Raw genomic sequence first — 144,179 nt, 5'->3', positions numbered from 1 at the left:
CCCAAGATACAGATGTAGTAAGAAGAAGGGCCATCTGTACCCCAATGTTTATAGCAGCAATGGCCACCAAACTATGGAAAGAACCAAAATGCCCTTCAACGGACTAATGGATAAAGAAGATGTGGTCCATATACACTATGGAGTATTATGCCTCCATCAGAAAGGATGAATACTCAACTTTTGTAGCAACATGGACAGGACTGGAAGAGATTATGCTGAGTGAAATAAGCCAAGTAGAGAGAGTCAATTATCATATGACTTCACTTATTTGTGGAGCATAACAAATAGCATGGAGGACAAGGGGAGTTAGAGAGGAGAAGGGAGTTGGGGGAAATTGGAAGGAGAGGTGAACCATGAGAGACTATGGACTCTGAAAAACAATCTGAGGGTTTTGAAGGGGCGGGGGGGGGGGGAGGTTGGGGGAACCAGGTGGTGGGTATTGGAGAAGGCCCGGATTGCATGGAGCACTGGGTGTGGTGCAAAAACAATGAATATTGTTAGGCTGAAAATAAATTTAAAACATTAAAAAAAAAAAAAAAAAAAAAAAAAAAAAAGATGTGCCTGACTCTAAGGGAGGCACAAGAAAAAAAAGATGCTGTCCTTTCATTGAAGGATCTCCAGAGTAGGTTTTAAATAGAGAGTGAAATCGGCTTCTAACAGGCATTGCTCAGGTGTTCCTCCTCAATGCCTACTCTCACTTCTCCCATAATTCCTTGTGCCCTCTTTTTTATAACTTGGTTGAAAAACAATGGCAAGTCGTTATTACGATAACACTAAGGGAGGGTTGCTCGATGGATAGTTTCAGCTTTGCAAGGTGAAAAAATTCTAGAGCTCTGGTACATAACAATGTAAATGAAGTTAACACTTCTGAACTGTACACTTGAAAATGGTTAAGATGGTAGATTTTATATTGTGTATTTTTTTAAACACGACCTAAACATTTTAAAAAAACACAACATTTATTTTATTTTTTTTTAAAGATTTTATTTATTTATTTGACAGAGAGAAATCACAAGTAGATGGAGAGGCAGGCAGAGAGAGAGAGAGAGGGAAGCAGGCTCCCCGCCAAGCAGAGAGCCCGACGCGGGACTCGATCCCAGAACCCCGAGATCATGACCTGAGCCGAAGGCAGCGGCTCAACCCACTGAGCCACCCAGGCGCCCTAAAAAAAACCACAACATTTAAATGAGGAGGAAGGGAGCCCCCAGGGTGCAATGTTTTCGGGACTGTTTAGCCAAAACTGAGTTTTGTCTGCTCTTTCATCCGAAGCCCCAACCTTCCTTTTCCCGCCACAGGAATGGCCTCCCGGCTCCGCCAGGTGTCGCCATGGCCGCGGCCGCGCTCGCCCCGCCTACCGCCAAGTTTCGTCCAATCGCGGCCCTGGCCCCGCCCCCTGACCGAACCTCTTTCCTGCATCCGGGCCTAGGCGGGCTGGCTCTCAAGTCTAGCGAGGGGCATGGAGGTCCGCGCCGAGCCGCAGTCTGGCGCGAGCTGTTCGTCGTCCCCCCGGGACTGCTCAGCGATCCCGGTGTCCAAGGAGCTGCTGACAGCCGGGAGCGGCGGCCGCGGAGGTGACGGGCGGGTGGCCGCGGCGTGGAGCGTGCACGTGCGGCAGGGGGCGTGTGGCCGGGGCAGCGGCGGGGCCGGTCGGCGGCTCCGTGTCTGGGCCCCGCACGCGCGGCCCAGGGGACGCCCAGGGTGGCCGCGGGTCTCGGCAAGACCGCCGCGGCGGGGGTGGGGCTCGGGGGCCTCCGGGCGGGCACCCAGCCTCGGGCCCGGGATGGTTCTATTCCGCACAGTTGTGGGCGCCCACTCCGTGAAGTGCAGCAGCAGGACACCTCCCCTAAGGGCAGGGCCTGGGGAGGGCCTTAGGTCGACTGTCGCGGTCCGGCTTCGGGCTGGTCGGGACGCAGGCCACTGTTACGGACTAACCCCCCACCCCTACCCTCAGTGCTCACAAGACCACCGTTTAGTGCCTTGCCTCTCTCTTATAGAGGGACACTTGGGTCTAGGAAGCCCACATAGGATTTCAGACACTGTAGTAGGGAGTTCAAAAGCATCGATTCGAATCCCAACTCCACGATGGATTAGCTTTGGGACTACAGCAGAGTTGTTTACATTCTCAACGCTCAGTGTTCACATTTGGAAAATGGACGTAATAGTACCTGTTGATTTTTTTTTTTTTTTTTTTTTTTTAAGGAGAAGGAAAATGTGTTTAAGGTCTTGGGCATGTTCTTGGTGAATATTACCTTGAAGAGGACGTTCTGTGAGAACCCAGAGCATCCGGAGGAGTTATAGTAATAGCCAGAGTTTATGTCGTGCCTACTGGGACCCAGGACTTAATTAACTCATTTAATTCTCACAAAAACGTTGTGCAGGAGGTTCTGTTATCTCTGATTTGTAGGTGAGGAAACTGAGTCACAGTGTATCACACAGATAACTTGCTGGAGATCATGTGGCTGAAAAGTGACAAAATTGGGAATCAGACAGAACCTGTTGGATTTCTTATGCTAATCCAATTGCTAGACCTAAAGTACTAATCAAAGAGTATTTGTTGAGCTCTGCTTTGAGGGGAGTGAATAGGGGTTTTTGTACTTGAGTGAAGAGGTTTTCCAGGCTTTGGAAACAGGGTGATCAAAGCTTTGAGTTTGAAAGACAAGTCCTGTCCTCTGGGCTGTGATGGGCTGAAGAGTTTCTTGATTTGAGGAGTAGTGAGTGATGGGGCTGAAAAGGTGCGTGGGAGTGAGGGATGGACAGTTCTCCAGAGGGCTCCTTTGTCCAGGTTGGACATCCTTAAGTGAAGGTCCAGTAACAAGGCAGGTGTGCTTTATGAACAAACGAGTGCTCCAAGAGGGTGAGTAATTTGCCCAATATAATGAAGTGAGTAACCATTTCTGGCTTCACTTAACCCTCATTTTACTCTGTGCTGCTTCCTCTGTCCCTTCCTTGCAGACACTCATTTGTCCCTGGGGGGTTTCTGATCCAAGAGGGTGTAGGTTAGTTCCTTATTACTCCTCAGCGCCGGTGGCACATACAGATGTATGAGACAGGCCTACGGAAGGGGAGGTGGGTGGCCGTAAAGAAGTAAAATGTTGTCGTGGGACTTGGTGAGCCTCTCTTTCTACAGATGCCTGGGGGAACATGGAACGTTCAAGACTTGAGAGCGGTCGGAGGAAGTTTGCTGACGGGCTCCCATTTCTTCATGCTGTAGTAAACTAAGTGTGTGTGTGCTTTCAGGTATATGGGACAGGTTACTCATCAGCCCCAAGCCTAACTGCAGAAAAAAGTCCACTCTTCAGACAGTTCGGATAGAAAGGAGTCCCCGTAAGTATTTTTCCCTTTCTTCACTCCCCTCCTCTTTTAAGAACTTTCTCTGATATTCAGTTGTGCCCAGTGAAGCAGTAGAAATCCATAGTGAACCTCAGTCCAGCCGGAGCTGTTCATTGCTCACCCTGGGACCGCTCAGGATGTCGGTGTCTTAGGAGCTGCTGACAGCGTTTTCTTTCGTGGAGTTTCATCGGAGTCTTTCTTAGATCTTTCATTTCTTTCCTTACTGTGATCGCCATTGTGGGGGGCTTGTATTCTAGGACCTCACTGCATAACTTCCAGCAGTCCTATTTTATCATGAAAGGCCATCTTTTGACCTTTACCACCTTTTTCTTTTCTTCTTCTGTACTCTGGACGGTTCAGTCACGTACTGTGTGGCTGTGTCAGACTTAACAAGTCTTGAGAACTCATTACGTGCACAGTTATCTGCTTGGCCTCTTTTGAGAGCTAAAGAAATTAGACCTACCTTGTTTATTGATTCCCCTGTATAGTCCTCACTCCCATTTTTACAGATGAGTACACTGAGGTTTTGAATGGTTAAATTACATTTATTATTTAGGACATCTGTGGTTGCAAATGACTAAAATCCAGCTCTGATTGCCTTAAGCCAAAAAATAAATTATGTTGGCCAATTTTATTGAGGAGGGGGGAGGCATGGTGACTCCAGGTATATCTGCATCCGGGTGCTTGGGGTCCTAGAGGTCTGCTGCTCCGTATCTCTTAGCTCTCCTTTTAGGTGTTGACTAAATCTAGAGTGGGCCCTTCTCACCATGTGGCAGGTTGGCCAGTTTATCAACAGCTCAGCCAGTCATTTCCTCACTCAGAAGGAAGGGATCTCTTACGCAGTTCCAGCCAGAGTCCCGGGGTGGTCTCTTACTGGCCTGACCAGATCACAATGTCACTGAATATGTCACTGACCCAAATCATGTTGACCAAGGTTATGGAACATACAGATGTGAGAAGGGCAAGGCACCAGAGTGACTAAGAGTGACACAGCTTAAAAGGAAAGTCAGGATTATGTTATCAGAAGAAAGGGGAACAGATACTGGACAGGTAAAAACACCTGCTACTTAGTTAACTTGCCTAAGGTAAATGAGGGAGTAAGGGGTAGAACTGGGGTTCTGTTAATAATCTTGTCAGCCTGACCCCAAAGCCTCAGAGCCTGATGCAGCTAACTATTACGTCATATGTTCTCCTTATTCAGTTACTATTGGTTGGATGCCAGCCGTCTAGGAATGTACAGTTCTGAGGATATATGAAAACACAAACATTGAGAAATACTCACTAACTTGTGTAGTCCTCTTTAAGGACTCAGAAGAGGGTAGAGGTTTTTAAAATGGAAGAAATTTGCAAGTTTTTTTTTTTTTTTAAACTTCTGTTACTGTTGTTACTGTTGAATTCAGGAGTGTTTTACAATAAATTTTGGATTTTAAAAGTTGAAGTTTTGGGGCGCCTGCGTGGCTCAGTCAGTTAAGTGGCTGCCTTCAGCTCAGGTCACGATACCAGGGTCCTGGGATCAAGTCCCATATCTGGCTCCCTGCTCAGCAGAGAGCCTGCTTCTCCCTCTTTTCTCTGCCTGCCTCTGTCTACTTGTGCTCTCTATCTCTCTGTCAAATAAATAAGTAAAATCTTAAAAAAAAAAAAAAAAAGTTGAATTTTGGCCAAAGAGTCACATAAAGATTGATAAACTATATTTTCTCTCCTTAGTGTTGGACCAAGTACAGACCTTTCTACCACAGATGGCTCAGGCAAATGAAAAGCTAAGAGAAGAAATGGCAGCTGCACCACCTGGTCGTTTCAATATTGAAAATATTGATGGGGCTCTTGGAAAAGTTATACAAATGGTAATGATGCTTTGTTTTTATTTCATAAAGTAAAATTACCAGTATGCCTCATCATCTACAAAGGAGAGGACTTTTCCCGTTTTAATTCAAGTGTTATTTTCCTTCTTGTAGACTCTGCAGATGTGCCCAATATTGCATGGGGATGTGGTTATTTCATGATTAGGGGTCTTACAGATCAGTAAGCTTCTTTGAATGGAGTTTAGGAAGTTAGCAGTAGAGAAGAGGAGGGCTTTTTCAAGTCAAATATTACATTTGTTATCTTGAAGCATTAATTTACTAAGTGTCCCAAGTGGATTGTTTTTCCTAAAAGAAGACCTGAAAAAAGTAATCATAACCTGTTTCATTAAATATGTAAAAATAAAGGATGCATTTAACAGACCACTAACCTAAGCTACATGATAAATCTCCACATGGCCGCATATCTTCTTTCTACAGTGAAGTTCCCTTTAGAACACTTGTATCTAGACTGAGCTGACACCACTGTAGATAGTAATCTCATTATTGGCAGCTCTAGGAAGCTCCTTCTCTAGACTTTGTCTCCGATCCAGCCACTCTGCACAATGTCCCCTGCTGCTACCCTTGGTCCATGTCATCATGGTCTCCCTGTGGACTCTTGCCGTGATTCCTCAGCAGACTCTCCGGCTTCCGCCTTTGCTTTCCTAGAATCTGTTCTCTACAGCGTGTGTGGCCCACATTCCCATCACATCTCTGATGAGTTTGGAATCCTTCGAGGGCCCGTATGATCCTGCCTCCAGCTCTCCATCTAACTTACCTCCCATCGTGCCCTCTCTTTCCTCCAGTCCCATTCAGTCTCCTTGCTCCAGGTTTTTTTTTTTCTCTCTTTGTACAAGGCTCCTCTGAGATTTCTGCATTGTCACTGCCTCCAGCTCTCATCACTAGTCACCTCAGTAAGAGGCTTCCTCGATGTCCCTGTTAGAAGCTTATCCTGTCCTTCTTTACTTTTCATTTTCACAGCTTCACACTAAGCCTTACACTAGTTGATCATTGCGTTTCCTTCCCAACTAGAACCGAGGTCAGCAAGTATTTTGTGTATGGGGCCAGCTAGTAAATACTCAGGTTTGTGGACGCTGCTGTGTCCGTTATGACTGCTTATTTCTGCCATTTTAGCATGAAAGCAGCTGTAGATCATGTGTATGAATAGGCAGGTTTTATCAACACTGAAATTTGAATATCATATAATTCTCATGTTTCGTGAAATATTACCCTTTTGATTTTTTACTTCTACTACTTAAAAATTAAAAAAAACATTCTTAGCTCAGGAGCCAAACAAAAACAGGTAGCGGGCTGGGTTTGGCCTTCAAGCTGTAGTTTGCCAATCCCTCTCAAAAACCTAAGTTTCAGAAAGGCAAAGATTTTATTGCTGTTCTTGTGGAGTTTCTAGGACCTAGTGTGGTGCCTGGTTCATGTTAGTGTTTGTTAATATTTGTTGAACACATATTGTTGAACATGTTCAGGATATATAGAATCGGGTTTCGGGGGACTTCTTACACCTGTAAATCATCATGGAGGACTATGGCAACTGAAAGGAAAAAGTACCATATTGTATTAAAAACATTTCTTGTCCTGTGTGCTTCAGGATTTGTGTTCAGTGTTGTTGGTTGTTCGTAAGGGTGTTATTACAACTTTCTAGGGATCTGCCCTGAAATGAATTTCTCACATGGTGCTTTTGGCAGGACGTGGCCTTGTTTGAGATGAACCAAGATGATTCAAAAGAAGAGGTCAGTTCAGAAGAGAGTTCGCAAGACAGCTCGGAGGACAGCTCAGAATCTGAGGGGGAAGATGATGGCGCTTCTGAAGTCACCATAGATAATATTAAGCTTCCTCATTCAGAAGGTGGAAAAGGCAAGATCGAGGTTTTGGACAGTCCTGCCAGTAAAAAAAAGAAATAGTAAAATAAATGATCTCCGGAACAGGTGATACACGCCTGCTAATTCTGCAGAAAAAGAGTATGGCTTGCTGGTTATTTTGCATTTCAGGTATCTGTGGTGCTTTTATGTATTTTTAGATGTATTTTGTTTCTCTGAGAAACAAAAGCTACCTTTTAAAGAGCTGGACTAGGTCGCATTTGGGGAGCCTCTAAGATCATACTGTCTTTGATCTCATGCTAAAGAGATTTCACTTAGAAAGCTTAAGTTTATGTGTAGTCACGAGTGAATTTGTTGGTATCTTCTTACGCATAGACTTCAGTAATAGCACACTTACTTTATTTTTTTAAAGATTTTATTTATTTATTGGACAGACAGAGATCACAAGTAGGCAGAGAGGCAGGCAGAGAGAGGAGGAAGCAGGCTCCCCGCCGAGCAGAGAGCCCGATGCAGGGTTCCATCCCAGAACACTGGGATCATGACCTGAGCTGAAGGCAGAGGCTTCAACCCACTGAGACTGAGCCACCCAGGCGCCCCAGAAATAGCACACTTATTTTAAAGTACAAATACAAATCATCTGTTTGTTTTAAATTTATTCTCTCGAATAAAAAAATCTGGGTGTTTTTTTTTTTTTTTTTTTTTTTTTTTTAGGTCATTAGAAAGTCACATTTGTTAACATCACAGCAGGTTCAATGGGGGAGAATTTTTTTAAGAGAAATTTTTTTTACAAAGGAAAGAATAACTTATATTCAGCTGCCCTCGGGCGTTGCTACTTTCATTAAAAGAAGAGGAAGAAAGTCCTTTCTAGTTTGAGCTGGAAATCTGGCACTCTGTGGTTTCATCAGCTCTGGGGACTCTGCAGTCAGCCGCTCTGCAGATAGAAATCACGGGCTGGAAAAATTCATGGGTTTTTTGTTTTTGTTTGTCCTTTTCTTTCATAAGGCAGATTTTTTGTTTCAGTCATTAAAACTATTATACACAGTTGCCCACAGTTTGAAACCTATCAAATGTAGAACATAAGGGACCTCACAGAAAAAATAGGGTGTGGTACAAAACGAGTGTAACCAGTCTTTTTTCCCTTTCAAGGGTCAAAATGATCCTCTGCTGGAGTCATCTGTTTGCCTCGTTCTTGACCTTATTAAATTTGTTTCAGATCTCATCTGCCAAGGGACTGGCTTTGCCCAGGATATAGGCCTGAGAATTTAAAAGATCATCTCCAAATGGGTTGAGCTGGGGGCTCTCTTTTAACCCTTTTTTCCCGACTCCTCACGTTAGCTCAAGACATCTTGTAAATACTCTGAAGATAATTCTCAAGTTTCTTTCTGGTATTTCCCATTGAAAATTGGAACCAACTCTTCTGGGCTGTGCTTCACTAAACGTACGAAGAAATGCACAGAGCTGGAAATGAGACGACTCAGTTAGAAAGGTTATTGTGCTATATTTAGTGGCACCGAACATAGCTGGGATGAATTATTGGTGTAAATAGTTAAAGACCTCTTCCCAGCAGCTCATATCTTCTGCTGCATTGGGGGAAGAGTTGCATTTGTCTGGTTCATGACCTAGCATGGCGGATGGTACCGAGTAGGCGCAGGATAATGGATATAATGAGGGTAAATAGGAAATTTCAAGCCATGGTAGGCTGTTCCAGGCGGGGGGTATGAAGGTGTAACTTCACAGGAAATACACATCCTGGTGGAAATAATCTGAATGATCAGTGAGAGACCAGTCAGTCTAGAAGTATATACTAGTATGTAGAGTTTTAATAGTTTCCTTCTGCTGTGGCTAGCTCATGTGCTACAGTGAGCCTCCCTGTACAGTGAAGGAAGTCAACTAAATTCATGTCCTTTGGACATTCTTAAGACAATAGAAAAAAGAAAAACATGAAAACAATTTATGATAGGGTTGTCATTTTAAGTGTAAAATGGATGAATTATTCAGTGTACAATGTCAGAACTGGCTGTTTCAAGCAAGATTAGATCTTAGCGTCATACCATGTGCTAAGATAAATTTTGTGTGGATTAAAGACTTAAATATAAAAAAAATCACAAGAGTTTCATATTAAAATATGGGTGAACGTTTAATAGCGAAATTGGGGGAAAGTTTTTTTTTCTTTTTTCAGGAAGTAGGAGTCAAAAAAAAAAATTTGTTTTTTAAAACCAGAATGGCAAAGGCTGAAATCACAAAGGAAAAGAGCAGAAAACTCATCTGTATAAATATTCAAAACTAAGTGCATAGCAAAGAAATTTTAAAGGCAAGGGACAAAATGGGAAAAATATTTGCAACATAAGATTGAGTATCAGTATATGAAGGACTCTACAGATTACAAAAAGGACTAATATCTTAATAATGAAAAGGCTGTAAGACAAAGAATTCACAGAAAAAAAAAGTTTAACCCCACGTATCAAAAAAAAAAAAAGTGCAGATGAAAGTATTCTTGAATTAGCAGATTGGCAGATGAAAGCATGGCTAGTACTTGCCAAGCCCTTCCTGTGTCACCCATTATGTCAGTGTCTAACATTTTGAGTCACCACCACTCAGTAGTACATAAAAATATATTGAGTTGCACATTTAACGTTTGTGCACTTTGCCATCGCACCTTTATTAGAAAGATGTTTGTCAGCATTTGGCCCTTCAGGCTGCTGGAAAGTAAATCACCATTGTGCTTTGGTTAGTCTGACCCGTGCTTTTTCTGTCTGGTGCTGGGGTGTGAAATGGGGCAGCCCTTTGGCCAGCAGTTCTTTTCCTGCTAAGGTTGTTGAAGGATACCATGCTCGTGGGGGTCCCATCCGTCTGAGGCTCTGTGAGAGTTATAAATCCGAAAATCTGGTGTAATGGTGTTTGAAGCAAAATTTTCATTCTGAATGAATCTCTTGTCGATTCCCATAACATTTTAATTGTGCATTAAATATGGTAATTATTTAAAAAAAAATCTCTGCCTTACAAAGTAGCTTGTATTATTGTATCTGTATTCCCTAGTCTGGTAGGAAAGGCAAGGGGAGAGGCTGAGCTTATTTTCACTTGTATTTCCCAAGGTGCCTAGTAGAGGGCCTTTCCCTTGGTTGAAATGTACAATAAATGTTCATTAAACTACACTTTTTTTAATCAGTAAAGTAATTCATTTTATTTCATTATTATTATTTTTAAGATTTTTATCTATTTATTTATTTGACAGACAGAGATCACAAGTAGGCAGAGAGGCAGGCAGAGAGAGAGGGGGGAAGCAGGCTCCCTGCCGAGCAGAGACCCCGATACGGGGCTAGTTCTCAGGACCCTGGGATCATGACCCAAGCCAAAGGCAGAGGCCTTAACCCACTGAGCCACCCAGGGGCCCCAAAGTAATTCATTTTAAATGTCAGTGATTCTTGATCCTGAAGAAATAAGATGGGGTAAATTACGATTAGTAAACTTCCAAAGAGTTGAATGCTGGGATCTTTGACTCCCCACCACCTGGTCACGGGAAACCTGCCAGTGACTGGAGTGGGAATGAACACGTGACACCAACTTTCCCAGTGAGGCGTAAGCAAAGCCTCGTTCTTGGACTCTGGGAAAGGAAAGGATTCTTCATTTTTAGAAAGGCACAGAAGAGGTGGTTCCTTTCTTCTTTTAGAAGAAAGGATTGACTATTTCATGACTGGATAGGATTCCCGGGAATCCTGTCTAGTGGTTGTAAATGGAGCCAACTCTTGAGTCTGTGCCCCAGGGACAGCAAAGTAAAGCAGGGGCACCATGAAGTCACTGCATAAAGAAGCAGATGGAATCACTGGACTGTTCTGTGACGTAGTAAGTGTCCTAATTGTTTTAAAAAACAACAGCAACAAAATAAAAAACCACCACCTTAAGAGAAAATTCTGCTTAGATCCACTTCACAGATGATAAAAGTGGCCTGGGGCTTCTAAGTACCTTTCCTAAGGCCTCACAACAGGTAAGTGGTGGAACTAGGTGTCGCCCAGATGGTCACAGCCAGCCACTGTGGGCCCACCAGTTGCTCTGCCAGCAGCCCGGACCCCAAAGCTGTCTGGACCAGACCCCGGCCTGGCCGTTTATCTCAGTTTCCCCAACTGCAAAATGGGGGTAACCATCTTCCTCATGTAGTTTTGGTAAGAAATGGATAAGCTGAAACAGCACATGTTTAGAGCAGTGCTCAGCAAATGTGAGGTATGCTACAGGAATAATGTGCCGGGGTGGCAAGAATTTGGGGGGAAACTTAGTAAGATTATAGGTTCTAGGAATTTCTCCTAGTTAACAGCTCTGTCCACAGATTTCTATATAAGATTTATTGCCAAGTTTAAAATAGCAGAAACCAACTATGTCCGGCATGTGTGTAAACACGCACCAACAGAGAACAAGTTAACCACTGAACATATGAAGAAGTATGTTTATTGACACAGAAAGATGCTTGTATATTGTTAATTGCAAAAAGCAGGTAATAAAGTTAATGTACAGTATTATAGTAATTCTGTAAAATACACATTCAAAGGAAAAGTCTGGAACACTCTCAAATGTCTGGTTCTTTCTGTGTGGAGAGTTTTTTTTTTTTTTTAAAGATTTTATTTATTTATCAGAGAGAGAGAGGGGGAGAGAGCAAGCACAGGCAGACAGAATGGCAGGCAGAGGCAGAGGGAGAAGCGGGCTCCCTGCTGAGCAAGGAGCCCAATGTGGGACTCAATCCCAGGACGCTGGGATCATGACCTGAGCCAAAGGCAGCTGCTTAACCAACTGAGCCACCCAGGTGTCCCCTGTGTGGAGAGTTTATAGCTGAATCTTACCTTCCGGTTTTATGTGTTTTCGCATAATTAGGTCTTATTGAACCATTTAAAAAATCCACTTGGGTATTATTTGTGTAACCGCGGTGATAATCACCCCATCCACCAAGTCTCATATCCGAGAATCTCCCTCGGCCCAGTTCCTCTCTACAGTCTGACTTTCCTGGAGGGCAGGTATGGGGGAACGAGTTTGGCTTCTCACCCTGTCTCTAGCCATTTGCACAACAGCTTCTGAAGACAATGACAGATGTTCAGTGTGTCCTGCTGCTCACCATGCAGGCCCTGAGTTAGGCACCGGCAGTAAAAGGCCACCAGCTTGGTTAAGATCACCAGCTTCTTTGCCAAGGGTGCCTCTTCTGCTACTTAACAGATACATGATTTGGGCAGGTTGCTTAACCTCTTTGTTTGAAAGCAAGCATTTCTTGAGCTCCTTGTATGTATTAGGCATTGCAGATGCAGCACTGAACAAAAGAAGCACCTGTATATTCTGATGAGGAGAGACTGACAATAAATATGCCAGATTGTGATAAATGCTATGAAAATAATGCTGGATAAGAATAAATAATAGGGCAGATGAGGTATGAATGTGGGGACTAGAAAATCTGTCTCTTCCGAGATGAGACTGGCGGCGAGACATGAAGGGAGAGAGGCAGCCAGCCAGGAGGTTGTATGTAGGAATAGAGTTGCAGGCAAAGGTGTGCTGACACTGACTTACTCGTGTTCTGATTGCACGCATCTCTACAGTTCGCAGTTAGCCTTGATGGGGGCATTTACACAGAAGTGAGCTACTGCTCCAAGAATTGTTTCCTCCAGAGAACCATTTGGTAAATATTCACCAGCACACCACTGAGAAGAGGAACAGTAAATGCAAAGGCCCTGAGGTAAGAGTTTGCTTGGCTGAGGAACATCTAGGAAGGCTAGGCAGAACAAGAGGGAAATTCATAGGAGATAGAGTCAGAGGTAGCCAGGAGCAAGATCGATAGGACTATATAGACCCCAGTAAGTACACTAGACCTTACTCTAATCTGATTGGGGGCCATTGGAAGGCTTGAGCCAAAGGAGTGACAGCATCTGACTCAAACTATGAATAGATCCACACAGAGAGGAACCAGGAAGACAGGCTGGGAGACCCAGGCATAACTGGGATCAGCTATAAGGTTGGCTCCTGCCGTAGCTGAGGAGCTAGTAAGAAGAACCCCACAACTTACTCATTTTTCTCAGATGTGTAGACATTTACAAAGTGCTTAGTAGAGTATCTAGCACACAGGAGGCCCTCAGTACATGACAGCTGTGGTTACTATTGTCCAAAAAAAGGCTGATCCTGGTGGTGGAGAAGGGGTGTTCCTACCTGGTTAGGAAGGCAGATAATTTCAGCACCAAATGGTAAACACTGTTCCAGACAAGTGAGAGCATGGAAGGGAGACCCTCAAACCGAGCTGGAGGTAGGAAGCCACAAAGGGTATGTGAGCCAAAATTGACTGCTTTAGGAGAAGGCAAGCGGAAGAGGATTAGGAGGGCCTTAGAACCACTTGGAAGTGTCCACACTTCCCCATGCAGGGGACAGTCAGATCACAGCTTTATTCTTTAGCCAAATCATCTGGGATCTGAAAGCACAATGATAATCTTAAAATTTTTTTTTTCTTAAGTATTCTCTACACCCAACATGGGGCTCGAACTCAGGACCCCAAGATCAAGAGTTGCATGTTCCACCACCTAAGCCAGACAGCCAACCGGAAAACTGATCACCTAATTATTCCTGGTGTTAATTAAATCACCCGGTAGGCTGTGGGTCATTATGTTCCACTTCAAATTCACTGGTCATTTTGTGAATTCTGTGGAACCCTGGATTCAGATCAGCACTCAGATACAAAGACTCAAGCCAGTAGGAACTTTAGAACTTACTATGGAAGAAGTGTAAGGCCCTACTTAGCCAGAGCAAGCCATTTTGTTGTTTATGCGGTAAACTTGGATTCATCCTGCCCCCGCCCCGCCAAAGGAACTGACTTAGAAACAAGTCTGGGAAACCAGTAAAATATGACTGACCAGCCCCTGATAACAGAGCCCATATACCAGGACGTGTCAGGTCAGGGGGAGGTAAGAGAGCCCAGAATACAAGGATGAGTCAAGCCTGGTGGAGACATCCAATCAGGAAAGCACCTCCCTAACCACCCAAGAATGTGGGCCCTGCCTTTTGGGCGCCTTTTGGGTGCCAATTCTGACCAGAGTGATAGGCTAGTTTGAATAGCTACTATGGGGTGAATTGTAATTCAGTTGGCCATGTGTGTGACCAGGCTCAACCACATGACCTTTACTCTATAAAAGTTAGTCGCCTCTTTGCAAGAGATGGCCCTGGCCGGTCAGTTTGATTCTCGATGCTTGGCGCGAAATAAAGCTTTGCTTGACCTTCACTTTGTATCAGTCTCGCTCCTTTGACCATGGACCCAACAGAAGGAGTTGTTCATCTCCAAGCATCGGCTTTAAGAGATCTGGAAATCCCTTGAAGACACTTGCAGAATTAGGGATGTGTGTGGGAATTCGGGTAGAATTGGCACAGAGGGGCTCCACAGCTTTTAGCAGATTCTCAAAAAGGTGTATGGTCAAAGAAAATGAAAAACACTGCTACTGAAATACATAGTAGGGGATAAAATTAGTCCAGAAGAAATGGACAGGGTTTTGTTTGCCATTTTATCTATCATTAAAATATTTGGGGGCACCTCAGTGGCTCAGTTGGTTAAGCGTCTGCCTTCAGCTCAGGTCATGATCTCAAGGTCCTGGGTTCAAGCCCCCATCAGGACGGCAGGGAGCCTGCTTCTCTCTCTCTTTCTGCCTTTCCCCCTGCTTGTGCGCTTTCTCTCTCTCTCTCAAATGAAGAAATGAAATCTTAAAAAAAATATATTTCATACAGTGATACTTTAGTTCACATGAAATCAGTTAAAATGCTGCATTTAAAAGTGGTTCCTTTATAATAAGGCCTTTGTAATTTAATTCATGTATGAACCGTCAATTTGGACTCAGAATTTTCATTCCAATTTAGAACTTCATCTGTGCCTAGAAAATGCGCACAGGCAAAATAGGCTCTATTGATCATGCCGGGATCACACCTGGTATTCTTCCGTTTGGATGTTTTCTGCCTCTGATTTGGTTGTTTGTTAATTAGTTCCCCACATTCCCTTTATGATAAGCTGCTGGAACCTTGAGCCAAAGTACCAAGTGTTCCCTAAGGGCTTCTTCAAAGTCAGAGATAGGAATGTTTACTGAATTTTACTTTACTTTTTTTTTTTTTAAAGATTTTATTTATTTATTTGACAGAGAGAGAGAGAGAGATCACAAGTAGGCAGAGAGGCAGGCAGAGAGAGGGGGGGAAGCAGGCTCCCTGCTGAGCAGAAAGCCCAATGCAGGGCTCGATCCCAGCACCCTGAGATCATTCCCTGAGCCGAAGGCAGAGGCTTAACCACACTGAGCCACCTAGACGCCCCATGAAATTTTACTTTAAAGGAGGAATAATAGAAGTTCATGGCTCAGACCATCCTCCAATGTCCCTGGCATTCAGGAACTCACCTTCTCATCACATGTGGATGGTGGTAATTTACTCACCTAACTGTTTTTGTCTGACAACAGCCAATTTTGTGAGTTCTGCATGGACTGTACTAATTCCCATTCCTTGGGTATGGACTATGGTCTACACAGCTTGCCAGGTGTGTTATGCACATCAACCCACTGAGTCCTTCCAACACCTAATGAGACAGGGACTTTATCCCCATTTATAGATACCAAGACTCTGAGACAGTATGTGACTAACTTGTCCAAGATCACCCAACCAGTGGTCACACAGAAGATCCAGTAGGTAGAAAAGTGGAAAACGAGATGTTTAATGAAGAACAAATGAGCTGTGGAAAGAAAAGCAGTGCTTTTCCTCGTACCATTGCCATTTGTCATTATATGGCATTTTCCAGTGCTGCTACACTAGGCACCGTGTCAGAACAACGAAGTATAGAAATCAATGACTCCTCAAAAAGACTGTAGGGAAATTAGGTCATCTAGTTTAGTTTATCTCAATATATTTTTAAAATAGTGATGGGGAAACAAAGTTAATTTTTTTCTCGAGTACCATGAACATAGTACAATACAAGTTACTTATACTATGTGTTGACTCCTCAAAATAAAGCTCCGGAGGAAGGCATTATTATCCTCATTCGACAGATAAGGAAGCTGAGGCCAGGAGAAGTTGAGGAAGCTTCCCCAAGTCACATGGCACATATGAACCAAGACCTCCAAACAATAGCCTCCAAAGGCTATTTATACTCTATATCATACTGTAAAATTAACTTTTAAAGAGCTATTTATTAGAATTTAAGCTATGTGGGGCCAGAGATGATGCCATTAAATTCTGTCTACTCCTCCGAACATTACAGAGTACCCCATTAGGTAAGTACTAAAGCACCGTTTGGGGTTGGTTGTCTGTCACAGTGGGTTGAAAAATAGAACATTAAAAGGCACAAAGATGTATCTTATTTCCAAATATGAAAAAAAAAAAGGAAATGACTTCACATCCTTTACAGGATATACTGTTCCTTGAGAGCAAAATTATGGAAAATCTTTTTAATAGCCCCATAAGTAGAGTTCAGAGGTTAAAACCTGCATGTATGATGCAAAGTTTCCCCCAAATGCACCTTGTGCGTTATAAGTGCCCGATACTAACATTTTCCAAGATGAACAACAATGGTTAGAGGAGTCTGGGTGGGGAGGAAAAGCCACCTGACAGTTTAGAAACACGTGGGACAGACAGCAGAGTCAAACCCCAACAACGACAAATTGGTTTCAGATATAAAAGGTGTATCAGAAAATATTCAGGCACAGGTGTAAATGCTTGGACGTGTGGCCTTGACCCTCTTTATGGTCCTCAGGTGCGTGTTTCGGCTCGTGGCCAGTACCTCTTCCCTCAGCACACCGGGGCTCCCGAAGCGCGTGGAGGGGTCAGGAGGGGCTGAGGTCCGCTAAGGGCTCCTGGCGATCGCTCCGCTCTAGTACTCCAGCGTCACTGTCTTGGTTTTGAGGTATTCGTTTAGAGCTTCCTCCCCTGGGGAAGAGAAAAGCAGGTCATGGGCAAGGGGGTGTGATGTCACCAGACGTTGGACACAGATGTAGGTGTATCGGTCACTAAGCGACTAGAATGTGACTGAAGCCAGGGCTTCCCAAACTGTAAAGTTCATGTGAGTCACCTTGTGAAGCGGCAGATTCTGATTAAATCCAGAGAAGGCCCCAAGATTCTGCATTTGTGCCCATCCCCCGATGATGGGGTGCTCGAGGTCCATGGACCACACTCTGAGGAGTAAGTAAGGCCTTAGACCCTGATCAGGTCTTCGGAGGAACAGTGCTGACTTGGTCAGTCCCCACCAGAAAACTTGCTCTTTTATTTCCCTGCCTGATGACCAACTCCTCATCTCTATTTTTTCCCCATTTAGGCTGAATGGAAGTGACCAACACACTGTCCTCCAGATTATATTAAATGGAGCAGAACTGAGCAGAAGAAAGAAAGTTTGAGGTCCTTTGGTGTAATGTTATTTAAAGATAATACAGTTTTCCTGATTTATAGAGTATAGCCAGGCTAGAAAATCAGTAGGTTTGCCTTTCTGTTTCAATTCTACTTCGAGCTCATACAAATCATTGATTTCCGGGGTGCCTGGGTGGCTTCGTTGCTGAGTCTGCTCAGGTCACGATCCCAGGGTTCTGGGATCGAGCCCCACATAGGGCTCCTCATTTGGTGGGAAGCCTTCTTCTCCCTCTCTCACTCCCCCTGCTTGTGTTCCTGCTCTCTCACTCTGTCAAGTGACTAATTAAAATCTTTTTAAAAAAAATCATTGATTTCTATGGCAGTGAAGGGACATGAATAGCACAAAGACAAGTAATGAACATATGATCTTGGAAGTTGAGCTAAAACAAGGGTTCTTAACCTTCATGAAGGATTGCCTTAGGAAGCTTTTAAAACTGCCAATCCCAGGTCACACCCTGGACCAACTGAATCAGTATCTTTGTACTTTTTAAAGTTCCCAGGTGACTCCAATGTGTGGCTAAGGCTGGGGACCCCTGGGCTTAGGGAGTTTAAAATCGGGAAAGAAAGAAACTATTTGGGTAAATTCTATTATTTTATAATAAACACCATTTACCTTCAACTCAATGGAATTTAAAATGAGAGCTACTTTTATTGTGGCAAATATATTACCATAAGTCACCAGGAAAGAGAAAATGTAAAAATACCCCATATTAACCAAACTTATATTAGTGGACTAATAAATCAGTAGATTAGGAACATTTCCATTTTTTGAAACACGCCAGACCGTGGGGAGTCGGAACATGGGCTTGGCAGCCAGTCTGCCTGGCTTGGAATTCTCTTTCCAAACAGTGGCCGGCTGTGTAACTTTGGGCAAGTTACTCAACCTCTCTGAGCCCCAGTTTCCCCAATTATTAAATAAGGATAATAATAACACTTCCCTTCCCAGGGCTATTGTGAGGATTGCTTGTGCTATTACAGGTAAAGCAGTTAGCAGAAGATCTAGTCCATACTTAGTGTTCAAAGTAAGTTGTTACTTGAAATGTGATGGGGTCATTGCCTACAAAGAAATATCTTTTGGACTTTCTGCAACTCTAAATCCCAGACTTCCAGATACCCTTGCCAATTGTAGTATTGATTCTGAAAGACTGCCAGGCAGCTTATAACAGGATTTCTTCTTGGAACTAGCTGCGTATTGCCCTCCACTCAATTCCCTTTGTTGGTTTCACTTAGTCCCACAAGAGCTAAACGAAGGGCATGCTGAATATCAGGTAAGAAAACCGAGCATGTTTTAGCTAAGACATATTGCCAGTGTTTCTTTTTCCTTTCAGCATTAACCTTGTTCTTTGAAAAACACTTTTCCATGTAATTTGGGTACTTTTCTGTATGTATATTACCTAAAAATATTTGACATCAAGACACAGTTAGTACCCATATAAACTCAAATCCAACTCCCGTTCAGGATATGTCCTTCCAAACAAGACAAGAGTTTTGCAGAAACATCAAACAGACTGCCCTGTGACAGGCAAACAAAGGGAACATGGAGGAGAAAAGCAGAGCATACCTAAATCTTTCCCAAAGCCAGACTGTTTCACTCCCCCGAAAGGGGCTGCCACATCCGTCTTGTTGTACGTGTTAACAAAAACAGTTCCCGCTTCTAGTTTTTCGCTCACATACATGGCTTTACTTATGTCTCTTGTAAAAACCCCTGAGGCCAGACCGTACTCCGTATTGTTCGCTCGCTGCAACACTCCATCGATGTCCCTACGAGATATTTTCAGGAAGATCAAACTTCACTGAATGCAAACAGGTCACTCGCATTTTAGGTTCTAACATCTCCCCCCGGAATGCTAGAAACAGAAAAATGCTACTGCTAATCGCTTAAATATTTATGAATGAAATATTCCAGTCTTACACCAAAAGAAACTCCCAATGAGCCCCTATAGCTCAATATTATATTTTTCATGTGTATCATGCAACTCCTTTTAAAATCTGATCTGAAGTCATCTTTTCCATTTTCTTCTTGGTTCTCCTCTGTGACTTCTCACCTCCTCCTCTCTGCCTTGAGTCCCACTTCTAGACGTATTCTCAGAGCACCCCCTCTTCCCCTCCATCCCTCCAGATTTTGCACACAGTTCCAGGCCCATTCATTCAGTCCCTTGCCCTGACACCTTCTCAGCTCCCACCAGTGCCACGGGGGAGGCAGTAGGATATAGTGGCTCAGTGAGAGGGCTCTGCAGCCAGGCTGCCTGGGTGACCTGGGGCAAACAGCTTCACCTCCACGTGCCTTTGTTTATTGCAAAACATAGCAGTAATAAGAAAAGGACCTTTCTTGTTGTCATGATTAAATGAGCTAGTAGTGCCTGGAACACAGTATAATGCTCAATAAAAGTCAACCATAATCAGTATTTTGCTTTAACTCTGTGTATTTGTGGTAGGGCCCTGAGGGCAGGGGCAATCTCTTCTTCTTTATACCATGGCGTTAGATCATCCTGTGAGAGTGAATTCAACTGATACAATTCAATAAAAGGAAATACAAATTATCCCTTCAATCATGATTTCCCTGCCTTTTGACTCCGTATGTGTGCACTCGTCAGTAAGTGGAGACGTGACCCCATTCATCTCTCGGTTGGGTCTGATTCCAACGGGTCTGTCATGGTGTGAGTATCTCATCTTTATGAGTGTCTTTCTAATGTTTAAAACTGCATGAATGTTCTACAGCATGGCTGGTGAACGCAAGCCAAGTGTTTCATCTGGCGCTCTGGCAAAGAAAGAGGGTCTGTCCCCAGATGGGAGGAAAAATTAATCCGAGAGACAGACAGTGCAGGCTTCAACGTGGTGGCCTCTGAAGGGATGTTCCAAGTAGACTATACATAATTTGAAGCTCGTACAGGAAATTTGGAACTGAACCCAGAGTGAATTGAGGCTCTGCTAAAACTCTCACGCTTCTTGATGCATTGCGTGTAGGGACCCAAATATTTATTGACTATAGGAAAGATGCCTTCATGTCATTACTTGTTGGGGACTATTGAGATGACACAGCTTTCCAGGACACCTTGCCTACTTCTAAGAGATGGAGGAGAATAATGAACATAACAATGGCAATAGCACTATTAACAGATACAACTTATGTAATTCTTAGAATGACACCAAAGGATAGATGCTATTAATCACCAAACTTCTCAAATAAAGAAACCAAGGGTCAGGTTGGCCCACAGAGGTAGTCAGGTGCAGTGGCAGAGTGCTGGGAAGACTCTTCCCACGGTGGCTGCCTCTGGTCCTCTGTGGTTAATTGCCCATCTCCTTGTCTGTCTCCCCCATTAGCTGGTAAACTCCTCAAAGTTATCTCAGTTGATATTCCCCAAACATGCCTTCTAAAATCTGCATGTTTAACACAAAGACTATCTTATGGGGAGACATTTTTGGAAAAGAAGATTAATGGGGCGTCCCCAAATATGTCCTACAGCATGCCTATCAAAGACGAAGAAGTCCTCTGAACTCTGTGTTCTGGTTTTTTCCACCTTCTCATTGGTTGAAGGATAATTCGTGCCAGAATTCTGAGGAATTTTGTCCAGCATACCATGTCTATTGTACTAAATATTCTTATATGAGCTCAGGTACCATATGCCTCTCTCTGACATGCTAAACACTTTGGAAAGTTTCCTGCACTATAATGGACCATCACTGATAGTTGATTATATAGTGATTGTGGACATTTAATAAAAAGCTGAGTTTTAGGTCTTGGGGGCATAATCCCTATGAAGGAAACACTCTTTCCTTGGGAAAACCACATTTCACAGAAGTTGCCTTCCCTAGGAATGTAAATGTAAAAACTAGTTCTGTTTTTCTTAGTTATTTATCTTGTTTGAAAGACATTTCAAGTATTGGTTATATAAAAACTAAATTTAGTCAGTTAAAGTCCCATACTGTCAGCTATTAATTTCAGCTAAGAAACAAGAATATATAACAATTTACATTGGTTAGCCTTCTCTTCTAATTATTTGAGTCAATTATTGTTATATAATTGAGCATTACATGTTCATTGATTTCATGGTCTGTATATAGGACAATGACAGAAGAAAAAAAACACTTATCTAGTTTAAACCTGTTAAATTGTGCCTGAAGAACATACCCATTCTGGAATTTAGAAATGACCATAATAGGCCCAAATGATTCCTCTTTGGCAAGATACATGTGGTCTTCCACATCTGTGAAAACAGTTGGTTCCATAAAAAAGCCTATTTGAAGAATAGAAAAGATCATCAATTATAGGGTAATTAATTTTTAATTAATAGTTCTCTCATTTAATTACTTTATAATTTTTTCCCCTTCCCTTCTGGGTCCATAAAACCAAGCAGACTTTCCTTTTCCTATCTGGTATTAGCATTCCTAGGTTCTTGGGGTTTTTTTTTTTTTTTAGCTATTTATTACAAAAATTTCAAACACATGTCAATGTAGAGAAAGTAGTATCATGAATTGTACAATAAATATCTACTCATATTTTGCTACATTTGATTCATTCTTTTTCCTTGCTGAAATAATTGAAAGCCAATTCCAGAGTTTATAACTTTCACCTCCAGGTACTTCAGGACAAATCTGTAAAAAAAAAATAAGGCATTTTCTTGCCTACCATAACATTATCACATCTAACAAAATGGGTGCTAATTCCTTCTTCATGATTTATATTTCAACTTTTTTCTCGAAAGTATCTTTTCTGAATGGATTTGGTGATTCAGGCTTCCAATAAATTTTACACATTGCATTCACCTGTTAGATCTCTTAAGCGTTCTCTCATCTAGAACATTTCACCCCTCATTTTTCATGCCGCTTTTTAACAGAATGAGTCAGTCGTCCTGCAGAATATGTTGCATTTAGATTTGTGTTTGTTTTCTTGGGATGACATTTAATATGTTCCTCTATTCCCTTTATGTCTTGTAATTGGGAAGTTTGACCTTAAGACACAATTGGACTCAGGTTAAACATTTTTCACGAGAACACTTGCAGGGGTGATGTTGTGTGGTACACGCTGTCTCCCTCAGGAGACATGTCATACCCAGCTGTCCTGCTTTTGCTCTTGCTCCAACTGACCAGTGTGGTTCCAGGCGGTGACAACTTCACCTCTCCCTTGTAAAACTGTGTTTTCCTCCTTGAGACCGGCAAGCGATCTTGGCGGAGAAACTTTGGCACCTTATACATTCTCAGGTCCCCATCAACCTCTCTCCTGATCGCTGTGGCCCTCCCTGGATGATAACTGCCTGAACCAATCATTTCATTCAATTAGGGGTACAGAGTGATGATTTTTCTATTCCATCATTTTTTTTTCTACATTAATTAGCAGGAATTCTTCTGTTAAAAAACAGTTTCCTTTATCAGCTATGCAGCTTATCCAGAAATTCAGTTCATACAAGAAACACAGGTACATGTTAAAGTTTCGCCTTCTAATTATCAATTTTCAGAGTAAGGTGCTGCGGCACAATTCCCCTACAAAAGTGAAGAAAGGGGTTTTGAAGTTGTTGTCTTTCCCTCCTCTGGGGTATCATGACATGGAGACATTCACATATTTCAGCAACAGATAATGGCTTTAGACAATAGGAATAAATCCTTCACAGGCTATCCTGGCTGAGATTAAATCTCACAGTTCCAGGAATCAAGGTCACCAGCATGAGAATGACACAGTTGTCCATCACACCTGCTTACTGGACCGCCAAGGGTCTGTCACGTCCATTTTGTGATTTGATTTCCACAGCCTTGTAAAGCAGGTGCGCACATCTCATCCCGTGTTACACAGGAGGAAACTGAGGCTCAGAAAAATTGTCAAGTCCAAGGTACCCAGTATATAAGTGGCCAAGTAGTATCCAAAAAAGAATTCTTGTGATCATAACATAAATGCTAGTCTTTTGAGGCAAGATGAAACTGTAGTGAAAATCATTACCATCCATTCCAACTTCAGAAGCCAGTGCCCGGCTTGGAGGTGATCTTACCTGGCCTGTGTACTTGTCTTCCCCCGTACACCAAGGTGGCCCCCTCTTTCACACCAGCTTCACAGTATTGCAGAAGTTTCTCCAGATGGGCCTGATGGTTTTGGGGCCCGTGATCGGTAGATCTGTCAAGTGGATCACCAATTTTCATCTTTTTAATTTCTTCCACCTGTTTGTCACCCAGTTCACAAAACACAATTGTCAGTTAATAATAGTAATAGATACCCTTGGCTAGCGTCTACCTTGTGGTGGGTGTCATACTAAACTGTCAAAGGATGTGTTGTCTTTTAGTCTTCACAGAAGCAGTGGAGGCGGGTATTTATTACTTTCATCTTACAGGTGGAGAAACTGAGGCTTAGACAGGTTCACTGGCTTAACATACACAAACACTAAAGACAGTAGAGTCTTCTTGACTTGAAAGCCCACACTGTTAACCACTCAGTTCTAACAGATTGTAGAGTACGGATGTTACATTCAAATTATCCTGAGTGTTAATCCATTAAAATAGCAAACCTGAGGTTCTGGAAGATTTGTTAATACAGCACCCTTGTGCTCTTTAGGGCAGAAGAATTACTAAAATGGCCACATGGTTATCCTCTTTTCTCTCCCCTGATGTAGCAACCCGCTCTTGTGAGATGTTCATGGCAGCCAGTGGAACTGCTAGAATGTTTCGATCTTTATTGTGCAGTGTTCATCACTGACATCTCTCTGTGGTTGTCCCTGTGCCCCTCACTTATCTTAATCTACCTGTGCATTTTCTAATGTTAAGTCCAACTCGAATAAGAAGAAAGAATGAGCGTTACCACAACCCAGCAGGGCCATGAATTTGAATTTGGGTGGGGCAAGATTTCCCCCAGTAAATGCTCAAGACAGAGCTGCTGAACGAGTGAATGAATGTCAATTGCATGTGTGCAAAACATGTTTACTGATGGACTGATCAGGTTGGCTCTTGATATTTCAGGTCTCAGCATTTGAAATGTCCACACACTGAAGTTGTGAGAGCCCTGTAACATGTATTTTATTGAAGCACAAAACTGAATTAGAGGGATGTTCTAGAGGGAGACACTGCCCACCATTTGCCCCTCCATATGTCTTCTGTGTTTTCCATTCTCACAAAGAAAGAATGAATGTCTTTGCTTCTTGGCATTGGGAGGGGGAGTTGACTCTGAAAAAAAAGAAGCTGGGTGCTGGTTTTTCGAACATAAATTCGTGATTACTGTTACCATAATAATGACATAGTTTATTATAGTTTAGTTAGTATTAGCCACAGAATTTATCTTAATAGTTATATAAATGGGTTTTGGTCTCATGTTTATAGAATCATGACCAATCTATAGGGGGTAGGTATGGATGTGTGTGTATGTATGTTATCTATCTATGTATCTATCTGTATAATGTTAGCGGAGGAAATGATATTCTGTCCTAGTAACTATGTACTGAGGATTTTCAAGGATCTAGTGGTATATCTCTCTGAGTCAATTTAGGAATTTACAAAAATCTAGGAGTATATCTCTCGTAAGTATCAAGGATAAAATTTACTAAAAATGCAGAGCAAGGTATAGGTAATAAAAGCTCTTAAGGATTTTTGGTTTGTTTTGTTTGTAGAGACCTATACCTTTTTACTATGAAAAATTATGAATACATATAAAAGTAGATGATATAGTGAAATGCCATGTACTTATCACCCAGCTCAACAACTACCACTCATGGCCAATTTACTCCCTCGCTTACTTCCTCCCCTCCTGGGTTATTTTGAAGCAAAGCCTAGACATCATATAATTTCTTCTGGAACTATGTCAGAAAGTAGCTCTAAAAGATAAGGACTATGTTGTTTAAAATACATCTATATACCACAGTACTAATATCATACCTAGAAATTCATCAATAATGCTAGAAATCCTTTTCAGGTAAAAACAGTTTCTGTACAACTCCTAGAGCCAATGTGAAGATGTCTTACCACTCTTGTCACAAATTCATCGTGGATGGATTCTTCCACAAACAACCGCCCGGCGGCAATGCAATTCTCTCCTTTGTTGAAAAATACTGCCCCCATGCCCTTCAGCAGCAGAAGAGAAAATATTAACATTGCACACCCCGAGAATTAGATGTTTTTGGAAGACAGCAGACAAACAGAGAAATCATAGAAAGAGGCAATGCCGTGGCCTATAGCTAGTGAGGAGAACTGCTTAGAGACACTTAGAGTTTTGACTTAGCATATTTTTAGGGATTTTGTTTCTCTTTTACCCTTTTTGGTCCAGGAGCACTTAAAAAAAAAGTGGGTGATCATAAGGACACACCACTGAGGACAAATTTTGTGTTGTAAGAAAATCTGCATTGTTCTATACATTTAAATGTAATATATGTATACCAAATTTTGCTTTTAAAATCTTCACATCAGTTTGTATAAATTATGAATGTTTGGAAAGAGTCTCCTGCCCCTCAAGTTTTAAAAACACCTTAATGATCCAAATTGTAAAGATATCCTTTTTAAAATTAAGTGCTTTGGGCAGTCCCAAATTTAAGCATCAAGAGAATAGTTTCTATTTATGACCAAACAAAATCAAATCTCATGTTGAGATTTTTTTGTTTTTGAAGATTTTATTTATGGGGCACCTGGGTGGCTCAGTGGGTTAAGACTCTGCCTTTGGCTCAGGTCATGATCCCAGAGTCCTGGGATGGAGCCCCACATCAAGCTCCCTGCTCAGCAGGGGGCTTGCTCCCCCCCACCCTGCCTGCTTCTCAGCCTATTTGTGATCTCTCTCTCTCTATCAAATAAATAAACAAAATCTTTTTTTAAAGATTTTGTTTTGTTTTGTTTGTATAAAATCTTTTTTTTAAAGATTTTGTATAAAAATCTTTTATCCAAAGATTTTGTATAAAATCTTTAATCTTTTAAATCTTATAAAATCTTTTTATCTTATAAAATCTTTTATCTTTTATAAAAAGATTTTGTATAAACTCTTTAAAAGAAAATATTTTATTTATTTATTTGACAGAGAGAGAGAGAGAGAGATCACAAGTAGGCAGAGAGGCAGGCAGAGAGATAGGGGGAAGCAGGCTCTCTGCCAAGCAGAGAACCCAATGCAGGGCTAGATCCCAGGACCCTGAGATCATGACCTGAGCTAAAGGCAGAGGCTTAACCCACTGAACCACCCAGGTGCCCCATCATGTTGAGATTTCTGATAAAAAGGGAGATGAGACACGTTTAGCAGTAGGCATCTATTTGATGGGATCTGACCCCCTCTTACCATTCTCACGGCCTTGTCAAGCTCACAGTCATTGAATATTATAAGTGGGGATTTGCCACCAAGTTCAAGGGAAACTTTCTTCAAGTTGCTCACAGCACAGCTAGAAAAAAATAAAATGGGAAATGAGCATCCTCTGTCTCACCTTTTTAGCTACAAATTACCACTAAGCGTGCAAAACACAACTGAACCTCAGAAATATTATGAAACGTATTTAAAGACAAAACAGGAGTGGGAGAATGGTGAGAGCTGTGGAAGCTTGGTGATGAGCACCTGGGAGTTCATGGCACTATCCTGTGTGCTTGGTGTATATTAGAAATTTTCCATAATAAAAATGTTTTTCTTTTTAATTCTGTGGACGAATAAATAGAGATCCTCACAGGTAAATTCGGATTCTTGAGGTATAAGAATTTTGGTTACATAAGGCCTGGCAAGGAATTTAACCTCTCACCAGATTCCTGGAGCATTAGGGAAACAAAGTATCAATTTTTAGAAGCATCTTATTTATTTCCCCCTACTTGCAAAAGCATTGATACTGAAAACATTAAAAAATACCCCCAAAAATTCAGAAAGAAGAATCACAGAATTCTATCCATGTTTCAATGCCCCTTGTTTTTTTTTTTTTTTTTTACCATTTCGACATGCTTATTTCTTTTTGGTTGTTGTTGTTGTTGTTTTGTTTTTAAAGATTTTATTTATTTATTTGACAGATAGAGATCACAAGTAGGCAGAGAGGCAGGCAGAGAGAGAGAGGAGGAAGCAGGCTCCCTGTGGAGCAGAGAGCCTGATGCGGGGCTCGATCCCAGGACCCTGGGATCATGACCTGAGCCAAAGGCAGAGGCTTTAACCCACTGAGCCACCCAGGCGCCCCTCGACATGCTTATTTCTGATGTGTCCAACCATGGCCTTTGCCTTACTCAACATGGTTGGGATCACCCAATATATAAAATCGTATGCCTTATTTTTCTTTCTATTTACCTTTTAACAACACTTTTCAGTGTTACTATAAATTCTCCATGACCATGATTACACAGCGCTCCCCTACACCAGCATGCTTTAACCACTGCCTTATTTTGGACATTTAGAGTGTCAGCAATTAAAAAAAAAAAGAATGTTGTTGCTTTTTAGGAATTCATTTTATAAATAATTCATATTTGTTATTTATATCTTGGTTTCTTACTTATGCTCCAAAACCACTCTGGGCCACAGCTTTAGTACAGAAAATTATTTTGTGCTGCATTGTTATAGCTACCAGTGGGGTAAAATTCCAATACGGCTCTGGTTTTTACTGATTATGGGCTTTGTGCTTTGGAAATATTTTATTATATGATAATAGTTCAACACCCAGCAGTGATAAGTAGATTTTTCTTCTAAACCAGATGTGGGCTTTCTCCCTCCAAACACACTCTGCATAAGAAAGCAAAAAACACAACGAAAACTGAGGTTGCTAGGATCTTCAGCAAATCAACACATTAAAACCAATACCTCTTCATGATCTGTTTGCCAATAGCAGTGGACCCAGTAAAACCAAGTTTACGGATATCAGGATGTTCAGAAAGGCGTTGCCCTGCTATGCCACCTGCAGAATTAGGGAAGAAAACATGAATTAAAACATTACACAAGCCTTTATGGTATGAGTGGCTTTGAATTCACTGAAATAGATTTCCAAATTTTCTGAGTTTTGCATTTTCTCTATTAATTACAAACTTGACAAAAGTCTAGATGATGTCCTTCATGCAATTATCAGCCCCCCCAAAAGATGGGTAAATCTTGGTTTTTCATCTTCCAGAGTAATTTAAAAGAGTTGTAACAGGCCTTGTTATGGTAGTTTTACAATGTTGTGCAATTTCTGCTCCTCTTACCCTACTCACCCATCATTATACTTCTACTTTAAGATTTTTAGCACATGGCAAATACATTTATCCTTAAGTTAACTTTGGTGAACTGTATTTAGCTTTAATAACTTAACTTCAAGTTTTTATAACTGTAGTTATAAGTCAGGACAAGATTCCAGTGGGAAAATAGCTACTTAGCTTCTCCTGTACCATTCATTAGTTGCAGCCAAGTGGGTCCTTAGATGGCTTACCTGAGCCTGGGACGATGTTGATTACCCCCTTCGGAAAGCCTGCTTTCACAGAGAGCTCAGCAAACTTCAAAGCAGTCAAGGGTGTGACCTGAGCAGAAGCAGCCCACAATTACCTTCTTCAGACCCTGTCTTGTCCTTTAGATCAGTACCCTGCTTTTCCCTTCTGGTCGCACTACAGTTCATTTTAATTCTTCTTTTATTCGGTCATAATTTCAGGCTTACAGCAAAGTTGCAAAAATAGTACAAAGAATTCTTATATATCCGCCGCCCAGATTTCTCACATGCTAACGTTTTGTTACATTTGCTTTATTCTCTTATCTCTTTGTCTTTCTCTGAACTGTGTAAGAGTAAGATACAGACATGCCCCGTTACCTATAAATAATTTGGGGTGCATTTTCTAAAAACAAACAGTTTCTTGTATGATGTAACCACATACAGTGATCAAAATCAGGAAATTAACAACACATTACAACACCTAATTTACGGACATTTCGTTTTCACCAACTGTCTCAATAATGTGCATTACAGAAAAAGGAAATCCAAGTTCATAGATTGCATTATCATGTCTGTAGTCTCCTTCAATCTGGGAGAGTTTCTGAGTTTTCTTTTATGTTTTGTTCATGACACTGACATTCTAGATAAGCACAGGCTAATAATTTTGGACAACGTTCCTTTGTCTGGATTTGTCTGCTGTTTCCTCATGATTTAATTCCTCATGGTTTAATTTAATTCCTCATGAATTAATTCCTCATGATTTAATTTAATAACACTTTGGCAAGAACACCCCAGGAGCGACGCTGAGTCCCTCAGGGCACCCTCTCAGAACACATGCTATCAAGTAGCCCCAATATTGGGAAATATTAATTTTGATCATTTGGTAAAGGGGAGTGACCAGGTTTCATCACTGTGAGTTTCTCTTTTATGCTTTGTGATCAATTAATATTTTGTAGGAAGATACCTCAAAATTATTTAAATGTCCCATTACTCCTTCAGCTTCTATCCCCTAGCGTTAGAATACATTGCTAATTCTTCCTGAATCAATTATTATGAGGAAGGCTGCCAGATGGTGATTTTCTATCATTCCTTCCACGTGTGTTAGTTGGCTTTCCTCTCTAAGAGCTTTCCCTTCTCTTCAGTTAATTAACTAATTAATCCATGAGAACTTGTGGATTCTTACTTTATTCAATAGGTTGTAATGTTTTACTATTGGTACTTCTGTGGTGTTCCAAATGTTCCAAATTTGGCTGATGGAAGACCCTTTAGGATAGCTGTTGTGTCTTTCTAACCTGTCCCTATCATTCTTTGAGCATTTACATGCATTTTGCCTTAATAAGATGTTCCGAGCACATCTTGTATTTTTCCTGTTCCAGCTCTTTCTTCAAGGAACCTAGATTTCTTTCAGTGAAGAATGATATTTAACAATTATGATATAATGGAAAATATATATTTGGTCTTTGTCTCTGGTTCCTGGCACACAGTTCCTAAAACACTTGGAATCTCTCATGTAAAAAGTGTCTTTTGTATACTTATGATGGGACTGGGAGCTGGGGGCTCTGAGGTAGTTTCAGGATGGACTCTGGTCACCAGAAAGACCTGGCCATGGTAAGAAGGTTGGAATTTTCAGCCTGACCCTGAGGAATTGGGAGTAGCTGGAGGTTGAGTTCAATCATAAAGGGCAATGATTTAATCAATCTTGCCTGTGTAATTAAGCTTCCCTACGGACACCTAGCCCATGGGGTTCAGAGAGCTTCATGCTAAGGCACCCATGTTAGGGGAGGTTGGTGCACCTGAACTCCACACGGACAGGGTCCTATGTTCACAGTCCTTCCAGACTTCATCCTATGTACCTTTTCACCTGACTGTTGATTTGGATCCTTTATAATAGAGCCATAGTAAATAAGATACTTTCCTGAGTTCTGTGAGCATTCTAGCAAATCCCACCTGAGGAGGGGGTCATAGAAATGTCTGATTTACAGCCATCGGTCAGAAGTACAGGAGGCCCAGGGCTCACAATTTGCATCGGCAGTGGAGGCAGTCTTGTGAGACTGACTAAGCCGTTTACCTGTGGGGTTTGTACTAAAGCTCTGGTCAGTTAGTGTCACAACTGACTTGAATTGTAGGACACCTCGTTGGTGTCCAGAGAGTTAGAGAATAGGTTGGAATGGGGGAAAGAACCCCAGACATTTGGTGTCAAAATGGTTGTGAGTAACAAAATTTTGGAGTTTTAGAAACCAAGATCTGGACACTATTGAAATGTTGCTTCTGCTCTCAGGAGACAGAGCTGGGGAATAGTTGTACATGTGCTTATACACCCATACATCTGTCTATCTGTATGTCTATCTATCTTCCTACCTATCATGTATACCCACATATACTTATATCCATTTCTTTATCCAGCTGTCTAAATATATTAAAACCCATGAGTTGTCAAATACTGCAATCCAATATCTTAGAGTTCTTTCAATAATCTTTTCTCTTTTTCATGGCTGTAACTCTCTTCCCCAACAGCGAGAAACATGGCTTTCAATATCCACAGAACATTCACTGATTTGTTCAATTCAGAAATGTATAGAAAATAATTTAGGAATTATTAAGCCATGTCCTTATGAAGAGGAAGCTACTAACTAGAGTCCAATACTTATTTGCAGCACTTTTGCCTTTAGTCTGAGAGCATTCAGTCCAAATGTCTGTCAAAAGTTACTTGGATTAATGTGTTCTTGCTTTCTTCAATGGGATCATGATATTCATTTGAAATATGGCTTAATTTGGTTTTATTTGCATTCAACTTTAGGGTTTTTGCCCCATCCGCGTTGATTCTGTTTCTTTTGTTTGTTGTCATTGGTGAGTACGGGAAACATGCTTTCAAGAGTGAGGAAGGTACAAAACGTACGTTCAGAGAAGTGATGTTCTCTGTCTTCTTTCCCTCTTTCTCTTGTACCCCATCTCCCCATGGACTATGAGGGGTAATCAACTTCATTAGTCTACAGTGTCTCCTTCCTGTTTCTTTTGCTCAAATGAGCATATATAGGGGCACCTGGGTGGCTCAGTGGGTTGAGCCGCTGCCTTCGGCTCGGGTCATGATCTCAGGGTCCTGGGATCGAGCCCCGCATCGGGCTCTCTGCTCAGCAGGGAGCCTGCTTCCCCCTCTCTCTCTGCCTGCCTCTCCATCTACTTGTGATTTCTCTCTGTCAAATAAATAAATTAAAAAAATCTTAAAAAAAAATGAGCATATATATATCTTCTTATTTTGCCTCCCTTCTTACACAAAGACGGCATAATACAATCTCACTTTTAACATCTATTATGGTGATGCGTAACTCAGAAGCAAAATGAAAGTCGTATTTTCACACTGTTAAAAAACCAATGCCGATTAAGTCTTAAGTTAGCACTTTTTCAGTGTGCTTTCAATAAATGGGATGTGCAAGAAGTTCCGTGGAGGTGTGGAAAGAGAACAGTGGAACTTCTACGCACATATTTTAACTGACAAAGATATGCAACAAGTCAAACATGACATTTATTATGTGGCTGGCTAAGGATGCTCTCACTCCGTCTGCGTGAAGGGCAGAAGGTCATGGGTCATAAAGGGATGTCCTAGGGCAGAACAGGAGCTCACAAGGCCAAGGGAACAACAGTGGTTTCTTCACTTGCTCATGTGCTGTCAGGATATTGCCATGTGTTGAAGTTTATAGGCCTGGTTACGTAGATCTGCAGACTATATTGTTGATTTTACTAACCCAGCCTTCATTAAATGGACAGGTGGCTGAAAAAGAATCTCTACGGAAACTGCGTAATAAAAACAATACTTCCAAGGCAACAAGCAACCAGCAAGAAAGAGGCAAGACTAACACTCCCCCCCCCCCCCCAGCTTCTGGTAACAGGTCCACTGCAGTCACATTGTGAGATTTTCAAAATGGCAGTCTAGGTAGACTTGATGAGAAATTGGCCTCAAACACTGGAAGTTATCAAAAAGATATCCAACACGGTGGTTTTATATCTACTACTGTTACAGATGATCCTAGTGCGAAGTGTATATTATTTTGCCTTGATACGAAATCACGATCAGAAAAACACTTGAAAACTAACTACCCGGAATTAATGATAGTTCTTTTCAAGTAAGGACAAAAAATGTTTTTATATCATTAATAAATACAATAAAACAAATTGTTTCATTTTTATCTCAGCCCTTTTCATTTCTATTGGTTTTCTTTCATTTGGCCACTTAGTTCTCCCAACAGGACTATTGCTTTAAATGATATCTGGGAAAGCAATTAGCATTGTTGTGGGCAAGAGTAGGTCATTGCTAATGTTATTATTAGGTTTGATGAAGTGGTCAGAACCCATCAGACCTGGACCAGTGTAGGCCATGGGAAAGAGCTTCCTAATTCAGACCTTTGGACAGTCACAAGAGGACTTCGTAAGGGAAATGGATGCATAACATCATCACGTAATATTATGCAACAAAGTTAAGAGATATCTACAATAGAACAATAACAACTTTGGGCCTTTCCAGGATTAAAAGTATCATCGGGGCTCCTGGGTTAAAGCCTCTGCCTTTGGCTCGGGTCATGATCCCAGGGTCCTGGAATTGAGCCCCGCATCGGGCTCTCTGCTCAGCGGGGAGCCTGCTTCCTCCTCTCTCTCTCTCTGCCTGCCTCTCTCCCTACTTGTGATCTGTCTGTCAAATAAATAAATAAAAATCTTTTTTTACAAAAAAAAAAGTATCATCAATCATTAAACTGTCAGTTTTATTTTTTTATGTATTTTAAAATATTTTATTTATTTCACACACACACACACACACACACACACAGAGTGTGCACGAGCATGGGGGAGGGGAAGAGGCAGAGGAAGAAGCAGACTCCCTGCTGAGGAGGGAGCCTGATGTGGGGCTCCATCCCAGGACCCTGAAATCATGACCTGAGCCGAAGGCAGACACTTAACCGACTGAGCCACCAAGGCACTCTAAACTCTTCATTTTAAATTGCATGTGGTGACAGAAACTATGTGTGTCTTCGTCACTGATAGATGCTTGGCAACTAGTGCGCCCTCAATGAGTATTCTTAATTTTTGAACATAATATATAATCACTGGAGTTCTTCAATGCTTAGCACTCTCATTGGGTATCATTTAGTGATTCTCAACTCTGTCTTAGAAACAAATGTGAAGCTTTCAAGCAATACCAATGCCTGGGCTCTGACCTAGACCAATTACATCAGTGTCTCTGCCAAGAGATACCAGTATTTTTAAATAAGAACTCCAGATGATTCTAATGTGTGGCCAGGTTGAGCACCCCAAGGCTAGATTATCTGCCTCTTCTCTTCACTCTACAGGCTTCCTGCTATTTAGTGGGGAAACAGCACTTTTGTAGAAAGCTGCTGAATCGGTACCATTGCCATGGAAGGATTTGTCAATATCTATTTATTTATCTAGCTAGACTCCTGCAGAACACAGAGCAGGACATGGGCTTGATTTCAGGACCCTGAGATCATGACCTAAGCTGAAACCAAGAGTCAACACCCAACTGACTATGCCACACAGGAACTCCCCCTCCCCGGCCCGCCAACACCTTTTCTTTCCTTTTAGAGAAAGAGAAAGAGATAAGAGTGTGTGAGCAGGGGGAAGACAGTGAAAGGGAGAGAAAATCTTAAGCAAACTCCATGGCGGGGCTCAGTCTCACGACCCTGAGATCATGATCTGAGCAGAAGTCAAGAATCAGATACCCAGAGCTGACTGGGCCACCCAGGCGTCCCACAAATATATGTGTCTTCTAACTAAGTGATGGTGCTATTAGAAACATTTCCTTTAAATACACATGCATATGTGCATGATGTCATATTTATAAGGGTATTAACTATAGCATTGTTTATAATAGCAAAAGGGCAAAAAAAATCTAAATATCCATTAATTAGGGATTGGTTAAATAAAATATGGTTTAGCTATACAAGGGAATATTATAGGATATCGTTTATTTACATAATGGAAATTGTTTAATAAATAAGGAATATTTTTTTCCTTTTGCTAAGTAAGTATAGAATGCTACTATGATATTGTGTTGTAAAAACACTTAACACAACATTTACCCTCTTATCAAATTTTAAGTGTATGATATAATACTGTTAACTGCAGGCAAAACGATACACAGCAGATCTCTAGAACTTATTCTTGCATAATTGAAACTTTATACCTATTGATTGGCAATTTCCCGTATCCCCCCCCCTGTGATTTTTTAATGGGTAAAAAAATATATACATATATATATTTATTGCATATTGTATTTTTATTGCATATTATATATATAAATTGTTTGCATATACACATATTTGTATATGCATAGAGTATCTCTGGAATTACCAAAGAAACTAATAAATAATAATTAATAACATCAGTTGCCCCTGGGGAGGTAAATTGGCTGGTTGGGGAATTAAGAATAGGAGGGAGATTTTTTTTTTACCATCCACCTCTCTGTACATTTCTATTTAGAAATTTTTTAATGTATAATTATTTTTTAAAATGAAAGTTTTTCTGTCAAGTAAAACAAGATGCCTCTGGTCAGTATGACTAAGTAGCAATAACAAATGAAACTGTAATTTCTTAAGTTCTAAAAGAAGAAATATAGGAGAGGTGACAGGTAATATAACTCTTCTAGATTAGAGACCAAGTTTTCTCCAGGATGTGTGCACCTTAGAATGTGTATGAATGTTCACTGTATACAGTCAATACTCAGTCAGGTATAAGGTTGGCCAACATATGCTTTTTCTGAAAAGCTCCTGTAACATTAAAAAATTTTCTTGAGAACTCTATCATTGGAATTATTTTTATTAGTAATTATTATTTCCTTATTATCCACATGTACATATTCTTACATAGTTGCCACAATTATGTACATTCTTTTGTATCCTTTTCCCTCATCTTCCCTATCTTTAAAATACTTTTAATAATTAAAATTTGAATGCCTATATAATACTTTTTCTTTTGATGTCTCATTGTTACTCTAAATAAGTACCCAATTATTGGGCATTTGGCACTTTGCAAGAATTGAATTGGCTTGTAGAAATGCAGTGGATTTCACCAGAGCATCCTATGCTTGCTTCCCTTGTCATGGAAATTTAAATTGTGGGATACCTATGGGGTGCATTAGGCAGCTATTAAAAAAAGAACATTTAATATGAAAAGGTACCTATGATATCTTTAAAAATATCATAATATACAAGCCTGTTTGTTTTTAAAGACATAACGTTTATAAATGTGTGTCTCTGTTTTCAAGTGGATAGGTGAGGAGGAGATCCTGCCCCTGGCCCTTTGCATCTCACCTGCGCTGGCTTGAGCACTAAGGTATTGCCTGCTGCCAAGCATGCCGCGCTCTTCCACGCCAGCATCATCAGCGGATAATTCCAGGGTATGATAATGGCACAGACACTGCAGGGGTAGAAAGACAGCATCCTTAGTTGTCTCTAAACAACACAACTCACACCAGTCACCCAGGGCACTCTCCTTGTCTTACCCAAGTGGCTCCTTCTTGGTGAAGGTCAGATTGCGATTTGGACGGGCCTGGTTGATTGGAATGGTAGAACCCTAAAAAGTAAAAAAAAAAAAAAAAAGGCGGGGGGTGATTTCTATTTTACTAATTCAAATGAGTAAATCTAATCTCAAGGAATCCATTTTCTCCCCACCTGTCTTAACTTTTCTTAGCTGGTATGAAAAGGCAGTGTTTAATTTATAAGAAATACATCCACCCCAAGAAAAGGAACTGCTATTTCTTTCTGGAGGGAAGTTAGACACAAGAGAATAAACATAATTACATCTATCTATCTATCGATCTATCTATCTCCAATACTAAACATAGTTCTTTTTCTTAAGATTTTATTTATTTTTTTGAGAAAGAGAGCATAAGGTTGGGGGGAAGGGGCAGAGGGAGAGGGAAAATCAGACTCCCCGCTGAGCAGGAAGCCAGCCATGGGACTCAATGCCAGGATCCCGAGATCGTGATCTGCTGAACGCAGACACCCAGGTGACTGAGCCACCCACGTACTCCTATATACCAAACGTAACTCTAATTTAATTACCTCCATTCCTAATTTCTTGACATGGCAGAGAATGTTAACTGCCTGCCCAGTATCCATTCTTCCCTCTGTCCTTAGTAACAGAAACCCTATATTAATAATGGTAACAGCCATGTGCCCAGATAAAATTCTGTTTTACCAGTTTCCAGGGCAGACAGGGATGGCCAATGGAAGATATAAGCACAAGGCATCAGAAAGGGAACACTCTTTACAGTAGACTGACTCACTCTGACCCGTGTTCTTTTACCATAAACCCCCACACTCTCTTGGGCCTTCTTTCTGCCCAGAACATCCCTGAAATGGCTGGTAAGTGCAGCGCTTATCAGGAGACCATGACACAGCCTTGAGGGTGCTGGTCATCAGTGCTAAGGATGGTCTGGCAGGAAGAGAGGGAAACTGTGTATCATATACCAGCGCTGACTATTTGCCTTGTGCTCCTTGAAAATGAGGTAAAAACAAAGTCCTGCTTGAGTTTCTGTTACATGCAGCCAGACTTAATCCCAGCTAATTCACAACGGTAGTCTTTAAATGAAGCTATTCATTTGTTCGGCCACAGAAAAGAGTATTGCTGTTACTAATTACACGTGTCCGTCTCTTACCCGAAATCCTTGGGGTCAAGTGTGTTTTGGGATTCAGAATGGTTTGGATGATGGAAATGTAATATAACACACATATCTTACATTACATTATCTGTGATGCCCAGTAGGGTCTGGAGCAGCCCCTCATAATCCAACTATGATTATTGGGATATTTATTTAGCGAAACATATGCATATTCCCTCCAAGTGATAGATACACAAATTATCAACAGATTCATGTTGGTTCAGGTCAGTTTTTGGCAACAAATGAGTTTGAATCACCCCAAACCAATTAATGTTCAGGTTTGGAGCTCTTTGGATCTCATGATTCAGGATAAAGGATGGATCCGACCCACCACTACTAAATACTTCATATGTATGACTTTGTGACTGAAGCATCATAAAACCCATGTTCAAGTGCAAGCCTTCGTCTGTTGCAAACTTGACGCTAAGACTCACTACATAACACACAGGGTTTGTATTAGTGTGAGCATTATATGGAAGGGGAAAGTAAGGTTTAGAGAAATAAAATAACGACATTAGCTGGTAAGTGGCAAAGCTGACACTTGGACCCAGGTCTCTCTGACTCTATATAGTAACAGTGGTGACAGCAACTTGTCCAAATAAAATATTGTTTCACAGTCTTCTTAGCAGACAAAGAAGGCCAATGGGAGATATAAGCACAAGGCGGGGTGGGATTGCTTTTTAAAGTTCCTTTGTCTCTCTCTCTCCCTGCCCCACTTCCTCTTCTCTGCTGGGAGGGTGGCTGTGACCGGGTGCCACTGTGGTTATCATGAATCTATGAACAGCAGACAGGCTTCTCTTTGTTAGGAACCTTTCCTTTAACTCTTATATCCCCAGTTCTGAGGTCAAGTGTAGTTGCCACTTATCATCATACAGGTTCTATTTACTTTCTTTTTTTTTTTTTTAAGTTTTTATTTATTTATTTGACAAGAGAGGGAGATCACAAGTTGGCAGAGTGGCAGGCAGAGAGAGAGAGAGAGGAAAGCAGGCTCCCTGCTGAGCAGAGAGCCAATGCAGGGCTCCATCCCAGAACCCTGAGACCATGACCTGAGCCTAAGGCAGACGCTTAACCAACTGAGCCACCCAGGTGCCGTCCTATTTACTTTCTTACAGTAAGAAGGGAAATGAGATTGTTGTTGTACCTAAATCTTAGAAAATTATTTTTCTTATACCCAGCTGACTTAGACCATGTACGTTGGCTCTCTGGCTTCTGTTGGCATTTGAGTTTTCAATCTCTCCCTGACACTGTCTACAAGACTGTGAGATGCCTTTAGAGATGTGAAAGTATAAAAAACATCACTAAACTTTGTTTCAGAAAATATTGAGTTCAAATCCTAGGCTCTATGGTTTACTTACTAACAATGTGACCGTATACAAGTCATTCAATGTTCTCAAGCATCTGTTTCTTTACCTGCAATAAGGGATAACAGCTATCTACCTACCACAGATGATTGTTAGAAGGATGAGATGAGAAAACCCAGTAGGTGGTTCTAAAACAGTGCCTTTATGAATGGCTAAATGTTTGGCCCTTTTCCTTTTGGAATGATCTCCATGGCGACAGATAACCTTCGTGCTTACCTGAATCTTGTCACACCAGCCAGCAAAGTATCTGAATGTTTGCACAGACATTCCGATGTGAGTCTTCAGAGCCAGGGTGTAGACAGCACCTGAATCAAGGGCTTCAATGGTTGCCAACTCTTCCTGGTTCTCTTCCAGTAGGTCTGCAAGTCTGTATGGTCAGGGAAAGAAATTCATTCAACAAACACTGACTGAGCTCCTACTAGGTACTGGGCGCCCTCCTAAGGGCTGAGAAGTCAGAGGTGAACACACATGCATGAGGTCTCTGTCCTCATGGTGAATATGGTCCAGCAGGGAAGACATTAAACACATCATCTCATAAATAATTTGTTTCAAGAGTTCCAAAAAAGAAGAAGTGTGGGAAGCCTCTATCGTTTGCCCCATACACGTAGAAGTAGAACAGTGATTGAGCCACAGTAGTGCAAGCAGAATGATGACAGGAAACAGGGAATGTGGCCAGTTCGTGGATGTACAGGGAGATGTTAGCGAGTACAACCCATGAGAATCCACGAACACGAGGATTTCTGGCTGGTACGGGAATGTTTCCGGCACTAAGCGATGAGGACAAGGTAGATAAATACATGGGGTGAATTAGAGACACCACAACAGATTTCTGTTAGGTGCCTAGATTCTGGGGCAAGATAAGTCAAGGATTGTCTAATGGCTCTGAAAGAGTCAAAATTCATCCTTTGTGCTCCCCTCAACCACTGGTTTTCTTTTCATCCTTCAGTGGTTCTCTGAGTTGTTCCTTTTGGACCATTCTAAAGTTGGGCTCAAAAGCCCCCTCCCTCAGTGTTTCTTCCAGATCCTACTAAGGTCAGCGATTTGGCTCTGGGTAAGGAGAAAAGTGAGTTTATGCTCGCATCTAATTAATGTTGGCATACTCGGTTACTGATTTATAATATGCTTTTCAGGCCTTAGTATTTTTCCTTCTCACTGCTACTCCCTACAGGTCAAGCAGATTTGAAATTTGTCTTTGGAAACAACAAAAGTGCTACATATTCCCTGTTTGCTGTTCTGTATCCAGCCTCCACACCGCTCTGTGACTGGGAGGATGACCTTTATAGATTCCATCCCCTGGATCCCATGCTCTGTCACTGGGCTTGACCAATGAGAAGCCAGTGGGCAGTATCCTCAGGGAGAGAAAGTAATCCGTGATTCCATTCCTCAGCTCCCTCACAGATAGGTTGTGGTTCAGCCGCTGCTAGGTCCCTCCACCAAAAACCACTGGAGTGTGGTCTTCCACAGCTACGGATCTTGCCAGATTCCAGCAATAGCCCCTTCCTCTGTCCCAGACCTTAGAGTACGAATAGCTTCCCCCGTTGCTGCCCCTAACTGGGTGCTTCATTACCCCTCGAACTTGCCCATATCTTTTAAATGGTTCCTTACTGAACTTTTCTGCCCACTGGAACTCTGACTGTTACAAACAATAACACAAAAATCAGGAACTCACATATATGGAACTTTATATGATGTGTGTAACAGAAGGCATATAGTAAGTACATATGAGAATATTTGGGTGAAACTTAAAAAATCTTGGCAATGTTAGCTAATATTCCAAGATAGCAGATCTGTGTTTTTAAAAACCACACCTGTACATCAATCTTCCTCTTTCTCTTGCATTCATTCTTCCCCATTCACCTTTTTCAAAGGCATCTTTTGCGGCTGCTACAGCTTTATCAACATCCACCAAAGAAGCATAGGCTACTTTGCATATTGTCTGTTTCAAGATAAAAATGGAGTAATAAGCCATTTATTTAGAGATATATAAATATGCCTCTTAGAATTAATAACATATTAATAGGAAAAATAGGGTGTTACTTATAAAATCCAAAGAATTAATGACAGAAAATCAATACACTCAGTAATATAGTAAAGACAAAATCTAACATGGAAATTGTTAGCCTGAAATTTGGGACTCCTCATGTCACACTACACTGTGGAAAGGCACATTTAGGAAGACTACGTCTATTTCTTCTGGTGCTTAGGGAAGCTGAATTTCTTGCCACGAGCTTGCGGAGTCTGAGAACCTTTTTTCTGCATATAGTTTTATTGAGGGTGGGCCTCTGATGTGTCTAGGTATAGTTATCTGTCTAAATTCAGCATAAATAGTCACTCAATAAAATAGGTTATTATAGCTAGCAACCAGTACCAGAATTGAAGAGTCGAAAGAAATAAACAGAGAGCATTTAGAGTAAGTGCTCAGAGAGGCAAAGTGATAGGATAAAGTAACTTCTTAATCTATCAATTTTACAACTGCATAAATTAAAAATTCATGACCAGTGGTCACTGCACACACTAAGGAATTACTCACAGATCCATCTGTTGGGTTGATAGTATCATAGGTCTTTCCGTCCTCAGCATCTGTGAACTGTCCATTTATGAAACACTGATACGGCATTTTCACTGTCATTTCATTGACCTCCTTTGAAACCTAAGATGGAGAATTATATTCATAGATTCAGTGGATTTCTCTGCTTAACCATTTGATGCCAAATAGCAATAAAGTTTACTCACTAATGCAGCAGATGTTATGTCGATAGGATTTTAGTTCCTACACTCCAGAAGAGACAAGCATATGTAAGATTTGGGCCTCACGATGCTCAGATTGGCCACTGAGCCTGGAGGCTACCATCTCTGATGACCAAACTGCCCTAGGTTCAGCCTTAAAAATACCGCAAATTTTCTTCCTTACGCAAATGAGAGAACTCAAAAGACCTCCAGATAATGGAAACATCACCATCTAGTGGCCACATCTATGGAGCACAGCTATTGCTTTCATTTGAATCCTTGAAATTGCCTTTGTGGATTAAGTTTCCTTTTAGAATGGGCACCCGTTTTAAGTTTTGTTTCCTTAAGTTCTTCTTCATTTTTCACTTTCTCTCTCTCTTACAAATGTGTTGGCTTAATTCTATTTTTGACCATTCCCTAACTACTATGAGCTTCAGTTTTTTCAACTGTGCAAAAGGGAGGGGTGCCTGGGTGGCTCAGTGGACTAAGGAACTGACTTTGATTTTGGCTCAGGTCATGATCTCAGGACTGTGAGATCAAGCCCGGTGGGTACCCCACTGAGCAGGGAATCAGCTTGAGATTCTCCCTATCTTCCCCCAACCTGCACGTGTGCACTTTCTCTCTCTCTCTCTCTCTCTGTTCTCTCTCTAAAATAAATAAATAAAATCTTCAAAAAAATTAAAAGGGGATAATGCTACCTACTACATACATTTATGAGGAATAACTGAAAAAACATGTAAAAGAGCTTTATTAGAATAAAATTTCATAATGCAAAAAATGTCATAAACAGTCAATATAGTGATTTTCAAACAATTTCACGTAGAGAAATTGAGAATACTTAAAGAAGAAATAAAAAAAAACAAGATGGTATCTACTCTTATCCCACAGATAAGAAATATTTCTGTGAAAAATTTCCATTGTGTTTATATAGGATATAATGAAGGAATCTTCATCTGACTTGATGCGTCTAGTCTCTGCATATAGTTCACTTCTGTAAAGTCATCATTCTGGAACTATGTTAAGGGTCTTACATGTATTGTCTTTATTTTTTTTTTTTTAAGATTTTATTTATTTATTTGGTAGAGAGGGACAGAGAGAGCAAGCACGAGTGGGAGAGTGGCCAGCAGAGGGGGAGAGAGAAGCAGGCTTCCCATAGAGCAAGGAGCCCAACTTGATCCCAAGACGCTGGGATCAGGATCCGAGCTGAAGACAGATGCTTAACTGACTGAGCCACCCAGGCGCCCCTTACATATATTATCTAATTTGATTCTCCCAACTACTCTGTGAGGTAGATATTACTATTTTCATATCCAATATGAGGAAACCAAGGCTTAGAGAAGTGAAGTGACTTGCCACAGTTCCCACGGCTGGTAAGCAATGCTGCATGGATTCAATGTTAGGTGGGTCTGACAACAAATTCATGTTCCTAACCAGAGGATGCTCAACTGCTTCCCAAATTTACCTAAATTTTATTAAAAACACATGGGTGAATTATTTCTGGAATAGTAGACTACGGACTACTAAAAATCTGCTCCTTCATAAAAGCCACAAGAACATAGAAATTATTGTCAAAATCATGTTTCTTAAGGCTCTGGAAATTAACCAAAAGCCTGAAAGAATACATTTATTCAAGAAAAACAGCTGAATCTCTGTAAGCTCAGTGAGTTCTATGGTGTATTAATTGCCCTACTCTTTCCTATCTCTCTTGACAGCTCCACAGTAACTTGAAAACCAAAATCCTTACAACCACAGTGGCTATGAAAACCAGCAGTCTGTTAGTCACCAGAGGGGGACAAGTGGTGCCCAGAAGCTCCCCAGAGGTCTTATCTCCACAGAGCTTTCCAATGTCAAGCTCTATATTCCATGTTTGTCTTTATGTGACCTGACCCAGAGCTTGCTCTACACAAACTACCTGAGTCCTTCAGTAAAGGCTCAGAGACTTACCAGTTCCAGAAATTTAAGGAAATTGATGTCTGATTATTAGCTGATGACTAAGTTAGCACTAAGTAGAGACTCTGGTGGCAGCAAACAACAAAGGATACAGGCTTTACAGAATTAGTCTGAGAAAGTCCCTAAACAAAGAAAAGGCAAAAACAATAATCCCTGGGAAAGGAGGGGTCTTATTTCCAGAGTTGCCACATTCTGTTATTTAAAATGGCTGGTTTTTGACAAAAGATCGCAAGATACATGAAGAAACATGAAAGAATAAAGAGTGGCCAATACATAGGACAGACAACAGCCAATAGAAACCATTCTGGAAAAGACCTAGATGCTGGATTTATCAGAGAAACATTTTAAATAAGTTTTTACAAATATGTTCATATAACAAAAGGAAACTATGTCTAAAAAATTAAAGGAATGTGAAAGAACAATGACTCACCAAAATAGAGAATATCAATACAATAAAGAGATAAGAATTCTTAAAAAAAAAGAACCAAAGAGAAATGCTGGAGCTGGAAAGTGCAATAACTAACTTTTTAAAAAAAATTCACTATAGGGGCTCAGCAGTAGATTCAAGCAAGCGGAACAAAGAACTAGCAAACTGGACAATAGGTTGATAGAGATTATCTAGTCTGAAAACAGGAAGACAAAAGAAGGCCTATGGGACACCACTGAATGTACCAACACATGCGTAAAGGGAGTTCCAGAAGGAGAGGAGAGGAGGACAGAGGCAGGAAGAATATTTGAAGAAATAATGAATGAAAATGTTCCAACTTTGATGAAGGACATTAAGCCATACATCTAAGAAGTTCAGGCAGGATAAACTCAAAGAGATCCATTTTAGAAACATAATGAAATGGTCAAACACCAAAGATAATGATGGAATCTTGAAAGGAGCAGGAGAGAAGCAACTTGTCACATAAAATGGATCCTTAATAAAATTAACAGATGACTAATGCTCAGAAACCATGGAGGCCAGAAGACAATATAATGGCATATCCAAAGTGCTGAAAGAAAAAGACTGCCAACCAACAATTCCATATACAGCAAAAACAGCCTTCAAAAACAAAGGAGAAATTAAGTTACTCCCAAATGAACAAAGACTGAGAGAATTCACTGCTAACACACTGCTCTTCAGAAAGTTCTAGAAGGGGTCTTTCAGGCTAACATGAAAGGTACTTGAATCCACATGAAGAAATAGAGCACACTGATAAAAGGAAATATATGTCAGTATACACGTATTTTTGTTTTTAACTCTTCTCCTATCTGGTTTAAAAGACAACTGCATAAAGCAATAATTATAAAACTATGTTGGTGGCCTTCCAATGTATGGAGATGTAATTTGTATGGCAATAGTATCACAAATGCGGGGATAGGGAGCAGAACTAAATTACAACAAAGTTTTTCTTTACTATTGTTATTAGGTTGACCTTAATCTAAACTGGAAATGTTTTAAACAAAAATGTTCCTTATACTCCTCAAGGCAACCACTAAGAAACTAACTAACAAAATATAGTAAAAGAAACAATAAGGGATTAAAATGGCATACTAGACTCTCTTTAATACGATCAAAATGGAGGGAAAGAAAAATAGAGGAGCAAAAAGGGCAAGACAAGACGTACACCAGCCTCCCCTCAGAGACACTGAAGGTTCAGTTCCAGACTATTGCAATAAAGAGAATATTGCAATAAAGTGAGTCAAATGAATTTATTGGTTTCCCAGTGCATATAAAAGCCATGGTTACACTATACTGTAGTTTATTAGGTATGTAATAGCATATGTCTAAAAAATCAATGTCTATGCTTTCATTCAAAATACTTTAGTGGGACGCCTGTGTGGCTCAGTTGGTTAGGCAGCTGCCTTCGGCTCAGGTCATGATCCCAGCATCCTGGGATCGAGTCCCACATTGGGCTCCTTGCTCGGCGGGGAGCCTGCTTCTCCCTCTGCCTCTGCCTGCCATTCTGTCTGCCTGTGCTCGCTCTCTCCCCCTCTCTCTCTCTGATAAATAAATAAAATCTTAAAAAAATAATACTTTAGCAATAGGGGCACCCGGGTGTCTTAGTCAGTTAACCGTCTGCCTCTGACTTAGGTCATGATCTTAGGGTCCTGGGATTGAGCCCCACATGGGGCTCGCTGCTCCCTCTCCCTCTGTTGTTCCCCTGCTTGGGCTCTCTTGCTCTCTCTCTCTCAAATAAATTAAATAAATAAGAAAGTATGCAAATAAGCAAGTACACAAATAAATAAATAACCTGTTTAAAAAGTACTTTATCGGGGCGCCGGGTGGCTCAGCGGGTTAAAGCCTCTGCCTTCAGCTCAGATCATGATCCCAGAGTCCTGCGATCAAGCCCCACATTGGGCTCTCTGCTCAGTGGGGAGCCTGTTCCCCCACCCCCCGCCTGCCTCTCTGCCTACTTGTGATCTCTGTCAAATAAATAAATAAAATCTTTTAAAAAAATACTTTATCAACTATACTTCAATTAAAAAATATTTTATTACAAAAAAAGTAACCACCACCTGAACTTTCAGTGGGTCATGATCACTGATCACAGATTAACACTGATGGCAAACTCTAACAAATATAATAGCAAATGAAAACGTTCGAAATATTGTGGGAATTACCAGAATGTGATACAGAGATAAGGCATGAGCAAATGCTGTTGGAAAGAGGGTACCAGTAGAGTTACTCAATGTACGGCTGGCACAAGCATTTAATTTGTGGAAAATGTACTACCTGTGAAGCACAGTAAAGCAAAAAGCAATAAAGCAAGGTATTTGTAGTGGCAGTGGAAAAGAATAGATAAATTCACCTTAATCAAATAAAAAACTTTTGTGTGTCAAAGGACACTGACAAAAAAGTGAAAAAAATAAAAGCCCACAGAATGGGAGAAAATATTTACAAATCATATACCTGTTTAAGCTCTAGTATCCAAAATATACAAAAGCCCCTTACAACTCAACATTAAACATACACAATCAAAAATCCCAATTCGAAAATGAGTAAAGGATTTAGATGGACATTTTCCCAAAGAGGATATACAAATGACCAATAAGCACGTGAAAAGGGGCATTTCATTAGTCATCAGGGAAATGTAAGTGAAAGCTACGATGAGATGCCATTTCATACCTACAGCTAAAATATGAAAGGCAGACCACAGCAAATATTGGCAAGGCCATGGATCAATTAGAACCTTTCTATATTGCTAGTGGGATTGTGAAACAGTGTAGCCACTGTGGCAAAGAGCTTGGTAGTTCCCCCAACAGTTAAACAGAGTTACCATATGACTCATCAGCTGTACTCCAAGGTATACACCCCAGGGAACAGAAAACAAGTATTCACACAAAAACTTACACATGAATTTTCATAGCAGCATTATTTATAATAGGCAAACATGAAAACAACCCAAATGTCCATTCAATGAGAGATGGATAAACAACATGTGGTATATCCATACCACGGAATACTATCCGGCCAGAAGAAGGAGTGATGTACACAGCACCCATGACAACATAGATGAACCTTGACCACATGGTGCTCAAGTAAAAGGAGCCAATCACAAATTATGTGATTCCATGTATAGGAAATATCTACAAGAGGCAAATCCATGGAGACAAAAAGGAGATTAGTGGTTTCTGGGGGTCAGGGGTAGCGGGGAGAGAACAGATGATGACAATCAGTGGATTCAGGGTTCCTTTATGGGGTGATACAAATTTTCCATAATCAGATAGCTGTGATGAACCTGAACCACTGAACTATACATTGTAAAGGATGAATTTGGGGGAGCCTGGATGGCTCAGTTGGCCTACTCTTGATTTCAGTTCAGGCCATGATCTCGGGGTCCTGGGATTGAGCTCCGGGTCAGGCTCTGTACTCTGTGGGGTGTCTGCTTGAGCTTCTCTCTCTCCCTCCCCCTATACCCTCCCCCTGCTCGCTCACTCTCTTTTTCTCTAAAATAAATATTTGAAAAAATTCAAGGGTGAGGGCGCCTGGGTGGCTCAGTGGGTTAAAGCCCCTGCCTTTGGCTCAGGTCATGAGCTCGGGGTCCTGGGATCGAGCCCTGCATTGGGTTCTCTACTCAGCAGGGAGTCTGCTTCCCCCTCTCTCTCTCTGCCTCTCTCTCTGCCTACTTGTTATCTCTCTCTCTGTCAAATAGATAAATAAAATCTTTTTTAAAAAAGATCACAAGTAGGCAGAGAAGCAGGCAGAGAGAGAGGAGGAAGCAGGCAGAAAGTCCTGATGCAGGGCTCGATCCCAGGACCCCGGGATCATGACCTGAGCCGAAGGCAGGGGCTTTACCCCACTGAGCCACCCAGGTGCCCCAATAAATAAAATCTTTAAAAAAAAAAATTCAAGGGTGAATTTTACAGTGTCTGAATTTTATCTCAATAAAACACCTATCTCAAAAAGATCACACATGTAAAAACAAATGAACAAAAGGCATAGCCTTTCCTTATAGCTTTTGAGTCTTAGTGATGGAGATTTCAGGCAGCGTGGAGAAGCTTACATAATCCACCACTAGCTCCACTTCTTGGTCTTCTCCTCTCAGTTTCCTCACAACTTTTTGGATGAAGTCTGCAAACTTGGTGGCCATGTAGACATCTTCGTTCTGTAGCTGAAGCCCACCACACTTCTGTCTGATCTCTTCAACCAGCCTTAAAGTTAAGAAGCAACTCACATTACTTACAATTTTAAAAGGGTTTAGGGGAACCATATTATTACGTTTGTCAAGTTGCTTTGAGATAAGATCTGTCACGTGTGTTTTTATAGCCTATGAGATCATCCATGATAATACCTGGAGAAATTGGGTAAGACTGGGAGAATTAAATTAAAAAACTGTCTTGAAGGACAGTGGCTATTTTTTTTTTAACTTTTTATATGGCTAAAACGAAAAGAAACCAAGGCAAAAACATTTTACCTATCGCAAGCAAGATTATAAGGGGCACATAAAATCCGTTCCTTTTGTTTCAAACGTAAGCAAGGAATGAGAAATAAAAGTCCCTCACTGTAAAGATTATGAAACAAAAGTCATATTGTATAATATTGTCTCTAGATCGTGTATAAGAATGAAACAAACATGTCCTTGTATTACATGGTTAGTGTAGCTACTAAGTAGAATCATGCACTAGGTCAAGATAATTTTTGAAGTCTCTTCCAACCCTTTGAATTTTTGCTGTTCATTTTTCAAATTATTGCTGCAATTTGCCATTTGTGAAATAGCACTGGTATGCTAGATGCAAGACAGAAAGACCACCATGGTTGTTGCTCAGTTATTTTTTCTGCAAAAGAGGTGCTTTGGCAGTTCAAGATAATAGTATCAGGCGATTATTCAGATACTCAAGTGGAAAATGGGCAATTTGTACAGGAGCATCTTGCTGGTGAAAAATATATAGTGTTGAAATCTTTAGTTGAGAAATTAGAAGTTTTAGGAAACTGATGAACCATAGCTGAGAAATTTATAATTTGAGGAGCCAAAGCTCTTGACTTTGATAATACTGTTTGCTCTGGAGGTGACTATTTGGATTAGTAGAATAAAAATTCCATGAATGAAGAAATTTTTCCTATTCATGACTGTCTGTATTCTCAGGGCAAAAACTATTTCTGATATGTAGTACATACTAAATGAATTTTTTGAAATAAGTGAGTGAATAAGCAAATAAACAGAATGACCATCAAGAACACTCACTTTTTTTTTTTTTTTAACATCAGGAGTGGCATTCTTTAGCTTATTAAATTAATGAATGGCCATAGTGTGGCCCTCAATGAAAAAAATACCTCTGAGAGACTCTCCGCTATTAGGATCCTCACACACTTACTTATTTTTTTTTTTTTAACCATAAAATAGAGCCTTCTGGGACTCTAGCTCTTTCAACTTGCCATAAACCTCTGTAGAGAAATTTTAACTACAGGTTAATTATTCTTCCTCTTGCAAGTATCCTGACGGTCCTTATTCTAGATATATCTTACTGGGTAATTCTGGGGTATAGGGGAAAAAAAGGATATTGGAGGAAGCATAATCGATGTTGGGTCTCCTTGTGAATCAGACTATGTAGGTAATTCCTGATAAATGTTCTCATCCAGAACTTCCCATTCCAATGCTGTATGGGATGAAAATCAGCTAAGAAACGTGAGGACAGATTTTAAAAAGAAACCAACAATTACAAGCATTGGTTTTCTAGGTATATAGGATATATGAAAACAACTTCTGGCTAGCAACAAAGAGGAAGGAGCAAATATATGTGTTTGACCATGGAAACAAACAATCCAAAAAGGATGAAGAAAAGAGAAACAGAGTATAATGGTTATGGTACAGTGATAACATCTAGAACAAAGGATTGGATTTGAGTTTCAAAGTCAAAGTCAAAATCCCTAGGGGAGGGGTGTAGTCAATAGAGTGACTGTTTTACCTGACAACATCCATTGAGCTCGCTCCAGATTTAAAGAAGTCTGTTGAGTCTTCAATAACAGGGACATTGCTTAAAATTCCAGCCCAGATGACCTATACAGCAAGGATAATTTTAATGAAGGATGTGCCATGAAGAACACAGAGGCAGAGACTGGTCAGGTCCTCAACCAAACCTACTTTTTTTCATCTTGGATACATGGCTTAACTACATTTTTCAGCATCTCTTCAAGTTAGATGCAGCCGTATGACCAACTTCAAGCCAATGAATATGAGCGGAAGTAAACTTGACTCCTAGTCTTGACCCATGAAAAACCTCCACGCAATTCTAGTGTGCTCTTTTGCCCTTCTTAGCTGTCTGGGAAGTAGATGACCTGTATGGTGACCTTGAAGATAGCAGAGCTTGGGTCCCCGAATGATTCCACTCCTAATCCTTACATTCCAGCTTTACCCTTCAGCCCCATGTCGACCTGAAACTGCCTTACAACATTTTGTGAATGAGAAATAAATTTGCCTACAAATTTTGGAGTCGACTTCCTACTGCAGCTACTACAAAAAAGAGGCAAGACAGCGTGGGCTCACTATTCTGAAGACCGAGGGTTCAGTTACATAACTGCTGCAGTTTCAAGGTGAGAGCAACATTAAAGACATCACATGTTCACCTTGATGGTCCCTGCCACCTTCACCTCTTCGGGGGTAAGTTCTACCACGGATGTCTCCCCGGCTGAAAAGTACTGAGAAGCAGGAATCATTCTTCCATCTTCAAACTGCAGATTTCTCACCATCAGCTACAAAATAGCAACACAACAAGCCAAAGGATGGAAGATTAGGACAATTCAAAAGTGAGGTCGGTGAGAGAAGGAGTGTCACATATTTTAGGAATACAAAGATCAGCGTATTTGGCAAATACAAAAATGTGGATTGAAAGCACTCACCATTATGTGTAAAAGGACAGAAGTGGTATTTTACTAATGACAGCAAAAAGGAGCAAGTGAAATCTAGGGGTAGATATATATCTCGAAATGGATAATTAGCTTCTGACAAAATGGACACTTGGATATATATATTTAGACTAAAGCCCGTTATAACTCCTCTTCCTCCTCCCACTACTACAACGATCCGTTCTCCTTCTCTTATGGTCATCCTCTGCTGCAGGCACAGTGCTATAGGTATGTGCATACGTAGGTGTCTTATTTAATCACATAAACCCTGGTGGAAGCAGGTACCATTATTATCCCCATGTTCCTGATAAGGAAATGGAGGCTCAATGAGGTTAAGGAATTTGCCCAATGAGGTTAAGGAATTTGCCCAATGCCACACAGCTAGTTAGTCACAGAGCTGGGGTTACAACCCAGGACTAGCTGGACTGTGCAGCCTACCATTTTAATTATTGATCAGGCCTGCACACTACCAGAATATATGTGCAAGCTGCAAATTCCCCTTTGCTTTCTTCACTGAAGCCAAGAGCCCCTGCTCCCAAGCACAGGCAGTGTGAGGGGGTACCTGCATGAGGGGCAAGGCAAGGAGCCTCTGAAGAGTCCCATATCCATCCTATTTATCCTACCAGACTCTAGTGATAAGGCAGACCTATGAGACCACACTCTGTTTTATAGACCGGGAAATGAAGACTCAGAGGGGAGAAGCACCCTCCCCTCAACTGGTAAGTGGCAGAGGAAGGGTTCTCATCATGTTTCTTGACTAAATTCCAAGCTCTTTCTACTATATCACAAAACAGACCATGCACATCCTTGAGGCATATCCCGGGGAGCCTCGTTCTCATCCTGGCACCCTGAGCTGCCTCAGAAACAGAGCACAGATATCTCGAGCTCCCCCATATTGCACTGTGAAACCAGATTATCTTGTGAAAGATACTCCCTTAGCAGCTGGGGTTATAGAAGGAAACCAAAAACGTTACTTTGTAGGTGACCGTATTGAACACTCACTGCTTTTCCATCATTACCAAAAAGAACAAGTCCATTTTTGGTAACAAGACCAGGCTTCTTGGCACCTTTAATTTCCAGTGGTTCTCCAGGAGGGACAGAGCTTTTCAATAATGATGAGCCATAGAACGTGACCATCTAAGAGAGAGACCAAACCCAGACTGTGAGAGGAGGGAGTTACACCTACAGACAGGGGCGTGTGCCAGCTGCACATCTTGTAAGCAACCTCAAGCTGGGATTATCATTTATGATAAAATTGGAATACCTCAATGTGGGGAATGGTATCAAGCATCTGTAGGGATGACACAATTAAGAGATAATCTATGAAGATATTACTGAAGAGATCCGGATGACTTTTATCATCTATTCACATTGATTCAAAGGTGAATGAGACAAAGAGTTCTCGCAGACTTCAGAGCCTGAAGCAAGGGTTTTCAGAGTGGTGTGAAGGTGGTGCTGCGGAGTCAGCGAGAGCAGATATGGGGACCAACACTGGACTGTTCCCGTTCAGTGCAATTACTGGTGGGAAATACAGGGTGGTCTATGGGTCAGTTAGTGGAAACAGGACTGGATTCAGACTAACCAAGAGAATGTGATGCTAATTGATTTGTGATTATAATTCTATGACAATTAGCTATCACTTATTAAGCACTATGATAGTTAACATTTATTGAGTACTTATACAGAGACTAAGTACTTCAGTGAATTAATATGCATTGACCCATTTAGTTTTCACAGTGACCTATAACCAATACAAGAGTATTAGTTAGTCCCATTTACAATAAGGAAACCCGATGGGTAAGTAACCTGCCCCAGGTTACCTAGCAAAAGTGGGTCTATGTGTAATACCTTTTAGAAAGGTAACACACACACACACACACAATTGGTCCCCTAGAACGTACCTGTCCATTTATCTCTGTCCAAGCTCCAGGGACTTTATCATGACCTCGGATCCAGTTATGTAAAACTTCAGCTGACTGATCCCAAGAAATCTAGGATAGCAAAAAGCACAGGCTGTACTCCTAATGCTATGAATGTCAAAAGTAATAGAAACATTTCTCCCCGTCAGTGGTCAAGTAGGGTTGGGGCAGAATAGAACAGGGAGACTTGGAGATCTACCTTTCGGCCAGGAAATGGTACATTGGGAACTACTTAAAAGTAAAGAGCCAAGAACATTAAGGTGTGTTATTGAGTTGATATAAATACCTCAGCATTTTCCTTTTTCTGGATACCTTCATATGTTGCCCCTTCTTCCAGCTGGGGAATCCGAGGAGCTTTCCCATCAGCTATGAGTTGGACAGCTTCCACCTAAAGTCAAAAACATGATCTGTGTCGCAGCCCAGTGGTCAATAATGACATTGTTTGTTTAATTGAACCTTATGCTAAATAGAATTGCTACATTTAAATCTGTCCAGGGGCTCCTGGTTGGCTTAGACAGAAAAGCATGCGACTCTTGATCTCAGGGTTGTGAGTTCAAGACCCACACTGGGTGTAGAGATTACTTAAATAAATAAAACTTTAATAAATAAGTAAGTAAATAAATCAATCTGTCCAGAGAATCAGACTATGACAATAACTACCTTTTCTTCAGTTCCATCTGTGTCCCAGGCAATGTGGTAGCTACTTTATATAAAATATCCTTTGCAGACATCACACCAATCCTGCCAGGTGGATATAATTATTCCAACGTTACAGATGAGGAAACTGATTCTTAGAAAAGTGAAGCAACTAGCTCAAGATCACAGAGGTAGCTACTGGGTGTCAGAAGAAGAGTCTGCATCCGAGTTTACCTACTGCCAGTACTGAGTTATTACTCTCAAAAATGACTCCCTTGTTGAAACAAATTTCAACTTCTCCTTGGTGACCTAGTGGGAATTTCAGTAATCGGATTGTAAGGTAAGGCTGTGTGAGTGATTTCTACTCATCAAGATGATTCTAGAAAGTGATGCATTGTTATATTCAAATAATTTGACTTGCTTTCTAGCTCAGGACACCTGGAATGACAAAACAGTTAAAATCTATGCATGAGTTTAATTGCCTTTGGGATGTGTCCTGAACTCTTTCTGTGCCAGATTCCTGTTTGCCTTGAGATGAGAGCCTCTTTCTTTCATGGGGAGGCCTACGTGCACTTGAATTCTCGGATCTCTCAGTGTTTACAGCTGCTGACCAACCTCTCCAAGAGCTTAAGGGCGACCTAAGCACAGGGCCAGTTCATAGCTCCTTCAATCACCCACTTCAGCCTGTGATATCATCAGATGCATAATCTGGGCTTGAGCAAATGCCACTGAACACACATAATGTGATTTTGACTGTCATGATAATTTCTGAGCACCTACCATGTGCCGAGTGCTTTACACAAATGCTACTTAATCTCTCAGCAGCCCTTATAAGTTGGATAGTATCCACAGAAGGAAACCATGATAATTTCTAAGCACCTACCATGTGCCGAGTGCTTTACACAAATGCTACTTAATCTCTCAGCAGCCCTTATAAGTTGGGTAGTATCCACAGAAGGAAGCCAAGTGACTTGTCTGTTGTCATAGAGCAGATAAGCAGTAGAATGAGAACTCTGATCTTTTTCTGGCATCAAAGCCTTACTCTCAAAACCTTTAAATGACGCAAAACAGACGGCTCTCCTCTCTCCAGAATCAATAGCTGCTGATTTATACCATCTTAGCATCTAACTCCGTGTGGCTACTTCTTCCATATCCAATTCAGAAAACATTAAATGACACTGAAATTATCTTTCCATATTTTTACAGGCTAAAAATATATTTTTACTTTGTGGTGCACATGCTTTGAGGTTTTGCCCAGAGCACATCTGAATAAAAAAAAAAAATTAAAGCAATGCCAAATTTCACCCTGTTATGCAGACTGAGTTCAAATACTTTTGAAGCCCAAAGTCCACAGCAAAATTTCTTGAGATTCTGTACACTTCTTTACTATTAGTTAATACAAACAGGGTTGGCAATTCAAGTATTTGGCAAAAGAAATGAACCAGTTTCACTATCGGTTCATTTCAAGAAATAAACCAACTTCATCCATCTGATCACTGTTCTCAGAAAAACAAGCTTCACAGGCTAAGACATTTTTTTTTAAGATTTTATTTATTTATTTGACACAGTGAGATCACAAGCAGCAGAGAGGCAGGCAGAGAGAGAGAGAGATGAGGAAGCAGGCTCCCTGCCAAGCAGAGAGCCTGATGGGGGACTTGATCCCAGGACCCTGAGATCATGACCTGAGCTGAAGGCAGAGGCTTCAGCCACTGAGCCACCCAGGCGCCCCAGGCTAAGAAATTTTAATGTTTGGATTTCCACCCTAAATATACCATCCTATTGGCAAATATAAAATCTAATTTTGTTTTCAGTTTTATACTTTTTGTCAAAATCAACATGAAAAAATTCTCAATAATAGAAAAATATTTCTAAAATGTTAAAGCTTTGCTAAATTCTTCTGGATGGTGTAAATATACTAACCATGGCCTTGATTCCTTCAGGAAAAAGAAACCGATTATAAAGGGCATCCACTGTATCGTTGGGTTCGACGTCACATGACCTCTGAAGAAGGATGGGTCCTGTGTCTAAACCATCATCAGCCCAGAAAACAGAAAACCCAGCTTTCTTATCTCCCATAATTAGAGTCCTGTGAAAAGAAGAGCTTCAACTTACAATGGTGATTTAACGTATCATAAAGTGATGAATTAGTGATATTAAAGTGCAAGGGAGTGGGGACATCTGGGTATCTCAGTGAGCTACGTGGCCGACTCTTGATTTTAGCTCAGGTCATGATCTCAGGGTCGGGAGACTGAGTGCCTTGTCGGGCTCACCGAGCTTGGAACCTGCTTGAGATTTTCCTCTCACCCTCTCCCTCTGCTCCTTCCCCCAACTTCCAACTCCCCACTCCCCAAGCTCTTGTGTGCTCTCTCTCCCTCTCTCTCCTAAAAAAAATAAATAAATAAAGTGCCAAGTAGTTCTAGTGGCAAGTAGACAGTGAGGGAACTACTGTGAGAAATGAGCAGTATAGTCAAGAGATGTCAGTATTCATAAAAAGCACTACTTGATGGCACCGCTATTTTATACATAGCTATAGTCTTTCTTGTTAATACACACTAACGACTTGTAGTCTACTCAAAAGGGCACTAGGATCTGTCATTACTGCCACTCATTATCTTCCAGTTGTCAGCTTTCTGCTGTGGCATCAAGCAACTTTGCCCACCTGGGACCAATTCCTACATTGTACTTGACCTTATGTTAGGCAGAATGAGATAATGGAAGATAAAAGGGAGGATGCTCAGTGGAGGAGAACTTATTGGTTCTCATAACTATTTATCTAGGTTATGTCATTTGGATGTAAGTCAGAGCTAGAATTAGCTCTAGATTGTCTAGGTAAATTATAGTAAAAGATGGTTGAATTAGTCTTTGTATATTATGTTCTTTGTATTCATGCTTTATAAAGCTTTGCCGAGGGGTGCCTGGGTAGCTCAGTCGGTTGAGCATCTGATTTCGGTTTTTGGAAATCAGCCCCAGGTAGAGGGCTCAGTGCTCAGCCAGGAGTCTGCTTGAGATCTGAGGTCCTCTCTCTTGTCTCTCCCTTCTCCTGTTCCTCTCTTTCCCCTCTGCCGCCTCCTTCCCCACCCTCAAGGGTATATGCACACACACACTCTCTCTCAAACAAATAAATAAGTAAATAAATAAAATCTTGGGGGGAAAAAAGCTTAGCCTAAGAGAAAATGTTGCCCCATAAGAGCTTATAATACAAACAATGAGCTGAATATGTAGACATATCAGATAAAAGCATATCAGAGGCTCAGGTAGTATCAAGAGAGTATGAAGTAATACATCATAAATGCTCATGACCTAAATAACTTTTAAATCTTGGAGCTACTAATCTAGCAAGACCTATTAATCAATCACTCTTCTCAGAAATATTGAGGAATTTATTGGCATTATGTTATCAAGAGGCTTGAAAACATTCATATATTTTGTTCTTTGTTTGTTTTAGATTTTATTTATTTATTTGAGCGAGAAAGTGTGTGTGAGAGAGAGAGTATGAGCAGGGGGGAGGGGAAGAGGAAGAGGGAGAAGCAGGCTCCCCTCTGAGCAAGGAGCCAGATGTGGGGCTCGATACCAGGACCCTGGGATCATGACCTGAGCCAAAGGCAGACACTTAAATGACTGAGCCACCCAGGTGCCCCCAAAACATTCATACACTTTGATCCAGTTGCTCTGCATGTGGAAACAATGCGAAATGAGAAAAAAAAAATACAAGCTTAAGTGCAAAGAAACCCATACAGTACCATTACAGGGGCAAAAAAGAAATTGATTCATGCCAAATACAATGAAATGTCATTCACCACATTTAAACTAAGTGTAATTTTCTGCCCATTTAACAACTGGACACTGAGCGATATCAGGGTGATGTATAGGAAAAGGAGAGAAGGTCGAAAAGCGTACCTGTGGTATTTAGGACTTACAGTGTACCTGCAGCAATAAAAACGTTAGACCATAGTCCCTTCCCTCAAGAACCTTAAAGTTGAAGAGGAGAAGAGAGAACGAAGAAGAGAATTTCAGGTAGCTCGGCATTCCTTGAAATGTACTTGAGATGCTCTAGGCAAAAAAAGTTCTAAGGTCAAATAAGTTTGGGAGCACTGTGTACTCAGATTCCCTCTTGGAGATTATGATGCTCTCACTACAGCACATCTAAAAGGTTCTCAGAAGTCCCGTGATCAAGAAATCCAGCATAAACCAAACCTGTCTGAATTACCTAGCTATCTCTAATGGAGTCAGTACTCCACAGACTGACCTTGAAAATGCTGTCTAGCCCACGGAATACTGCTAAGTCTCAGGGGGAGTTCATGCAGGAGTAGCAATCAGGCAGGGCCTCACAATTGCTCAAGCATACCCTACATTAAAAACAGAAAGATTAAAAGCCATAGAAATATGCCTATCTTCTCTATAATTAAGAAAATTCTCACCAGTTGATAGCAGAGGCTCCTCTGTGCCTGGGAAGGATGGAAGGGTGATATATGATAGAACCGTGCTTCGGGCTGTCAATTATATCCATGGGGATAAACTGTGTGCAGAAGGGTAGCACGTTGAGCTCAGCACCCACAGATTTGTAGGCTTCTGCCACCTCCCTGATGGTCTTGCCCTTGACTCTCCATCTGGGGAACTTGAAAACAGGGGTCCCATCTTTCTCTGCAGCTAGAGCTGGGCATGAAAGATAAAGTTATTTTTATTAAAATAAAAAATGGCCATGAGTTAATATGGCTATGGATTCACACATTACAGTTTTGCAGCTTCGAGAAACATTTACAAATAAAACATGGTGAAGGGCAATTTAGATTGAGATCAGAATTTGACCTGTTAGAATTTTATCATGATCCATCCATTTTCCTAATGTGACTTTTATCTATAGATTTGAGGCATAATATATTCATGCTCAGAAGTTTGTAGCTAGATAACATTTTAAAATTTTAACTGAAGCTTTTTTGTTTTATAGGGAAAAAATTATACTTTTATTACAGATATAGCCATATAAAGAATATTGTTAGATTTGGAGCCAAGTGCTGGCACATGAGCATTCGGATTCTGGCACAGATGGAAAACCATGAGCCCCTTCCCAAGCCTATTTCCTAGAGGGAAGTCTCCTTTAACACAAGGCAAACTATAGATCCGAACACATTCTCCCTGCCAAACAGATAGATGCCAAAAAATAAAGAGAGAAAGTTTTTGAGCTGAGCTGGCCTTGTCTAGTTCCTTCTCCCAAATTCACCAATGAGATAAGTTAGTGGACAAAAGAAGCCAAGAATGGAGAATACATGCTCCTTGTGAGGGTTTTGCCATACTGGAGAAGGTCCAAGGCTCTTTCCCACAAAAAAATGTCCTTTCCAAAAGAAGGGCTCCATCTGCCTCTGTGTGGAAAAGGAATGGCCCTCCCAAGTGCAGACAGCACTAGCTCATTTTTTTCCGCAATAAGATATCACTTGTACTAACTATATACCTTATGTATATGAAGCATATATATTTATTTTTCTACCAACAACACAAAGCAAGTATATTTTAGGCAATTTTTAAGAACTTTAAGTAAGGCTTTTTTTTTTTTTTAAAGAATTTATTAATTTATTTGACAGAGAGAAAGATCACAAGTAGGTGGAGAGTCAGGCAGAGAGAGAGGAGGAAGCAGGCTCCCGCTGAGCAAAGAGCCCGATGCGGGGCTCGATCCCAGGACACTGAGATCATGACCCGAGCCGAAGGCAGCGGCTTAATCCACTGAGCCACCCAGGCGCCCCTAAGTAAGGCTTTTTAATGTGTATTTTTGGGCTCCCTTTCCTTTCTCCCCCACTGGATCATCAAGCTTCACTGACTTTAGATGGGATGATGGCTCCACTAGAAAGCCTAAATTCCAAAATCTAATCTGAATTCCAAAAAATCTAAATTCCAAAATTCCTAAATCTCTACTAGAAGGCTTAAATTCCAAATCCTCAATGAGTCCTGAAGGAATCTGGCCATCATGCCAATGCCTTGATCAATTCTCTTGGAAGAATGGGAGAGACCAGAAAAATAATGTGTACAAAATGTGAATGTTTATAAAATGTTAAAAAATATATAAACAACTCATTTTCAGATGATAAGAAAATGAATAAATGGTAAAAAAAAAAAGATGAAATTGGGAGAAAATTGTGCAAGTTTAGACTGGAAAAAAAATGGGTTGAGAAACTTAGAGGTCTTTGTTTTAAAAATCTACGCCACTGAGATAGGCTTGCAGCATTCACCTTCCATACTGATTTGTGGCTGCCCCAGGGCTACTTTTGGCTATTCTAGTTGACTATTCTGACAACAAGAAGAGTTAATCACTGTCATTTTGACCCCTTTTCATCAATTAGGCACAGGGCTGAGCACACTATATATGTTATTTCAACTAATCTGTGTAAGATGGGTGTTGTTGAACTAAGGTTAGTGAGTTTTAGTAGCTTGCCCATCATCATGTAGCAAGTAAGTGGCAGAGGCAGAATTAGTTCCTTGACTCCCAAATAAACACTGTTAACTATGGTGTACCACATCCCAGGCTGCTCTACAAGACATATTGGTATTTTTTTCTTACCTATGTTATTGCCAGCAGTCAGATGGCCATGACCAATGGAAAGGAGGTCCCAGCCCTGGGACCAGACACTAGGGAAAGTTAATTTCCCCGGACATCCTTTGGAAGGAACTTTATGAGTCACATGCTTGCATTTCTTCTGAAAGTCATACACATGGCAGAGACTGCTAGTTGTTCCCCTTCATTCCTTAGCAAAGATTCCTGTACTTTGGCAGAGCATATAGACGCTCTGAATAAAAATGTACATTTCTCAGTCTATTATGCAAAGAGATTTGGCCTCTGACCGAGTTCTAGTCAGTGGGATACGAGTAGGACAAATATGTGCAACTTCTGTCTGATATCCTGAATAAAGGCTTGCCCTCTGCTTCCCCTCTTTCCTTTCCACTTGCCAGAATGCAGACTTGTTAGTTGGGGCTAAAACAGCTATGTTGGACCATGAGATGGAAGTCCAGTATTGATAAGGACGAAAGAAAAAGGGCAGGAGCCTGCATCGTGATGAACATAAAGCGGTCACAACAGCACTAATGGCCAACTCAGACTTGAGAAATGGACTTCTGTGTCACTTAAGCTAATACAAAATGTGGAGTTTCCCTGATTCAATAGCCAATCTGATATCCCAAATATGAGTCCTCCCAAATATCCCCATACAAAGCTGTGGGAATAGATAATAATAGCACAGATAATCTCAGTCATAGGAACCTGTCCCCTTTAGCCTGTGGAGCCAGGTCTAAATCGATGAGGCAGATTCCCTCAGAATTCCCCTGGTTGGGATAACCTTTTTCTGAAACAAGCATAATTTCTAAATCAAGTGATTAGGTTCATATGTGTGTATGTGCTCTTGACCCAACTTTTTTAGCTTGACTCTTGAAGAACAGTGTTAAAATACAATAGTTTTAAAAATAGTAAGAAGAGGGGCACCTGGGTGGCTCAGTGGGTTGAGCCTCTGCCTTTGGCTCGGGTCATGATCTCAGGATCCTGGGATCAAGCCCTGCATTGGGTTCTCTGCTCAGCAGGGAGCCTGCTTTGCCCTCTCTCTCTGCCTGCCTCTCTGCCTACTTGTGATCTCTCTGTCAAATAAATAAATAAAATCTTAAAAAAATAAAATAAAATAGTAAGAGTTAGAATAAACCTCAGAACTGCTGCTTCTGAGGAAAAAAATGGATAAAATATAAGGGATATCACAGATCGCTGTTTTCCAACCAATCTATCATATTACGCCAGTGATTTATGAAGATCTCATTCAAAAGCCAAAATATGTGGTTGCTCACTTATTCCCTGTCCATACAGTTTGTAGACTGTTTCTATCTCTGTGTCTTACACACATAACTATAGTTGATTCTTGAAAATACAGTTTTGAACAATGTGGGTCCGCTTACATGTGAAGTTTTTTGGATATAGTACTGTAAATGTATTTTCTCTTCCTTATGATTTTTTAAAATAACATTTTCTTTTCTCTAACTTACTTTCTTGTAAGAATACACTATGTAATACATATAACATACCAAAATGTGGTAATAAATTGCTTATGTTATTGGTAAGACTTCCCTCTTGTCAACAGTAGGCTATTAGTAGTTAAGTTTCGGGGGAACCAAGAGTTATATGTGGATTTTAGACTGTGTAGGAGGTCATTGCCTCAAACCCCTGCATTGTTCAAGGGTCAGCTGGTTAGCTTGCAAATCAGAATCCCACTGCAGGTTTGCTTTGAGGATGGCTATCTTCTTTAACCTTCCCTTAACAGCCAAGCAGCCACAGCTCTAATTTCTGACATGAATGCATTCTTTATGACCCCACATCAATTTCTATTCTTAGATGTGGCCCTCCCTTCATTTCCACTGGCACCCCAGAATCAGACATTATTCTAGATGTTCCAAACACCCTTGTAAAGTTGCAAGTGTAGTTCAGAAAAAGCATATGTGTGGAAATTCCTCTGATGGACCTGGTGATTACCTTGGAAGTAAGTGGAGAAACTCTTAGTACAATGGGGCCATGCATCTTTTCTTGGGGTCCATGGAGAAGGGAGAATTGAGTCTATTCTGTCATGCAAATAGACTTAGTTTGAGAAGGCTTCCAACAGGTGGAGTGGATGTTGCAGAACCCAGAGGGGAGGTCAGTAGTCTGGGTCTTTGGAGCCTGTGGCGAAGAAGTGTAGAAATGCTAATGAGGGGTAAGGTGTCTGAACTGGGGCCTGTGCTGGCTGGGTTGGTGCAGAGTCCTTGATCCAGTAGTTCCAAGATATACTCACCCAGCGGGTCAGCTTTTCCATCCTTGTCTGGAACAGTGAACACGCCTACAACACGGTGGCCCTCTTTGCAGAGGTGGTTGTAGACTTCCTGTCCAAAGAGGCTCTGACCGATAAGTGCCAACTTCAGCTTGTTTTTGAAATAAACCTATGAAACAATCCAACGATGGCAGATATTGGCATGGATAGAAGACATATGGATGATAAACACTCTTTTCCCAACAATACAAGATGACTTGAGGACAAAAAAAAAACAAAACACCTCAAAGATCTACAAAATAAAATTTGTATTGACATACACTGGACCCAGGCTGGATTATACATAGTTAGTAGTGAAAATAATTTCACACGGAAGAATTCCTCTTTTCTCCTTTGCTCTAATTCTCCCAGTTATTCATCATAATCATTGGGATGGCATATATTTTACAAGTCATTCCAACTCCTTGCTGAAATGAAGCCAGACGTTAACAAGTGTAAGTCTCATATTTAAAAGGAGTTTAACTCTGAGCAAGATCTGCATTAGCATGATGATGATTTTATGAGCTAAACTCATCTCTTAATTTCCAAAAGAGGCCAAGAGCTAACATGTGGTCTAGAACACAGGGGTCACAAGCAGACCCTAGAGCTAGACTACCTGAAGTTAAAATCTAGTGCCACTCTTGTTTAGTCATGTGGCTTTAAGCAAGTGACCAATTTCTGTTGCCTGTTTTCCCTCACCCATAAAGTGGGAATAATAACGCCAACCTCACACAATCTTGATTGAAGTAGAGGACTTATTAGGCAATAATAAGTTTAGTGCAGTGTCTGACACAAAGTACTGTTTAAGTAAAAGCTTCAATAACGTCTTAGAGGTTTTGCCACAGTTTTGTGTTTCTTCGTATGGTCCAGAATTCCAAAATCCTTGATAAGTGACCCAAATCCATTCACCCTCAAAACGTGGAATGCTCTAACAGGATGTTCTTTATCATCCTTATAGGTTTCTTGTAAGTTTATGCAGAGTCCTTTGGCTTCAAACATGACCTGGACCGACATACTGCTATTTATAGTCTTTATTTATAGTATTTATAAGGACCATATGAATATTTATATGTATTGCTACAGAAAGATCAATGTGTTTGGTTACAGATGCTGTTCCAGACCCTACTGTGAATTGTATGGAATCTATGTTAATTTTCCAACGTGTGGATAATTCTGAACCCTAAAACATATTTGGTCCCACAGGTTTCAGATACAGAATTAAGGCCTGCACATCATTTCATTTCATTTAATCACTGCAACTATCACGATTTATTATCTCCCATTTTACACTGTTTTATGAATGAATAAACCAAGGCTTAGAAACATCAACTGTATCTTCACAGTCATACTAGCAAAAGGAAGGAGAGGTGGGATTTAAATCCAGTTCTGTCTGGCTCTAAAGCCTACAAATATACTTAAAAATAAGATAATCAAGGGGCGCCTGGGTGGCTCAGTGGGTTAACCCTCTGCCTTCAGCTCAGGTCATCATTTCAGGGTCCTGGGAACGAGCCCTGCATCAGGCTCTCTGCTCAGCAGGGACCCTGCTCCCCCCACAATTTGTGATCTCTCTCTGTCAAATAAATAAATAAAATCTTTAAAAAAAATAGATTGAGTTACCACCACCACCCATCCCTTTTTTCTCCCTGTTAGAAGATTAACACTGATGCATGAAAGTACTTTGATTATTAAAAAATACAGATACCATATAGACGAGAGTAGCACTAAGGTGTATAGTCTTAAAGAACTCTCTTTAAGCAACTTTACCTCCTGTAAATTCTCCTCAAATGGGACCCTTTCACGAAGGTAGGGTAATAAGTTGACATGATGATTGTTAAGACAGAAATGAAAAGTCACAGGTGGAACAGTCTAGATGCAGGATTACGGGTGTAGAGATGGTCATCAGAGGGTCATAAAGTCATATGCACATTCCTCCCTGGTAGAACACGGCTCCACAGGATTTGGAGTTGGGATATTTTTTTTTCAAAGATTTTATTTATTTATTTGACAGAGAGAGAGAGAGAGAGAGAGATCACAAGTAGGCAGAGAGGCAGTCAAAGAGAGAAGCGGGGAAGCAGGTTCCCTGCTGAGCAGAGAGCCTAATGTGGGGCTTGATCCCAGGACCCTGAGATCATGACCTGAGCTGAAGGCAGAGGGTTAACCCACTGAGCCACCCAGGCACCCCTGGAGTTGGAATTTTTTCTCCCTTCACTCTAAATGGGATTCTTTAATGTTCTAGAAAGTCATTCTAAATTAGTCAAGCCTCACTGTGAAAAGTCAATTATGAGGAAACAATTTTCCCTATTTCCCATTTTATTAAGGGTGTAGACAGCATCCCCTTTTAGGTATGAACTTAAAAGCATACGTGTTCACCTGTTCCCAGTAATTGAGCTGATAATTAAACTGTGGAGGCCAAGAAAAACAAGGCTGTATCCACCTCGAGTCTAGCCCTGACTGAAGTGCAGCCATCTTGATGTTCCAGATTATCACAAAATATTTCTTGGTTCTGACCTATACAGGTTAGCACTTTAAAAAGTCCCTCTCTCCTTTAATGATTGATTTAAACTCCTGGATTGGAAAAAGGTTTGTTTTTTTTTTTTTTTTTTGTCAAATAGCAAAAAACTTATTTGAGCTTCATTTTCTTTTTGTTACACTAATCATGTTTTGTTATTTTCTCCCATGTCTCCTCACCTGACTTCAACTCCTCCGTTTCATAACTTCCACAGATGATCCTTTCCACTTGAGAAGATCACCTGAGCAGTCTCCCCTGGAGTCAGCTGCCTCTGTCTTTCATAACTCCCCTACACATTCCCCAACTGACCAGTGTTGACCTGAGTAGTTAAGGACAACTCTACGCCCCTATTCAGCAGGAAGAAGTTACAGAATATGAGACCTTCCACTTTCAACAACCTTAAAGATTTAAGGGTCAAAATTGTTCAGGGGGAAATGTGGAGGCTGAGAAAATTAAGGCCATCCCACCTCAAGTTTAGCTGATGTGGGAAACAGAGGCAGAAGAAAATCATTAAAATTCCTTACCTACTGACAAACCCTTGAAACAGACAGAGTGGCTCTCCCCTGGGGACTCAACTGCCCTCACCTTGAGGTTTTGCTAAGGACAATCCTAGCCTGACTGACCCCCTACTCCAACAGGTCCAACCAGGATCCTGTAAGTCTACTTTAACAATTCCTTTAGGAAACTTTTATCTCTAAACCTCCAAGAGAGTGTCGAGAATCATTCCCAAGCATATGGCCCACTGATATACATCTAAAGGGTCTCATGAGAAGATTTTTATTATTGGTAATAAATAGCCTTTCTCCCAACAATAGCTAGCCCCTCAAGGTCCTGGAGACCTTGCTTCCAAAATTCCTTAGAGACTAACATCATCCCCTTTGTCCTCATCCACTGCTGAGTCCACCCCTACTCTGCCTTTAAAAACTCTGACTGTAATCTGGTTCGGGGTCCAAGTATACTTGGGCCCAAGCTTAAGCTTGTCAAATAAACCCTCGTGTGATTGCATTGGTGCTTGACTCCTTGGTGGTCTCTCGAACGCAAAAACTCGGACATAACAAAACAATTAAGGTTTTAGTTAAAAAAATTCTTTTCCAGGGCCAAAGTTTCTATCCTCAAAGAGCCTAGAGCCTCAACATCTAACAAATATTTTTAAGCAAACAGATTAACTGTGTAACAATAGCACAGCTTGCCTATAGATAATACATGATTATTTCATCTATTCTTATCAAAACATCAAAATGTGCCATAAATATCCTACCTCCAAACCTTATCATTAATGTTGTTGCTTGAAACAGAACTGACCTGTTGGCTATCTTAAAAATCTGGCTTTACCTCACACTGCGACCAACACCAGATATTTTAAGACCTCTAAAATACTACTCTTAGGATGCAAAAGAGCTAAGAGGCTGGGCTGACTCAAAGGAAATGTTACGAAGAGTTCAATTCCAGGTTCAACATTCCCTTAGAAAGACAGCGTTTGGAGAAATGTCAGTATCTTTGGAAATTCTGCATTCATTGAGACACTTTCTGAGCTTCATGCTAAAGCTAAGCTACAGAGGTGAGTTTCCAACACAGAAACGCTCAGATTTTAGGATTATTAAGTGTGTTTACAGGGAGTTAGCCTAATTCCAGAAAACCAGACTGGGGTACCCTACCTTGATCTTATTTCTCCAGCTATGATCTTAGGACTGATTGCAATGCTGGCGGAATCAGCAGGGAGGATGTGCTGAAAGTGTGGGTCCCTGGGCCCCGTCCCAGATCTGAGGCATCCTGGGCCTAGGAAGTTGTGTTTTAACAAGCTTCCCATTGACTCAGAGGCACACTCGAGTCAGAGACTCTCTGATGCATGGAGAGCGTGTGCCTACCCGCTACCCTAAAAGGTTCTGCCCTGGGGGAGTCTGGGTCAAGAAGCAGGGCTGGAAGTGATAGCAAATATTTGAACGAGAGACCCTAGTATGTGCCAGGCATTTCATATATATTTCCTCATTTTGATTGCCCAATGACTGCTGAGACAAGCATTCTGAAGCCACTTTGTAAATGGAGAAATTAAAACAGAGAGAAGATAACACACAGCCTGGAGTCAAACAGCTACTAAATGACAGCCTTCAGATTCAACCCCGTTATTAGTATCCATTATTTTCTCATAACACAGACCCTTTGATTTTGAACTGGGTCTCATCAATTTAAATCTGAAAAATAAAAGTATCGGTTTCATAAGGTTGCTATAAGGCTTTATCAGGATAAATGCATCAGGTAATGCATTAGGGCAATGTGTAGCAGTAGGGAATCCTCAACAAATGTTAACTATTATTATTATTCATAATAATACCATAGGTAATACCTGGGTAAATAAAAAAATGGTGATGATGGATCTCTCCTGCTAGAAATGTGCTATAAGCCCCGCACGGCACTGAGCTCTGTTCATTAATTTTAAAAAAACATATCAACTAGTTATCATATGTCTCTAGGACTCACAGGAACTGTATTTGCTGATGAGAATACACAAGGCTCCAAGGAGTCAAGTAAACTGCTAACGAGGGGCAGAGACAGAAGTCAAACCCAAATCTGCTCACTTCGGTGGATAAGCTTCAATGGCTTTCCTATGTTGAAGGTCTGTCCCGCCCCCCTTAATAAAGAAAAATATGGCAATAGGTTGATGGTGAATTGTGGCAAATAGTTCCATCTTTAGACTTTCTAAAGAAATACCCTGGTGGTCCTGACAGGAGGGATGGCACCATTCATTTGTGGGGTGGGTCTGGTGACAAAGAACATTCTTTGAGGCACACTTAAGTGCCTGCTATATTGGTGAGCAAGAACAGGGTGGGGGCATAAAATGACCCACAGCATTTCTAAATCTGGGTGGTAAGTGCTATTATGTTGGGGTTCTCTGCTGATAACATTCTGCCTTGGAAGATCCTATGGCAGGCAACAGAACTTTTCCTTTTCCTTTTTTTAAAAAAGACTTTATTTTTAAGTAATCTCTACACCCAACATGGGGCTTGTACTCACAACCCGGAGATCAAGAGTCAAGGTTCTATGGACTGAGCCACCTAGGCACCCCCAGATTTTGTTTTTGTTTTTGTTTTTTTTTTTTTAAACTATTCAATGTTTCATTCCCAGGCTATCCATACCCTGATGGAATCCTTTAGGAAGCAAACTAACTGTTTAATCCAAACTGTTGTTTGGATTAAAATCCAAACAAAAACCACATGATTTTCTATAGAAGACTTAAAGATTCAGTGCTACCAGTTTGCCCTGATCCAAAGTGCTTTTGTGAAGCAAATGTTACCGTAATAGAACAGTTGGGGGTATAATCCCCATCAGGAATTGTGAGACCTGACAGTTTTACATGAAGAGACTTTTCATAAAAGAATAAAACAAAGTCAATTTTTCAGAGAAAGCGAAGTGCCTAACACTTCAGAGAAAGGCGAGGAGCCTTTGGCACACGGTGCCCCAAATCATGCCTGACAGTGTGTAGGAGGTACTCAACTAAGCATGTTTTGAGTATTTAGCATACTCTGGGCCCAGAGGATGGGGGGAGACTGCAAATCAGGTGCCAGCAAGAATGTTTTATTTGGCCCACAGAGCATTTGTTAAAAAGCTGTGATAATGTTTTGGAAGCTTCACTTAGCAGGCTGAATTTCTGACTTCTTTTTAGAAATCAGGAGGTTTGTCAACCATGGTCTATGTTTCCACGTAGCAACAGTCAGCTAGAGCTGAGCAGAGGCTACCCCCATTCCTCTGGCTGGACATGACCTTTCCTTCTATTTCGGTCAAATCCTTCATTTGTTTCCCCTGTTTGGCTTCTGTGGGCATTTTTCTTTGGGATCGCAACAGTCAAAGCACAAAGAGGAGTGGTCCCTGTGCTTAGGAGTTTACCAGTTAGCATGAAAGACACACAAATAAGGACATACTGACATCATAGTGCTAGGACAGGAGAGCATAGTGTGGGTGTGGAAGCCTAGTAGACTTCCCAAGAAGAGAACTCCATAACGGAATCTTAGAGCACTCATTTAGGGGTTGTCCAAGAGAATGGTGGGGATTATGAGAGGTCCTTGGGAAACTTCAGGCAGAGGGGGCAGCATTTAGAAAGAAATGAGTAAGTGAGCAAACTGGGTTCAATATTGGAAAGTGGAGAGTGACGGCAAGTGACACTCTAGGGACAGTCAAAAGACAAACTGGGGAGAGTCTTGTCTATACCAAATAATTTGGACCTTATTGTGAAGACAGTGAGATCCACTGAACGACTTTAAGCAGGAGAATGACATTGTCTTACTTCTATGTTGACACACACTCAGGTGAGGCATGAATTAAGTTCAGATGGGGCATCCCTCTAGTGTTTGAGAATTGAGCAGATAGTGAAAATAAAAAGCCTATCTAATAATCCGCCTCCATATATTGACAGGATGTAGCTTGAAATAGTGTAAAAGCCCATGTTACTTACTGTAACAAACCCTCAGACTAATAGAGGAAACAGATGTAAATCTGTGTAAGATTCAAACAAAACTCATGACACACCATAAAGGGCAAATTTGTGCAACTTGATTTTCCTATTGCATAATCATATAAAGAATGTATCCATGAGGACTTTCTGGGATATCTGGCCAACATTTTTTTTTTAATCACAAAAAGGATAACAGATTTTTAAAATAAGGATGTCTATGAACGTTTTTTTTTAAAGCAGGGACTGTTTCTTGTTTATTGTTTTGTTCTTTCTGGCCATGAGACTCTAAAAAGGTTATTTAACTTCTCTGGGTCTCAGTTACTTTATCTGTAAAGTGGGCATAATAATATAGTACCTACTTCATTGAGATTTTAAGCTGGTGAGTATATATGTAAAGCATTTAAATTAGCACCTGGTACATACTAAGTGCTTTATCAATGCTATAATTATTATTATTTATTAATCATATCCTCAGGATTTAGAACAAATGCTCAGTACATAATACACAATTAAAGAGGGTTTGAAGTTGAATTGGAAGGTCTTAAAAACAAACTAGACACCAAAGCAGGGGGTTGGGTAATTCAGAAACAAGGATGTGGTTGCTAGAACTAGGGTATAAAGCCAGTACTTGGTTCCAAGAAGCAAGGATGGGTCCAGACTCTTGATTTGGGTCATAAGGTAACCTCAAGTTCTGAAACCAGGCTACGAACCCAGAACCAGCACCCAGACTTGTTCCAGACACTGGTAGAGGAAGTTAAGTAACAGTGCCAAATAAATATGAAGGCCAAATAACACCCACCATGGGGAGAAGTCAAGAGGCGATGAATCAGGCAAGATATTGGACGTGTATGGTAATAACTAATAGACAAAGGGTTTTATTATTTATAGTTGCAGTGGTTAAAAAGATCCAACCATGTCATTAAGCTGAAATCATTACATATTTCTAAGCCCATTTCTTAAAGACAGGGAATGGAAAAATCGATTCTGTCAGGAAGTGTTACAAACTAGTTTTCCTGTTGGATTTTGCTAGGTTCTAAGAAGTTTTTTTTTTTTTCATTCTGCTTTAGTACCAAACTCAAAAATACTGTGTAATTTTTTTTCCTTTTTAAAGATGAAGGTATAATTAACACACAGTAAAATACACCCTTGTCAGTGTATAGTTCTGTGAGGTTTGACAGACACCCAGTCACCTAACCACTGTTAGAATCAACACAAAGGACAGTTCCATCACCTCCCAAAATTCCTTCATGTTCTTTGCAAGATAATCTCTTATAGTCAATTCTTCCTCTAGCACCAGCTCCTGATAACACTTTTTTCTATCACTATAGTTTGACTCTTTCTAAAATGTCAGGTAATCCGAATCCTATAATACATAGCCCTTTGTGTCTGTCTTCATACACTTAGCAACTGTATTTGAGTTTTATTTATGTGGTTGTGTCTATCAGTAGTTCACTCCTCTTTTGTTTGAGTATGACTCCCTCATGTGGATGGATTTATCCACTGTCTATCCTGTCACTAAATGAAGGACATTTAAGTTGTTTCCAGTTTTTGCTAATAATAAAGCTACTGTAGACATTCATAAATAGGTATTTGGGTAAATACCTAGGAGTGCCATTGCTGGGTCATATCATAGGTGTATGTCTAATTTTATAAAAAAAAAATGGCCAGTTTTCCAAAATGGCTGTACCATTTTATGCTCCCGCCAGCCATGTTTGATTCTGAACAATTCTTATAGAATTCCATCCAAAGAATGGCTCCCAATTTTCTATGGAGTAAAATATCCCAAGCACTCCACTTGTCATTCCACATCTTCCTTTTGGCCAGAGGAGAACCTGTCTTCTTCCCAGTCAAATGTCACTGCTCTTCATATGAACTTCTGGGTACAGTCAGGCTCAGACCCCTGACCCCTGACCATGCTTGGTGCTTCCCCACATGCATGTTTTTGTCTCTATCATTTGCCAACTGGCATGTTCAACTTTGGTTACTGAAATCTTATGTACAGCTCGCTATTGCCATCTTTGCATTCTTCAAGAATCCCTTCTGCCCTCCAAAAAAGGCAAGTCAATGAAAGGTGTTGATAGAGGAGGCCAATAAAACAGGAAAGCACAAGCGCTTGTCTCTGTGCCATCCTCCCCAGATTCCCAGATGCCACGTGGCAGGACAAAGCTAAGGAGGAGTCCAGAGCAAGCAAAAGTTCATTAAGAGCAGCTCTTGTCTTCCTTATTTTTTTAAAAAAGGTGACTACTCCCCAAATAACTAGGACTGGATGGGGGTAGAGTGAATCCTCATTATTTGGGATTGCCTGGGAAACAAAAGCTTTTTCCATGTATGCACCACTCGGCTGGTTTTTGGTGCTATTCAAGACTTCTCCCTGCCTTCAAGATTTTTTTACATCTGGATATGTATACATGCACATGGGACCTTTGCAAAGAAGAGGAACCGAAAAGCAAATTCCTTCACAGCCCAGAAAGCATCGACTTCCTATAAAAGAGATAATGTAGGTGAGATGGATTGTTTTTCCTTCCCTAAACAGCTTTGAGTCTGCTTAGATGCAGCGAGGCATCTCTTCCCGGGCCATATGCAACGTGTCTGCTCTCTTTCCATTTCTGGAGGAGCTGATGCAATTCCAAGGCGTTGGGCTGGGCTACTGCTCCGTTCCTAGGCTACAGTTAAATAGTGTTCCAGCGTGGTTGCTACTGCAGCGCTTGGCAATCCTAGCAATCTTGCCGCCTGCAGCTCAAGAAAAATGAGCCTGCAGCCACCAGCTCCGAGGGCCACTATCTGAATGGGCCCTGAATGCCAGTCTGGAGCGCTCACACCTCTTAGGCCGCCCAGAAGGACCCGGCTGACTTGAACAGTACTCTCCCTCCTCGGTCCTGTACTTCGGCTCCATCTCCAGACCAGGGATCTCATGATTGAAATGAAAAACAAGAAAGGAAGCTGACTCCGTCCCCGCTGCCAAGTGGCTGTTCCCACCCTGTCAACCCCAGCCGGACCGTCCGTAGATGTCAAAAGCCGCATCCTCAGCCCCATTCCCCGACAAGACAAAGGCCCGCCTGACAAGCTTTACCCAAGACCCTCTCCGGATCCTTCTCTGCAGTCTCCCAGTTTTAAAAACGCTGTCTTGGCTTTCAGCCAAGTCTCAACGCCGTGCCCGCCCCCAGCCCCGCCGACTGGCCCTCCGGCCCCGGGGTCTGGAAAACAGCCCCGGGTGACAGCTAGGAAGCCCGTCCGGGCCGGACTCACCTGGCCGGTGGAGAAGCGCCGGAGCGCCTGGCTGCCTCTCCACAGCATGCTGGAAGGGAGCCCTCGGGCGGGCCGCGCGACAGCGAGGGCTCAGCCTGGACGCGGCCTGCAGCCTCTGGGTGCCCCGCGGCCGCAGTCGCGACTCGCAGGGTCCGCGAGTCTCGGGACCCGCCCACGGCCCGCCCCCTCGACTGGCACGGCCCCGCCTTCTCAGCTGGCCGGGCTCGGATGGCCAATCCCCTGCGACCGGGCGGGGCCCCACTTCGGAGCCACGCTAGTACCTCGCGGGAGGGGCGGCTTCCAGGCTCCGCCCGGGTTCTTAGCAGCTGGGGGTCTTCTACCAGTTACTCAGACCCTGTGAGGCAGAGAGGCATTTGCCTTATTAATGGTGGATTTGACATCCCAAGTCATGGCCATAACATCGCCCTGAGGAGATAAGGGTGGAGACACCTGGCTATGTAGGATCCTGATACCTATCTTGTAAGCTAATATAAGGATTTTAAGAAAGACTGTGTATAAAGCACTTGGCAAAGTGCCTGGCACAGAGCTGGTTCCCAATAGATGACAGATACCCACCCTTTCCCCTTATCTCTCTAGAAAGAATGCTCAGACATGCTTTAGCTAAGCGCTAGTTGCAAACAGAACTCCTTAGCCTGGCATTCAAGGTCATTGGCAATTTGGCTTTTTTTTTTTTTTTTTTTTTTTTTCCTTTCTCATTTTCTTGCTGCTCCTTTGCACATGTAATTTACCTTAACTCTCTAGTATATGCTGATTCCTCCCTGGACAATGGCTCCCTGAAAAGCTTATCATCTGTCATTTGTCACATCTCAGCATGACCAAATTCCTTCTTTTAAGGTATAACTCAAGGGCCGCCTCCTGGAGGCATTTTTCCTGATTTTCTCCTCCCTTAACCTCCTTATTTCCCCTAAGTAATCTTTCACTCCTCTGAAACGAGAAAGATTTTTGACTATGCATCTCTTCTGACATCTCATTCTCTTATTGGTGTTTGTGTACCTATCATCTGCTCTACTGGAAGCTTCTTGCAGGTTGAGTCCATGTCTAATTTATCAGGATTTACAATATCTAGCACTTAGCAGAGCTCAAAAAGTACTTGTTGAAAGAGAGAATGAATGAATAAATGAATGTGTTTAAGAAGGAGAGAGAAAATAAAGCCTGGAGAATGGCAGCAAACATCGAGTTTTGCTCTGGAAATTGCCCTTTGCCAATTCAACCCATTTCCCTGAGAGCATTTTGTGACTTTTGGCTAGCTTCCTTTAAGCTTCCAAATGCTGATAATCATTTTATTTGTTGTGATCTGTGTATACTGGGAGAGGTGGGCAAGAAGTGTGTTTTTTTTTTTTTTTTTTTTCTGAGTAGGGGTTCCATAGTTATATTCTCCAACTCCCAACTTCAGGATATGTAGACCTTATGTCTATCCATATATAATGAAATATTAATGATGTCTAAGATTTTCTTCTGTGAGAATTAAAGATATTGTTCTCTTGATAACTAGTGGTTAGACCAGAGGCCATTCAAGTTTGACAAACAGAAAAGCCCTGCCAACCTAGATTTCTAGACACAGCAAAAATGAAGGTGAAATAAAGTCATTTTTGTGTCTCCCTAACAAAAAGTTGAGAGAATCTGAGGCAGGAAACCACTTCCAGATTCATTCTATGAGCCCAGAATTACCCTGATACCAAAACCAGACCAAGACATGACAAGTGAAGAAAATTACAGGCCAATATCTCTAATGAACATAGATGCAAAAATCCTCAACAAAATATTAGCAGGCCAAATTCAACAATATCTTAAAAAAATCATTCAGCATGGTTAAATGGGTTTTATTCAAGGGCTGCAAGGGTGGTTCAATATTTGCAAATCAATTAATGTAATACATCACATTAACAGGAGTAAGGATAAAAACCACACAATCTTCTCAAATAGATGCAGAAAAAGCATTTGACAAAACACAGCATCCACTCAGGACAAAAACTTTCAACAAAGTGGGTGTACAGGGATTATACCTCAATACAATAAAGGCCATATATATAAAAAAGCTCATAACTAACATTATACTCAATGGTGAAAAACTCTAAGCTTTTCCTCTAGGATAAGGAATAAGACAAGGGTGTCCACTCTCCTCACTTTCATTCAGCATACTACTGGAAGTCCAAGGTGCAGTAATCAGACAAGAAGAAGAAATAAAAGGCATCCAAATTGGTATGGAAGAAGTAAAACAGTCACTATTTGTAGATGATATGATACTATATATAGAAAACCCTAATGACTGTACATAATGACAATATATAACTACCAAGTTAACAGAGTGTAAAATTATCAAGGTAATATGTAGAATGATTTTTAAAAATCAGTTGAAAAGAAGACGAGAAGGGAGAAAGAAACAGAATAGCTAGGGGGGGCGAAATGAAATTAGTAAAATGTTAGGGTTAAGTCTAAATATACCAGTAATTGCAGTAAATGAAAATGGGCTAAACTCTTTAATTAAAAGGCAAAGATTGTCATTGCTTCAAAAACAAAATTCTTATGAGAGCTATAAAATAAAAAGATTCAGATAGGATGATTTTTTAAAACTCACTCAAATACTAAAGAGAAAAAAAATCATACTATTGTAAAACTAAATAATTATTTGCTCTAGTACTTGGCAAATAGCAACAGTGTGATCTGCTTGACTGTAAATGACCAGATGACTGGCTGGTGTACAAACTAGGTATTGCTTTTTTGACCTACCATCTAAAATCCACCTCTCAGGATAATAGTATCCTCCCTTCCATGTGAAGATCTGCTTCTCCCCCTGTCTCCCCTTGTGGTTCCTATGAAGTTTTCTTTCCCCCTTATCCCCCTGGGATTCAGGGGTGGGGCATATGACCTACAATAAGCCAATTAGTACATCTCTCCCATCCCCTTAATTATGATGATTGGTTCAAATTATGCACAAGATCCTAGTAAGGCTAATGAAGTCCAGCAAGATCTAATTCTAGGACTTCTGTTTAAACTTTCAGTTAAGTGTACCATTTGCATCACTTTTGGTGTTGTGATAAGGTGAACCTGAAGCTACCAAGAGCTACCCTATGGGTCCTAAAGAATGTAGCAAAAATTGCTGAAGAGATAGAAAAGAAATAGTGAAAATCCAAGACCTGACATCATTTGAGTCCTGAAGCCAAACACATGCGAAGGCCCATCCCACCACTACATGTTTTAAAATTAACATACAATTAAATTGATTTCATTTTTGCTGTGTGGTTCTATGAGTTTTAATGTATATAAAGATTCCTATAATACTGTAGTCAGGATACAGAACCATTCCATTCCCTACCCCAAAATTCCCTTGGCCCTTTGCAGTCATGGCTAACCAACCACCCTTCTCACCTTGAGAATCTGTCTGTTCTCTGTCACTGTCGTTTTATCTTTTCAAGACTATCAAACGAATGGGACCTCATAGTATATAACTTTGTAGATTTTCTTCATTCTGCACAATGCCCTGGTGACTTGTGCTCAAGTTTAGGGATTTTCCAGAACAGAAGAAGAGTTCTTCTGTTACTGACTTCTATATGATTCCATTGCAGTCAAAGAATATAATCATCACATTTCAGTCCATTTAAATGCATTAAAATTTGTTTAATGACCTAGAAAATGGCCTTCCTCGTATACTTGAAAAAAATGTCTACTTTTACTGTTGTCGTGTAGAATGTTTTGTAAATATGATCTAAGGAAAGTTGGTTGAGTTTGTTCAACTCTTTATTCTCTTATATTGTCATATGAAATATTGAGAGAAGTATTAAGATTTCCAACTATAATTACATCTATTGTTCCTTTCTATTCTGTCAGGTTTTGGTTAATTAAATTTTATTGTTCACCCACCCCCAAAAAAAGAAAGGAAAAAAGTTAATTCATAGTCTGGATTCTGTTACATTCTTAAAAAAACTACTGGGGGTTTGATTGATTGACTTATTTTTTTTTTTTTTATGATTTACTTATTTGTTTGAGAGAGAGGTAGAGAGGGAGAATGAGCTGGCGGGGCAGAGGAACAGGGAGAGAGACTCTCCAGCAGACTCCTTGCTGAGCACAGAGTCCAACTTAGTGATCGTTCTCATGACTCTGAGATCAGGGCCTGATCTGAAACCAAGAGTCAGACACTTAACCGACTGTGCCACCCAGTCGCCCCAGGGGACTTTATTTAGAAAAGAGTGAATTTGCTTGGACTCAAACCCTGCAGAGGGCAGCAGCTTATATTTCTGTTCAATTCATTTAGACAACAGTTTGGCCAAAGTTTTTGCTCAAAGTTTGGGGTTCACCTCCTTAGTAATTCCCTTGATTATCAGTTTTCTCTTCTAAATTTCAAGCTGCTCTGCCAGCCCAACCTCTGTTTTCTGCCGTCTGGAACCCACAGGGCTTCAGGTTTTTCCTACCCAAGGTGCACATCTGGTGGGGAATATACGCATCATCAAAAGGCAGCAAGCATGCCTCTCACCTAGTGCAGGTGTTTTTAAGGACTCTTGACTGTGATTTCAGTAGGCTCTCTGCACGCAGAGATCTGCACAATGTTTACACTAAGGTTTTGAATCTCATCTCTTCTCTGGGTCCCTTGCTTCAGGATGCTCCCCCGAATTTCCAGTTTCTCTTCCAACAATTCTGAACTTGGTTTGCTGCCCCCCTTGAGCTGGTGTTTCATTTCTTGACTTGAAGGGGTGGGGGACACTGTCAGGCAGAAAACCACAAACTCATAATTCTTACTAGTAAATTCCGAGTACACTCAGAATTCTGAATCATTTTGCTGTGCTTTTCAGACTTCATTATCTTTCAGATCTTTTTTTTTTTTTTTTAAATTTGACAGAGATCACAGGTAGGCAGAGAGGCAGGCACACAGAGAGGGAAGCAGGCTCCCTGCTGAGCAGAGAGCCCGATGCGGGCTCGATCCCAGGACCCTGAGATTATGACCTGAGCGGGAGGCAGAGGCTTAACCCACTTAGCCGCCCAGGCGCCCCTCTTTCAGATCTTTTAAAGTAATGATTATACTTTGTCTACTTCTCTTAGTTTTTAACTTCAAGTAGGTTTACTTGACTACTTTTTGCTTGTCCATTTCTAGATGTGTTCTTTTCAATTACTTTAACATGCTAATTAAAAGATTTTTCTAAGGTATGCTTTTTAAAAAAGGATTTTATGTATTTATTTGTCAGAGAGAGAAAGAGAGCACACAAGCTGGGGGGGGGGGCGGTGGACAGCAGGCAGAGGGAGAAGCAGGTTCTCTGCTGAGCAAGGAGCCCAATGGGGGACTTTTTAATCTCTAACACATACTCTCCCAGTAGACCACTATCCTGTTAGTGAGATTTGAGTTCTCTTTCTATGCAATTATCCCCACATATGCACAAACACGTTTACATGAGTATAAATGCAACCACAAATACACATTACTCCGCAATCACCTTCTGTCAGTTTCCCATGTCTCTACAAACGTATTTCATAATATGGGTGTATGAAATTTTAGGTCATTATTCCCTACTGATGCATTTTAAGATCATTTCATTCGTAGACATCCAGTAATACGTATTAAAGACCATGCAGCAATGAACGCTACTGTGCAAACATCCGTATACATGTAGAATTACTGGGTAGCACAGTTCCGCGCTTGCGGAAAAGCCAGTTAGCAGGTAGGAGCCTTTTAGAATACACTTTAAAGAGCGCTGCTTCTTCCCTCTCTGCCTTTTTAAGAGGAGAGGGCGGAGGATCCGTGAGGGCAAGGTAAGCAGAGTAGTAAAATTCCTCGCTAGGGTGTTCGTAAAGTAACTCCGCCTCTCACCCACCGTTTTATTCTCAAGAACAATCAGCATAGGACTTGCAAGAGGAGCGACGCAGCAGCTCGGATGGTGGTGACGAGAGGGCGTCGGCAATTCCTGCTTCTTCCAAGCGCCGGGGACAGCGACCCACTCGAGGACCACGCCCTCCTGTTGAGCCGCTACCCCATCACTTTTACCCTTCCCAGGCTAGACTGATGGAACAGCTCCCCAGGTATTAAAAATGGCCTGGGGACAGCAGGGCGAAGTCAAAGGCATCGATATGGCTTGAGATGTGAAGTGAGTGGTGTCGAGGCCCAAGTCACCACGGGAGGACGCCGCGAGTGCCGCGGAAGAGGTAACGGCCGCCTCTGGCCACCGCAGCCGACTCGCTTTCCCAGCAGCCCCCGCGGCTCGCTGGGGCCTTGAGCCCGGCCTGCCCTCGCGAGCGGGGGCGGGGCCCGGGCTGGGGCCGGAAGTCACGTGCCGTGACAGCCGCCGGGGTGAGGCCGCCTTGGTCGCCCGGGCTGGTTGGGGCTGTGACTGGGGGAGGTGCCGGGGTGATGGCGGTGGAGACTCTTTCCCCGGACTGGGAGTTCGACCGCGTGGACGACGGCTCACAGAGTAAGAGGGCTGCGGGGCAAGGGCTGCGGGTGGATGCTCCCCGGCCCGCCTCAGCTCCGGCAGCGCTCCTGCGGGAGGGCTCTGCGTCGTGGTCCCCGCGCAGCCCTCCGGTTCGGGACACTTGCTGCCCCTTGGGGTGCGAGAGGGACGCGCTCTCGGACGTCACTTTCGGGGTTGGGGTCCCGGGGGCGGTGCGTCAGGCCGGCCGAGGCAGGGCTTGGCGTCTGGGGCGGCGGCTCTCGGTTGGAGCCCGCGGTACCCAGAGCAGCGGCGTCCGCTGTCCCCAGCCCGGGGCCGGGCGGGGCGCGCCCAGGGCCCAGTAGCCCGGGGAGCCGAGGCCGGCCTTGCCTCCGGCCTCACGACGCTTTCGCCACCTGGGCTGAGCGTTCAGTTCTAGAACGGGCAGAGGTCGGGTTCCTGTTTTCGCTTTCCTGTTTTTCTACTTTTCCTCCAATCAACTTTTGGAAGTTTGAGTATTTTTTTTCCCTGCATATTCGTATAACGTACAAGACAGGGAGAAAGCGCTCTTCACACGGTAAAAATAAGCAAGCGAATGTCAATTTATCTCCTCCTATGCCTTTTACTTAGATAAGTGGTGTTTTTCAGGGATGTCATAGAGCTTCCATTGCACCTAGAAAGGCTTCAAAAATTAAGCAACTTTTATTTCACAAAATCGAATTGTTTCATTTTGAACTTAAAAGTCAAAGAACCGTACCAGATTAAGTTCCATGAAGCAAAAGTTAGAGGCAAATAATTATTTTGGTGAAACTCTACTTAAGATTAATACAAGTTGGTAATCTGTCTCTTCTGTTTAAGTGATATAGGAGAGATTGGGACCTACTGCTTGTGAATTTGTTTTTTTAAACGCAGTTTCCCAAAAGGTTGAGTGTCATTTTTTTTTTTAAGAAGGTAAATGTAGTTTTTAAAAATTCCACGTGAATTTTGCTTAACTTTACAAAGAATCCCGTAAAAACTTGCATGTAATTAGGTTTTAGTAGCCTCTGAGAGAAGCCCGAGCTTAATTCATAATGGTTTGTAGTTTTTCATAAAATATTCCATAAGGTATTAGCTCTTATGCAGCATTAAAAAAAAAATCTTGGTGGTAATGACAATTTCCTTTAATGTTTTTTGTGGAGAGGATTCTGTATTTACTGTTACAGAATCAACTGCACCTTTTTCATATATGGAGTTTTATGGACAGAGTTCTCCTACTTTCGTATCTTCAAAAAATTGTAATGAAAATAAGTTGCTAGGTTTGACAGTGGTTCAGCTGAGAGTGGCATGATGTGATTCGGTCAACAGACCATATCAGGAACTGTACTAGGCATTAGGGATGGAAAGATAACAAAGAATGTAGAGATGAGCCTGTAAATAGGGTTTCTGGGATTTTACTCTTGAAGAATCACTGTGGATTCCTTATTTCAAATCTTTTTATTGTAATTTTTACTATTTTTACAACTATTCATTATTTTATCAGCAAGAAACTTTAATGTTACTGCAGGTTTTCTCTTGCTTACTCTTTCGTGACTTCCCAAACAGACAATGCCAGCATGCTTTTCTGGCATTGTCATTAAGAACTCATTTGCTGATTAAATGCAGCTTTGGTTATTTCCCATGTAAATGAGAATTAGGCATGTACTTACGATTTCAAGAATCTCTAGCAGTTATTTAGTTTGAGCTTTAGGGAAGAGAAGAATTGCCATCCGTTCGGTGTGCCTGGTTTTGTTAATTTTTGTGCTATGAATCCTATCTAGACTGTCTTCCAGTATTACTTAGATTAATGCTGTAACCAGATAGCAGTTTTAATAATTGATCCACCTGATAGGGAGCATTAGTGCCAAAATTAGGGTGATTGGAGAGCTAGGTCTTTATCTTTAGTCAGAATGTACTTTATCTAAGAATTGCTTTGTATTGCTGATTTGAGGAGACAATAATTTACCTTCTTTTAGACAATGATTGAATAGTTGTTCATATCAATAGAAGAGGCTGAATTGGATTTGCTGCCTTTGCAATAGTGAATTCTTATGTGTATATAGAATGTTCCCTTTCTTTATTAACTTTGATGACTAGACATACTTCTATTGTTTAGTTTATTCCAATGACTCCTTAGAGTCATCTATTTAACGTGGAAATTTGTTAAATATTAGCACAGTATCTTTTTTCATTCTTTTTAAAAATTTAAATTAATTAGCATATAATGTATTATTTGTTTCAGACATCAAGCAGATGTCTGTGATTCATCAGTCTTATATAATACCCAGTGCTCATTACAAGACATACCCTCCCTGGTGTCCATCACCACTTACCTCATCCCTCCCCTCCCTCTTCCCTCCAGTAACCCTCAGTATGTCTCTTATGGTTTGTCACCCTCTTGGTTTCCTCTTATTTCATTTTTTCCTCTCTCCCCTGTGATCCTCTGCCTTGTTTCTTAAATTTCACATATCAGTGAGATCATATGATAATTATCTTTCTCTGATTGACTTATTTTGCTTAGCATAATATCCTCTAGTTTATCCATGTCATTGGAGATGTCAAGATTTCATTTTTTGATGGCTGTGTAATATTCCATTTGTGTGTGTGTGTGTGTGTGTGTGTATACACCACATCTTGTTTATCCATTCATCTGTTGATGATCATCTGTGCCCTTTCTATAAGCACAATATTTCTTTATTGGCTTTTCCAACCCTATTATGATAGTTAAATAATTAAAATATCTTACTAAGTTTTTGGCATTACAGAAATAACATTCTTTATGATAAAGCAGGTTTAAAACTGTTTTAAAAACAATATTAGATGTAATCTTAGACAGTTTACACTATAGAGACTCAAGGATTATGTTTTTAAATTTTGCTTCTATGACAACACAGATTTTTATACTTATTCAGGTCTTATTTATTTATTTTTGCAAAAAAATTATTTATGACTAAAACATAGAATCAAGATGTTGAGTTGTCTAAGGCATTATTCAAATTGTTTAAAAGCCCCAGCTTATGGGATAAATGGGATGTTAATTTTTTCATAGTGCTTTAAAGTTATGGTTTATGGTTAACCAAAGTTATGGTTATGCTTAACATCTATAGGTTTTAAAATTATTTTATTATTTGGAAAAGATTAAAAGCTGAATTATTGTTTAACTTTGAAATTTTATTTTCAAGAAGTCCAGAAATACTAGAGTAGTACATTTAAAAATGCTTAGTAACTACCTTGCTGTGAGTTTTGAGTTTATTTGAAATAAATGTTCTGCAATTTATTACTTGTACATCTTACATACTGTTTTAAAATTTAAATTTAGAAATTCATGCTGAAGTCCAACTTAAGAATTATGGGAAATTTCTTGAGGAGTATACATCTCAATTGAGAAGAATTGAGGATGCACTGGATGATTCAATTGGTGATGTTTGGGATTTCAATCTTGATCCAATAGCTTTAAAGGTTTGATTTTGTTATATTTTTAAATTTACGTATATATTTTCAGGGCATACTATATCTTGAAGACATAATATTAAAAAATAGAATATACATTTGGCCCTTGAATAATGTGGGGGTTAGGAGTGCTGACTTGCCAAGCAGTTGAAAATCTGTGTAGAACTTGAAACTCCCCAAACTTAACTTATAGGCTGCTGTTGACCAAAAGCCTTACCAATAACATAAACAATCAATTAACACATATTTTATGTGTGTATTATGTATTATATTCTTACAGTAAGCTAGAGAAAAGAAAATGTTATGATAAAATCACAAAGAAAATATATTTATAGTACTGTACTGTATTTATAAAAAGATAAACCTGTATCACAGTGGACCCACGCCATTCAAACCTGTGTTGTTCAAAGGTCAACTGTATATTCTCATTATTTGGAATCTGGAGAACTAAAAGAAACTTGGAGAAAAATTGCTAATTTCCTTATCTTGAAGCCAGGCAGATGTGTGTTTTTTTGTTTGTTTGTTTTGTTTTTAATGAATGGCAGACTTCTGGGTGGCCTTTGTTTTTCATCAAGAAAATAAACAGGTTGGAATAGAATATTCAAACTTTATTTGTTCCTTATTGAGATTATTTTACATACAGTGAAATGCATAGATTTACAATATACTGTTTAGTGAATTTTTGTCAAACACATATATTCATATCACTCGTATTCTAATGAATATATAGAAGATTTCCATCATTTTCCCTTATGCCATTTAAGGTATCTTAATATGGAAGTAATTTTTTTTTCATTTTTTTTTAAGTTGTTATTTAAACTCAAGTTAGTTAACATGTACTATAATACTAGTTTCAGTAGTAGAATTTTATGTAGGAGTAATTTTTTAATGTATAAAGTAAGCCACTCCTGGGGTGCCTGGTTGGCTTGGTCAGTTAAGCATCTGCCTTCAGCTCAGGTCATGGTCCCAGGGTTCTGGGATCAAGCCCCATGTTGGGCTTCCTGCCCATTTTGGGAGGGAGTCTGCTTCTCCCTCTCCTCCCCTGCTTATGCTCTCTGTCTCAAGTCAATGAATAAAATCTTTAATAAAATGAAATAATTCACTCCTCTGTTCCATTTTGAGATCATTCTATCTTTTTAAAATTTTTTTTGAGGTCATTCTATCTTGTTTTATCTTTGAAACTATAGCCTGTTACCACTTAAATAATAATTAACATTTACTGAACATTTATTATGTATTAGACACTGTTCTGAGTTACATATTGACTTTTTTAGTAACAGTTTTCTTGAAATTCACATGTCTCCTATTCTTTTTTTTTTTTTTTTTTTAAGATTTTATTTATTTATTTGACAGAGAGAGATCACAAGTAGGCAGACAGAGAGAGGGAAGCAGGCTCCCTGCCAAGCAGAGAGCCCAGTGCGGGGCTCCATCCCAGCACTCAGATCACGACGGTAGCAGAGGGCAGAAGCTTAATCCACTGAGCCACCCAGGTGCCCATGTGTCTCATATTCTTGAAATTCACATATCATGTAGTTCTTTGGGTTTTAGTGTATTGACAGAATTGTGCAGCAGTCATCACCATACCCAATTGAAGAGTCTTTTCACCACCTGCAAAAGAAATCCTATACCCATTAGCCGTCAGTTTCCAGTGTGTGTTAGTGCTAAGTACAGGGTCCAACACAGGTTTAAATAGAATGGCGCTAGACTCGATTCGTATATTTAAAATTTCCGTGATTTTTTTCAAATTAAAAATTATTTTTTCCCTTTGTTTCTATAGCTTTTGCCTTATGAACAGTCTTCCCTATTGGAACTCATAAAGACTGAAAACAAGGTATAGATTTCTTAACCTAAAAATCTATTTTTAAAATGCTTTAGCTATCTGCTGTAATTCATCTTTTTTATTTTATGTTTTTATTCATGAAACTAGGTCTTGAACAAAGTCATCACTGTTTATGCTGCACTTTGTTGTGAAATCAAGAAATTAAAGTATGAGGTAATTATTTGTGCTCTTAAGTTGTTAAAAACATGATTTTAAAAGCAAATTTGTGCTTATATGTATAGTGTACATAAAGATTTAATGCATGTTGAATTAATTTTTTATTTAATACTAATAATAGTGGTTACCATTCACTGAATGTACTAACGGAGTGCCAGACACCATACTAACCCTCTTCATACTTAGAATGAGAGGCAGATAATGTGAGGAATAGATGAGGAAACAGGCTTAATTTTACTGGTAGTAACTGTTTGAGCCTGGGTCTATATACCTTCCAAGTCTGTGTTATTTGCCATATATACTGGCTTTCTAGATATAATTGATTTTTTACATTTTTTTTTTTTAGTACTCTCCACACCCAGCATGGAGCTTGAACTCATAATCAAGAGTTACATGCTCTACTGACTAAACCAGCCAGGTGTCCCTAGATATAATAAATATAACTGATTTTTTTTAAAAAAAGCTTTGAATTTTTAATATGTTTTGCATTTTCTTAGCCATGGGTCATTAAAACTCTGGTAGAAGTTGGTAAACTTCCTCTTTTTTCTGTACCTTTTTGATACTATGTGATTGCTTTCTATCTCCCATGAACTAGTGGGAAGATGTAGGACAGTAAGGTGAGAAAAGACAAAAGCAGGGGTAAAGAAACTGAGAAATAACTTTGAGTATCAACGATATCTTTGGTATTCTAAAGATCAATTGAATTTACCTGTTTTATAAGTAGTTTTGAATTTAAATGAGTTTGTATATGTGATATAGTCCTCTGATTATTATTAAATATAGATAACTAAGAGAGCCTAGGAATTTAAAAACAAGACAGCAACCTTTAAAAATATTTAATTTTTTTTAAACAGGCAGAAACTAAATTTTATAATGGTCTCTTGTTTTATGGAGAAGGAGGTAAGTTTAAAATTTCATATTATAGTGTCATTATGCCTTTTTTGAGATTGAAATGAATGAAAAGTTGACAGTTCTAAGACTACCATGATTATATAATGTATACCCTGAGAAAATAAGCATTTAAATTTTTTGTTGGTTTATTTGTTTGATAAGCAGGTGGAATAAACCTGAGTGATGGAGCAGTAGCAAATTCTCTAAAATCTATTTGTGATATTTTTGTAAGTTACAAAGAACTGTGACCAGATAAGGATTTCCCTTGAATTTGTTAAATAGTGAAACAGATGGTTATTTTTAATTGAATGATTAATGATTGTCTTATGTTTCTTTTCAATATAAAAATTCTGGTTTTAATATTATGCAGATTAAAAGATATACTAATGAATAAAAATTGTATTTATTTTTCTTTATGGGTCTTGACTAAGTTTAAATTAAAAAACTGAAATATGATTCTTCATGTTGCCTTTTAAAGCTACAGATTCCAGCATGGTGGAAGGTGATTGCCAAATTCAAATGGGAAGATTTATTTCATTCTTACAGGTGACTGTTTTTTACTTTCCATTGTTTGTTTTTTTTAAGTTTGGTAAATTACACAAAATTAAAAAGATTTCTGAAACCTTCAAATGCTAAGAATAAGTACTTTAAATGGTAAAACACTCAGTAGACATTGGATTGTAGTTTAAGAGGTCATAATTCGTGAAATGTTTTCATAGCATTTTATGGAAATAAGGTCTCAAAGTAAGGTTTTGATTTTGTTTTTGTTTTTTGTTTTGTAATAATTTAATTTGTGAACAGTTTGTCACCATGCCTTTTAAAATAACTTAAACTTTATGTCGGGTAGGAAGATAATTTATGCCAGAAAAAGTTGTTAGTGGAGATGGTTAAGCTAGTACATGAGCAATGATAAGGTTTTTAAAAGTAGCACTTGATGCTTCTAACCAGATGTTTCAAACATTTCAAACCAGATATTTTCGTCACTGCAGTTTTAGTTATTCTAGGTCTTTGGTTTAGTTTTGTGAAAAAATTGAAAGAACTTCCCATTTCTTCTCTCTCCATTATAAAAACAACGCTAAAACCATATGAAAAAAGCAAAAATTGGAGATAAGGAGAAACTCCCCCTACCTCCTGATTGTTAAGTTCAAGACTTGATGTATTTCACTGAATCAAGCATACTAACATATTGTTCAGTTCACTTATATCTTTACTTCCCTTTTTGTCTCCTTGTTGTAATTGAGAGTATTTTGTTGAACTTGACCTCTATTGTGTTATGTGTCAGTCAGGGGCTAGTCCAGAAAACGAATCACAGCTTCAGAAGAGGTATTTTGATATAGAGGATTGGTTATATAAGTGTTGGAGGGTTGAAAGAAAAAGAGGATAGTGAGGTCATCCATAGGAAGGGGAAAAAGAGGAAGGATTGGGGTTACCAGAATATAGGAGCTTGGAGCAGGAGCCCTGTGTAGTTATTGCTCATACTTGTGAATGAGGCAGTGCTGCCTTGCTGCCTGGTACCTCTGAGAGGGCAATACAAGGTCGTTTCTGGAGTTCTGAAAGAAGCTGGAGGTGGAGCAAGCTGCTATTGCTGGGGTGAACTGCTCTTGCCTGGGTTATGTTGGTAAAAACACCAAGAGTACTTATTGTGGAAGTGAAGGCTATAAGGGGAACAAAGAAGAAATTTGGGAAGTTTCTAGAAGACCTGATGATTTCCCAGGTGTCAATGAACTATAAGGTCTTGAGTTAGATAGCTGGGGGTATGATTAACATCTTTGTAGGGTCTGGAATGAACTAGGTGTCAATGAACTATATATAAGGTCTTGAGTTAGATAACTGGGGGTATGATTGACATCTTTGTAGGGTCTGGAAGATATTATTTGTATGTTTTTCTGACTAAAGGTATATTGAAATTTTCCCTCATGGTTTTGATTGATGCACTTTGGAGATGGGCCAAACCTATACTGCCTTTTAGCTAATGACATTATTAAGGCATTTATTATGACATTGACACAGGAATTACTAGGAATGTTTCATATTTAATGTTCAGAGCATCCTAGTGAAGTAATCATTTTTCTCTTATTTTTACACATTAATAAATGTAACCTCAGAAAGAGAGAAAAAAATTCCCAAAGTCTCTGAAAGGAATTTAGACTTAGGTCTTTGTATCCCTTTCCTTCTCCACCCCTGCTAGAAGTAAGGTATGTTTCATGCTTTTACTTTGTTGGAAATACAGTCCTGTATGATTTCAGGAGTGTGGGGTAGAGTTCTGCATCATTCTTTGTGGTTCTTGAATCATTTAGCTGTCAATTAAATCGTATGCCACCTGTAAAAAAAAAATCCAAAGCACCAAGTAGTAGAAAGGATGTACTTTTCCAGTCTTTAGTGTCCTTTTAATGCCACCTGTTGGCAGTACTTAACAGGAAGCCTACTGGCAGAGGTCTAAGAAATGTAATTTGCAGGTCCCAGTGAATGTGTCAGTTTCTCCCTCTAGTTTTATCAAATTTTGCATTTCTTATTTTAAGGATATTCTATTTGGTGCATGCAAGTTTAGGATTGTTCATAATTCTTTATAAATTGAATCTTTTATTATGTTGTTATAGCAGTTGACCCTGTTCAACTATATTTATGTATATAATATGCAGTTACATAAATGTATATCATATATAATAGCTGTGATGTGCTAACAGTTTTGTCCGATATTCTCACTGCCTCGGCTCTGTTTTATTTAACATTTTCTTGGTTTATCTTTCTATATTCTGAAGGTATCTGAAATGATACCTTTCAGTATCATTATGTTTAGTTATGTTTTTTTAAAACCACATGTGTCTGGATTTGGTTTATTATGCAATTTGAAAATCCGAAAATCTCTGTCTTTTAATTGGCTAATTCATTCTATTTCTTTTTTTTTTTTTTTTTAAGATTTTATTTATTTATTTGACACAGAGAGAGAGATCACAAGTAGGCAGAGAGAGAGGTGGAAGCAGGCTCCCTGCTGAGCAGAGAGCCTAATGTGGTGCTTGATCCCAGGACCCAGAGATCATGACCTGAGCCAAACGCAGAGGCTTAACCTACTGAGCCACCCAGGCACCCCATATTTCTATCTTATGTAAATAGTCTGTTATATATCTGGACTTGTTTCTCTCTTTTTTTACTTTGTGCTGTTTGTCTGCATTTTCTGCTCTTTGCTTTTATTGAACTTTTAGAAGTTTAATAAGAAAGATAAGACTAGAGTTATTTAAGTAAAATTGATATGCATTATTTTCATTTTCAAACATTTTCATTTGTTTGTGGATCTCATTGACAGCTGCATAAAATTCCATTTTTAAACTATAAGCCTAGCATATGTTAGCAACTGTTCTTTGTGCTGGTATATAGCAGTGCACAAAACCAACAGAAATTCTTGCCCTTGTAGAACTTAAAATCTGGAATAGCCACAGGTTTAGTCAAGTTTTGAATACTTTAGGATACAAACTGATTTTTTAAGTTTAAGCATCGAGAGCTTCTGAAAGAAATTTTCTGAAGGTGTGGGACATAGTAGATGCGAATTAATTATTTAATGACAATATATTCCTGCAATAATTAAAATTTCCCTTTCTCTGTGCCAGGCTTATTTATAGATGAAGTTAAAAGTAATAAACATTTGAAGTTATTTCAGAGTGACTTTGGGAGAGCCTTTTTCCTCATTATCATACTTTCTAAATTGGCAGCTTTTCAGCTTTTTCATTCAGATGTTCACTTACTTATTCATTTAATAGGACAAAAATATATTGAGAAGCAGTTGAGGGTTAGCCACCATGCTGGTCAGTGGATATTTAAAAAAGGAATAAGATGATCTCTGTTAATTACATGAGTAACTAAAATATAAGACTTAAAATAGAAGTATGAGTGAAATGCTATGGGAACAAACCAGTAGAAATTACTTTGATGTTCAGGAGAGGAGTTAAGAATGGATTGCTTGAAAGATGGTTGAAGTTCTCTGGCTGCAGGTTAACTGGAAGCTGTTCTGGTTGTTTAATATGTTACCATAAAGTTGAGAAATGGTGGCATTTAAAAAGCAACTATGTAACATATACTCAACTTGTCATTTCAGGAACTGTCTTGTTTTGTTACAAGGTGCTATGAAGTGGTGATGAACGTAGTCCATCAGTTGGCTGCTCTCTATATCAGTAACAAGTAATGGATTTTATAAATATTTTTGCATTTATAATAGGGATGCAGGGAATATTTTCTTAAACTAGCCATTACCTGAAATAGTTTTTTGTCTCTTTGCTCATTTATTTATTCATTCTTTCATTCATTTATTCACCATCCTTTGAAGTCTCATAACGTTTCAAACACTAGGTGTGTAATACGTAGACTAGTAAGACACCTTCTGCTGTGGTGAATGATCTGTTATCTGTCTGAATAAGAATGTTGACAGAATATACTTAAATTTGATTATATAGAAAAAGACTAATATGGAATCAGAACATGTACCAAATTCTTTCTCCTTATTTTTCCTTTACAGTGACTGTTCTCTGGCTTATTAGAATCACATGGGACTTTCTTTAAACTACAGAATCTGGGGGGAGTGAGACCAGTTAATCTACACTGAAAAAATTGTGGTTTTATTCAAATGATCTTCCAAGTTTGGGAACCACTGTTCTAAATCAGGAAAAATGATCAAATTTTGATAGACCTTCTGTTCTTAATGACCACAAAGTAATATCTCACTTTCAATTAATACTTTATACTTAAAAATTTTCCCATTTACAATTTAACTGTGATCTTACAGTAACTTTGTTTAGTAACATGGTAAGGGGTTCTCAATTATGAGAAGTAATTGAGGCCCAGAGGAATTGTATGAGATTCCACAGCAATTTAGATGCTGTTCTTTGATCACCAGTCCATTCATTGTTGTTCTTACTATATACCAGGCTGCATCATAACTCTCTTTATAAACTGGGAGACTGTGGTAACTGCTTCTCATTTTCATGTTTTTCTCCTCGGTCAGGCGTTTATTTTGTGTTCTGTTCTTTCACTGAAGCTGTTCACATGGCAGGAGGGAATGAGAGCATAGCTCCTCTAACCCCTGCAGTACCTGATGTGTAATTCAGAGAGTACTCCCCACCACCACACCCCGCCCAAGAAAGATGAAATTTATTTGTATTTTGTATTTAATTTTAAAAATATTCTATCTTGTGGAATATCTATATGTTTTTTGATATACAAGTACTAATTTAAATTATTTACTGTTGAGTAGAAGATGTCTAGGAAGTAAAATTGAATTTATCCCAGGGCTTTTGACTATAGTACAATGTTGGTTGATGCATTGTTTTTCAGTAGGAATGGGAACTCAGAAATAAATCTGACTAGTTTCCAAATGCCAGTTTGGGTAGGATAACAGAGATTCTGTTTAGGAATTGAGAAATTCTGTTTCAAAAGAAATGAGTATCAATTTTGTTATTTCTCCGCCTCTATCCCAAACTCAGTACTTTAGTTTAAATGGCTAGGGCCATTTAATGGGCCACATATTGTTATTTCCGTGCCCATTGAGTAAGGTGTGGGCAGGGATAGCCTTGACTCTGCATATACAAGTTAGTTCTCTTCTAGTTAGTTAATTCTCTTTAGGCTGATGACAGCCTAAATAATGATACATAGGTGTTAAAATCCCAAGACCTTCTGCTGCTGTGTGTTTTCCTTAAAATAAAAATGAACTGTGGTAAAAAAGGAGTTTTTTAAATTGGATATTATTTTATTACAGGATTGCACCCAAAATTATAGAGACAACTGGAGTTCATTTTCAGGTAAAAGTAATTTAGGTTGAACTGTAAAACTATAATTTTTACTATAGTTTGCTGTGGAGTTTATATGATTGGGGAGTAAAAAATTATAGTGAAACTCTTAAAGAGGTTTTTTGTTGTTGTTGTTGTTTGCCTTTTTTCTATTTTATCTGTGAAGTTGATGAGGTATTACTGACCCACTATCAGTATAACTCTTTTTTTTTTTTTAAGATTTTATTTATTTATTTGACAGAGATCACAAGTAGGCAGAGAGGCAGGCAGAGAGAGAGGGGGAAGCAGGCTTCCCGCCGAGCAGAGAGCCCGATTTGGGGCTTGATCCTAGGACCCTGGAACCATGACCTGAGCCGAAGGCAGAGACTTTAACCCACTGAGCCATCCAGGCGCCCCACTATAACTCTTTTTTTTCCCCAGTTGTGGCCAGTGGAGGTTCTCTTAAATGGTCTCTTTAGAGAGTGAAACAATTAAACAATTCTGTTAAATCACAATTAAGGATGAAATAGTGGGCAAAGTGTTTCTCTATCTAAGGCTTGTTGTTCCATCTGAGGATTAATAGTTTCATCTGTGTATTAATAAACTGATTTATCCACTGCTTTAATTCAGTAGTAATTAGCCCAGTGTGTTTAACTTTAAAAATCCATAAGAAGCTTAACCTGTAATTCGTGATTAAATGTTAATCATTAAAGGTTTTTTTGACAGACTATGTATGAGCACTTGGGGGAGCTGCTAACTGTTTTGCTTACTCTGGATGAAATTATTGATAATCATGTCACATTGAAAGAGCACTGGACTATGTACAAAAGGTGAGCCAGTTAAAATAGTTAAAATAGTCTCTTACTTTGTATAGTTAATCTATTAGTAAAAAGGAAGTAAATGTAAATAATACAGATCTTTTAAAAGACCTGGAGATCTGTATTTAGAAGGATCTCATGTTAAATGTTTTTGTGAATACAGCAACCGTTTTTTGAGAGTATGATATACTTGTATAAAGCCTCCTAATTCTTAAAGTATAGTAGAATGTTAATTTGAGTACCTTAGAACTCAGGTTTGTTTTTTCCTAGGGTTCTATTCAAGTGACCGTTGTTTTTGGTGAACTTGGTTTTATTTCACTGTATATTCTTAAGACCTGTTTAAGTTGAGGCATCCGTTCATCTGGTATCTAGAGTATCTGAATTTAGGATGATAGAAAAAGGTATGATTAGAAAATTAAATATATTAGCATTGTTTTTATTCAGATTTTCAAATGTATAGAACCAAACAGGAAATACAAATACAAAATTTTGATTTCTTTGAAAATTTTCAATTGAAGACTTTGTTAGGAAAATTGAAGGTCTTTCTCCTAATCTTCCATAAGGTTGTTGAAATCTGTCCATCACAATCCTTCAAAATTTGGAATTCAGGAAGAAAAACTAAAGCCATTTGAAAAGTTCTTGCTGAAGCTAGAAGGGCAGTTACTTGATGGAATGATATTTCAGGTACGAGCACTTTATCAGGCTATACTGAATGGGTTCCTTAGTTGACCCAGCTCAGAACTCCAGCGTGACGCTTTCATAGCATATTGTTTAAATATGTGTTCTTTAAAAGTGCTGTGGCTTAAAACATTGTTAGTGTACTAAAATACAATTATTTTAGTACCAAGTAGCAAACAAAATTAATAGTACTAGTTATATTTGGGGTGAGGTTTTTTTTTTTTAATTATGTAAAAGGATAAAACTATTCAAGGATCAAGATCTAAGCAGTTATGTTAATGTTTGTTGTTAACCTCTGTATCTGGGTTTGTTATACTGCCTTTTAAATGTCTGTTTAATTCTTCCTGGGCTCAGGGAATATAATTTGGGTTTGTTCAGTGCAGATAGCTTTCTACCATTTAGTAGCTTTTTAAAGCTTAAATTAATTAAAATGGAAGAAAATAAAATTTCACTTTTGCCACCACTTTCAGCTGCTTACTAGCTGTATGTAATCTAATTATTGCACCATACACTTCATACTTAATATATATCAATAATATCATAATGAAGCTGGGAGAAAAATAGCCATAATTAGTTTGTGGCTAGCTATCATATTAGCACAAATGTAGAATATTTCTATGATCACAGAAAATTCTTTTGGCTAGCACTGCTTTGGGTAATATTTATCAGAAATTGCAATATATTTATATTTAAAATCTGCTTCAGGGTTTTTTTTTTTTTAATATTTATTTATTGACAGACAGAGATCACAAGTAGGCAGAGAGGCAGGCAGAGAGGGTGGGGGGAAGCAGGCTCCCTGCCGAGCAGAGAGCCCGATGCGGGGCTCGATCCCAGGACCCTGAGATCATGACTTGAGCCGAAGGCAGAGGCTTTAACCCACTGAGCCACACAGGTGTCCCTTCAGGGTTATTTTTAATATATTTTACATAATCACAGTTTTTAAAAAATTGATGTATAGTTGACACATAATGTTACATTAACCTCAGGTGTACAACATAGTGGTTGACAAGTCTATACATCATATTATGCTCAGGATCACAATTTTTACAGATCGATCTGAACTCTTGTTTATATCAATTTAATGGCTAGTGTATTAGATTCAGAAGGTCTTTTTTTGTCATTGATTCTTTTTCCAGGAGATTTTTTTTTTTAAGATTTTATTTATTTATTTATTTATTTATTTGACTGAGAGAGCACAAATCAGGGGAGGGGCAGGAGGAGGACAAGCACACTCCCCACTGAGCACACAGCCTGACACAGGCCTTTATCCCAGGACCCTAGGATCATGACCCGAGCCCAAGTCAGACACTTAACTGACTGAGCCACCCAGGTGCCCCTCCAGGAGACATTTCTGTACATTCTGTAATAAAGTGCTAGGAAAGTAATTGTAATCAGAAAAAATTTACTCTTAAAAGTGCAAAGTAAGATAATAAAACATGTTTTCCAGTGCTGCATCAGACATATCTTCTATACATCATTGAATATCCCTGTGTGTCTCTTCATGTAGAATTATGGATTTGTAGGGCGCCGGGATGGCTCAGATGGTTAAGCCTCTTGCCTTTAGCTCAAGTCATGATCTCTGGGTCCTAGGATGGAGCCCTGAGTTAGGCTGCCTGCTCAGTGAGGAGTCTGCTTCTCCTTTTCCCCAAACCCTGCACCTCTCATGCCCTCTCTCTCTCTCTCTCAAATGAATGGATTTGTGGTTCAGTTTTATTGCACTAACTGGTACTCAAATATGTACATACATACATATTCATTCTAAAGGATTTAGATATTAGATGACATTAAGGTAAAAACTTGAACCTCATTGTTAGTAAAATTAGAATGATGAATGTAGATCACACATACTATATTTAAATCTGTTTAATAGTTTATTATCGAGGGTCTAAATTTCTCTTTAAATGTTTCCTGTTTAGGCCTGTATAGAACAGCAGTTTGATTCTCTGAATGGAGGAGTATCTGTGTCAAAAAATAGCACTTTTGCTGAAGAATTTGCACATAGTATTCGCTCAATTTTTACAAATGTAGAAGCCAAACTTGGTAATGTAAAGTGCATTTTAAAATTTTTGTTGCTAAAGTTGTTAAAGTTTACATTTCCTTGAATGTAGAACTTAAGTGTTTATTTGTTTCAATTTTCTCTTATGCTTTTGTTTTTATAAGGAGAACCTTCTGAAATTGACCAGAGAGACAAGTATGTTGGAATTTGTGGACTTTTTGTACTGCACTTTCAAATTTTTCGAACTATTGATAAGAAGTTTTATAAGTCTTTATTGGACATTTGTAAGAAAGTAAGAACTTGGAATTTTTATTTTTTTCAATTTCAATAGATGAAAAAGATTTTGGATAAAATTGGATATTCTAAAATGTATTTTATTCTGGCTTACAAAAGTGGCAATTCTTCTAATATTTTATAATAATTATGAAAATAATATTATAGTATTCATTTTTAAAAACCAGGCATTTAAGAAATAAGTACAATATAATTCCACATTGTATAAATACCTGTTTGTGGAGGTTTTTCTAGATTTCTTCCTATAAATTAAATTCCTATTATTGTTACTACTTTTTTCTCTTCTTTTTCTTCTATTCTTCTTTTCTTCTTACCATCCTTTCTCATTATTGAAGTAGAAAAAAAAATTGAGATTGATTTTACATCTTTGCTATTTCCATGATTTCACACCTGATTTCAAAATTGAAAATTTAGTTTGTGTGTACAATCAAGTGATACATGACTATGAGTACCCAGCCACCTTGGTCTTTTATTTTTTCACTAATGTAGAATAAAAGTAAAAGTCATGAGGATTCAAGTTTCTGTTTGCTTTTTGCATATTTTTATCTGAAAATCTGTGTGTGTGTGTGTGTGTGTGTGTGTGTGTGTGTATTTAATATTTATTAAATAAATATTGGCAGAATAAAATTATTTTCATGCTCCACATCAGATATTGGAATGTCTTAATTGTGCCACAGTACAATAATATGTTTCATGATCTATTAGTGATTATAAATTGTCTTCCATTGCATATGATAGAACTATTAAATAGCTTATTGTTTAGCCTGTATTTATTAATTTCCCTTCCTTATGTTTACTATTTCAGGTACCAGCCATCACTCTAACTGCTAATATTATTTGGTTTCCTGATAATTTTTTGATCCAGAAAATACCAGCAGCTGCCAAACTTCTAGACAGAAAAAGTCTTCAAGCCATTAAAGTACACAGAGATACTTTCCTACAGCAGAAAGCTCAATCACTTACCAAGTAGGTTTTATAAGTGCTCATAATGAATATATTTATATACTTTATATTCTTGTATTTTATATTGACTCAAAATATGTGGAAAACACTTGGTTATAAGAATAAATTTATTTATTACCAGAGGGAAATGTTGGACAATCTCTAAGAGACTTATTTTTTAGGATTTTTTTTTGCTTTACATGATGTAGGTTTAAACTCTGTTAAAGATACAGGAAAACTATACTTTATGGAGATGTATGTGTGCGTACATATGTACCCAAATATACGTGCATTTGCATGCACATGTATGTATGTATGCATGCACACATAACGTTTTATCAATACATTAAATATTTTTTGTGTGGAGTATAGTTCCTGTAGTAGATGCCATTTGATGACATTAAAAGTATTGTGTGTCCATTATTCAGTGACGATTTTTAGGAGTTGATTTTAATTTGATGCACTCCTTTCTAAAAATTTTTATTTTTATGAAAGTAATATATGTACATATTTAAAAAGTCAAGTACTAAAAGTTTAAAGGGAAAAATAATTGTCTCCAGCCCACTTTCACCCTGTACCTGAGTACTAGTCACTTAAAGAACACTTTTTTTTTTTTTAAAGATTTTATTTATTTATTTGACAGAGATCACAAGTAGGCATAGAGGCAGGCAGAGAGAGAGAGAGGAGGAAGCAGGCTCCCTGCTGAGCAGAGAGCCTGATGCGGGACTCGATCCCAGGACCCTGAGATCATGACCTGAGCCGAAGGCAGCATCCTAACCCACTGAGCCACCCAGGCGCCCCTAAAGAACACTTTTAACTTCAGTTTCTTTTGATATTTACATCCTTATATTTTGTCTAAGTCTTACTATGTAAATTTTCAAATATGCACAAAATAGAGAAAACAGTATAATGGACCCCCATGTTCTCATTGCCTAGATTCAACATTTAAATTAACTGCACATTCTTGAGTGCACTACCAAAAGCACATGTTGACCTGGATGAAGATTTTAAGTCAAATGATCCAGGACTGTGCTACTGGCCCTGTGCTGGAGATAGTTTTTTTCTGTGACATGGTGAAAAGATAATAGGGAAATTTATCTATTTCCTTTTGATTTCGACCATCAAGGGGAAATAGGGCCATTATTGCAGAGTATGGAAAGAAGGCGTTAGTCAGGAATGTAGGAGGTCCACTGAAGCATCTCTTAGTACTCCCAAGTCCTGTGATTAAAGTCAGTGGAAAATGACGATTACTCAATTTAGGCAGAATTACTCACAGCAGAGATTTCCAAACTCTCTTGTACATTTTAAAACAGAACTGAGAAGGAAAAAGACATTGTTTGGATTTAAGGAAATGAATCCAGTAAGATGGAGAGATGGGGATCAGGTTTAGTAGCAGTAAGGATATTTTGATTATCAGATGCTTAATGTTCTTTAACAGTGTGATGTAGTTGCTAAAAATGCCGGTATATACTTGGATTACATTAATAACTATACCTGGGTTATGGGAACTGATAGTTATATTATCTATGCCATGTGAATTGGTAGTTTTGTTGAAGTTTTATTCATCAGATCATAGCCAGTATTTGGTGGTGTCACATTTTAAGAGGGACACAAATGCAGCAACCCTGAAAGAAGCTGGTCAGGATATGTCAGAAGGCCTGACTACCAGGCCCTTTGAAGAATCTCTACATAATTTGGCCTTTCAAAGAGAAATCTGAGGAATGCTCCTTAAGTATTTGAGGGGCGTTCAGATAGAAGAGGGAACAGATTTAATCTCTGTAGCTCCAGAAGGTTGAACTAGAACCAAAAGATGATGATAGATCATAGTAATCACCAATATTATTGAGCTCTGTGTAGCAGGCATTGTGCTAAAGGCTTTAAACACTTTGTTGTATACAAACCCTGTAACAGTCTTCTCATATGGAAAATAATAAAGGTTGCAACTAATATTAACCTGGTCCTTTCTGTAAGCCAATAACTAAAATATTTCAGGAACTTCACATGTATCATCTCTTTTAATCATCTGAGAATTTTATGAGGTAGATATTGTTGTTATGGCCATTTTATAGGTGAGAAAATTGAAGTAGATTAAACTTACCCAAATTTAAGCAGCTAGTAGGTGGTGGAGCTGGACAGTCCCAACTCTAGAGCACAAGCTGTTACCTGCTACTTGATAGTCCTCGTTTTATCCCATTTTTAGATAAAATGAGGCTTAGAGAAGTGAACTTCACGAGATCATACAACTAAGTATGTGTCAGAAAAGGCATGCAGACCTGTACCAGTCCTACTGTAGCGTTTCTGGAGCAGAGTCATATAGGCTGCTCTGAGAGGTAATGCGCTCTTTCTCTAGAGCTGAGTAGGTAGACTGTAGATGACCAGTGGTCCAAGATGCTGTAGGAAGGGAGGCTTATCAGGCGGAAGACTGGAGAAGTTGACTTTCAGTGACAACCCCCAGCCCGATAACATTTTATGTTTCTAAATTATTTGATTCTAAAGATACAGTCACCACAGAGCTCCAGGGAGCTAAAAGGGATAGTGTCCTTTCTGGGAGCTAAAAGGGATAGTGTCCTTTTCAGGACATTTCTCCCAAAGAAACCTCGGAAGAGAGGAAACACTGTGATCAGCATGAGTTTTGTCTAATATTTTAGGAAAAGTTGAGGGAGTTACTGAGAGCTCTCCCAGTAAGGTTCCAGAGTTCATTCCATAAGTAAGAAGGAAGTAGTGGGGGACAGTTTCCCTGCCCTTGCACTATGCACTAGACCCTAGCTGGCCAAGTGCCCTAGCCACGTCCTTGACTGGGGTTCAAGGTTTGTAGGTGCGTTGCTGCATTTTGCTTTTCCTTCACAACCATTTCGATACTGGGAACACTGACTTTAAAGGATAGAGGTGTGAACCTTCATTTCAAACCTCTGTTGACATACAAATGTTGACACCATTTTGTGTTTTATATTGGGACAGGAAATTTTTTCTCAGTAATTTCCTGTTCGTACTTTGAAATGAAGCTGACCATATGACAGACCTTTGACTACTTTTGGATGCCCTTTGTCAATGAACTTGCTTTTTAAGTCTTGAAGCAGTTTCATTTTTACGTATTTGCAAGAGATGAAGATCATCTGGTGTCTGGAGGGAGTAGTAATGGGTGGAGTAACAAGCAAACCTCTGCTTCGTTCTGCATAGTCTGATCTAAAACCGAGTGAGTGCCTTTGACTGTGTTATTAGCCTTCTTCAAAATGTTATGGATTATCATCAGGGAGCACTCCGTAACGTAGGCCTCTTCCTTCTGTCCTTGCTTGTGACTTTTCTGTTCTTTCCTGTATGTTATGTCCTTGCTGAATACTGAACACAACCTTCTCAAAAGTGGAGGCATTGCCCTAGGACTTTACTCTTTCTGTGTGTTCCACACTTTTAAGTTGAATAATCCACAAGTCAAATAATAACCCACAAGTCAAATAATGTTAGCACCATTCAAGGCAAAGCCAAAAGTGCAGCAGTTGGTGTTGTGTAATGGAATCCTGGCTCAGCAGAAATTTTTCTGAGATTTGATGCTAGGTTTCACTCCTTAAAACACAGTCATTAAAAATTTTGGTGTAATCCCTCTTCAGGCTGAGTTCTTGAGATTGTCAGACAGCTTGGCAGTATTTTTTGTTTGCTTGTTTGTTTTTAAGATTTATTTACTTATTTTAGAAAGAGCAAACTTGAGCGAGCCTGAGTAACCCCTTAAGTGGGGTTAGGGGCAGAGGGAGAGGGAGAGAGAATCCTTAAGCAGATTCCCCTCTGAGTGCGGAGTCTGATGTGGGGTACCATCCCAGGACTCTGAGATCATGACCTGAGCCGAAATCAAGAGTCAGCGGCTTAGCCAACTAAGCCGCCCAGGAGCCCCTGAAGGAGGTTTTTAGAAAGAGTTGGTAACATCAAATCCCACAAAGGGGAATTGTTCATTTTTTTCCTACACTTTTGGCTTCTGGGCCAAAAATTCCCATCTTGAGCAATTTGAGGTGCACTGATAGAGTGATTCAGTGTTTGTAATTGGGCTGCATAGGAAAATTAATGTTACTGATTTAGTATTTCCCGGATGGGAAATCTTTCTAGATTTGGGCTTGTATCTTGGCTCAGCTATGTACAGTTGTTTGATCTTGGGCATGTTATTAACTTCCCTGAGTATCAGTTTCCTCTTCTGTAAAATGGAGATCATAATACCTACCTCATAAGGCTAATGTGAGGATTGAATGAGTTACTTTGTGTGAGGTTCTCAGAACAGTGGCTGACATAGTAAGTATTCAGTAAATGCAGCTTTTATGTCCAGAATTTTTGACCACTTCCAGTCTCCCATTCTGGTTCAAGTTGATATCCCCTTTCTTCTGTATTATCACAGTAGCTCCCTGCGTGGTTTTCCAGTATTACCCTTGTTCCCTTTATAGTTTATTTTTAGCATATCAGCCAAGGTGATACTGGTCCTCTGCAAAGTTAGATTAAGTCACTCTGTTCAAAGTCACTCTGTTCATTAAGTCAGTCTGTTGGTGGCTTTCCATTGAAATCCTCCCTATAAGTTCTTACACAAATCCTGTTCTACTCCCCCTCTTTCCCACACTGCCCCTCCCACTTCTCTGATTTTCTTGTTTCCTCATCCCTGCTCTCTGACCTCCAGCCGATCTGACTTCTTTGTTATTACTTGAACATGCCAGACTGACTTACTGTTGTAGAGCATTTGCATTTGTTATTCACTTTCCTAGAATTCCCTTCTCATATATTTACATGGATTACTCATTCATCTTCTTCAAATAATGGCTCAAAATCTTTTCAATGAGCCTGCTTTGATCACTGTATTTAAAATTTTATCTGCCACTCAAGTCCCTATCTCTTTTCCCTGCTGCATTTTTTCCATAGCACATATCATCTAACATCTTATAGATTTTAATTATTGATTTCTTTATTAAGCAGCTCTCCTTTCTAGAATGTAAGTTTCATTGTGGCAAGAATTTTTATCCGTTTTGTTTACTGTTAACTTTTGTTTTTAGTACTGAGCAAGAGTGCTTCAGCTATATGGGCATTCTGTAAACACTTGTTGAATGAGTAAATTATAGATGTATGTAGGATGTTTATAGTTTGAAAACCAGAAAGGTGGCTGCTACAAGGAAATATTTTATCCCTACCAGTTGAAAGAAATGGAAGTAAATTTTCTTTCCTGTGCTGAGTAACTGCAATATTTTCCTTTGTTAGAGATGTACAGTCTTACTACGTCTTTGTGAGCTCATGGATGATGAAAATGGAATCTATTTTATCTAAAGAGCAGAGAATGGATAAATTTGCTGAAGACCTCACCAATAGATGTAATGTTTTTATACAGGTAGTTGCATCTTCTTACTTAGAATATTTTGGGGGTCATTTCTTTGTTAATCCAATGTATAGAAGTAACCCTTTGAAAAAACTGGAAAGGATAGGATGTTTTGTTTTTAAAAACTGAAATTGATTTGATTGCATTTGGATCTGTGTGATTTATTAATTTGTATATTTTAATACATGCAATTATATTCCCTTCAAAGCATGACTTTTTTGCTGTTTTGATATGTTGTATTTCCATTATCCTTTAGTTCAAAATATTTAAGAAATTTTATTGTGATTTCTTTTTAGGTCTGTGAGTTACCTTGAAAGATATTTTTTAATTTCTAAAGATATGAGGATTTCCTCATTATTCCTCATTATCGATATCTAGAAATAGTAAGATAATTCGGTAATTTGAAATGTGTTGAGATTGGCATTATGGCTCACCCTATGGTCAACTTTGGTAAACTTTTCATGTGCACTTGAATATCTAATCTGCATTTGTTGGTTGTAGTGTTCTGTATATGTCAAGTAGGTCATGTTTGTTAATGATTTTGTCTGCATATTGTATCAGTTACTGAGAGAATTGGTTTAGAATCTCCCTCTGGCATTGTGGATTTGTCTGTTTATTCTTTGTCAGTTTTTTTGAGGCCAAGTGAGTGTATATAAGATTCACAATTGTTTTATCTTCCTGGTGAATTGAACCTTTTATCATTGTGATATGTCCCTTTTATCTCTAGTAGTGCTCTTTGTCATAGGTCTTGTGTGTGTGATAGTAACATAACTATACCAGTTTTCTTTCAGTTAAGGTCTACATGGTATTTTTTTTTTTTTTTTGATCCTTTTACTCGCAACCTGTTTGACTCTTTATATTTAATGTCTGTCTCCTGAAGCAGTATAGATTTTTCTTCAGTCTGATAATCTTTGTTTTTTCATTTTTTAAAAATATTTTATGTATTTATTTAGAGATAGATGCATGAGTGGGGGGAGGAGCAGAGGGAGAGGAACAAGCAGACTGTGCTGAGTGCGGAGCCGGATGTGGGGCTTAATCTCACAACCTTGAGATCATGACCTCAGCTGAAGCCAAGAGTCAGATGTTTAACCAACCGAGTCACCCAGGCATCCTTTTTCATTATGTTTTCTGTCATTGCTGATGTATTTGGATTTAAAGTAGCACCTGACTAATTGCTTTCTGTTTGTCTCACTTGTTCTGTGTCCCTTTTTCCTTTCCTTTCTTCCTCTTTTGAATTAGTTTCATTCTTTTATTTCTCCCACTATTAGGTTTTTAATTCTATATACCTTTATTGGTTTTTTTAATAGTTACTGTAGAGATTTTAATATACATCATTTAACCTTCAACTCCAGAATAAATGAGTAGTTTTATCTCTTTCTAGACAGTGTAAGGATCTTAAGCCTACTTAATCCTATTTATCACTTTCTCACCCCTGCTGCTTTTGTTTATTTTTATTCTCTATATTAAACTTCACAAGGTGGTATTATTGCTGCTGCTGTTTTTATAGTCCAGTTAGATTTACCCACATATTTATCTGTTCTGTCTTTCCTGCATCTCTCCATCCTTCTATTTGTGGAATATCTGTTAGTATTTCATTTAAACTGTTTCTCTGATGATGAATTATCACCTTTTTTTTGTCTGAATATGTCTTATTTCAACTTCATTTTGGAAGGCAGTTTTGGTACATACAGAATTCTGGGTTGGCAGGATCCCTTACCTTCCTCCCCACTTTATCGTCTTCTGTCTTATTTTTTTTGAGAAGTCAGCTGTCAGTTTTGTTGCTTTCTCAATGTGAGTCTTTCTCTCATTGCTTGTAAGATCTTTTTGGTTTTTAGTTAATATTACTCTGAGGTACCTAGGTGTAGTTTTCTTTTGTCAGTGCTGTGTGGGATTTGTAGAGCTTCCAGGATTCGTGGAAAAATCTCAGCCATTAAGTCTGCAAGTGCTCTTTTTGTTTTATTATCTTTCTCTCTCTCTAATTTTCTCTTCAGCTATCTCTAATCTACTGTTGAACCTATCACTGAATTCTTAATTATTTTACTTTTTAGCTTTTTGTTTTTTATAGTTTCCATTTCTTCTTCTGAATAAATTTTGTTTCATTTCCTTCAACATATTCAGCATAATTATTTTGAAACCCATGTCTAATAATTTCATTATCTGGCTATTTCTCTTATCTCTTGTTTCTCTGGTTTTTGGATATATCTCATTGCTTTGTATGCCTGGTTATTTTTTTTATAATGTGTGGCACATTGTATATGAAAAACTGTGGATATAATTGAAAGATCTGGATTTTTTTTTTTCTCCAGAGAAGATTTAATAATCTTTGCTTCTGATGTACAGCTAGTCTAGGACAACTAGCAACCCAGATCACCTCAACTCAGTCATGGACTGTGATGATTTGAAATGGGTTCTAAATCCCATGATGGCTGTTTTTTTGAGTTCACCCTACTTTTTAGGTAGTTGTTCAGGATCCCGATCCAGAACCTCGGTTTACAGGACCTCCATCCCTCTTTGATGGGCCATGAACTCCTATTTTCATCCCCCTTTCCTTTCTGTGAGATGTTGAAAGATAACATTTGGCTTCTGTCTTTATTCTCTTTTGGAATGGGCAGATGTCTCTTAAGGGAAAGTGACCACAAATGCCATGCTCACCTCTCTGGGTTTCTGTCTTCTATATTTTGCTCTTATATTACCTTATTTTTGTGGTAGTTCTTTGATGCCTTCTAAGAGATTTAAAAACATATTTTGCCCAGATTTGCTAGATGTTCTCTGTAGGAAGACTGGTCCAATTTATTTATTCTGCCATTAACAGAAACAGGCTCTAGATCTCTTCCCTCCCCATTTAGATTTTTAAATGACATTCTTTTAAATGACGCAGATTAATGGCCATCTGAATGGTATGATATCAGCCTATGAGTTCTTTCTCCTCCATTACCCCTCAAAGAAGAAACTCCCTTTTTTTCCCTGCCTTAGAGTTACACTTTTGCTGTTCCTTGTGTCTGCTTTTTAACTTTTCTAAGTGCTGTGCTAGGGCGGAGTCTGGTGTCATAGTCCTGTATTTAACAAGGTAAGACTTGGGGCTCTTTCCTGTTATGCCCCAAGCTTTAGTATTATTGTCTGTCACCTTTCTTAGGATGCTACCTTTTCCCTCGTTTCTTATTCTTTAATTTAGCACATCTCTTTATCACAGAGCCGTTATTGGTTCAGAGAAACTCCTCCCTCCCATCTGTATTGACTCTCACTGCTTTACTTAGTCATTGTGACACTGATGCCAGAGAGTTCTGTATCTCTCACATATGATAGAGGAAAAGAAAGAAAGTTGAGAATCAGTACCATATCACTTCTGCCCAACTCTTTGGATATATCCACAGTAGTATAGTTTATGTTCATGTCTAAACTGTAATATATACCTTTTTTTTGGTCCTTGATAGCCCAAAGAATCTTTATTATTATGTTTCTGTGTGGTTTTTTTAGATCTAAGTGAAAATATATCTGAGAAATAATATTCTTTTTCCTGATTTCTTATTCCATCCCATTTCCATGGGTTTGCAAGCACTCAGAATATTTTTTAAACCTCACAAGACCTGTGTTCTTCCTCTGTGAATACAAGGATAGGAAGAAATTTGTTCTAATTGGGCCAGGAGGAGAAAAACTCTGATTAGTACCAGTATAGGCAGGGGACACGGTAGCAGATGGACAGTGGTGATTGGCTTTGGTGAAAAGGAAAGGGGGAATTGGCTTGAAAGTGAGAAATACCTTTTGATACGTGTGCTGGCCAGAGAGCAGCTATCCTTCTCCTTCTCATTTTTTAGTTCCTAGTTCCTTGGAATCCTTAGCTTTTGTCTGCAGCAGATAGGAGTCTTTATACTCTTGTCTGGCAGGTGAGATAAGGATGAATAGATATCTTCCTGACATTCAGATAATTTCTCTGAAGGGTTTGTGTGTTTTTTTAATGGGAAGATTCTTTAACTATAATTACATACCATAATTTTAACAGTACTAAACTTATGGTATGTAATGGGTTAAATACACTTTTAAGGGTTACTTTGAAACTTCACCATCGTGTGTATATTGTATGTGGAAAAGTATTTAAAAATCTTAAGAGCAGACTTTAAAATGAACTTACAAACAATAGTTATTGGCAGGTTGAGGAATAATTATTACATAGAGAATGAAATGTTGAAGAAATGAAAGTTTTTATTATAATTATAATCAGTGTTTTATTTTTTTATAGGGCTTCTTATATGCATATAGTATTAGTACCATTATTAAAACCACAATGAATGTCTACATGTCGATGCAAAAACCAATGACCAAAACCTCAGTTAAGGCATTATGCAGGCTTGTTGAACTTCTCAAGGTATGTTTAACATTATTTTACTTGCCATTATAATTGAAAATTGACCTGTGCTTAAATTAAGGTGCTTTTGTAATATTAGACTTCTTGATTATGAGAGTAAAAAATTGTGGGAGTGTCATGGCTGCCTTGAGGGACTAGTATAAGTTTGCACCTGTGGTGGGAAGGGTCTGAAGCCCGCACCCGGGAACCTAGCGAGGTAAAGTTGCGTCTTGGTTGTGGAGTCAACAGCTTCTCTGATTCCCTGGCGGTGGTGGCGTCTGGGAGAGCTATGGCTCAGAAGACCTGGGAACTGGCCAACAACTTGCTGGAAGCCTAGAACATCGATGAAATCTACAAATACGACAAGAAACAGCAGCAAGAAATAATGGGCAGCGAAGCCCTGGGCTAAGGATCACCATTACTTTAAGTACTGCAAAATCTCAGCATTGTCTCTACTGAAAATGGTGATGCATGGCATATCGGGAGGCAACTTAGAAGTGATGGGCTTAATGCTGGGAAGGGTGAATGGTGAAACCATGATCATTATGGACAGTTTGGCTTGCTTGTAGAGGGCACTGAAACCCGAGTAAATGCTCAGGCTGCTGCATATGAGTATGTGGCTGTGTATATAGAAAACACCAAACAGGTCGGCTGCCTTGAAAATGCAATTGGCGGGTATCGCAGCCATCCTGGCTATGGCTGCTGGCTTTCTGGGATTGATATTACTGCTCAGATGCTCAGTCAGCAGTTCCGGGAACCATTCGTAGCAGTAATAATTGACCCAACAAGAACAGTATCAGCAGGGAAAGTGAATCTTGGAGCCTTTAGGACATACCCAATGGGCTACAAACCCTCTGATGAAGGCCATTCTGAGACCAGACTATCCCACTTAATAAAATAGAAGACTTGGGTGTACATTGCAAACAATATTATGTCTTAGAAGTCTCATATTTCAAATCCTTATTGGATCACAAATTGCTTGAGCTTTTGTGCAATAAATACTGGGTGAATACACTGAGTTCCTCTAGTTTGCTTGCTAACGCAGACTATACCACTGCTCAGGTCTTTGATTTTTCTGAAAAATTAGAACAGTTGGAAGCTCACCTGGGATGAGGGAGTTTCATGTTGGGTTTAGAAACACATGACAGAAAGAAGACAAACTTGCCAAAGCTACAAGAGACAGCTGTAAAACTACAATAGAAGCTATCCATGGATTGATGTCTCAGGTTATGAAGGATAAACTGTTTAATCAAATTAACATCTTTTAAACAATCACCAAGTAGTACTTTTGACTGAAAGCCAGTATGAGAAAAATACTCAAGTAACACATTAAAGCCAGTTACCAAAAATCTTACTAGAAGTATAGGGTGTTCTGAAGTGTCCTGAATATTAACACCATGTAATAAAACTGTTTAAAATGAAAAAAAAATTATGGGAAAGTGTACTTATCTCTCAGTTGGCTAAAGAAACTGGCCATTGAAAGGAATTTTCTGAGTAACTTCTTATGAATTACCAATGTATTTAAACTTTATTAAAAATTAGCATTTAGTGAGAGAGAGAAGGAAGACAATGAAAAGGTTAGCTTAAGTATTAGTAAAGTTTTACTCAAGTTTTAAGCTTGTTCCCTGAATTATGAAAGAGTATGACCTGGCCCCAAAATTGATACATGGGTCAGGGAACAAAATGGGGACCCCAGAAATAAACTCACGATTATATGGTCAGTTATAACAAAGGAGACAAGAATATACAGTGGGGAAACAGTCTGTTTAATAAATGGTGCTGGGAAAAGTGGACAGCTACATGTAAAGAATGAAACTGGACCACTTTCTGATGCCAGACACAAAAATAAACTCAAACGTGGTTAAAGACAAATATGAGACCTGAAACCGTAAAAATCCTGGAAGAGAGCACAGGCAGTAATTTCTCTGGTATCAGCCATAATGTTTTTCTAGATATGTCTCCTAAGGCAAGGGACACAAAAGCAAAAAATAAACTACTGGGACTATGTGAAAATAAAAGGTTTTGCACAGCAAAGGAAACCATCAACAGAACAAAAATACTGACTGAATGGCTGAAGATATTTGGAGAATATCTTATACAGCTCAACACCAAAAAACAAAACAAAAGAAAAAACAAAACAAAAAAACCAAAACAACCACAATTAAAACATGGGTAGAAGGAGACATTTCTCCAAAGAAGACATACAGATGGCCAATAGACAATTGAAGAGATCCTCAACATCACTCATCAGGAAAATGCAAATCAAATCAACAATGAGATATCCCCTTACATCAGTTAGAATGGCTAATGTCAAAATGACAGGAAATAACAAGTATTGGCTAGGATGTGGAGAAAAAGGAACCCTCATGCATTGTTGGTGGGAATGTAAATTGGTATAGCCACTGTGGAAAGTAGTATGGAGGTTCCTCAAAAGTACAAATATCACATGATCCAGTAATTCCACAACTAGATATTTACCCAAGAAACTGAAAACTCTAATTCGAAAAGATACATGCCCCCCCCCCCCCATATTCATTGCAGTATTATTTATAATAGCTAAGATACGGAAACAACCTGTGTCCTTCAGTAGACAAGTGGATAAAGAAAATGTGGTATATATGTAATGGAATATTACACAGCCTTAACAGGATGAGATTTGAGACAACATGGATGGACCTAGAGGGCATTATGCTAAGTGAATTAAGTCAGATGGAAAGATAAATATCATATAATTCCATTCATAAGTGGGATCTAACAACAACAAAAACAAATGAATAAAAAGTCAGAATCAGTCCTATAAATGTAGGAAACAACTGATGATTATTGGTGGGGTGAGGTAGGTGTAGAAGGCTGGGTAAAATTGGTGAAGGGGAGAGGGTAGTACAGGTTTCCAGTTATGGAATGAGTAAGTCATGGGAATAAAAGGTGCAGCTTGAGCAATATAATCAGTGATACTGAAATAGAAATGTAATGGGGCAGTTGGTAGCTATACCTGTGGTGAACATAGCATAGTGTATAAACTTGTCAAATCACTAGGTTGTACACCTGAAACTAATATAACATTGTGAAACTAATGTAACATTGTATATCAACTATACTAAAAAAAAAAAAAATCATTTTATTGTGTTGAAATGCATATGAGGCTATCAAAATGAGGCTATTATTATTATTTTTTAAAGATTTTATTTATTTATCTGAGAGAGAGACAGTGAGAGCATGAGAGGTGAGAAGGTCAGAGGGAGAAGCAGACTTCCCATGGAGCTGGGAGCCTGATACGGGACTCGATCCTGGGACTCCGGGATCCTGACCTGAGCCCAAGACAGTTGCTTAACCAACTGAGCCACCCAGGTGCCCCGAGGCTATTATTTATTTTGTAATTCAGAGTAAGTGCTGTGATCTTGTGATTTGAATACTTTTGAAAATATGATAAAATGTTTCTTAGCATATCCTATATAAATAAATAAAACCCCTTCTAGTCAGGAGAATCCACTTAACTTTTGTAAAAATTGAAATTAAAAAATTTGCTAGCGGGGCGCCTTGGTGGCTCAGTGGGTTAAGCCTCTGCCTTTGGCTCAGGTCATGATTTCGGGGTCCTAGGATTGAGCCCCACATCAGGCTTTCTGCTCAGCAGGGAGCCTGCTATTTCCCCCTCTCTCACTGCCTGCCTCTCTGCCTGCTTGTGTTCCCTCTCTCTCTGTCAAATAAATAAATAAGATTTTTAAAAAAAATTGTTAGCTATTTCTGCTAATGTCTTTAGATTTACTTAAGAAATTAAAATTTGGGGCTGATTTTTAGCCTTTTTTAAAGATATAATTTATTTACTATAAATGCAGAAATGTATGTATAGGTATGTTTATACATATGTATTTAATAAGCATAATTAGAAATTAGACACTTAAAAACACACCATCCTATTTAGGAAATATTAATATTTTTACAAACCCCCTGTGCTGTCCCTTGGTGATTACATCTTATCCCGCTCCCTCAAAGGAAACCCTTGTCTTGAATTTAATGCTTACGTTTCTCTTGTTTTTCTTTTTGGTTTACCAGATATGGAAGATTCTATAAACCATTCATTGTTCAGTTATGTTCTTGAAGTTTATATTAATGAAGTAATACTTCATATATTTTTGACTTGCTTTTTTTTAAATTCAGAATTTTGTATTTGAAAGTGTTGGGATGATTTTCACTTCATTTCATTTCATTTCATTTTCATTGCTGTGTAGTTTTCCTGTGGGTGGACCTTTGGGTGGTTTCCAGTTGTTGCTCTTATAAACAAAGTTGTTGTTCTTGCATATGTTTCTTGGTGTAATTGTGCCAAGAATTTTTCTGAAGTATTATGTGTCTACAGTGGATTGCTGGGTTGTGTGTTATGTACATGTTTAGCTTTTCAAGGGGATGCCAAATTGTTTCCTATATTCTGTCAGTTTACCTACCTTCTGATGGACTGGATTTCCCATTGTTCCCTAACTGACCAACACTGGTAGTATCTGGCTTTTTTTTTTGTGTGTGTGTGTGTGTGAGGCAAATTTTTGGTGGGAGGTAAATGATTTTATTTGTAGTGTTTATTTCCTTGATTGTTGATGATGGGGTCTTTTTTAGGTGTTTATTGACTGTGTTTTTTCTTTTGTGAAAAATCAGTTCTTTTGTTTAGTTTTCTATTAAATTATTTGCCATTAAAATTGTCCCATTCATTTATTTATTCTGAGTACTAAATCCTTGTGTGCGGCAAAAATTTTCTCATACTTAGGCCTTTTTGTTTTTTTAATAGTGGCTTTTGATGAACAGAAATTCTTTAATTTTAATGTAGTTGAATTTATCAATCTTATCCTATATCAAGTGCTTTTGGATCTTATTTACAAATTCTTTATCTAACTCAGGGTCTTCAAGGTATTCTATAATTTGCCTAAAAGTTTTAAGTTGATTTTCACAGTATTCCTTGTGGTTCTTTTAAGGCAATAGAACATATGTTCTACAGACGAAGCATGGTTGTGGCTGATTCGGTCTCACATATAACACAGCACCTTCAGCATCAGGCTCTTAATTCTATATCTGTGGCCAAGGTATGAAGTTTATTATGTATTCAACATAAGTATCTTTTTAGTTTACTATTCTGTTGTTTTATATGTGTTTTTTTTAGGTTAATCTGTTTACTCCATGCCTTCAAACATATTAATTCTTGGCCCTTTTTCTCCGTGGTATTTTATGATTATTACTTAGAGTGATCAGGGTTGTCTTAACTCTGAACTTGCAGCATGTAATATATTAACACTCCTGCATTTAAAAATGACATTGTGGTAGCACCTGGGTGGCTTAGTCCATTAAATGTCTTCCTTTGGCTCAGATCATGATCCTAGGGTCCTGGAATCAAGCCCTGTGTTGGGCTTCAGAAGGGAGTCTGCTGCTGCTTCTCCCTCCACTGCTTACCTTGCTTGTGTTCTCTTGTTCTCGCTCGCTCTCAAATAAAAAATCTTTTTAAAAAAATTACATTGAGTATATATATATATATTTTTAAGATTCTATTTATTTATTTGAGAGAGAGAACACACAAGCAGGCAGAGTGGCAGGCAGAGGCAGCGAGAGAAGCAGGCTCCCTGCCAAGCAAGGAGCCCAAAGCAGGACTTGATCCCAGGACCCTGGGGTCATGACCAGAGCTGAAGGCAGTGGCTTAACCCACTGAGCCACCCAGGTGTCCCAATATTAAGTATAATTTTAAAATATGCCTCTTTAAAGAAATAATTTCCTTCTTAAATTTTAGAATGTGGCCTCTGCTGTTATCTTGAACTGCCTTTCAAAAAGCCTAATATGGAAATTTAAAAAGATGCTTAATACATTTGCTTTCCCTGACAGCATTAAATGGTAATCTTATAGAAGTAAAGCATATAACATCAGAAAAAGATGGACAGGGAAAACTTTTGTCTAAGCTCTCTTAAATTGAACCCTGGAAACATTACCCTTAAGTTTTTCCTCAGAATCTTTTGTTATTGATTCAAAAATAAAACTGTTATTTCTTGTTCTCTCCTTTTATCTTTTAGAAAAGAGTAATTTCTGACAAAAAATATAGTGAACAGCGTCTTGATGTGCTCTCTGCTCTAGTTTTGGCTGAAAACACTCTTAATGGACCAAGCACAAGGCAACGACGACTTATTGTTTCTTTGGCACTAAGTGTTGGCACACAAATGGTAAGTATATTGCTATTATGGGGGGAAAATGAAATCTGAGCTTTCACAGTTCCCTTATTACTGACCTAAGAAATCTGTCCTTACTTTTGCAACTTCTCTGTCATTCTTTCCCCTTCCTGAAAGAAAACATTTAAAGATGAAGAACTTTTTCCACTGCAAGTAGTCATGAAAAAGCTGGATCTTATCAGTGAGCTTAGAGAAAGGTAAGTAAGGATGTGTAATGGTATTCAAAAGAGAAGGCTGATAGAAACAGCAATTTGCTGTTTAGCATAGCAAGAGAAGAAATATAACCTAGATGGACCATTAGTTCCTCCTTGTCACTCCTTTAGCATGACCAAAATGAGACTATGACTAGGGATCATATTTTAGCTTTACTTCTACATTAAAGAGGTGGCTTCTGTAAGAATTCCATGAGAACATGTGATACCTAGAGCATCTGCTAGACCCTGTGTAATTGTGATTGCTGGGATTGTTCACTAGCCAAGTGGACTTTTAAAATTGCTGCTTTATAACAAGATTTCATCGATTTGTAAGGGACTTAGAGATTCATGTCACATGTCACATTCTGTAATTTTGTTTTGATACATAAATTGGAATTCACTCAAATGAATTAGTATTTGGAAGCCCCTTGTGACTTTATTATTTTCTTTTTATTGAGGGAGCAGTAAGTTTCTTGAAGGGAAAATGGGTCTTCTGAATTTGATTCCCAGGTGAATTAAGGTTATAGCACATTTAATTCTTAATTTTTGAAACTTACTGTTTTCTGTTTTGAGAAGCTGAGACTTTTGTAGTTAGTAGCATTTAACTTTCTATCTTTGGAAGAAATAGTGACCCTACTTCATTATAAGATACTTAATGATCATTTTGTTGCCATAGAATCATGTGAAAATGTCACTTGGCAAAGATTGTAGACAGACAGGCTAAGTGTAACTGGGTTTTTGGTTTTGTTTTGTATTTTGTCACAGTTTTTTAAAAGACTCTGGTTTTCAGCTTTGGGACAGGTAAAATGGTAAAAGTATTGTAAGTTCAGTCATACTAAATAATACTGAAAATTTTAACTATTTAAAAGTTATACATACTGTTTTTCAAGTATGCTTTAGAATTTTTCTGATTGAAAAATATTTATTTTGTGGCTTTTCTGTACTAATTTTGGGTTATATGATACAGGGAATAAAAAAATGGGTAAGACTGAGCTCTTGCCATTATGGTATAGAATGTTGTTCCTTTCATTATTTTGGGGGTGGGTGGGTACTTCAGTTTTGCTCCGACTAATTACTACTTTACATTGTAGAGTCCAAACACAATGTGACTGTTGTTTTTTATACTGGCATCGAGCTGTCTTCCCAATTTATTTAGATGATGTATATGAAAATGCCGTTGATGCAGCCAGATTACATGTAAGTGAAGAATAATGTAAAAAAGAATCCATCATTTTTAGTCACCATACCAACCATTCTAATTAGTTTTAAATACAATCATTTGACTTAATAAATCATTTTAAAATTGATTCTAATGTTTTTACAATGCTGTACATATTTAATAAGCATTTAGTCTAGTTAAATTTGATATTAATGTTAATGAACTAACTTTTTTACTCATATTCCTGATCATTCTCATTTCACTTGATTTTAGTTTATGTCACAATAGTCTGACATTTACTTGTCTGCAAGGTATATGTTACTGAGATCTATTTCCTTATGGAAATAAGTATTTCAGTGCTCAAAACAAGAAAGGATAAGTGAATATGAATTTTTTGGTTTAAAGTATTTGCTTCAGACAATAAAACCTGGCTCTTCTTATTTAGGAAAGTAAGACATGTCAAAAAAAAAAAGTCTTCAGATTGAGATTTTTGTCTTTAAAGATAGATAATTAACCTGTGTGATATTCCTTTTCTTTTTTTCCCCCTTTGTGATATTTCTTAATTAGAGCTCTGGTTTTTCTAAATTCATGAACATTCTAATTTTCTTCTTAGTACATGTTCAGTGCTTTACGGGACTGTGTACCTGCTATGATGCATGCAAGGCATTTAGAATCCTATGAAATACTTCTGGATTGCTATGACAAAGAAATTATGGAAATTTTAAACGAGGTAACATCCTATTCGAGATTGTATTCGAAATACATGTTATAAGTTTTTCAATATTTGGAAAAACTTTCTGGATTGAAGCAGGCTTTTAATCTCTCTTTCTATTTTCAATGAAGCAGGCTTTCATTTACATGTATACTATATATTCATTTTTATATATAAATCATAAGTTATTTATGAATCACTGCCTAGAACAAAAGATTTCTTCTTATAGTATCACTGTTTTGTTAAATTGGTCTTTACTAATTTTTTTAAAAAATATTTTTTATGCATTTATTAGAGAGAGAGTGTACACAACAGCAGAATGGACAAGTAGACCTCCCACTGAGTGTGGAGCGCAAGGCAGGGTTCAATCTCCAGACGCTGGGATCACCACCAGAGCCAAAAATCAAGAGATGTTGCTCAACTGAGCCACCCGGTGTCTTCCTAATTAGGAATTAGGTGCCCCTAATTTCTAATTTTTATTAGAAATTCAGACTAGGAATTTGGAAAATTTTTTTCACTTTAGCAAATAGTAAATTTGAATTTATTTATTTATTTTTAAGATTTTTATTTATTTAGTTGATAGGCAGAGATCACAAGTAGGCAGAGAGGCAGACAGAGAGAGGGGGAAGCAGGCTCCCTGCTGAGCAGAGAGGCTGATGCGGGCCTCGATCCCAGGACCTTGAGATCATGACCTGAGCCAAAGGCAGAGGCTTTAACCCACTGAGACACCCAGGCACCCCTGTAGATTTGAATTTAAAATTCTGTTTATTAGAAGAATGCAAATGCAAAATTGGTTTGAAAATGGAGTACTGCTAATGGAAATGCAGTTATTGCAATTTAAACTGATTTTATTAAATTATTTGGAGTGTCACTGACTAAAATTTTCTGTTTATTTAAATTTTCTAAATTTAGAAGCTTTACTTGTGTAACAAATCAAATGCAGTGTAGTATATACCTTCTGGTTTTAATGGAATGCATATTATAAACACTGATATCTTTAAATTTTCATCTAGCAATATTATATAGAGGGATAGATTAAAAATGAGTGAACTCACAATATAAACGATATTCAGGTTTGATAAAATTCTGAAAAATTTTATATAATTTCTTGTATTAACTATTCTTATTTAAAAATAACATACGTGGGGCACCTGGGTAGCTTAGTGGGTTAAAGCCTCTGCTTTCGGCTCAGGTCATGATTCCAGGGTCCTGGGATTAAGCCCCTCATCGGGCTCTGTGATCGGTAGGAAGCCTGTTTCCCTTCCTCTCTAGCTGCCTGCCTCTCTGCCTACTTGTAATCTCTGTCTGTCAGATGAATAAATAAAATCTTTAAAAAAAATAATAAAAATAACAATTAACATACGTGTCTGGCCAGTATTTAGAACTTCATGGCAGACTAGAAAAGATGATTAATTTTCTTACCTTTAGGGTAATGAATTTTGTGATTTTTTAAAAAATTATTATAATAAGGAAGCTTTTTTTTTTTTTTTTTTTAAGGTTTTGTTAGAGTGTGGTGGGAGGGACAGATGGAAAGTGAGAGAGAGGATCCCAAGCAGACTCCCTGCTGAGCATGGAGCCCAACATGGCACTTGATACCATGACCCCAAGATTATGACCCAAGCCAAAATCAAGAGTCAGACGCCCAACTGAGCCACCCAGGCACTCCTATAAGGAAGCTTTTTAAAAATTTCTTTTGCTAATTCTCAGGACCTTTCCTTTTTAGTTACTGTGTTTCCATAAATGTTATACTTTATATTGTATGTTCATGTTCCTTGTAATGAAGTCATCAGACAGCTTTTGAAGTTCTTTTCAAAGGTTTTAAGTATTAATGAAAATAAAAACTTCTATCTAACTGCTCCCTGGTCAAAAAAATCATTGGTTTATTTTCTTAAAAAAAAATTTTTTTTTTAAGATTTTTATTTATTTGTCAGAGAGAGAGTACAAGCAAGGGCAGCTGGTAGAGAGAGAAGCAGACTCCCCACTGAGAAGGGAGCCCCATGCAGGACTTGATCCCAGGACCCAGGGATCATGACCTGAGCCTAAAGTAGACGCTTAACCAGCTGAGCTGCCCAGGTGTCCCCAAAAATCATTGGTTTAAGATGGAAAACAGGAGTGCCTGCCTGGCTCAGTCAGTGGCATGTGCGACTCTTGATTTCGGTGTTGTGGGTTCAAGCCCCACATTTGAAGTAAAGATTATTTAAAAATAAAAAGCTTTAAAAAAAATAAAATGGAGAACAATTTCCATCTTGTCAATAAAAATATTTTACCATAGCTTATTTAGACTTTTAAACCAGTTTGGCAAATTTTTTCATCATTGCACTGATTATAAAACTCTAATGGTCAAAGCATAGATGCCTTGGAGGACCAATGCAGTTGGAATATTATTTTGAAAAATTAACATATGAATTCTTTTGTGAATAGCATTTACTGGATAAATTATGCAAGGAGATAGAGAAGGATCTACGACTTTCTGTTCACACTCATTTAAAGCTGGATGACCGAAATCCTTTCAAAGTTGGCATGAAAGACCTGGCCCTTTTTTTCTCTTTGAATCCAATTCGATTTTTTAATCGTTTTATTGACATTCGAGGTGAGTGTTCTGCTTTCCTTCTTAAAGTCGTGTTCTATATCTGTTAGCCCTTAACTATTAAAGAACAAATAAAAACAAAACTTTGAGAATATTTTTATGTTATTTATTTATTCTTTAGTTCCTTTTTGTTTCTTCATTTTTATTTTCTTAGTACCTTATTTTAAAGGAAGAAATTTAATGTTCAAAGATGTTTCCAAAAATTTTATTTCTCTTCTATTTTCATGAATCAAAAAGTTTTTTATTTATATATTTTTTGGTAGCTTACGTAACTCACTACCTAGACAAGACCTTCTACAATCTAACAACAGTAGCTCTTCATGACTGGGCCACTTACAGTGAAATGAGAAATTTAGCTACCCAGCGTTATGGATTGGTTATGACAGAGGCTCATCTTCCTAGTCAGACTTTGGAACAGGTATAGTATAAAGTGTTTTTAGCAGAGTGTGTTTGTAGCATAACACTGTTTCTCTAAATTGTCTTTTTTTTTTTCTTTTTACTTTATTTAGCATGTGTTTATATCTCAAGAAAATATTTGCTATAAAAACTACATACTTGACAAGAATAAAAAATTAGTTGGTGCTAATTTGCTTTATGAATAATTTACCACAGACTTCCTGTTTACACTCTGCCTTTTGTTGAACATCTGATTGAGATAGTGTTTCAGAAACATTGTGAGGTGACTTGTACAGAATTGTACAAAGTTAAGATCACAGCTAAGGATTTTAAATGTGGGTATAACATATAAGCTTTAATGTCTTAGGGAAAAAATGGTTAAATGTGTATAATTATAAATATTTTCTTAAAATGACGAGTGCCTAGAAGCATTTAGCTTTGCTAGTTCAGTGAGCTAATTTGTGATAAGGTAGTATCTCATGAGTACAAAAGTTTATGTTTTTAGTTAACTTGCATATATTTTATCTAAGAAAACTCAGAAATCATATTCATCAAAAAACACTCATTCCCCAAATTTTAGGATCATAATTTTTCTTACATCCTACTGCATTTCCAGGATCAGTTTGTATACCCTTTCATTCATTTATACATGTAGTATTCACTGAAAAGATGCTAGGCACTGAACTATGTTTTGGGATATAGAAATAAAAAGAAACAATTTCAGCTCATGTACTTATAACCTACTAGGAGAAAAAGTGAGTAAACAGAATTTTAGGTTGAAACATGAGAAAAACGATAATAAAAAGTTTAGTGGATATTGTGATGCTCCTTTGAGCCCTAGTTAGAAGAGCTATGGGACAATTTATATGATGACATTAGACATTATATTTTTAACTGAAAAATGAAGGATTCTTCATAGGTAACTTGTATGTTAAAAGTAGTATAGTGTAATTAAAAGAAGCATAAGGATTTGAAATTTGATTTTCTAAAAATTTCTGGGGTCTGCCTCTTCCTAGCCTTTTGACTTTGGAGAACTCCTTTAGCTTCATTTTTGTCAGTTGTGGAATTTATGAGACTAATACCTCATGTTTTTTTGAGATTTACTTGTAAAAAACCTTGCACGGTGCCTGAAAAATAGTATGTATTTTATAAATATCACCACATATCCTGACTACTTTTTAGAATCTGGCCCTTCTTTTATTTCGTAAAATGTACAGAAAATCTTTGGGAAGACAAATATTCCCAAGAATGATGGTGAAATGATTGAGTAATGAATCTCTGAAATTCTGAACATAACTGTTGTCTTTCAAAAGGGGTAAGATTAACAAGCAGCCAGGTTTCTCCAAGGAGACAGTCCTGATTGTGGCAGTTAGAAGGCTCCTTAGCCTTTGGTCGTATGTTTGTATAGTTGTTTTTTAAAGTAATTTAAAAATCTTGGTAGTAAGTCACTGCATTGATACAAGTCTGTCTTCAAGAATAATAGAACTGTGTGGGTTGTTTTGTAGGGCCTGGATGTTTTGGAAATTATGAGAAATATTCATATATTTGTGTCTCGGTACCTCTATAATCTCAACAATCAGGTGAGTAGGTTTTAGAATTCTTTTTAAATGTGGGCGGATGTATAGTAGGAAGACTGAATGGCAAAGAATTGATTCTCATTAGTGAAAACTAGTGAAATAAAGCAGAAAATAATTGTTTAGAGATCATCTTTTTATTCTTTTGCATTGATTACATTATCTTCTTGAATGACTTTCCAATTAAATTATCTCTAAAGAAATAGATTGTAAAGTTTTCTTTGTATAACTGGCCAGTGTTTGTGATGGATTGTGTTGTTACTTAGCATAAGTTTGTTTCATTGCAGATTTTTATTGAACGAACAAGCAATAACAAACATTTGAACACTATTAATATTCGGCATATTGCTAATTCAATTCGAACACATGGCACAGGAATCATGAATACAACAGTAAGAAACTTTGTTGGGGGTTGGGTGGGTAATGGACTCCTATTTAATTTGGTGGTTTGGCAAATAGCTTTCTCATAGAGTATTCTGGTAAACATACACTGCTGCCTATTTATATTATACCTGAATTTCCATTCTTCTGGTTGGTGTAATTAAAATGTCTGGGGGGATACCTGGCTGGCTTAGTTGGTGGAGCATGCAACTCTTGATCTTGGTGTTGTGAGTTTGAGCTCCATGTTGGCTGTAGAGATTACTTAAAAATAAAATCTTAAAAAAAAATTGGCACTAAAATTGTGTTAGATGTGATAGAAGCTCAGTGGTACAAAGGCATTTTTTAATATCTTACCATCTCAGGATCATCGTTACAAATAGCATTGGAGATTTGAACACATTGACATAAATATGTGTCTGTGTGGATTGTCTGATATTCTTTGAAAGTTGCTTTTGCAAATGAATCATTGATAGCATTTTATTTAATGTCAGTCATGTTCTTTTTTGGGGGGGCTTACTAATTATTTAAAAGTAGAAATTTACTAAAAAGACTTTGAGTGTTAGAAGTTGGCATCATCACTTGAGAGAATCACTTGAATTTGGATGCTATTTTTTCTTCTGTGTACAAGAAAAGTCTTTGAATTTACCAAGTTTTCAGGGTACACTTAATTTCTCCTTGAAGAAGGTTATGAATGCTTAAATACTAAAATATTATTAAGCATGTTGACGGTAAGGGAATAGGGAGGAGTTATATAACTGGAAATTACATAGGGGTGATTTTATTATTCTGTGGGGGAGCCATTAAAGTATTTGAGCTGATAGGAGATGTGATTGGAGTTCTGTTTTAATGGTTACCAATATAGAAGTGAGACGGAGTATATAATTTAAAATAAGGAGTCTTCCAGGTAGACGTCATGTCTGAACTTTTCAGGATAAGTAAACTTTTCTTTGACTTCATCTGTCAGATACTCATTCGTGTAATAGATATAATTATGTGTGTCTGTCTGAGGCACTGTGCTGGGCACTAGGGTGAGAAAAACAGTTCCTGCTTCATGGCGATTACACTCTAGCATGGGGTATAGTCATTAATCGTTGGTCACAGTAATGAATGTACGTTCCTGATATCTGGTGATGACGGAGTATAAAGAGACAAGATCAGAGACTAGCAGTACCCATTAAGAGTGGGAAGGATAAAGAATAGACTATTTCTACTAACATGAATAGTAATAAGGAGATCAAGAAAAAGCAGTGTTTGAGGATCATAGGGAAGGGAGGGAAAAATGAAACGAGATGAAATCAGAGAGGGAGACAAACGATAAGAGACTCTTTTTTTTTTTTTAATTTATTTTATTTGACAAAGTAGGAGAGAGGGAGACAGTGAGAGAGAGAACACAAGCAGGGGGAGTGGGTGAGGGAGAAGCAGACACTCCCCACTGAGCGGGGAGTCAGCACCCTGGGATCATTACCTGAGCTGAAGGCAGATGCTTAAAAGACTGAGCCACCCAGGCACCCTCCTAATTATAGGAAACAAACTGAGGGGTTGCTGAAAGAGAGGGAGGTGGTGGGAGAATGGGGTACCTGGGTGATGGACATTAAGGAGGGCATGTGATGTAATGAGCACTGGGTATTATATAAGACTCATGGATCACTGCATTTCACCCCTGAAACTAATAATACACTATATATTAATTAATTGAACTTAAATAAAAAATAATAAATAGATAAAAAGAAAGGGCAGTGTTTAAGCCACAAGAAAGGTTACAAGAAAGGACCCATTTCTAAAACTGGGTAATTGAAGACTGTTAAAAATGGCATATATTTGCTAAAACAGTAGGCTGGAGGAGGGTGGAGGAGATGAAAATTAATACAGGACTTCCATCTCTAGGTCAGAAGTAATCCTGTTATGGCTTTAATTTCAGCTCAAATTCAACCTTTTCAGGATTTTCTGAGCCTAGGTCAGGGCTTTTTATTATTCAGTCTCAAAGCACTGGAACTTCTCAGTGTATGAATTATGTAGTAGATATTTAATAATTTATTTAACATATACTTGCTTAAAATATCTGTCACTCCTGCTAGAATATAGACTTCATGATGACAAGCACCATGTCTAGCATGAGAGCAGAGTGACTGCTGTGCACATAAGAGGTGCTCAGAATATTCCTGGGTAAATAATTGAAAGTCTTCTTCAGAAAAGTTCAAAGAGCACTGTGTTTCTTATCATTCTAGACATGTAGATTAGTAATAAGTAGTCTCGCAGATGGAGGAACAGAAACTTCTGATTGTGGTTTATGACTTAAAAACTAGAGTGTTGAATCTGAGTTTTTGATTCTCACTATAACTCTTAATTCTGGTAGGAAAATATTTTCCTTTCTTTCCCCTTTTTGTGTAGTTAAATTATGTAAGGGGAGCTTATAGAAAGTTTTGTTAACTTGGGCAATAAAAAAACTTCATTTATTATTTCCAGTGTGAATTAGACTTTGTAAATATTAGACTATGAAAACTCGTATAGTGTTATAGATAACAGTTATTCAGTCACATTGATTTGAGATTCATTTTTATATTAACTTTGCCCAATTTCTTATATTTCAATTTTATAGGTTAATTTCACCTACCAATTTTTGAAAAAGAAGTTCTATATATTCAGCCAATTTATGTATGATGAACATATCAAATCTCGGTTGATTAAAGATATTCGGTTTTTCAGGGAAATCAAGGACCAAAATGATCATAAGGTATTTTCACATATTCTTTTTAAGGTAGTTTGATTCAACCCTTGAGCATATAGCAGATATTTATGCTGAAGTTCATTATACTTTGTAGTGGGGTTTTCATTTTTTTCAATTATTTTTCACAATAATGTCTCCTAGATATGGTCTCCCCAGTTTCTTGTATTTCCCCTTATAATTTCTTACTTTTTGCATTCTCTGTAGGCTACAGTGTAAGGATCAGTGTAACCAGGTGTTACTTTATTTTAAATAACACAGAAACAAAACATACTTTGAAACATTTAAACAACATAAACTGAATGATCTCCCTCATTTCTCTTACTCCCACTTTCATTCTTTGGAGGCAGTTACTATTAATATTGTGATGTGATGCTTCTAGATGTCTGTGTGATAAACATAGCTATTTGCCCCTACATGTACTACTTTTTTTCCTAACAAAAATGGTGTAATACTACACAGATTATTTTACAATATGCTTATTGTAGTTCTTTACATATAGATTTGCCTCATTCTTTTTAACAGTTGATAGTAAAGATGTATACCATAACTTACTTAATCTTCCCCAACTGACAAGTATTTAGGTTTTTCTTATTTTTTAGCGTTATTAACAGTGCTGCAGGTAACATCCTTACATATTTATCTCAGTGTATTTGGAGACTATTAAAATTCTGAAAAGTAAATTGCTGGAAGAGAAATTTCTAGGGCATATAATATAAATATTTAAAATTCTGATACATGTTGCTACATACTCTAAAAACACTGTACCAATTGATATTCCCATCTATAATTTATAAGAATGCTGTTTTCCCTTTCCCTCTGGGCTGAATTTTCTAATAATGAAGAGAAATCTGAGTGGTACTAGTATAGATGCATGTGGTCATGCAGATAGAGAACCAACATGCTTATTAGATGAGTTTTATATTTGACTTGCCACATATGGAACTATTTTAATTACTCTTAAGCATTATCTAATTGCAACCCTCTAGTAAACTAGTTAGTAGTTCTCATCAGTGTCAAAGCAGTAAAATATTACTTTCTAGTAAAATAACTAATAAATTTACAGATTACAGTTATCAGTGGAGAATTTAATTGTCTCCTTTATATTGGAATAAATTCCTAGTATTCAGAGAAATTATCGTTCTGTTTGTAAGAATTGTGTCCATTTGTTATTAGTATAAAATGAGTAATTTCCTAACTTTTAATCAGCTAAGACTTGAAAAATCTTTTTTTTATTGGTGATGGAAGCTAGATATTTTAGCTTAGCTAATGTGTATTATTTTAGAAGGAGTGTATTTTTATATATATTACCTCTTCAGCCCACAGGAACTCGGTTGGACATCTTTGAAGAAATGTTTCTAGAAGGAATTGGTTTCTTTTGACTATCTAATAGAGTAGTTGGATGTTGGGAGACTAATAATGGTGGTGGAAAACTTAAATTTGGTGACTTTCATAAAAATTATTTCCCTTAGCTAGTGGCAAAAAGAAGTTTAATTTATATTGACCTTGGATATTGGTAGTTTTTGTGCTATAAATTTTTTGTCATTAGACTTGAGTGATTTTTTTTAAGCACAATGAAAATAAAAAATTAGAAGCAAGTGGTATTAGCATGGTTGATTTTAGTGGTTGAATTTATAGGCAATTTATTCTTTAGGGGTCTTTATTAATAAAGGTAATCTTTAAATTATCTCTTTAGTATCCTTTTGAAAGAGCAGAAAAATTCAATCGAGGCATCAGAAAACTTGGAATTACCCCAGAGGGACAAAGTTACCTTGATCAGTTCAGGCAACTCATCAGCCAGATTGGTAAGTTATTATAAAAGAGTTGGGAAATAAAATACAAATTCCAAGAATCTTTTTGCTTAAATATCCCATACAAATAATCAACTTAATGTATGAGTGCCTGAGATCAATTTTATCCCACTAGAGTGATGTTCTTACCAGAAGTTTTTCAAGTATGATTAGACTGTTGGTACAAAAAAAATTGATAGACTGTGGACTAATGTATGTCGAATAAAATCTCTTTAATTAAATTAAAAATATATTTAGCTTATCTCAAATATCATGCTCATAATAGTCAGCCGGTAACTGTTTATTAGGTACTTAACCCTGTTCATTGATTGGCATTGCTTTGGACTTTAAAAACTTGTTCCCTGGGGTGCCTTGGTGGCTCAGTTGGTTAAGCATCTGCCTTCAGCTCAGGTCATGATCCTAGTGTCCTGGGATCAAGTCCTACATTGGGTCTCCTTGCTCACTGCGGGGCCTGCTTCTCCCTCTTCTTCTGCCTGCTCCCCCTGCTTGTGCTCTCTCTCTCTTTCTCTCTGTCAAATAAATAACTAAAATCTTAAAAAGAAAAATTGGTTCCCTGAAGTTACAGCCTAAGTGCAAAGGTATAAAATAATTTATATGGAAAGTTAATTAATATAAGTAAGTCATATTACTTATGGATCAGTTTAATTAAAGATGAATTATTAAATATTATAATTTTCTGTGTTACATCCTTTGATATGTGTATATAATTTGAGCTGTCCTGCCTCACAGGTAGAACATGTCTTTCTGAAATGTGTTACATTATATTAAAAGCAGGAACTACATTTAGTAATCAGAGATTAATAAAACTATACTTACTTGAGCTTTCCACACACATTATCTCTGGTAATGTCCTCACAAAAACCCCAAGTGAGAGGCATGTAATCATCATTTTAAAGATGAAAAAAGAGAAGCTCAGAGAAATAGTGTTGCTCGGACGTAAGCCGGGTTTTTTTAGCTTAAATCCAAAGGTGTTTAATTTTCTTCACAGTTACAGACTTTAAGCAGTTGGTAAATTCTTATTGACAACAGTTTGGTAAAAATCATGCTCTTCTAGATGCCGAAAATAGAGATAGCCTTCGTTCTCACAGGGCTTTAAATTTACTGGTGGGGAAGATATTGGAACGATTTAGTTCTGGAGTGAAATCACTGAACATTAGCTTAAATTTTATAATTTAATTGGTTTACATAGTAGACATTTCTATTATGTATTAGTACAAGAACTTAGAGAATTTAGCATTTGTAGTTTTTTTAATTTTAAACAATTTAATAATGAGGTGTTGTTCCACAAGAACAGTTTTCTTCATAGAGACATTTGATGTCATATTAGATTGTAAACTTCTGGAGCAATAGATCTTAACGCTTTTTGAGAATCTGATGAAGACTCTGGTTTGGTTTCCCCCAGAACCATGTACTATGCATACAGTTTTGCATGTTATTATACCAGAGTTCAGGTGCTTAAAGTTAGAGTCCATGGGCCTCAGATGAAGAGCTGTTTTTCTAAAGCATTGTTGCTTAAAACTTCATTTACTTGCATACCAATGTCAGAGGTTTTTTTCCACATGTGAGTACTGCTTGCACTATTACTTAGTTAATATTTTTATATTTTTTAAGGTATAATTTTTTCTTATGAAGTAGTCCTTAAATTATGAGCTTACTGTGCTAGTCATTTTCCCACAGTACACATCAAAATAATTCCCCCCAATACACAAAAAATAGTGTCACCTCAGTTGCCACCAGGATGCATTCAACATATCGTTAATATTATCGTTTTCAGTTTGTTCCGGGGTTTTGTGAATATTTTCCTTTTCACTTTGTTCCAAGGTTTTATTCTTTATTCTCTTCTTAGAAAATATAAATTCTTCTTCTTAGAAATTCATCTCTCCTTAGAAAATATAAATTCTTGTAATATAACACAATATATAATTATATAAATATAGTATAGAAATAGAAGTGCTTGTAAAGCATAGTGATGTGTTTTTGAGTCTGTTATATATCTTGAGTCTGTTAAATATCTTGAGAAAAAGAGTAAGAAATCTCAGAGTTGGGAGCAAAAGGAAAAGTCACTTAGTCTAATAACCTGTCTGCTGACATAATCACCCCACCACTAACATTTATTGAGCACTTACTGTGTGCCAAAGGGTTCTGGGTGCTCTCACAATGCTATTGGCATTCTACGCATTCATTCTACAGGTATTTATTGAGGACAACAAATGTTTCTAGGTACTTGTGATATATATATGCCACTGAACAAAATTACTGCCCTGTAGAGCTTAATTAAACAGATGAGGAGATTTATGATTTTCTTAATAACATTTTCTTTTCTCTGGTTTTATTATAAAACACAGTATATAATACACCCAACATACAAAAAATGTGTTAATTGCCTATGTCACTAATTAAAGCTTTTGGTTAATTGTAGGCTATTAGTAGTTAAATTTAGGGGAGTCAGAAGTTAAATGCGGATTTTCAGCTATGCAGGATGGGGGTTTGATGCCTCTAACTCCCATGTTGTCCAAGGGTCAACTGTACTAGTGAATTCCTACCATGTGCCAGGATATGTTGGCTCTAGGCATAGAGCAGTGAGAACAGAAGCTGTGTCATGGATTTTGCATGCCAGTTGGGAGAGACAAAAAAAGATACGAAATACGTCAGCATTAAGTGCTGGGTAAGGAGATGTAATGGTTCTGCACAGTGCTGTTCAGTAATGTTCAGGGAAAGCTCTAAGGAGGTGATATTTGAGCAGAGACCTAAATAACATCAGGGAATAAGCCATGTGCATATTCAGGGAAGGAAAGAGCGTATCTGAGAGAGGCGACAGTAAGTGCCAAAGTCCTGAGACGGTTTAGCATTTTTGGGAAATAGGGGCCAGAATGGAAGGGTTAAAGTCCTGAGTTGTAGGGCAGGACATCGGAACAGCACAAGGGGCAAGATCACACAGGGCTTTGTTGACCACATAAGAAATTTGAATTTTATTGAGATGGAAAGCCATTGTAGAGTTTTCAGAAAAGAAAGGATATGTTCCAGCTTAGTTTGAAAAGAACCACCAGCACTGCTGCTATGTAGATAAGAGATTAGGAAGCAGGATGCTGAAGGTGGAAGGAGGGAGGTAAGGAGTCTTTGCATATTACAGAGGGGTAGGCAAGAGATGTGGTGCTTTGGAATAAGGTCAGAGCCTTGAACGTTCTGAAAGTGGACCTGTTATAATTTGCCCATTGATTAGATATGAAGTATGAAAGAAAGACAGGAGTCAGGAATGACTTCAGGACATTTTGCCTGAGCAGTTGAAAGGATGGAAATGTCAGTTTCTGAGATAGGAAATATAACAGGGTGATTTTGACTTAAACATATTAAATTAAAAATTCTTCTTAGTCACGTGGGCATAGGCATTGGATTAAAAAACCTAGAGGAGTAGTGCAGGCTTGGAGATGTAATTTGGAAGCATCAAGTAAAGATTTCTTGATATCATTTCCCTTTGCATGTATAGGGGTGGCAAGGGAGGAAAGAGAGAGGGAGGCACTCAGTGTGATGAGGAAGAAATTATTGACATAGAAATTTCAAATTATTTGTTTTTTTTTAAAAGATTTTATTTATTTATTTATTTATTTATTTGACAGACAGATCACTAGTAGAGAGGCAGGCATAGAGAGAAAGGGAAACAGGCTCCCTGCTGAGCAGAGAGCCCAATGCGGGGCTCGATCCCAGGACCCCGAGATCATGACCCAAGCCGAAGGCAGAGGCCTAACCCGCTGAGCCACCCAGGCACCCCTATTTTGTTTTTTAAAAAAGTGGTCAACATTTAATGAATTTGTTCATCTGATGTCAGTCACATATAATTTTTGACATAGCTGTGTTTAAGTATATGTATTTATATTTTAGGCACACAAATAATGTAAGTTTTACTTTTATAGAGTAAGAACTAAAGTAAAACAGACAAGAATCCTTTGATACTTAAGAGTGGTAAAGCCATGCTGTGAATGACTGTATTCCTGACTTTTGGAGTTTAGAATTATTTGTATAAATATCTAATTTGTATGTGTGTATCATTTTTAAGGTAATGCTATGGGCTATATACGGATGATAAGATCTGGCGGCCTTCACTGTAGCAGCAATGCCATTAGGTATGGATGCAGACATCACTTTTGCCTTGCTTATGCCATATAAAAGTTTTATGTCCTTTAATTTATCTTTATTGTGGATGATATTGTGAAGAAGTTTTTCTTACTGATATATTTTGATTTAAAATATGGGAAAAAACCATTAATTCTACTGGTTAAATTTTTTTCTTAAAGTTTAAGACTATAGCAGATCTTTGAAAATCTTTATTTCTCCTGAAGTTATGGTTAACTTATCAGTACAGTTTCTGAATGGTTCTAAAGATTACATGACTTTAAGGATTAAAATTTGGTTATTCATATCTGAAAGTCAATATTGGAATTAAATGAAACAAGATGGGATTGGGAGGGAGACAAACCATAAGTGACTCTTAATCTCACAAAACAAACTGAGGGTTGCTGGGGGGAGGGGGTTTGGGAGAAGGGGGTGGGATTATAGACATTGGGGAGGGTATGTGCTTTGGTGAGTGCTGTGAAGTGTGTAAACCTGGTGATTCACAGACCTGTACCCCTGGGGATAAAAATATATGTTTATAAAAAATAAAAAATTAAAAAAAAAATAAATTGGTTATATTAATAATATGACTAAAGTGGGAAGTTCTTTCCAAATATATGGTTGAAAATTTAGAGTCTTACAATACCGCTTTCATATCTATGTCAGTTGTACATATTTAACTTAATAAAATTATTTCCCAAATTCTTAGATTTGTGCCTGATCTTGAAGATATTGTAAATTTTGAAGAATTAGTGAAAGAAGAAGGTCTAGCAGAAGAAACATTAAAAGCAGCAAGGTACTCTAATTTGAAAATAATCTAAATTTGGAGATTTAAAAAGTATATATATATATTTTTTTCTTTTTTTTTAAGATTTTATTTATTTATTTGACAGACAGAGATCACAAGCAGCAGAGAGGCAGGTGGGGTAGGGGAAAGCAGGCTTGCCGCTGAGCAGAGAGCCTGATGCAGGGCTTGATCCCAGGAACCTGAGATCATGACCCGAGCTGAAGGCAGAGGCTTAACCCATTGAGCCACTCAGGTGCCCCTAAAAAGTACATTTTTATAATAAAAACATTTTAAAGGGAAGATTAGACGGTAATATACATACACTGATATTTTTGAGTTTTTATTATACAAGTTATGGTCTCAGTTTATGAGATACAGTTTTTTAAAGACTACAGTATTATGAGATTTTTCCAACTTCATTAAAAAGGAATCTTCTAGAACATGGTAATATGGTAGCCTCTAGCCACTGTGGCTGTTGAGCACCTGAAATGTGACTAGTCTAAATTGAGCTGTTTTGAAGTATAAAGTATATAACTAATTTTGAGGATTTAGTGTAAAAAAAAAGGCAAATATCTCCTTAATAAAATTAATTTCACTGTTTAACTTTTTTTATATTTGTTTGCCAGCACAGTTCTAGAATACCAGTCCTTCATTTCACGTAATCTAGGGTAGCATTGTCCAGTACAGTAGCCACTACCACATATAGCTGTTGAACACTTGAAATGGGGCTAATGGTATGAGGGAACTGAATTTAAAATTTTATTTCATTTAAATTTAAATAACTGATGGCTATCTTATTGGACAGTGCAGACCTACACACTTGAGTAGTGAGTTTGGAACTCAATTTAAAAGTTGAGAGAGGCATATAGAATTGTTAAGAAATTAGAAAACTGTAAATTTCATTATTAGTAATTGTAATAGTTTTTTGACTCAGGCAGGAAAGGGCACCCCTGGACAAAGTGGAGACAGTTTGACTCTCAAAAAAGTAATGGCAGGGGTACTTGGGTGACTTAGTCAGTTGAATGTGCAATTCTTGACTCAAGTTATGATCTCAGGGTTGTGGGATCAAGCCCCTTGTCAGGCCCTGAGCTCATTGGAGAGTCTGTGTAAGATTCTCTCTTTCCCTCTGCCCCTCCCCGACTTGTGCACTTTCATGCTGTCTCTCAAAAAATAAGCTAATAAAAAAAAATGATAGAAATTGATTATAATACATTATATAAAAAAATCATGAGCCCTAGTGGTAGTAAGAAAGGTGAAGAGCAGAACTTTTTGTAAAAAAGTTCGTTTTTTTACAAAAGAATGCCAGCTAATAGGTGCAGAAGGGATGAGAAAATCTAGGGAGAAGTTATTGTTTTGCAACCACCACTATAATGCTTGAAACCAAAAATCATCAATGAAACAGTGTTGGAGAACAGAGTATTCATTCACTATTGGAAGATTATCCCACAAATTGCTTAATATCCAACCACAAAAGGGAAAACTATCTTTAGAGAGATTGATGTATTGCGCCAAGAGATCAAACATGGCATCACCAGTTAACAAGACACACTGATATTATGGAGCCTCCTGAGGAGTGTAATAGCAAGCACCTATGTTGTGTTCTTGCCAGAAAGGTTTACTTTGAATTTATTATGAGGAGACTGAGACACTCAGAGTGTGGGGTATTCTATGAAACACCTGGCCTAGACTCTTAAAAAATATCACATGTCATAAAGGACAAAAAAAGCCAAGAGACTCTTCTAGAGTCTAACTAAAGAGACCAGATGACCAAATGCAGTGGGTAATCCTTAGTCATATCTTAGATAGGAAAAAAAAAAAAAAAGAAAGAAAGAACATTTGGGGGATAATTGGGGAAATTGGGAGTTTGTGTACATTAGGTAATACTGTATTTTACTTAGGGATGTAATGATGCATTGTGGCTTTGTAAGAAAATGTCTTGGTTTTTAACAGATTCATATTAAGGCATTTGTGGGCTTAATGACATGAAATCTGCCAACTTGAAATGTTTTGGGCAAAAGAAAATGTGGCAGGTGTTAAATTGTGAATGTAGGTGAGGGGTGAAAGGTGTCTAGTACACTATATTTTAACTTTTCAGTAGGCCTAAAACTTTTTTAAATGAAAAGAAATGGAAAATGTGTGTCCATATTTATGAGAATAAGGCCCCAACACAAGATTTGGTTTGAAATAGTCTATTAGATAGCTTAGTTTTTTGCCAAATTAAGTAAGTCATGTACGGGTAATAATGTATTTAAAGTGCTGTGCACTGAAATGATTAGTTTGTGGCTTGTATGTCAAAGAAGAAAATCAGACTGTTTTCTCTTATTAAATGATGTCATTCATTTAAAAATTGATGACCTTTTAAAAATATTTTTGAAGCAGTTGCAAGAGGTCAGAGAGGTGGGATATTGTTTTAAGATCTCTAGGGTACTTACATGTTGGGAATGCTAGTTGGTGCAGCCACTTTGGAAAACAATGTGGAGATTCCTTAAGAAATTAAAAATAGAGCTTCCCTATGACCCTGCAATTGCACTACTGGGTATTTACCCCAAAGATACTGATGTAGTGAAAAGAAGGGCCATCTGTACCCCAATGTTCATAGCAGCAGTGGTCACAGGTGCCAAACTGCAAAGAGCCAAGATGCCCTTCAACAGACAGATGGATAAAGAAGATATGGTCCATATATATAATGGAGTATTATGCCTCCATCAGAAAGGATGAATGCCCAACTTTTGTGTCAACATGGATGGGACTGGAGGAGATTATGCTGAGTGAAATAAGTCAAGCAGAGAAAGTCAAGTATCATATGGTTTCACTTATTTGTGGAACATAAGGAATAACACTGAGGACATGGGGAGATGGAGAGGAGAAGTGAGTTGGGGGAAATCAGAGAGGGAGACAAAGCATGAGAGACTGTGGACTCTGAGAAACTGAGGGTTTTGGAGGGAAGGGGGTAGGGGTATGGGTGAGCCTGGTGGTGGGTATTAAGGAGGCCACGTATTGCATGGAGCACTGGGTGTGGTACATAAACAATGAATTCTGGAACACTGAAAAGAAATTTAAATATATAAATTAATATTACTGAATTCTCATTAAAAAAAAAAAAGATCTGTACAGTAAAGCTGTCTGGTAATAGCAAGGTCCAGATCCGTACAAAGGAGTGGAAGACTGACGTCATGTGAAGGAGAGTGCATGGCAGGTGAGGTCAAGAAGTTGTGGGATTATGATCATAAGTCGATTATCTAAATGGGCAGTGAAGCCTTCCAGAATAATGGAGAACAAAAATACTTATCGTAGTCTAAGATAAAGAAAGGTAGGTAAGTGGTTTAAAAGGTTAATTAGTAGATACCTCCTTTCAGGAAGGAGTAGTTAGGTAGTTGGATATAATGGGATCATGTGAGTCTCAAAGGAGAGATTCCTACCTTTTGGTGGTGGGGAATAATAATTTGAGAGTGGTGGTAGGTATAAATGATGGATGAAGGAGAAAAAGCAGCTAATTGTTCTGAATGTCAAGTGGGAAGCTAAGTTCTTGAAAAGGGGCCAGGTTCCAGTTGAGGTAGGGAGGTACAGATGAAGCGTTAGTGAAGACAGTTAAAATGAAGAGGAATTTATTTACAATGAAATGGAGTTCTATAGGACTTACTGTGGGAAGAAGAAATATAAAACTAAGTTCTAAGATGCCCTACGTATTTTATTTTAAGGACTAAGTTAATAAGCAATAGCAATCAGCTTTTTTTTTTTTTATATGAAAATGAATTCATTCTGAACTCCAAGGAAACTGACTTAAAAATGTCTTTTTCTACTTTTGAGCATTCTCATCTAAGATGGTAAGAGATGGATTTAAAAAGCCATACCTTTTTGGGACACCTGGGTGGTGGCTCAGTTGGTTAAATGTCTTGACTCTTCTCTTTTTCTTTTTTTTTTTTTAAGATTTATTTATTTGAGAGTGAGAGAAAGAGTGCACATGCATGTGTGGGTCGGTGGGGTGGGGGAGAGCAGTGGGAGAAGAAGAGAAGCTCAAGCAGACTCCCTGCTGATCATGGGGCCTGAGGTGTGGAGCTGGATCTCACAGCCCTGAGATACCGTGACCTGAGCCGAAATCAAGAATCGGGAGACTTAAGGCATCTGGGTGGTTCAGTTGGTCTGACTCTTGATTTCGGCTCAGGTCATGATCTCAGGGTTATGAGATCGCATCCCACATGTCAAGCTCTGTGCTGGGTGTGGAGCCTGCTTAAGATTCTCTCGTGCCTCTGTCCCACCTCCCCACCATCGCGCATGTGTATACGCACGCTCTCTGTGTCTCTCACCAGATAGATAGATAGCCAGCCAGCCAGCCAGCCATATCTTCTTTTTGAGAAAGGAACCAGTAAATAATGTTTTTTGTATTTTAGGCATTTGGATTCAGTCCTCAGTGATCACACACGAAATTCTGCTGAAGGCACGGAGTATTTCAAAATGCTTGTAGATGTTTTTGCTCCAGAATTTCGAAGGCCAAAAAATATACATCTTCGAAATTTCTATATCATTGTTCCCCCTCTGGTGAGTATTTTTAGTGATTTTTTTTTTTCAAAGTTAGAAAATAGGTCCAGTTTCTTTGTAGCAGGAAATGCATATAGACTTTGTTACTTAAATGTGATCTCAGTGAATGCGGCCTAGGGGTTTTACTTAACTAGCTATGCAGAATGAAACTTATTTTATAGTTGAGATGGACTTTTGTTGGTAACTGCTAGAAAAATCTAGTGTTATTTAAATTGCGTGTACTCCATTTTACATATATATGTATATATATACATATATACATATATATGTGTATATATATACACACACACACACACTATAATATCTTTGGGCTGATTATACTGTGTAATCATTTTAAGTGATGAATGTAGACTAGTTTCTAATTGTTAAAATATGAAGTTATTTTTCACATATCTCTTAAAAGTATTACTGTTTAAGGACAAGTTCTTTCTATATAGTAGTAAATACTAACATTTAGATGAAATTTTAAGGGCTGCTTCATAATATAATAGTGTGTACTACTCTAATTCTATATAGTTGCCATCTAAATACAGCTCAAGTTACTCCAAATCACATCATAGAGTTGTTGCAATGGGGAAAATGGAGTCAAGAGATTAGAGTGGCATACTAGCAGTAAGAGTTAGGTTTCCCTAAAGATTTCTGTAATGAAACTGTTTTTTAAAAAATTTGTAAATGGGTAGCTCTAAAATCTAAATATCACTAGACAGATGTAACTTTTGATTACATCTACTTTGATCAAGAGTAATAAATTTTCATATTGCCGCCTGACTTGTTAACGTAGTTTCTTACATATTACTATCATTTTTGTCCTTTGAAAGCAGTCGATGGTCTGTGGACAGCTTTTTTCTTTGTAAATGTTCTTTTCTACTGTTTTTTAATATGTTTATTGTTAATGCTCTAGTTTAATTGTTAATGCTTTATCATAATTATATGTTGTAACTGTGATGTAGCAAATATAATTTTTTCATCCTGAAATAGTGTCAAACTGGAGGCAAATCTGTCTTGGTTATACTTTTATAACAGTGTAGTTAACTTAGGGTGACTTGTCATTATATTTCTTTAAGTTGAAGGACGGTGTACTGAAACCAAGTAAACAGCAAATGAGGCGTTAATGGAAGAGTGGGGTGTTGTAGGGCAGCTGTCCGAGTTCTATCAGTGATGGGGGGATGGACAGCACTCCAGGGAAGTACAGGACTCAGTTCTTGTGCTTGAGTTTGTTATCTAATTCCAGAAAAGAGACAAACATAAGTGAGCTATCTAAAAAAAAGATTTAAGTAATAGTTGGTAGAGATTTAACAAATCTAATTAATTTCCCAGGGAGTTTTTCAGGCAAAAAACCCGAGACTTGATATTATGTTTCCAGCATAGGCTATTACAGTATCTTTCACAGTGTATCACAATTACTCCTAAACATGTCTCTCTTTACTCTTCTAGAGCTCTGCTATCCATATATAGCTATAAGTGGCTACTTAATTCAAATTTTATAAAATAAAAAAAATCTAGTTCCTCTGTTTTGCTAGCCATATTTCAAGCACTCAGTGACCATATATGGCTTATTGTGTTGGACAGTACAGATACACAGTATTTCTATCATTGATGAGAGTATCAAGAGTATGGACTCTTTGATGGTATTGATTTTTTAAAATCATAATTACTTAATATAGCCTGGAATATAGTAATCTTTAGTAAATCTTTGTTGAATAGATGATAAGGTATTTTGTAGGAGTTGTTTTTAGGGAAGCATTTTTTGGGGGAATTCATTTATCCAAATGACTACTAATTCTTTTTAACCATAAAGAATATGATAAATAGTATTTTAGAATGAAGTGGCTCCAGCTTTCACTTAAAGTATGACTTTGGACAAATTACTCAGCCTTAAACCTCAGTGTCCTCATATATGAGACACCGTGCTTGGGTATATGGTGATTGGTGATTAGGGGAGTGCTTGTTAAAGGACTCAGAAACAAGAGCCATTAAAAGATACTGTACAGATTGTGATCTCCCAGGAGTCTATTTATATGAGGAAGATGTCTAAAATCAAAAGGACAGGGACCTAGAAAAGATCCTGTTTATAACTTTCGAAATGTCTGTTTTAAGAATGAAATTCTGAAGATACTTCAGCACAGTTGTTTCTCTAATGTATCTTTTCAGACCCTCAACTTTGTAGAGCATTCCATTAGCTGCAAGGAGAAATTGAATAAAAAAAATAAAATTGGAGCTGCTTTTACTGATGATGGCTTTGCCATGGGTAAGCTTAATGGAATTGTTTTTCCATTAATTTTATGTTCACCTGTTATAATGGATTTTTAGAAACATTTGCTTAATAAGACTGTGTGCCCTTTGTAGATTTGTTTTTCCTGAGCAGTGTTTACTCTTTATTTTTTAACTGGGTCATCTGATTAGTAGTTTCCATTATTTTATAACTATCATTCATTCCCCCTTGGTATTGCTAATCACTTAGTCTGTTGGACCTAATATTTAGACTGTGTTGTTGTGGTGGTTTTAAGAGTTTTCTCATCTTGTGTTGAGTTTCCCTGTAGCTTCCTCAGCTGCTGGCTATTTAGCAATGGAAGTCTTTCCCCAACCTTCCATTCATGTTCTAAGTGATCTTCATAGCCCGTTTTGTTTTGTTTTTTTCCTTGATTGGCTTATTTTTAGTTTTTTATACTTTTGTATCTTTTTTTTCTTTAAAGGAATAGAATACAACTTTTGAACCCTTTATAATTTAGTTTTGGTTTTGCTGATCACTGTAGGTGTGGCTTACATATTGAAGCTTTTGGATCAGTACCAGGAATTTGACTCACTTCACTGGTTCCAGTCTGTTAGAGAGAAGTACCTGAAGGAGATAAGAGCAGTTGCTAAGCAACAGAATGTGCAGTCAGCGAGTCAAGATGAAAAACTACTGCAGACCATGAATCTCACTCAGAAGCGCCTGGATGTCTGTCTACAGGTAGAGGAGAGTAGTAGTCAAATCTGCTTGATATCTGAAAAAACAAATCCTAAACTCCCTTTTAAACAAGTGAGATGAATAGTGGTAATTATATTTTTTTTAAAATGGCATTTGGAAACCATTTGATTTCATATTAAAAATGGATGGGATTACTTTGTTGAGTTTCTTTTACTTTCTTTTTTTAATATTTTATCTGAGAGAAAGAGAGCAGGAGCCAGGGGGAGGGAGGGAGAAACAGACTCCCTGCTGGGGAGGGAGCCTGAGCTGGGGGTCTGTGCCAGACCCAGAGACCATGACCTGAGCCGAATGCAGCCGCTTAACCAACTCAGCCACCCGGGTACCCCAGCTCAGTTTCTGTATTTACGATTTACACTAAAGCTCTTTAGAAGTTATATAGATCTCTAATAATTTTAATATTTTGCTATAATGTTTTCAGCCTTTATTTTACTTTTTTTTATTTATTTAGGAATTTGAATTGCTCTATTTTTCACTGAGCAGTGCAAGAATTTTCTTCAGAGCAGACAAGACTGCAGCTGAAGAAAACCAAGAAAAGAAAGAGAAAGGTCAGTGAGTGGCTTAAATTTGGAAAGGCAGTAAATATTTCTTTAATAATAGCCACAAATGTGGTAGTCAGAATCCCAGCTTCCTTTTCTTTTTGGAAAATAAGAAATACCTTAAAAAAAAAAAAGTACAGTCTACATGGATAATTTGTGAAACCATTAAGAAATTTACATTGTTTTTACATTTCATTCTGGGGTAACTTTTTAATCATTTTCATCTTTTCTTAATTTAAATAAAATTTAACAAGTTTAGATTTTCTTTCACCCTTCAACTTGTGTCTGACAAGAAGGAACCAATTAGGAGGAACACTAAGTGTTTTCTGAAGGCAGAGCTGTTGATAGCTAGACACAGACTGAATGAGGTGGGGCAGGTGACTGAGGAGGTAGTAAAGCACTTGGGGCTCTGTGTAGTGTCGTGGTTCAAGGCCTTCCGCCCTCCACCATAGCCAGAATCAGAGCGCAGTGTAGTCCTGATAACTGATTGTCATATCCATGTATTCTTTGTAGGATGATGTAAATTGCTTATTTCATACTAAGGACTCACATGATACATTTCTCTCAGATAAAAAATTTAGGAACAGTTGTCTTCCCTGAAGAATGGATATTTCTTCTTTTCTGTTCCAGAAATTATTTAACTTAGGTTTTCCTCTTTGCTCAGAAGCTCAAAACTAGGTACAGCAACTGAGTTGAGTTTTCATGTTTGCCCTTTTTCCTGTTCTCTTGTATTTAATAAATCAAGGCATAAAACAATATTTCATAAAATGTTTTATTAATCTTATTTTGTTAAATTTTAAAATATGTATATATTTTACACTAAATAGATGTGATTCTCTTGGGTAGACCACTTATATCAATTAACGTATTCCCTGATAATGTTGCATAAATTAAATATTATGTTAATAATTAGGATATGCAAGCATTTTTGGAGTCTAGACTAAGTAATAATCATGTGCTTGAAAGTGATTTCATGCTGTTACCTGGAAGATGTTCAGTATTTCTTACATGAAAAAATATATATATATTAAAAAAAAATATATATATATATATATATATTCTGTTTAGGTCATTTTCTAAAGCTAAGGTAAATTGGAAGAATTTGAGTGAGCTTGATCTAAATTTTGGGGAAAGTCAGTTATTGCTTAGGTTCTGCTTAGGTGTTTTCCTGCCAGAAGCTTATCTCCAGCTGAGCTTATTGGGAAGACTGTGCAGGTGGCTTAGATCCTTACTTTCAGGCCTCAGGCATTAAGACAAACCTTTCTGTCTCAGTGGAACTCCTTGCTTTGGACTATTTTTAATGAACTCTGTGATCCTGGTTGATGCATTTCACCCATATGTTTGGGTTCTTCTGTTTTAGGACTCTGTCTTAGCTAAAGTTGCTCAGATGTGTACTCAGAGTTGCAGGAGACATGAGATAGTTTTCCTCTGTTGATGAAGTATAATCATGTGACATTTTGCACAAAAAAACCCAGGAGTTCATTTTATATAATTATTGTAAAAACCTGCTTTAAAAAATAAGTTATAAACCCAAATGGAAAGTTATTTATTCAGGACAATTTTTAAAAATTATTTACTTATTTGACAGATGGAGATCACAAGTAGACAGAGAGGCAGGCAGAGAGAGAGAGAGAGGAGGAGGAAGTAGGCTCCCCGCTGAGCAAAGAGCCCAATGCAGGGCCTGATCCCAGGATCCTGGGATCATGACCTGAGCCAAAGGCAGAGGCTTTACACTGAGCCACCCAGGTGCCCCTATTCTGGACAATTTTATATGTGAATTCGCAGCAGTGTTTCTGTCAGTAACAGCAGTGCACTGTAATAATAGTGATTTGTTGGCCTGACTGGGGGAACCAGCCAAGAGGCAGCATGCCTTCAGATGTGTGTGAGACTCCACCCCAGAGGCAGTTGTGATTTCTCACAATTCTGTACCCTTAGTAAGTACTGGTCAGAACATTACATTTGCAATAGTTAGCTTAGATTTCTAAAAAAATTAAGGTAAATAACTCAATATACTTTAGGGAACTACTATTAGGGAACTATTTGGTAGGTGCCCATTTTCTTAATTTGAAATTTAGCAATGCAGTCCTTCTCAATTTTTACTTAATTCATTTTAAAAAAATAAACATAAATCTGTCCATTGTTATTTTTATCCATGCTTCCAGAAGAGACAAAAACAAGCAATGGAGACCTGTCCGAGAGCACTGTGTCTGCAGATCCTGTTGTCAAATGATATTGATGGTATGTGTTGCCTGTCTGAGATCGTCAGGATCGTGTCAGTACTGTTATGGGTGAAATGATGTTAATGAGTTAATGAAGAAGTGTTTCCTGGGCCACATCTCTGGTAATCGGTGGATGTTGCAACTCTTTAAAGCAGTTCTCCAAAGTGAAGTCTATTCTTCTTCCAAAGGCTCTCTTTACGTTTCACAAGTGGAGAATGAGGTTTTACATGCGATTTTTGCCTGGACTTTAGGCTGGCAGAATATGCCTATGGAGAGTTATCTGAAGTGAAGCCATGGAAGGGCCACTTTGCATTCCTGAACAGCTGCCTCAGATCTCTTGTAATCTGTGTGAGGGTTTTTCATTTGTATTTGCATAGGTCTTGGATCAATTTTTGTCTTAGTAATTGGAAATTCAATGCATACACTTTGTACAGCCAGCAAATACATGTTTAAACAAAATGAATGAAGTCTGAAATTTATGAAGCATACATACCAATATTCTTACAGCAGGAATATTTAAAGATGGTTTTGATAGTAGAGGTGAGGCACAAGTATGTTATGTACCTTCAGTGTACAGTGTAAAGTTGATTCATTGTTAATTTCATGTGACTTACAAGAGCTGTTATTGCCTTTGATAAGACATTTTATAACTAGTTTACATTGCTTTGAGAACAGGTAACCTCCAACAACTGCTTTAAATTGAAGATTTACTTAATACTCAAAATGAAAGAAAATTCAGAGAAAGCCATAGAGTCCTGCTTGAAGCTTCAATTTTGGTTGAAGGCACTACATATGATATGAGAGAGAATTATATGGATTTTTATTTCTACATCCAAACTCAGGTTTCTTCTACATTAGGTTGAATTGAAATCTTGGTGATGGTTTGGGCAGACTTTTTCTTTAAACCAAGCATAATCTAAGAAACCAGATTAAGCACTGTGCAGGCTTTTAAAAAATTACCACTGTGACAATAAAGTTCTAATAAATCATTTACTGATTTAAAAAGTACAGTAAGATTTTGAATAAATTTAGTTCCTGGCAAGCTACTAGCTTTATTTTTGTAAAGATTACATCATTTAATAATTATATGGTTAATCATGACCTATAATCTTTTAATATGATACAGTGATACTTTTAGAATGGAAACAAAGTACACGTAATACTAACATCATTTGGGAAAACTTGATTTTTCCATTGCACTTGCCTGTTAAGCATTTCTTCGGGTATATCCTGTAAGATTCTAGCATTTGATTTCCAGCTTTTGGAATAGGTGTACAGTGCCCTATCTGTATTAATTGGTTACTGGCAGGGTAACTTTCCCAGCCCAGGATAAACACTTGCACTGTTCTGAGTCAGAAGAAACAGAATAGGTAGGAAATGTTTTTTGTTTATTATGTAAACATGACTTAACAGAATTCTATACAATGGATGGATTAAAGGCATTTAATATTTCTAATTCATACTAACTGTAGAAATGGCCCTAAAGCATGCTGCATAATTAGTAATTTATATTTTCATTATTATAAACGTTTATATTAATGATCTTGCTTTGATTGCATCAAATTCGTCACCATTTCATAGCAACGATATTGTTCTTTCTGGTTTTTTTTTCTCTGATTTCCCTAAAATAATCTCCTTTAATACGGATAGAAATTGCCACTGGAAGAGAATCCATTGTCTGTATTCATTATCCCCACATATCAGTTATTATCGATTTTATGAATACCATATAGAGTTCATATGCTAACTCCATGGATATGTACAATTAAGAATAAAGTGATAGATAATTATTTTGCCATTCATTCAAAATAATGTCACTGCAGTCTGCGTAAGTTACACATATTTGAAATAAAATCTCTGGAAAGATTAAGCATACTTAAATGTTATTTAAGTGCAGAACAATAGGGCTTCAGTGTTTCACACCAGTTCATCCACACATTTAGATGATGGTTTTCTTTGCTAGCATATTATTGTTAAATATTGTTTTCAGACATACTGTAATTTAAAATTAGTTTGAACATTTGTTGTAAATTCACAAAAAATTCAGTATTCAAATTCTCAGGAATTAAGGACTAACCATAACTTTGTCAGTTCTAATTAAGTTTTGTAAAGGATGGCAAGTTTGTTACCTCACTTGAGTGGGGCGTCCCCCTCCCCTAATTCTAAGAAAATATAATATGTATAATAAAACATTAATAAATACAATTTCAAAAATTTACTTCCCCTGGATGTTTATGTTCAAAATTGAATGTCTTATACCAGTACTTCTTAACATTAACCTTTTTGGAGTTCCCTTTAATAAAATATAGGGAATCTATTTCTAAAAAAAATCCTTGTGTGTACATAGCCAGAAATTTCAAGTATAAAATTGGTATTGGTTCCTCTTCGTGTATCCCAGGTGAAGAACTCATACTTTCCTTTGTACATTTTTGATCCTTCTGTTGCTTGCTATTTTCAAATAAAAAGAACCCATATGAATGTTTAATTTTAAATCCTTATCCTGGGAAGGAATCCTTGGTTTACAGTGTTTAATGTTAGAAATAACTAGTGCCATTTGCAGAACATGAGTTGAATTGAAATGGCAATCATAAATGGGAGCCTTTTAAATATTACACTGGAGATAGGAGACACAAGCCTTTTAAATACGGTTGACCCTTGAACAGTCTGGGTTTAAACTGTGTGGGTCTGCTTACATGCAGTTTTCAAAAATAAATACAGTATAGTATGATAAATGTGTATTCTCTTCCTTAATATTTTAATAGCATTTTCTCTAGCTTACTTTATTGTATGAACATAGGATGTGATACAGATAACATATACAATATGTGTTCATTGTAAAGGCTTTCATCAACAGTAGGCTCTTAGTTAAGTTTTTGGGGAGTCAAAAGTTACATACAGATATCTGACTGCGTGAGGGGTTGGTGCCCCTCACCTCCGTGTTGTAGCTGTACTACACTGGAGAAATTCTTCTTGGTAAAGTCTGATTGCTGCTCCTTTACTCATCTGAGGTAATAAATCTGTAAGACTGGGGGAATGATGAGATAATACCATCACATATATCATGTTACTCTTTGATGGATAAATGCAAAAAGATAGATTTTAACCAATTTTAATAATTCTATGTTTTTTTCCAGCTAAAGTTTGAAGTTTCATACTGATGTATTCCTTTTAAGAAAGTTTTAACACAATTGCAAGTTTTTAGATGTTAGGAAGGCTTAAACATGTTATTAGAGATTTCAGATTTAAAAAAAAAAAAGCATCCAGAATAAGTGGACGTCTTTAGAGATTAAAGGACCATCATGCAGTGAACTCGGATGGTGATGGCAAAGTTAATGCTTAGTTTATACAAAAAGTTCTTCTGTATAGTGTATATGAAGTTGATTTCGGCAAATATACGGCTACTTTGTTTGCCTCTCTTTACTGTAAAGCCCAGTTAACCTGATAGTCTAGTTGTTCCCATTAATGGAGTTACCCTCATCAATGGAGTTGAAATTTATCTTCGGATCAGTGTAGATGTGATGTCATAATTCTGGGATGATTTTAAAGGGCTGTACATTCTCTATGTAAGGTCTTTGTGTAGTAAAACATTCTTTAGTAATGCCTCATCTTTTTTTTTTTTAAAGTAATGCCTCATCATTAAGGTGGAGGGGGGAGGTTAACACTTTTATATCCAGAAACACCTATCTATATTAACTTTATAGTATTTAATCATTTCAGAGTGGGCACAAAAGGTTTACAAGGCATTAGAGATGCTAACTTTAAGTTGATACAATTACTGAATATCAAAATAATCTTCGAGGGTTTATATACTTGATGAGAAAAGCACTTGCAGTCTCTGGTTTGTGTTCTTTGTCATAGAACCGATACAGGCATAGACTTTGGAACCAGACTGATTCAAATCCTGATTTGGTGCCTACCAGCAGGTTCTTAGCCTCTCTGTGCTTCATTTTCTAAGGCATAAAGTGGCCTAATAGTATAAAGCTCATAGACTGAGAGTTGAGTTAATTTGTGTAAAGCACTTTATAGGTCAGGAAACAGGCAACTACTATAAATGCTAGCTGTTGTGCAGAAATGCACTTGTCCTATAGTTAACTTTACTCATTACTTTTAGGTGGAAAATTTTGAAGATAAACAGTATGTGACTCTGAGTGGGTCTTATAAAAACTATTCCTTTTTAAATGGCCCAGCTAAGTGTAGCCAGTGGGAGTCTTACACTTCATTTTTTTCTTAATTTTTTAATTTTTATTTTTTTATTAACATAATGATGTACTGTTTGTTTCAGGGGTAGAGGTCTGTGATTCATCAGTCTTACACAATTCACAGTGCTGACCATAACACATGCCCTCCCCAATGTCCGTTATCCAGCCACCCCATTCCTTCCCCCCTTCCCCACTCCAGCAACCCTCAGTTTGTTTCCTGAGATTGAGTCTTTTATGGTTTGTCTCCTCTCTGGTTTTGTCTTCTTTCATTTTTCCTTCCCTTCCCCCATGATCCTCTGCCTTGTTTCTCAAATTCCACCTTATCAGTGAGATCATATGATAATTGTTCTTCTCTGATTGACTTATTTTGCTTAGCACAATACCCTCTGCTTCCATCCCATTGCAAATGGCAAGATTTCATTTTTTGATGGCTGCGTAATATTCCATGGTGTGTGTGCGTGCGTGTGCGTGTGTGTGTGTGTGTGTACCCCACATCTTCTGTATCTGTTAATGGACATCTAGGCTCTTTCCATAATTTGGCTGTTTTGGGCATTGTGGGGTCATTGTGAGGTGGTATCTCATGTGGTTTTGATTTTTATTTCCCTGTAGCCAGAGTGATGTTGAGTACTTTTTCATGTGTCTGTTGGCCATTTGGATGTCTTCTTTGGAGAAATGTCTGCTCATGTCTCCTGCCTATTTCTTGATTGGATTATTTGTTGCTTGGGTGTTGAGTTTGGTAAGTTCTTCATATTTGGATACTAGCCTTTTATCTGATAGGTCAATTGCAAATATCTTCTCCCATTTTGTCTGTTGTCTTTTGGTTTTGTTGACTGTTTCTTTTGCTGTGCAAAAACTTTTTATCTTAAGTCCCAGTAGTTCATTTTCACCCTGCTTCTCTTGCCTTTGGCAATGTATCTAGGAAGAAATTGCTGTGGCTGAGGTCAAAGAGGTTGCTGCCTGTGTTCTCAAGGATTTTGAGAAAGGATTCCTTTCTCACATTTAGGTCTTTCATCCATTTTGAGTCTATTTTTGTGTATAAGGAAATGGTCCAGTTTCATTCTTCTGCATATAGCTGTCCAATTTTCCCAACACCATTTGTGGAAGACACTTTTTTCCATTGGATATTTTTTCCTCCTTTGTCGAGGATAAGTTGACCATAGAGTTGAGGGTCCATTTCTGGGTTCTCTGTTCTGTTCCACTGATCTATGTGTCTGTTCTTGTGCCAGTACCATACTGTCTTGGTGATTACAGCTTTGTAATAGAGCTTAAGTCTGGAATTGTGATGCCACCAGCTTTTCTTTTCTTTTCAGCATCCTCTGGCTATTTGGGGTCTTTTTGGGTTCCATACAAATTTTAAGATTATTTCTCCCAGCTCTGTGAAAAATGTTGATGGTGTTTTGATAGGGATTCCATTAAATGTGTGGATTGCTCTAGGTAGCATAGACATTTTCACAATATTTGTTCTTCAAGTCCATGAGCATAGAATGTTTATCCATTTCTTTGTGTCTTCCTCAGTTTCTTTCATGAGTATTCCATAGTTTTCTGAGTACAGATTCTTTGCCTCTTTGGTTAGATTTATTCCTTGGTATCTTATGGTTTTGGGGGCATTGGTAAATGGGATTGACGCCTTAATTTCTCTTTCTTCTCATTGTTGGTATATAGAAATGCACCTGATTTCTGTGCATTGATTTTTTAAAATTTTAATACCATAGGATTTTATTTTTATTAATTTCATTTTTAAGATTTTTAATTTTTTATTGACATATAATGTATTATTAGCCCTAGGGGTACAGGTCTGTGAATCGCCAGGTTTACACACTTCACAGCACTCACCATATGTGCATTGATTTTATATCCCGACGCTACTGAATTTCTGTAGGAGTTCTCACAGTTTGCATTTTCCACATAAAGTATATAATCTGCAAAAAGTAAGAGTTTGACTTCTTTTTTGCTGATTCGGATGCCTTTT

General features: G+C 38.4%; 3 protein-coding genes and 1 pseudogene across 4 annotated transcripts; 3 read left to right on the top strand and 1 right to left on the bottom strand.

The window, feature by feature from the left end:
* The first annotated feature begins 1,385 nt into the window (after positions 1-1,385).
* NOPCHAP1 (NOP protein chaperone 1) lies at positions 1,386-7,136 on the top strand. The gene is made up of 4 exons (XM_082739058.1): positions 1,386-1,571; positions 3,238-3,324; positions 5,035-5,171; positions 6,866-7,136. Exons 1-4 carry the CDS (start codon positions 1,457-1,459, stop codon positions 7,079-7,081), a joined length of 555 nt encoding a protein of 184 aa, XP_082595184.1. The 5' UTR covers positions 1,386-1,456; the 3' UTR covers positions 7,082-7,136.
* An 8,529-nt stretch (positions 7,137-15,665) lies between these two features.
* On the bottom strand, positions 15,666-72,430 carry ALDH1L2 (aldehyde dehydrogenase 1 family member L2). The gene is made up of 23 exons (XM_082739053.1): positions 72,263-72,430; positions 62,049-62,193; positions 57,681-57,915; positions 55,183-55,348; positions 52,913-53,014; positions 52,609-52,698; positions 51,710-51,844; positions 50,429-50,554; positions 49,771-49,862; positions 47,871-48,018; positions 41,231-41,350; positions 40,509-40,636; positions 38,917-39,067; positions 36,179-36,249; positions 35,988-36,093; positions 28,678-28,765; positions 28,077-28,170; positions 26,595-26,694; positions 25,304-25,402; positions 23,350-23,515; positions 21,501-21,606; positions 18,933-19,132; positions 15,666-16,897 (listed from the first exon to the last, which is right to left on the bottom strand). The coding sequence occupies exons 1-23, from the start codon at positions 72,308-72,310 to the stop codon at positions 16,842-16,844; spliced, it is 2,772 nt and encodes a 923-aa protein (XP_082595179.1). The 5' UTR covers positions 72,311-72,430; the 3' UTR covers positions 15,666-16,841.
* A 6,090-nt stretch (positions 72,431-78,520) lies between these two features.
* WASHC4 (WASH complex subunit 4) lies at positions 78,521-140,229 on the top strand. The gene is made up of 33 exons (XM_082739052.1): positions 78,521-78,675; positions 81,968-82,107; positions 83,876-83,929; positions 84,026-84,091; positions 84,949-84,994; positions 85,464-85,531; positions 89,073-89,155; positions 90,726-90,768; positions 91,462-91,565; positions 92,117-92,237; positions 94,148-94,271; positions 94,392-94,519; positions 95,327-95,487; positions 100,681-100,807; positions 105,030-105,155; positions 110,090-110,197; positions 111,170-111,316; positions 111,440-111,519; positions 112,608-112,713; positions 113,289-113,405; positions 115,809-115,977; positions 116,238-116,392; positions 117,876-117,950; positions 118,232-118,336; positions 120,922-121,056; positions 122,744-122,852; positions 126,910-126,976; positions 127,675-127,761; positions 132,141-132,288; positions 134,440-134,536; positions 135,042-135,238; positions 135,705-135,801; positions 137,955-140,229. Exons 1-33 carry the CDS (start codon positions 78,615-78,617, stop codon positions 138,020-138,022), a joined length of 3,519 nt encoding a protein of 1,172 aa, XP_082595178.1. The 5' UTR covers positions 78,521-78,614; the 3' UTR covers positions 138,023-140,229.
* LOC309868902 (COP9 signalosome complex subunit 5 pseudogene) lies at positions 105,310-106,490 on the top strand (annotated as a pseudogene). Its single transcript has one exon. The product of its transcript is annotated as a COP9 signalosome complex subunit 5 pseudogene (transcript).
* Positions 140,230-144,179: the final 3,950 nt, after the last annotated feature.

This window comes from Mustela nivalis, assembly GCF_964662115.1.
Source record: "Mustela nivalis genome assembly, chromosome: 7".
Classification (NCBI taxonomy): domain Eukaryota; kingdom Metazoa; phylum Chordata; class Mammalia; order Carnivora; family Mustelidae; genus Mustela; species Mustela nivalis.
The sequence above is the reverse complement of the archived record's forward strand: the minus strand, read 5'-3'. Positions and strand labels throughout refer to the sequence as shown.

Bases quoted from the DNA above. Each gene is read 5' to 3' on its own strand.
- NOPCHAP1 (XM_082739058.1), top strand. From the start codon at position 1,457: ATGGAGGTCCGCGCCGAGCCGCAGTCTGGCGCGAGCTGTTCGTCGTCC. The intron at 1,572-3,237 runs GTGACGGGCGGG...GTGTGCTTTCAG, and splicing joins CGGGAGCGGCGGCCGCGGAG to GTATATGGGACAGGTTACTC. The intron at 5,172-6,865 runs GTAATGATGCTT...TGCTTTTGGCAG, and splicing joins TTGGAAAAGTTATACAAATG to GACGTGGCCTTGTTTGAGAT.
- ALDH1L2 (XM_082739053.1), bottom strand. From the start codon at position 72,310: ATGCTGTGGAGAGGCAGCCAGGCGCTCCGGCGCTTCTCCACCGGCCAG. The intron at 49,863-50,428 runs GTGAACATGTGA...CTTGCTGTATAG, and splicing joins AGGTGGCAGGGACCATCAAG to GTCATCTGGGCTGGAATTTT. The intron at 41,351-47,870 runs GTAAGCTTCTCC...TCTCCATCTTAG, and splicing joins TGGAGCTAGTGGTGGATTAT to GTTTCAAAGGAGGTCAATGA.
- WASHC4 (XM_082739052.1), top strand. From the start codon at position 78,615: ATGGCGGTGGAGACTCTTTCCCCGGACTGGGAGTTCGACCGCGTGGAC. The intron at 90,769-91,461 runs GTAAAAGTAATT...TTTTTTTGACAG, and splicing joins CAACTGGAGTTCATTTTCAG to ACTATGTATGAGCACTTGGG. The intron at 105,156-110,089 runs GTATGTTTAACA...GGTTCTTTTAAG, and splicing joins GGCTTGTTGAACTTCTCAAG to GCAATAGAACATATGTTCTA.